The sequence below is a fragment of the Spermophilus citellus genome, assembly GCF_964194105.1.
Source record: "Spermophilus citellus genome assembly, chromosome: 2".
Taxonomy (NCBI): domain Eukaryota; kingdom Metazoa; phylum Chordata; class Mammalia; order Rodentia; family Sciuridae; genus Spermophilus; species Spermophilus citellus.
The window spans coordinates 141,626,432-141,770,610 of record NC_138183.1 but is presented as its reverse complement, the minus strand read 5'-3'; the positions used below and the strand labels follow the sequence as shown (position 1 = coordinate 141,770,610).

The 144,179-nt window shown below is 35.0% G+C and overlaps 4 protein-coding genes and 1 pseudogene across 5 annotated transcripts; 1 reads left to right on the top strand and 4 right to left on the bottom strand.

Annotated features, from left to right (window-relative positions):
- Nucleotides 1–7,281: 7,281 nt before the first annotated feature.
- Nucleotides 7,282–22,993, top strand: LOC308641617 (olfactory receptor 8G18-like; annotated as a pseudogene). Its single transcript has 2 exons — nucleotides 7,282–8,204; nucleotides 22,042–22,993. The product of its transcript is annotated as an olfactory receptor 8G18-like (transcript).
- A 23,912-nt stretch (nucleotides 22,994–46,905) lies between these two features.
- Nucleotides 46,906–90,847, bottom strand: LOC308641616 (uncharacterized protein; the record flags this gene model as incomplete). The annotated part of the gene is made up of 8 exons (XM_081280272.1): nucleotides 46,906–47,846; nucleotides 58,857–59,149; nucleotides 59,240–59,634; nucleotides 59,700–59,945; nucleotides 60,058–60,185; nucleotides 62,606–62,826; nucleotides 70,398–70,655; nucleotides 89,928–90,847. The coding sequence occupies 8 exons, from the start codon at nucleotides 90,845–90,847 to the stop codon at nucleotides 46,906–46,908; spliced, it is 3,402 nt and encodes a 1,133-aa protein (XP_081136398.1).
- Nucleotides 90,848–104,962: 14,115 nt separating this feature from the next.
- Nucleotides 104,963–105,950, bottom strand: LOC308641615 (olfactory receptor 8G50-like; the record flags this gene model as incomplete). The annotated part of the gene is made up of 1 exon (XM_081280271.1): nucleotides 104,963–105,950. The coding sequence occupies exon 1, from the start codon at nucleotides 105,920–105,922 to the stop codon at nucleotides 104,963–104,965; it is 960 nt and encodes a 319-aa protein (XP_081136397.1). The 5' UTR covers nucleotides 105,923–105,950.
- A 10,351-nt stretch (nucleotides 105,951–116,301) lies between these two features.
- On the bottom strand, nucleotides 116,302–117,243 carry LOC308635940 (olfactory receptor 8G50-like; the record flags this gene model as incomplete). Its single annotated transcript, XM_081270837.1, has 1 exon — nucleotides 116,302–117,243. The coding sequence occupies exon 1, from the start codon at nucleotides 117,235–117,237 to the stop codon at nucleotides 116,302–116,304; it is 936 nt and encodes a 311-aa protein (XP_081126963.1). The 5' UTR covers nucleotides 117,238–117,243.
- A 14,063-nt stretch (nucleotides 117,244–131,306) lies between these two features.
- On the bottom strand, nucleotides 131,307–132,239 carry LOC308635880 (olfactory receptor 8G50-like; the record flags this gene model as incomplete). Its single annotated transcript, XM_081270714.1, has 1 exon — nucleotides 131,307–132,239. One exon carries the CDS (start codon nucleotides 132,237–132,239, stop codon nucleotides 131,307–131,309), a length of 933 nt encoding a protein of 310 aa, XP_081126840.1.
- Between the last annotated feature and the right edge of the window lie 11,940 nt (nucleotides 132,240–144,179).

Below are 144,179 nucleotides of genomic sequence, written 5' to 3'. Positions count from 1 at the left end.
TTCCACATATGAGAGAAAACATTTAGCCCTTGAGTTTGTCTGGTTTATTTTAGGTAGCATTATGTTCTCCAATTCCAAAATGAATTTCTTAATGGTATTCTCTAAAGAACTATTTTGAAAATGTTTTCATGATGTCCAATTTATCATTTTTTTTCTATTGTAGCCCTGGGTTTTGACATTTTATCTAAAAAAATCATCAAATCTTAGGCCACAATGATTTAGTCTTTTTTTCTTTTTTTTATTGGTTGTTCAAAACATTACAAAGCTCTTGACATATCATATTTCATACATTAGATTCAAGTGGGTTATGAACTTCCATTTTTATCCCAAAGACAGATTGCAGAATCACATCAGTTACACATCCACATTTTTACATAATGCCACACTAGTAACTCTTGTATTCTGCTACCTTTCCTATCCTCTACTATCCCCCCTTCCCTCCCCTCCCATCTTCTCTCTCTACCCAATCTACTGTAATTCATTTCTCTCCTTATTTATTTTCCCATTCCCCTCACAACCTCTTATATGTAATTTTGTATAACAATGGGGGTCTCCCTCCATTTCCATGCAATTTCCCTTTTCTCTCCGTTTCCCTCCCACCTCATGTCTCTGTTTAATGTTAATCTTTTCTTCCTGCTCTTCCTCCCTGCTCTGTTCTTAGTTGCTCTCATTATATCAAAGAAGACATTTGGTATTTGTTTTCTAGGGATTGGCTAGCTTCACTAAGCATAATCTGCTCTAGTGCCATCCATTTCCTTGCATATTCCATGATTTTGTCATTTTTTAGTGCTGCATAATACTCCATGGTGTATAGATGCCACATTTTTTTATCCATTCATCTATTGAAGGGCATCTGGGTTGGTTCCACAGTTTAGCTATTGTGAATTGTGCTGCTATGAACATCGATGTGGGAGTATCCCTGTAGTACGCTCCTTTAAGGTCTTCAGGGAATAGTCTGAGAAGGGCAATAGCTGGGTCAAATGGTGGTTCCATTCCCATCTTTCCCAGGAATCTCCATACTGCTTTCCAAATTGGCTGAACCAATTTGCAGTCCCACCAGCAATGTACAAGTGTACCCTTTTCCCCACATCCTCACCAGCACTTCTTGTTGTTTGACTTCATAATGGCTGCCAATCTTACTGGAGTGAGATGGCATCTTAGAATGGTTTTGATTTGGATTTCTCTGACTGCTAGAGATGGTGAGCATTTTTTCATGTACTTGCTGATTGATTGTATGTCCTCCTCTGAGAAGTGTCTGTTCAGGTCCTTGGCCCATTTGTTGATTGGGTTATTTGTTATCTTATTGTCTAATTTTTTGAATTCTTTGTATACTCTGGATATTAGGGCTCTATCTGAAGTGTGAGGAGTAAAAATTTGTTCCCATGATGTAGGCTCCCTATTTACTTCTCTTATTGTTTCTCTTGCTGAGGTGTCCTTTTTTTTCTTTTAAATCACTACAGTGTCTTACATTTAGGTCTATTATCCATTTTGAGTTAATTTTTGTTGGTGATTTAAAAGAGGTACAAATTAATTCCTTTACACACAGTTATCTAATTATACAAACAACATTGTAATTAAAGAGGCTATTCTCCACTGTTGAAAACTAGAAGAAACTTACTTCATGATTTCTATGTACTAATCATATCTTATTTTCATATACCAATTTAATTTTCTTCCAAATACCTGAATTTATGTATATCTATGCTTATATGTACATGCCAATGTAGAAAAATATGTATATATAGATTTTCCATTAATATAGCTTGGGGGCATTTTACAAAGTTTGTAAATATATGTAGTTGTGAGTTAGTTAATATTCTAGGCATAAAAATAGCATTCTGCAAATGTTTTCATGTTAAGGGTTATAGATATAAATGACTATGGAATTTTGGTTACCTTTCCAATCATTTGTTTATGCATTCAAAGTGTTCAAAGTTATTACAGAATAGAAATACCTCTACTCTCATAATTCTGAAAATTTGTAGACAATGTATTATTGAAGTATTTGCTAACTATCAGATCCTGTAATGGAGAGGAAGCTCTATTCAAATGAAGAATAATAAAATACCTTGAAAAATTAGATCTATTACAAAGGAGGAAAAATATATAGAACTTATTAAATATGATTTCAGGAGAAAACATATAATGAAAAGTTTAAATAACTGAAGAGAATGTAGACCATATAATATAATCTATCCTTAGGTTCTGTGATGAACTTGGATAATGTTTTCATACACATTTTATTTTCATTTCTCTGAATAAAAAAAAAAATTTCAATAGAAAATAGCTCCCTACTTACCCTTAGCATTTTTAGGGTCCATTAGGATATCACAACAGTGGACTTTAGGCAGAATTATTTTTTTAACCTTCTCTACTACTTATGATAGATATGAATATTCACCATCACTTTCTCTCTCTCACTTGCACACATTCTGCATTGCCTTAAACCAGAAGATGAGCTAGGTTCTGTGGTTCCTAATAGTACCTTTTTACTCTATTGCTCTACTGTTCTACATACAGCTTCCATCTGTTGTCTCTCTTATTGTCTGCATATTCCTCCTTCATCTCCACAACTTGACCATTAGAAACATACGAAAGGAGAAGGGAATGTCCTCTGAATTGAAGGACACTGATTAGAAGTATTGAACCTCACTCCACCTATGTCCCTTTCATAAGGACTTAGTCACACGGAAAAATCCCCCAGTACAAAGGGCTGAGTAATGCTTTGTGTTTCTAGATGGCTGTGTGTCAAGTTAAAAATCAGGATGTTATTACTGAGGGACAGGGAGAATGAATGTTAGGAATGACTAGAGTTTTCTTTCACACTTTTTATAAGTATATTACACTGTAGATGGCTTAATTTTGTTCCCTCTAGAGTTTGACATTTGGTTTTAACATTACCTCTAAGAGTAATAATAATAGTAAATGTGATTCAAGTAAAATGTGTAATATACACACACATATATAATAATTTGATAGTCATGTATCTATTAGAAGGCACATGTCGTGCTGATGGAGTAATCCTTACAATGTCTGAACAACTCTGCGTTCATTCCTATGGCTTTGTCTTCATTCTTAACAGCCTCTGTATCCCTGACTCCATCCCGACTTTTCAGATTTAATTTTTCATCACAAACATGAGTGTCTGATTCTCATGTGTTTGTCACTACTCCAGGTTATAATCTGGCAGTGCTCTTGTTCGTCACGCATACTCTAATAATGATGCTGTGTGTGGTATATATTTTTTGGTCATCAATGGATGCTTGTGGATACCATACTTTTAAAAATTTCAAATTCTAGGGAACAAAATTGTTGTCTTGCACTACACAGTATTTCTAGTTCTAAAGTATTATTGTTATTGATGAGCAATGTTTATTATGGGGTTTATCAATTATTCTATGTTGTTAGCCTTGAAAATTTAATGTGTTGACTGTAGCAACTTGCAAAATTACATTTCAAAAACAAAGTAAAACTCCCCATCTAACAATTTTAAAAGCATTTTAAAGTAAATGTAATAAAAATTTATTGTAATTATTTCAAAAACTTTGTCATTTAATGGATACTGGTTAATACACTAATTGTAATTTTACTTTGAAACAAAAGAAATTTGTAAGAGCATAACTCCTTTAATACATATGTTTTTATTGTTCTTCCACTTTTTCTTTTGAGAAGGAAAAATCTTCCTCTCTCCTTGTCAGGAACTTCTCATGAATCTTTAGCAATATCTGAAATATTTAAAAATTATATTTTCAGATTAACATCCTTCAGTCCTCACATTAAAATAATCCAAGAATTGTTGATTATGCATTCATCATAATATCTAACTGCAGTTAGTAGTATCAAGGAAAATAAAAACTTTCAATTCTTATAAACATTTGTGGCTTTTCTGATTTTTTTTCCTGTAAGAATTCCCATTAGACAATTTCTTCAATGTATTTCTCAAAATTTTCTGAAATTTTCAATTTTTACATGTTACTTCATGAAACTCATTAGAGTGCTAACAATATCTTTCATATCCTTGGATATAACAAATCATACCTACATAACAATATTAAACATTTGAGAAGCAAAGTGGGAAAAAGAAATTCTAATGGTTGATTTTCCCCAAAGTAGACACTTGTGGGATGAGATTCCAGTGGGAGGTCATTCTCATTGTTTTTTTTCCTAATCATAGTCTTATTATCTTCTATACCCAGCAGATAAAATAATCACATTGGCCAAATTTTGCAGAGCCAAGTGGCTTTGGGCTCTTTGTAGCAAAGATCAGGATTAGTGACCCAGATATACCACTGGCCTGTCATCTTCTCACACCAACAATGTTAACTCCCCTCCAGAGCAACTGAGAAGAAAAAAATAGGCAACAATGAACTCTCTGGAAAGAAGGAGGGGTATGTCTGAATCCCAGACCTTGACTTTTAAAGTTTTAGACACTTCTGCTGCAGTCTCTGTCTCTCAGTGTTAATAGAGATGCACATGACTAATTATCTATCTCTCCTTGTTCTCATTGTAAGAGTCACTCATACCCCTTGGAGAACACAGATTCCCTTATCATCTTCCTGCAGTCTAAAATTCTGGCAAACACTTCTTTGTTTACTCATTTCTATTCAGGCAGCGGCGTGAAGACTTTTTTCATATATTTCGAATTCGTGCTAACCTATCTCAAAGCTTCTTGCAAGGATCTTACTGATCACACTTTTACTGAGATTTGTTGCATGAAAGGCATTGTGCCAGCACTATCTTGGATTTATCATTTTGGGCAGAAATAAAGCTGGTAAATGGCTCACAATAACTTATCAGAATTAAGTAAATGCTACATGTAAATATAAGAAACATTCATGAGCACATAGAAAATGGCATGATTAATAGTGTTTCACTATTATAGATCTTAACTAAACTACTTCAAGTATTAAAGATTTAATACATTCACAATGATTGGTAAGGGGGAAAAAACAAAGTAGAATTATGAAAAATAAATGGGAGCCTACCAAACATCCTTTTATAGAATAGTCACATTCCAACATTTGTTGTGACATAAAAGAAGAAAACTTTTCTTTTTCTTCCAGATATACCAGTCTTTGAATGACATACATATAACTTTTCATTTTAATTGAGACAATAGAAAATATTAATAATATAAGAACTTGACACTCATTAGAAATTTTAAATCTCTGTGTTACCATGTGTATTTATACAGGAGGGAACAACAACTATTCTGTGGAACAAATAAAAAACAAAAATCCTCCAGTGAAGTGAAAATGAGGGGCTGGGGATGTGGCTCAAGCAGTAGTGCGCTCGCCTGGCATGCGTGCGGCCCGGGTTCGATCCTCAGCACCACATACAAACAAAAGATGTTGTGTTCAACGATAACTAAAAAATAAATATTAAAAAATTCTCTCTCTCTCTCTCTCTCTCTCTCTCTCTCTCTCTCTCTCTCTCTCTCTCCTCTCTCACTCTATCTTAAAAAAAATGAAAACGAAAATGTGGGCTAATAAAAGATATTTGAGAGAGAGAGAGAGAGAGACTGAGACTGATTTACATACTAAATAACACTGCCTTTTGTTATTTTTGTATTGGGATTCAAGAACTGTGCATTGTTTAATACAATTTTCACATGAGACAGATCTGACATTCCTGATTTTCAGAGGCTTGGATATTGGGTGTAAGTAATTTTTCTAATGTCACACACAAAATCTGGAGTTGAGATAAAATTTTAAACTAGGCTGCCTATGTCTAACCTAATATCAGGACCTATATAATTACATAATCATGAAGTATTGAAATAGATCTTAAAGATGATTTAATATTCTAATATTTGTCATGCGCATGTCCCTTTAACAACATCTTCAAAATTGTTATACATCCTTCTCTGACATTTCTGGCTGTAAGAAAATCAGGGTATATTTGACTGTTGGAATATTCTTGGTTGTGAAACCACACGTTGAACCCCACAGTCTCAAGAAATTAGCTTTACCTCACTCTTCTGAAGATATATACAATGGGTCCAACATTTCTTCAATACAAAAAAAATGTTGAATATTTGGATGAAAATATAAATTGCACATGTATTTTTACTATGCTAGCTAATTATCCCAATAATTTTAGCCATTCATCCAGTGACAAGATTTCTTCATCATTTTTCTGAAATTATCTGGTTTTTCTATATGTCAAACATATTAAGTGTTAAGACAAGTTTTGTTTTCTAGAATGTATTAATTTCTTTGCATGTGAAAACTAAAGATATTATGTCTTCTGAGAATTCACATCTCACTATTGATTAGTATTGAATTTGGTCTAAAATTTCTAACTATATTTCATGTTTGCTCTGACAATCCATGTACCTTATATCTTTAAATTCTATAGAGAGCTCATGCAAAGTACATGATTATAAAAAGTGACTGGTGGTCATCTCATAACTATGGTCATCTATTGTTTTTCTTCCAAAACCTTTCTCTTAGTGGGAGAATGTGAGGAGTTTTTTGATCTCCATCAGTTCAACCAAGAAGTTCAATTTTTATAGAGCAGTCATAACTCACTTCTTCTCTGCCAGAATGGTGTAATCCATGATAGAAATGTATATGATCATGTTTTTACACTGGCAATATTCAGATTAGCACAAGAGGACATACATCCTCACTCTTGGAACAGGAGATAAGATAGAAGGATGCTGTCTGCCAAACAGTTTCCTGTCTTCTTAGGTGGTTGGACTGGGTGAAGACAATTAAGACACAGAGAACCAGTTTCAGATGAAAAGATATTGTATTTGTAGCTGCCCAGTTCTTCAAAATTTTGAGTAGGAATTCTAGTAAGGAAAATAAACCAACAAAACTGTTACTTTTATAGACTTAATCCTACCTTAAAAATGATAGAAAGTATTTAGTGTTCTCAAATGAAAATTTAATCATTATACCATTTGATATGACTTACATTAATATAATTTATAGAATATGAGATGGAAAGAACAGAGTTCTCAAAAACAACCTTCCTTCAAAGAGACAAAAATCCAAAAATTTTTTGCTTTTTTTCTTGAAAGCTTATCAATACTATAATTTTAAACTCCATCATGTCTGTAATTCCTTCTCTTATTAAGCAGAATCATTGGTTGACCCAGAGAAACAGAAGCATTAGATATTCTTGCACTACGTATTTGTATCTTCTCTAATAAGGGCTTAAATAATAACTTCCATAGTGTCTCCCCCGCCCACTCACATACATGCACACATGTCCATACACACAAATGGACATGAAAATCCACTTGTTTTCTTTAAGAACTTTAACAGGATAATGGAGCCTGGAAATCATTCCACAGTGACTGAGTTCATCCTGGCTGGACTCTCAGAACAGTCAGAGCTCCAGCTGCCCCTCTTCCTCCTCTTCCTGGGAATCTATCTGCTCACAGATATCTGGTGGGGAATGTAGGAATGATCATACTGATTGAGCTTAGCTCTCACCTGCACACCCCCAATTACTTTTTCCTCAGCAATCTGTCCTTTATTGACCTCTGTCATTCCACTGTCATTACCCTCAAAATGCTGGTGAACTTTGTGATGGAGAAGAACACCATCTCCTACCCTGAATGCATGACTCAGCTGTATTTCTTTCTCATTTTGCCATCTCAGAGTGTCACATGTTGGCTGCAATGGCATATGACCGTTACGTTGCCATCTGTAGTCCCTTGCTCTACAGTGTCATCATGTCACATCACCTCTGCTTCTGGCTCACAGCCAGAGTTTACATTTTGGGTATCATTGGGTCTACAATTCACACAGTCTTCATGTTGAGACTTCTCTTATGCAAGACTAACATGATTAATCATTATTTCTGTGATCTCTTTCCACTGTTGGAGCTATCCTGCTCCAGCATCTACATCAATGAGTTATTGGTTCTTTTCTTAAGTGCCTTTAACATTTTGACTCCTACCTTAACCATCCTTGGCTCCTACATCTTCATCATAGCCATCATTCTACGCATTCGCTCCACTGAGGGCAGAGGCAAAGCCTTCAGCACGTGCAGCTCCCACGTCTCAACTGTTGCTCTCTTCTTTGGTTCTCTAGCATTCATGTACCTGCAGCCATCAACAGTCAACTCCATGGACCAAGGAAAAGTGTCCTCTGTGTTTTATACAACTGTTGTGCCCATGCTGAACCCCCTGATCTATAGCCTGAGAATAAGGATGTCAAAACTGCCCTGAAGAAAATGCTGGATAGGCGAGCGCGTTCATGAATAAAACCAGTGTTGTATTTTCATACGGAAACACACCTTTGGTTTGCTTAGACATGTAATTTGATAGTTTTTTTTTTCAAGTTTTTGGAATATGGGTTGCGCTATAAGAAATATTCAGATATCCAAAATTGTCTTTTAGTTCACTTTCTTTGAACTTATATTACAATAACTATCCCAAGAAATATGACAAAAAGATTCCTAAGACTTAAAGAAGATCTGTTTATTTTTTAATAACAATATGATAGTGATGATGGTGTGATAGTTCTTACATATATTATTGAGATTCTTTGAAAAATCAATAATTGTGTTAAAACTTTAACTGAATATTTGCACTTAATATTTTCAGTAATCCCTCATAGAGATCCTGAATATTACTCCCATTTCAAATATGAAAAAAAAAATTGGAGCTCATTCATTTGAGTGAATGCCCAGGGTCTTGAACATGAGAAATGATTGAACTTAGAATGTTTCACTCCAGGACCTGTGATGTTAGTTGAGTCCAGGTAACTGTGTCTACATTTAAGGCCTTTTGAGAATTACCTCCTACAGAGCAAGCATCCACTATTTCTGCCTAACTGTGTTGCTTATTTTTGTGAAACTTCAGTGATATTTCACTTAATATAATAAAGACAATAAACATATTCCAATTATAAACTGATGAAAGAAAAATAGAGCCAAACTGTGTACTATGTTGCCATCTCTAGACCCTTGTTTATAATTTCATCATACCCCATTAAACCTGCTTCTCTGATTTTAGGGGTATATAGTATAGGCATTTGTTAGCTTAAACAGCCTGCAAGATTAGGGTTAATTTCTGCAAATCTGATGTCATCAACTATTATTTCTGTGATATTCCCCTACCTCTAAAGCTTTTCCAATCTAATACCTATGTCAACAAATAGCTGGTTCTATGTTTTGGTTCACTTAACGCTCCCTACTTGTGTATATTCCTCATTGCCAGCATCCTCCTTATTCAGTCTACTAAGGGCAGGTCCAAAGCCTGTACCACTTGAAGCTCTCACATGCTGGTGCCCCTGGTCTTTTGGAGTCTGCAGCATTCATGTACCCACATCTATAATTGTTTAGCTCTATGGATCAAGGAAATGAATATTCTGTGGTTTATGCCATTATTGTTCTCATGCTGAATCCTTTTATTCCACAGGTTGAATAATAAAGATGTGAATATTTCATGGAGATAAAATACATTGTGATAATAAATGAGGGGAAAAAGATTTATTAAACCTCAATTATGTTTTTATTGTCTGAATGGATCTATTTTATCTTTCAATATCTGTCAATGTTTTGGTGGGATTTACTGACATTATTTTATGTTATATCATTTTCCATGTGAGCTTTTATTTGACAAGTGTCACTGAGACATAGATCAGAAGAAATACTAAGAATGATATGGACAAATAAATCAATTAAAACCAACCCCATCACTTTACCTGTGTTATTCTGTACAATTGATGTCAGTTAAGTCCATCTTTTTAGCCATAATAAAAATAACATCTTCCAACAGTGATTAATAATACTCTTTAATGTATTCATTAAAAATATAAAAAAATCATAGCTATTTGGCAGTTGTAATCTCTAGTTTTTCCACAATTTTGGCCTGCCCTGTACCTTCATACATATCATTTGCTATCCAACTGACATTTTCTTAATGAGGCCATCGAATCAGAACTTTAAAGTTTGAGTTTAGATATATGAATATGTTGTGATCCTGTTATCCAACATACTCTCTGCTTTGTCCTTTGGACTTCCAGTGTGTACTTGCCTTCTTATTGTCCAACTGTGCTGGGCTTTATTCTCAGGAAGGCTCTTTTTGTACATATAGTTTACTACCATACCTCAAGACCCGGGAACCACCTGAAATCCAGTAGGTCTTTAATAATTTTCTTGTTTCTTCTTATGAAATATTTATAGGAAAACCATATGAACCATAGATACTATATCCATTGGTGCCTCATTAATATCTATTAATGTCTAATTAATATAAAATAGCCATATATATCTCACCTCTACTACATTTAACTTGGAAGTGTTCTTCAAGGATTTATAAGGTGATGTTGGTATTTTGATATGTTACACAGAAATATTTTGAAGTAGTAGTCCTGCATTCTTTCTGTGGTCAACCAATCCCAGAACAGTTGTGACTACTTTTGAATATTCATTTCTTAATAACCCAAGATGCCCTGGAACAAAACTTACATTTGCTTCATTTTTTACATGTCATGAGCATGCTAAAAATTATATGTGTATTTGACACTTGATTAATCAACAGAGCAAACCTTGTTGTAGAGTGATAAACTCAGCTCAGTCTGAAACCACCATAATTCTCTATACTCAGAATGGAACATAACATTACCTATGATGGCTTTAAAATATTATTTACTATGTAGATATTGTATGATGTGGGAAAAAACAGAGTAAAGTTGCTTTTAAAAAGGAGATAAAATATTGTTTTTTTTTTTAGGAAAATATCTGCATTGCTATAGCAGATGAGATATTTTATTAGTATATGTTTAGGATGGGCTTAAATTTCTTGGATCACATTCCAAGTAACTTTGTCTGCATTCACAGATGTGTTCATCCACACTGTAGTTTGTTCATGCTTTTGTTTGAAGGTAATGCAGGCAAATAAACCATATTTGTATAGGGATATCCCCAGGAGATCTAAAATTATGTCACATATGAAATTGAGCACACTAAAGAAGGTGAGCCTTCTTGCTTGTAGAAATTCTCAATTGCTGGTGGGGTTTATAAATCTGAGCCTAGGAGGACCCTACTGTCAATCTATTTCTTTCACTTGAGGTTGAGGCAAATTATTTCTCTAAGCTATTGGAATATTTACTGTGACAATCGTATCCCCAGATAATGAGTGAAAATTTGTACCAGGATCTGTCCTAGAAAAGTGTATCTCTCAAGGGGGGACTTAAAGTTACTTCCTCAGGAAACTCATCTTTGAAAATCAACCTAAATTATTTTTCCATACTTTCTCTCTATGTGGTCTCAGAGAAATATCTTTATATTTCCCTGTTTTAGATGGCTATAAGCTCCAATAGACTAAGGAATAAACACTCAAATATTTATTGACAATTATACCAGACTCCTCTGCTTTCCCATGTCATGTTCTCTCAGACTGCCTCTCATCTGAGCAGACATGAGGTATGGTTTTATTACTGTGATATCTGAGACCCAGCTTGCATTGAGGTTGTTTCACTTCAAATCTACAACATGAGCTTTTCACTTTCACTCTGGAAATTTCTCCACACTCCTGGTGCCCTCTTGGACTTTGTACAAGTCAGCCCATGGAATTCTTGCCCCTGTGGTTCGCCCTACCCTGCAGACTGGAGACTGTGTAAGAACAGTGCATCTTCCTGTCCCTCTGGAAAATATCACCTCTGCTCCCAGGAGGAGGGGGCTTAATTGAATCCCTGTGGCCCATAGCAGCACCTCATGATACATTGCAATGTTAGCTTTTCCTTCCTCTAAAAATCAGTAGAAACTACTTAAAATTCAACAGATTAAAGTAGCACATTACACAATAAATTCAAGTATTTCAAGTATATTAAATTAAAAAAGATATTGCAATTATCTCAATTTATGTTTATGAATATTTTGAATAAGAATGTTAAGTATAAATTTATTTCCAAACTAATAACTTAATTTTCAGAAGGACACTAAGTAATTTCTATAATATACACATTTCTATTTTTCCTCAATATTTCTCTTTATTTCCAGAAGAAACGGAAGTTATTGTCTTTCAATGATTAGCTCCTTAAGAACTCCTGAAATATTAATGGACATGTGGACCATATGCCTTTATTTAGTTCTCTACTTAAAATCTCCAAATTTCTACAATTTTCTTTTCTTTTTTGTGTTTCTAGGGATTAAATCCAGGGCTTTGTGCATATGGGGCAAATGCTATATCTGAGCTACATACCAGGCCTAGCATTCCTATCTTATAAGTAAATCATGCTATTTAGTATGGTAAGTGAAGATCAATGAAATTAAAAATATACAAATCTTGTATAGTGTATTGGTTGCTAAGACTGTTGTAACAAACTGTTATAGAGTGAGTGAATTAAAACAACTGAATCTTTTTTTCAACACTACAAATCTAGAATTAAATATCAGATAGGGCCATAAAGGAAAAATTGTTCTGTGTTTCCCTTTTAGCTTCTGGAGATTATCCTTAATTGAGTCTAGTTTTATTTTTTTAATAATAATAATACAATAGTAATAATTATGTAACAATTATAATAATCATTGAGATTTTCTGAACGGTCAAGCACTTTGTCCCTAATAGTTGAATGCATTATTCTACCTGTATGCCATATTTACATTAAACTAGTAATATTATACTGAAATAAAAGATTATAGAGTTGATAAAACCTGCACAGGGTCCCAAACATAATAAGCAATTAAGCTTCGCAACCAAGCCAGGAAGTTTGGCTCTAGTAGTTGTGATTTTGCTTATAGTGTTCTGACCCAGGGAACTGTGGGGGCACATCTTAGGACTCCCCAGGCACTCCCTTCTGTGCATTGAATATTCTTATTTCCCTGTAGGACAGTGATACTGTAATCTGAATATCTTCTATACTATTTTCACTTTTATTTTTTGATCAAATTAATCTAAATATTTCACATATACTGTGATCAAAGCAAAGTGGAGAACTATAGTCTTTTCCTAATACAGACTCAATTCTAATAGATGATTGCTATCTTTTGCATGAATGCATTCATCTATTTATCTATGTATACCCAGACAGGTGAATATACATAAATTATGAAGTATTATTCATCTTTAAAAGAGTAGATTCTGAAGCCAGGTATGGTGGTTCATGCCTGTAATCTCAGTGGCTTGGGAGGCTGAGGTAGGAGGATTAAGAGTTCAAAGCCAGCCTCAGCAATGGCGAAGCACTAAGCAACTAAGTGAGACCTGTCCCTAAATAAAATACAGAATGGGGCTGGGATATGGCTCAGTGACAGAGTGCCCCTGAGTTAAATCCCTGGTACCAAAAAACAAAAACAACAACAAAAAAAGAATAGATTCTGAAATTCAAAAATATGGATGAACCAAGAGAATAAATGCTAAGAGGTCAGCTTCAGGAAGCCACCCACGAATGATTTGAGGATCTTCTCTGGGTATGGCAGCCAGGTTTAACTTTGGGAACTATCTGCAGCTTTTCTAAGCAATAGATTGCTCAAGGCACATGACATTTGTCTCTGCTCTAGTAGGAAGATCCCTCATAGTGGCATCTGAGATGGACATTGGGAAGTGGTCAGCCCACCTTTTATCTTTTTTGCTGAGGAATATGAAGGTCTTTGATGTCCCCCTATATAAATAAAGCAAATGCGGGCTCCATTTTGCCTTTTTAGTATAGAACCTTGATGCGTATTATCAGCTAGCCCCTCTGTCCTCACTTTTTGAAAATATTTTCTGTGTCCTGTGTTTTTTTTTTTGTCATTCTATTTTTCTTAGATTTTATTTTATTTTGCAGCCAGCCCATTCCATTGAGAGGAACTCATTTCTATTGCCTGTGTCCCACAGAAGAACCAGACACAAAAAGAAAAAAAAGTACATAACCTCACTTGTGTGTGGAAACTATCTTTAAATTGTATTCTAAATACCTGTTTACTCTTCATTCCCATTTCAAACTGTCCTACATATTATTATTGTCAGATCAATATGCATGATCTGACAATAATAATTTATATTTAATTTATAAATGTATATATAATTTATAAATTTATATTTACTTTATACCAGAAATATAAAACAATACACTGTTTTATATTTCTGGTATAAAATTTGTGTTCTCTTCCATTTTTAATATTTAGTAATTTCCCATTGCTTCTGTTAAAATACAATAAAATTAGTGAATGAAAACAACACACTTTTATTATCAACTAGCTGGGCAAGTCAGAAGTCCAAAATCAGCTTCAGCAGGTCAGAGTCAAGGTCTTCACAGAGGTGGTTCTTTCTGGAGAATTGATGGAAGAGATCTTTGTCTTGCCCTTTTTTGAGTTTCCAGAGTCTGTTGGGTTGTGACTCCACCTCCACAACAATCCAATCTCTTGCATCCATTGTTCTCTCTGTGGCTTACTCCTTCATCCTGATTCCCTCTTTATTGGGACTTTTGTGGTTACATGGGGCCCACACAGATAAGCCAGAAAACACTGTCTCAAGATCCTTAATTTAGTCACACTCCAAATCCCCACTGACCCTTTTCTAATATGTTCATGTGTTCTGGAATCGAGACACAAACATCTTTAGGTAACATAGTCTACTGCTATCTATGCTCTGGCTCCCAAAGATTCATTTACTTTCAACATGCAAAATACACATTCACCTTTTTACATGGTCCCTAAAGGATTCTATCCACTATAGCATAAACTCAATCCTAAAAATCTCACTACATTTCATTGGATCAAAATATCCAAATATCATTACATAAATCATTTGAATATGATAGATGAATTCTGAATATCATTTTCCAGTTCCCCTAGTTAATAGATAGAGCAAAACTGTCTCTATCTATTAACTAGGGGAACTGGAAAAGACACTGTCCACTTCCATAATACAATTTGAGGATGCTGGTTAAAGACATTCACATTCAACCCAACTCTAGATTTCCTGGTCTTCTTATCCAACACTCTTGTACAAGTCAGCCATCATCTGCAAGCTTGGATAGTGAGAATGACAATAAATGTTCTCTGAAAGAAATTCCAGAACCTTGAAGCAATTCATCACCAAAGCAGCAGCAGCAACAACAACAACAACAGCAGCAACAACAAAAAGACTTTCTGAAGCCCAGGTGTATGATTTTTAAAAATACCTTTATTGATTTTAAATATGCACCATAGTAGAAACACTAATCCAAACAAAACTTGAATCTCTTTAAAAGTAGTTAAGCCTTACTTATTTTTAATATTTTCCTCAGAGCTCCTAATATGTGACTATCCATATATATTTTCCTAAATTCACTTACTTCTATGATGGACATTCAATTCAAGTACTTTTTTCTTTTTCTAGAAAAAAGTAAAAATATAAGAAATAAGAACAAATGCAGAACATATTAGCTGCCTAATAAATAATTACTTCCTTCAATTATAAAAACAAGGAAGTGATATTCAGGTTAAGAAGGAGCATCAAAAGATAAGTATTACATCAGTTTCCTCAATCCTAACATCAATTCTTCCAACACAATAAAAATAGATAAGACTTTTAATTAGGTATATAAATTATACAAAATATAAAATTAAACATTTTTATGCAGGAAAATAGATTATTTAATCATTTGACTTCTCTACTGATATCAGCTAAATATAACTTGCCAGGAAGGTCCCTGGTCCTCTAAAATCCACTACTTGTATTGTGGTCTATAAACCAGTAATGCTGAGCACAAGATTGTAAGAAATGCAGAATTTCAAACCCCATCAGAAGACTGGATCATAATATCCATTTTTAACATAGGCGTCCTTCACTAATTGACAAGTATAGACTGGATAGAGAAAATTAAACGACAGGGGAAATATCAATGTTAATTGCTTTAGTTTTCACGAGTTGGATCCCTGGGAAATGGAAATCCTTGGAGACAGTTTGCGTACTATTATTTGGTACCTGGCATATCTAAATCAAGAAATAACCTTTAGAGACACCAACCAGAACTTCTCTGGTAATTGTGAAGTTGAGGATGTTTGCTACACAGAAGCTGAAGAAGGATGAACTGAAAAATAAATATTGGAGATGCTGACTGGTGATGCAGACAAACATTGAAAATAACTCTGAGACTGAACACCAGAACCTGCCCTCTCAGCTGTGAAGAGTGCAGAATGATGGGAACCTATGACTCCCAACCCCATTATTGCTGCTGTTTGCAAATGACAAGTAAACTTTGATATTGAGGTTTTGGCAAAAGGAAGGTAAGCGTGCTTGTCCCATACCTGTGATTTGAGACTATTAGTTTAGGAAATAATCACTGAAAATATAGGCAAATATTATATAATGCCTTCATTTATTTAGTTATTCAAAGTATAATTTTTATACTTGTCATTTTATTACAAAATATTTTTTAAACCTCTTACAGTGTGCTAGCCCCTTGTTATTTTCTAAGGTTAGAGAAAGTAGGTCTGGTCCATCACCTGGTTCATAGCATGGATCAGAGTTTAAAAGTGAGCTGTTTAGAAATTAGTTTGAGTCTAGAGTAGAAAGTTCCAACCAGTTCAATGAGTTGGAGGATGTTTTCAATTTAAACAAGATTTGAAAAGAAGGAAATATTTACTGGACCACAGAGATAAAGGTGACACAGTAAGACTATCTCATTTAGAAGGAACAGGGAATGAAAGGTAGATAGCTGTTAAAATATGAAAAGAGGGTGGAGGTAAAGGCCCTGGATTAACTGAAGTATCTGCACACGTAACACGGAAAGTTGGTGAATATTTATGAGTTGATAATTTCAGAAACAGCAATAATGAGCAAAGTTTTTAGAGGTACATAGGTAACTTTCAGCAGAATTAAAAATCAAATGTTTATTGGAGCTACTGCACAGAGATTTACATTTTCTCTAAGGGACAGTACTAAGAATATAGGTGAATCAGAAACTTTTGTAGTTCAGTGCAAACATGTTCACATTTTTACATTCAGTATGTTTTGTTAAAGCTGTAAACTCTCTAGGTTACTCTGATGATAACCAATACCGGAAAACCCTGGATTAATAAACACCTTCTGTGTTAAATTGTACTCTACATCTGACTGTAGAGCAACAGTCCACATTACTGTGTCTCAGCCCCAGTCAGACTAGAAGATACCATGCCACTGCTACTATGAAATGAGGATGGATTTTTTCTGTCCCAGATCCTATTGAAGTATTGGATTTGAGATAAAATTCCTTGATTTGAAACAGGATGGATTCTAAAGTTAAATAATTTGTTGAATCTATATATGAAACTTAAGTGGAGACAAATTCCAGGAGAAAGGTGTGCAGAACAGGAAGGCATCATTTCATTCATCTTGAGATTGTAGAGTCTGATATTTGTAAGTGCTTAATATTCAATATCTTAATTCTACTCAAATATTAGGCTAAGCCAACATTTTCCATAAATTCTGAGAGATCCTCAGAAGTAGCCAATGAATGCCTTAGATACTTATTTGGTGTCTTAAATTACTGCTTATCTATTTAGGAGTAACATATAGTCTATCTATAAGTCTGAGGGTCTTAATATGTATACAATATTGAGTGGTCAAGTCATAGGCCTGGTCCATCCAACCCCTTATTAAGGGTTTCTTTAATTTCTTTCAGGATTGTTTAAAAGTTTCAGAGTGTAAGTTTGTATTTGTATGTTAGATTTATTTCTAGGTGTTTGTTGTCACCCTGGTGCTATTTTCTGGGATGCCATAATTGAATTTTTATTTTGTTGCCAGGTTTTTTCTCAATTACATATTAATATAATGTTAAAACACAATGCAAAGAAAAGACCACTGACTCCAATTGAAGTTAAATTAAAGCAAGCTTGTAATTCTGACCATCCAGGGCAGTCTTTCCTGAAACCCATGGGAACAGAAGACAGCACCCCAGCTCTCTAGAAGCACAGCTTTATAGCACAGAAAGTTGCAAAAAGAGGAGGTGTCTTGAGAACTTACAGATAACAGGATTTTGACAGGCATAACACAAAGGCATGTAGTAGGTTTAATGCTTCAGCACTTAGGGAGTAAATTTAGATACCCAAATCAGAATTTATGAGGCACCATTAGATCTTCAGAGAGGGTTGCTATCTGGTCAGGGAGAGCCAGGCATGAGTGAGTTCAAGGCACGGGCAGGCATTCCAAACAAGTTTAGAAATCACAGTAATTTATTAATTTTTCTTGCTTTTGTGGCAAGATGGCTCCCAATCTTAAGAAGGAATTAGGCTGGGTTTATCAATAAGGACATATAATTATGAAAGGGAGGCAGATGGAGAATGATATGATTTGCAAACAGTAACCAAAAATAAAATATGATACACACATATCTGGAAAAAGAGGCTTTAAGCTAAGTGCATTACAATATATCAAGTTGGCCAATCCATTATAAAACAAAAAGGGTTTGATCCAGGTTTGAAAAAGTAAAGGAAGAAAAAGAAAAATAAGAAAATTTGTGAAGATGTTGCCATATCTTCTTCAATAGCTATGGAACAGTGGCTCAAAAAATTAACATGCATATGGAAGAACTAAACAACATAATTACAGAATTAGAAATAATTGAAATATATATATGAATATATGTGAATGAATATATGTGTATATAAGATGAAGAAGATATTCTTATTGGGAATATTTGGGAAATATTGGGAAAATTGTTCATATACTCTATTATAAAGAAAACCTCAGCAAACTATAATTACTTAGAAATTTCAAAGTTTATTGACTATGGTGAAATTATGACCATTATTTTAAGAAGGGAAGAGCCAAAACACAACACACAATATCTGTAAATTTAACAAGAAACTTATACATAATCTGTGATATTATGAAAAAATGAAACAGAAATTGTAAAATATTTCAAAATAAATATTATTTTAAATTTGATATATTAAGTTTGTGAGATGCAGTTAAATTAGGACTTAGAAGGAAATTTCTAACTTATGTTAACTAAAACAAAAATCAAAGTGTTGATTTAAGTTTCTACTTCAAGTACTTATGAAAATCATACCAAAGAAATGTGTAAAAATTAAATACACTTATTTGAAAAATTTAAATAGAAAATATATAACTCATAAAATCAGCAGAGTCAAAAGTTGATGTGCTTAAACTGGTGAATAAAAATGGACTATTTCTAGAATGAGCAATAGAGATCAGAATATCCCCAATTTAGCCACATTGAAAATGCAAGAACATAAATTACTGCAGAGTCTATAATTTAAGAAATCATTACTAAGAACAATTGCAATGTATCTTATCATTTGCAAAGGGGTCAAATATTTTGAAATTCCAACTTAAGAAAGCTGATAAAAAAGAAAATATTATAGTGGTATTCTCCACAGAAATGTTGTCCATTTCTAAAAATTCTTAAACAAAGAATATTTCCAAATATTTGAGGGAAACTTTTTCCAAAAATAAGAGTGTTTTAATATTTGTGTCATTGCATGTATATGTGATCTGTTTCTTTTTAAATACCAAGTAGCATCCCATTGTATATGTAAACCTCAACTCTATTTCTTTTTGTTTTTGTTTTTTGGAGGCACCGACAGAGGTTTATTTAAGAAGGTAGATACATATTCAAGGGAGAATGCAGGATGCCTTGAGAATGAAAAAGCAGGCTGACTTAGGCTGAGGGTCCAATATTTATAGAAGAGCTGTATCGGGGGCTGAACTGCAGGTGGATCCAGAATGGAACTGCACAATTTCATGCCAGTTTTCCGGCTTATGTATTTCCTTCATTTTACAAGGGCTTTTGCCAAGGGCCTTGGCCAATATTTGAAATTATTTTCTGCATCTCAATAACTTGATTCTTCATTTCAATGGCTTGAGGGCATTTCCCTTAAGATTGGGTATTTCTCTCTCTTTATCCTAAATACCTATCTCATCCCCATGTCCCAGACTAGGTTCCTTAATCTTAAAGGTTGGTGAGGGGTGAAGATCCCTCTTCTATGGCTGCTTTAGGTTGGCAAGGGGCAATAACCCTGCCCAGCCAGGGATCCAAAGTCTCATCCTGACTATTCTAAGAGAGATAGACACTGGTCTCAGTTGCAGGGATGGGTTGATATTCTTGTGAACCTCAACTCTTTCATCTTTTTCTCTGTTGATGAACATTTGAGTGTTTTTAATCTGGTTGTTATGTAGAAAGCTATTGTGCAAATTATTTTTTAATTCTAATTTGTTATATATAACAGCAGAATGGATTACAATTCATATTTGTTGTGCACATTTTAATACTAATCTCTCCATAGACAAAAGTTTACATTTCTCTTGAATGAAAACTGAGATACAGATAGATATATTGGGTTATGTAATACATGTTTGTTCAAATGTATAATAAACTGACAAACAGTTTTCCAAATGGTTACCAATTTTGTATCACCACCAACATTTGGCATTTTAAAAAATTTGTTTAACCCATGTATAGATGTATAGAGATATTTCCTTTTTCCTTCACTGATCAATACTAACAACATATTTTAATATACTTATTGACTAGTAACATGTATTTTTGTAAGTTATCTGCTCATATGTTTTGTTTATTTTAAAATTTTAGTTGTTTTCATTTTATTACTTGTACATATATTTCATATATTTTGGTTGAGGCCCTTTGCTAGATTTATGTATTTTTTCATTTCATAGGTTTATTTTTCTTTCTTTTTTTCACTTTTTCAGTTGAGTACATTTTGACATGTTATATATACATTGAGTATAACTTACTCTAATTAGGATCCCATTCTTGTGGGTGTACATAATGTGGAGTTTCATTAACTAATCTTATAATTGTGGTTTTTGTTTGTTTTGATTTTTGTGTCTTTGTGTGTGTTTGTGTCCTTTCTAAAAATCTTAAATTATTCCAAGATCTCAAAGACTTTAGTCTTTTCTTCTAGATATTTTGTTTTAGTCTTTCTTTTAATTTTTCTTAAGTTCAGTATATTGAATGTATTATGACAAAATTTATTTTAGTCTTTCTGCTTATATCTATGAATTTTCTTGATGGTTATGAGATCTAACATTTCTACATTTCCGACACTTCACATTTTTAATAATGCAACTCTAGTTCATTTGGGATTTTGCTTTGGTGTATACAAAGATCAAATTGTCTATTGATGGTTTAAGACAATGGGAGACATTGCTTAGAATTATATGTTTTCCTGATGTATGTTTCTGCATTGTATTTTATCCTATTTCACAAAAGATAAAGGAGTTGAAAGGAAAATGGAGATATGAAAATGTCTGCTTTGTGAATTAAATGGATAAAAGTAGTTTGTTTCCAAACTGATACAATGTTTATAGGTAATAACATGATCATGATATTGCTCATAATCTGATGAGGTCTCTGCCAATTTAATTATCAAGTAAGTGTCACATTTATTCTCTATACAGATATAAAATTAAGACAAAAAATATATATTTCACTCTTAAGGGTTTCAGTGAGTAAGTGAGTGGGCCTATGAACGCATGCTATTTGACTTTAAGGCCTGGGCATTAACCACAACTGATTGGATTTCCCTCATGTGTTGGTCTTGAGAACACAAACTGGCTAAATGTGAGCTAACCCACTAGCAGATTGCAAAGTAGTTGTTACAGATGTTGTTTAATTTCAATAACATTTGACAAATCTAATGATTTCATGGAAATGCAGACTTTCTAAGAATTATTTTTAAAAATTAAAGTAACGGGTGATAGTAAGAACTTTGCTCACAACTGGCAGAAACTAAAAAGCCTTAGGCAGGTTCTGCCCTTTCCAAATTGTCAGCCTGTTCTACCCTTGACATTGACTTCTCTAAATATTTAGCTTTGCCAGTCTCAAGTAAGTAGTCCTGGCTTGAAATCATTGAAATGTTCAAAATAGGAGACACTTTTAAGAGCTCAATGTTTTTAAAAATGACTAAAATTTACTCCATTATATGAAGTACATTTATAAGAAGTACATTCCATACTTACAATTACAATTAAAAATAATTCTGAATAAATATTAAACTGTGACAAAGATTCTTTATGTAAACTGAGCCAGTTTATCTAGAGGTCAAAGAGATACATAAACCAGAAATCATATATATGATGAACTCTCATGTATATGGAAAAGAGTAACGAAGTCCCTCCAACAATCATGGTTTCTGTCTCCCTTTCAGAAACAGAATAAAGGACATGGCAGCAGGAAATCATTCCAGAGTGACTGAGTTCATCCTGGCTGGACTCTCAGAGAAGCCAGAGCTTCAGCGGCCCCTCTTCCTCCTCTTCCTAGGAATCTACATGTTCACATTACTGGGTAACCTTGGTATGGTCACACTGATTGGGCTCAGCTCTCACCTGCATACTCCTATGTACTTTCTCCTCAGCAGTCTGTCCTTGATTGACCTGTGTCATTCCACTGTGATCACTCCCAAAATGCTGGTGAACTTTGTGACAGAGAAGAACATCATCTCCTATCCTGAATGCATGACTCAGCTCTACTTCTTCCTGCTCTTTGCTGTTGCAGAGTGTTACATGTTAGCTGCAATGGCCTATGACCGCTATGTGGCCATCTGTAGCCCACTGCTTTACCATGTCATCATGTCCTCCCAGACCTGCCTTTCCCTGATATTAGGGGTGTATATTATAGGTGTGGTTTGTGCATCAGCTCATACAGGCTGCATGATTAGGATCCAATTCTGCAAATTTGATGTGATCAACCATTATTTCTGTGATCTTCTTCCCCTCCTGAAGCTTTCTTGCTCCAGTACCTATGTCAATGAAGTGCTGATTTTATTTTTTGGTACATTTAACATCTTTGTCCCAATCTTGATGATCTTTGGATCTTACATCTTCATCATAACCAGCATCCTGCGCATTCGCTCCAATGAGGGCAGAGCCAAAGCCTTTGGCACATGCAGCTCCCACATTGTGGCTATTGCTGTCTTCTTTGGTTCTCTAGCATTCATGTACCTTCAGCCATCATCAGTCAGCTCCATGGACCAAGGGAAAGTGTCCTCTGTGTTTTATACAACTGTTGTGCCCATGCTGAATCCCCTGATCTACAGTCTGAGGAATAAGGATGTCAATGTTGCCCTGAAGAAAATGCTACACAGAAAATCATTTCTGTGAAGAGAAATAATGTATGGATGATTTATTAGATCTAAGTCATTGACTTCATGTTATGAATCAATGTCATGTAGTTTAGTCCATTTGTATATATTTTTCCTCATTTGCTAGGATTTTTTATATTATTTCTTATGACTATGGTCTTTTTGATTTTTTTCTCAGCATGATTCTATCTCATGTGTATCACAGAAAAAAAAATTAGAAGAAATGCTAATAATGGCAAATATCCTTATAACCATTAGTGCTAACCCCCTCACTTTACAATTCTACTATACAATTGACAAAAACTCATTTCTCAACTACAATGAAAATGACATCTTCCAAAGTTGATTACCACCCTTCTTTCTTCCATCTATATAAGCTACATAAAGCTTATAAATATTGTGTTATAATTTCTAGCTTTGGGGCTCCTCTTTCTTCATATGTCCTATTTGTCTAATTTCCAATAACCCAATGTGGATGAAAACCTTTCTGCATACCCAGAGCAGAATATAATTTATTCGGGGCTCCCATTTCTTCCATATACCCTATTTGTCTTTCTAATTTGTTTCTCTCTTACTTCAGTCTTGAACAATACTTTAAAACATATGTTCAGGTCATGCCCAACCCAATATACCTGTGGGAATTTCCCTTTACTCTTCTAACTTGCTCTTCCCTGCCTATTTTATTTTTTCTCTTTTTAATTGATTTTTTTAAAAAATGACAATAGAATGCATTAAAATTCTTGTTACACATTTAGAGCACAATTTTTCATATCTATGTTTGTATATAAAGTATGTTCACACCAATTCATGTCTTCATGCATGTACTTTGGATAATGATGTCCACCACATTCCACAATCCTTGCTAAACCCCTGCCCCTTCCCTTCCCTCCCACCTCTGTGCCCTTTCTAGAGTGTGTTTATTTCTGTGTTTATGCTCCCCTTCCCTAACCCCCTATGAGTCAGTTACCTCATATCAGAGAAAACATTCCCTGCCTGTTTTCCAAACTGCACAGGATTCTGCTCCTGCCACAGGTCCTTTCTGTATATCTTGCTTACTGCCGCATCTAGGACCTAGAACAGCTGCTGCCACCTCTTAACTCCTTGACAATTTCATCATTTTCTTTTTTTATGAAATATTTCAAGGAAAACTGCAACCTACCCAATCCTATCAGCATCAATTAATGTCTGGTCATCTCTCCATGGATTTGCCTATGGTTTTAAAATTATTTTTTGCTGTTCAGAACCCTTATATTTAATTTTGGAGAATTCCTCAAGGGTTTGTAAGATAATGATGATGTTTTGACTTATAGTACACAAGCTTTAGAAGCTTTCATCCTGACATACTTTTGTGGCCAATCCCAGGGTAGGTGTGGTAATTTTTGAATGCCTGATCTCCTAATTCATTGAAACCTATGAATAGTCAAGAAGTCCCTACAGCAGTACTTATTTTTCCTTGATTTTCAAGCATGTGACATGGGCAGGTCAAAGAATTATAAGTGTATCTGACACATCGTAGACCAATTTAGCAAGTCTGAAGGCAGATAATTGAAATTCAATAACCCAGTCTGAATTACAGCAATTCTGCATATCCAGAGCCAATTATAATATATTCTATGTTGCCATTGAGAAATCTATATCCTAAGTAGATATTCAGCAAGATATGTAAATATATTATAATATGCTTGAAGCAGGGGAGGAGAATATTTTATGATTAAATGTAATGACCTATATTGTCATATCCAGGAGAAATATTTAATTTCTTTTTTTCTTGATGAGGATAATTGTTTTGATCATGTCACAGGCCATGCAGCCTATTTTGTTATTCATGTTTTCACAGACTTTTGCATCGTGAAAACTGAAGTTTGTCCCAGACTTTAGTGGAACTGCAGGCAGAGATTGTAGATCTATAGTCCACTGGGAACACTAATAGTGTGTCATATGTTACATTTATCATACCAAGTAGATTTCCTAATTGCCTGAGCAAATGCTAAATTGATTGTGGACTCTGAATCTGAGCTAGATTCAAACTTTTTTTTTTCCACTTGAAGCTGAGGGAAATGATGTCTCTCAAATTTTGGCTTATTTTCTATAACTATGTTACCCCTGGATAATGTGTGAATCATCTATCAGAATTTGTTTTAGAAAAAAATGTACCTCTCAAAGCTATAGAGATGTAAATGTTATTTCCTCAGAAAATTCTCCCTGAAAAATCACCTGAATAAATTTTCCATATTATCTCTCTCTTTTCTCTCAGAGAAAACAATAGTTTCTTTTTAGTCTTTACTGCTTTTGAAAATCATATGATGATTTGAATGTTTGTTCATTATATTTCCCTTGTTTCAGTGGACTATAAACTCCAAAGGAGAAAGAATATACACTCAAACATTCATTAATGATCATACTAGACTCTCATGGTTTCCCATGTCACATTCTCTCTTTGCCTCTCATTTCAGCAGACATGAGGAACACTTTTTAGTCCTTTGTAATCCAAGAACCATGCTTCACTATGGTATTCTGCTTCAAATCAGCAACTTGAGTTTTTAAATTTTACTCTGGAAACTTCTTTACAACTTGCCTTTTCTACAAGTGAGCCCACTAGTTCTTATGTATATATTAGGCTTACCCAGTGGGGCAGGATATTGTGTAAGGACACTGTCCATCTTCCTGTTCCTCAGAAAGATCATCTAGGAAAACACCATATGCACCTGTGTGCATCTATCAGGATGTACTGGAAAATTAAGCCACCCTTGCCTGTAGCAGCATTTAAATAACTTGCTCCAACAGTAGCTCTTTCAAATTTTAACTCAACTTTGTAAATATTTCTCAACAATTAACAGACTAATTCCAAATTTAAAAAAATAAAGTTTAAAAAACATTTTATTTATTTTAATTGATATTTTATGTTTATTATGCTTATCATATTATGTATGCATATCTCTATATGTATACACACAAATATATACAAACACACATTGTTGAGGTAATTATCATATGAACTGCTCTATATTTTGACTTTTTGTAGTGAAAATGCTTAAAATATACTCTGTAATATTTAGGAATGCAACACACGGTATTAAATATAATCAAACTTTGTACTATAGATATCTTGAATTTATTTCTTCCATTGATTGGAAATAGTATGTCCTTGGACCAACATATGTCCTCTACCCCCAGTCACTAGTAACAGCTTTGTACTTTCAACTGTATTGAGAACAATTTTTCTAGATTATGCACATAAGTGAGCTCATGAAGTTTTGTTTTTCTGTGCCTGGGATATTTCACTAAACTTAAGGTTCTCTGCCTCTATCAATGTGGTCACAAATGAAAGAATTTCATTTTGGGTTGTAAAGGAAACAAAAGGAGACAGAGGCAAGGTGCAAGGGCAGAATGACAGAATGGCAGAATGCTCCCTGTCCAAGCTGCCAGCTTTATTTATATTAATAGATTACATTAGGTCACTGACATCAGTAGTACAATATTTCTCATTGTGTCATTAGGCAGGTTATAGTTAGCAACATTACACAGCTTATTCCTCAGTTACATACTATAGTTGCAATGTGCAATGTTAGGAGCTTTGTGTAGCTCTCAAGAAAGTCCCTTATTTAAAGTTACTATTACATGGGGAGCTTGGTGAAACATTGTGGTTGTCTAACAATAGAGTTTATTTTTTCCAAGGAGCTGTTTGCCTGAGATCAAGGTTAAGGCTGGTAAGACTCTAATATAGAGCCTCCTCATGCAGAGCATTGCTATAGCAGCCAGGCATTTCCTATCAGCTAGGCATTCTGTGCCTTTGCACAGAGACTTCCTTAGCCACTAAGCATGCCACAGTCCTTAATTCATTTTGAGTGGTAAGAGAGAGAGAGAAGTCCAGTTTCTCTTTTCTGTGTGTGATTTCCATTTTCCCTGCACTATTTATTGAACACTAACTGTGTGTATTTTTAACACCTTTGTCAAAAATCAATTGTGGGTTTACTTCTCAGTGCTCTTTTCTGTTCCACTGGTCTGTGTGCCTGAATTCATGCCAATACCATAAATATAGTTAAGATTATAGTAGCTTCATAGTATATTTTGAAGTCAGATAGTGTGATGCCTCCTGCTTTCTTCCTTGGCTTAAGAGAGCTCTGACTACTTGGAGTTTTTTTGTTCTTACATTTTAAGTTTTTTATACATTTTAAGTTTTACATAATTAATTTAAGAATATCACATCAGAAATGATGATATGGATTCTGTTCAATTCATAGATCACTTTGGGTAGAATGGGATTTTTAATAATATTGAATATGTCAAATCCATGAATAAGAGAGTTTTTCCATGTTTTGTGTTCTTTTCAATTTCTTTCATGAGTACTTTATATTGTAGAAATCTTTCCACCTTTTTAATTAAATTTGTTCTTAAGTTTCTTTATAGTTATTATAAATAGATTTCTTCCTTGATTTGTATTTTAGATAATTTGCTATTGAATATTAATCACATTACTGAAATTTTTTTTGGTTGTAGGTGAACACCATACATTTTATTTATTTTTATGTGTTGTTGAGGATCAAACCCAGTGCCTCACACATGCTAGGCAAATGCTTTACACTGAGCAACAAACCCAGCCCATACACTTCTGTTTGATTTAATAGATTTTTTATTTTGAGTTTGGTGTATTGTATAGGTAATATCACTTCATGTGCAAACAGTGGCATTTGATGTATTTTCCATTTTTTTTGAGAGAGAGAGAGAGAGAGAATTTTATTATTTATTTTTTAGTTTTTGGCGGACACAACATCTTTATTTGTATGTGGTGCTGAGGATCGAACCCAGGCTGCATGCATGCCAGGCGAGCACGCTACCGCTTGAGCCACATCTCCAGTCCTCCATCTTTTAATGATTATTATTTCTTCCTTGATCGCTTTATGGAATCCACTACCATTAAAAGTGCTAGAAAAATTTCCTTGACTTGTTTCAGATATTAAAGATAAATTTCCTCCTTCTAGTTCAGTACATTATTGGCTGTTAGCTTATGGTATATGTGGTTTTAATTATATTGAGGTATATTACCTCAATTTTTAATTTATTCAGCACTTTTATTTTGAAAATATAATGTTAAATTTTATCAAATACTATTCTGCATCTATTGAGGTTAACATACAGGTTTTCGCCTTTTTTTGATGTGGTATATAACATTTATTGATTTGTATATATTAAACTCTCTTTGCACCCCAAGAATGAATCCCAATTAATCATGGTAAAAATTTCTTTAATAAGCTCTTGAACTTGGTATGCTATTACTATGAGGATCTGCATCTATCTTGAAGTTCTGAAGTTTTCAGTTGACTGAGTATGAATTACTCTGAAGTGCCAGCACTATCTTTTGCATCCTCCTTTCTATCCCATTGTCTGCAAGACAAACCCATTGCAGCTATATGAAATATTAAATGTGGGGAAACCACTAGAGGTAAAAGAAATTTATAATTGCTTCTTTTTGCAAGATTTGATAGTTTTGTGATGTGATTCTGGTAGGAAGTCATTATCATGATTGTTCCTAATCATACCCTTACTATCATAGATTGCATTTATGTTATATCAGACAACATATGTAGAGGGCTAGTGACATTCATATCAAGAGGCCTGCAAGGGTAGTGCTCAGAACTGCCCACCAGAAACATTTTATACTACAGAATAAGGGAATTCTGCTGAATTATGGAATGAAAAGATTTTGCCTGAATTCCATACCTTGACTTTCAAAACCTTAGAATGCTCTGCTGCACTGTTCCACCCTATGCATAGTGATTCACATGGCCATAAGCATATCTGTAGCAGTCCCCATTGTAATATTCACACTCACAAAGGAGTGGAAGTTACCTCACATTTTAGTATGTACTGAAAAGTTGAATTTTATAAGCACTGTTTTGCTTACTCCTTTAAACTCAGATATTGAAATGTGTTTTTTCCCCCCTTAATACCTTTTCTCAAACTTCCTACCAAAAATTCCATTAACAAATTTCTGGAGACTTTGTATGCTTTACACTGTTGGTAGGTACTATGTCAAGTTTATATTCTAATATTTTTTAAAACCCATAAATAATGCATAATAATACAGAATTAATTAGTGCTAAGCACAACTTCAGAGATATACTGATAGGCACTTAGAAAAAATCCTATTAAAAGGGTAATAAATCTGCCTTCACTATTAAAAATGGTTTCTGTATTATAGAGGGGTAAGAAAGAGAGAAAAGCTAAAGGAAGATGATGAGATGAAACTGAGAGTCTCCCAAAAGCCTGTATTACCTGAGACTTGTTGAGATATCAGAGACAAAAATCCATAAAAAGTGTTGGTTGTCATTGACTGTAGCAAATACACTACTCTGGCACAGGATTTTTGTAGCTGGGGAGGCTGTACACATGTAGGGTCAAGGGACAGATGGGAACTTTTTGTACTCTCCACCCAATTTTACTGTGAAACTGAAATTGCTTTAAAACATAAAGTCTACTTAAAAAAAAACAGCATGTATGGAGACTCTAGAGGAAAAAAAAATAGAAAAATGGATCCACTAAACTCTGAAACACATCAGCTCCTGAAAAGTCCTGATCTGTTCCTCTTCTAAGACAGCAATTGTGAGTGGGATAGGAAAGTTCTGCTTCTACAAACATCACAGGGAAGGTCTCCAATTAGCCTATCTTGGGTTAAAACTTACTTTTTAATGGGCTGCAAGGTAGGAGGTGCCTGGTTCATCCATCAGAAGCTGGATTCATCTTCAGCCAGTGGACACTAGAAGGGCCATATCTAACGCTGAGATCCTGACACATCACTATATATTATTATAGTCACTACGAGAATCCCCCAGGTACTTCCCTGTGTCCACCTACCTTGGCGTGTCACCAAGTACCCTAGACTTCCCCTCTCCTCCAGCTGCTAAAGGGGTAGGACTTGGCCCAGCAGCCCTGCTTTGCTTCCATGGCTGGTATGTAATTTAATCATCTGAGTCACATCATAACCTTTATTAAATATTTTGATCAAGGTCAGCTCTATGAGCGTGCAAACTGTTCAGTCACACAGGTTTCACACTTAGTTTATTGCTTGGCTGTCACTGTTTTAAAATTTTTAAGGCTGGGGGATCCAACATGGCCGCCTGCGAGGAAGCACCGATTCCAATGTCTCCACATTAACGGGATCAGAAAGACCCTTTGGAACAGCGGCAGTCTACCTACTGAGGAACTTCTAGCAAAATTCCGTGAAGAGGGAACCTGCCAGGAATTGGTAGGTTTATTAGAAGTGTCAGTTTGTCCCAGACAAGTGGATCTTGGCCGGCCACGCGGGCGCGGAGGTCCAGCCCCGCAGCCACCAGCCGCTTCAGAAAGCGGCCGGAGGCCCCAAGCGGCACGGCCCGCCCAAACCCGCAGATAGCGCCCGCCACCTCACCGTCCCGAGAGGCCCCGCTCTTGCTCAGCAAAAGGCCACTCCACCTGCCCGGATCTTAGCCACGCAGCCGCAGCTGCCCGGCTCTACCGGCAGCCCGGCGCAGCGAGAAGTGTCCACGCCTGGCACAGCAGATAGCCCCGCCCACCCGGCGAACGGCTCCCCCCCCAGATGGCGTGAAGGGAATATAACCAACCCTTTACAAAATAGCGAACTGGGAACTAAAACCAGAGATTGTGTCAGACCAGAGACAAGCCAGTTCCACCCCTCCCTTCAGACACTCAATTCAGTGACTTCATATTTATTTTAAAGTTGCTAACCTACCATGAGTGACATATAACTCATCAGAATATGTTGTGGTTCACTAAAACCTGTTAATCACACTGTGCTGTTGAACCACCCATATCATCTAGAAGCTTTTAAGAAACAAAAATGTCAAACCCCATTTAGAGGAGCTTGATCAGAATATGCAGTTTGACAAATCCTTGGCTGATCTTTATGTTCCAAGCTTTATTACTAATTAGTAAGTTTAGAGTTGACAGGAATCTATTTGAACGGAAATTAGACAATTGGGGGAAATTATCAGTGGTAATTGCTTCTTTTCTCAGGAACCCATGATGCTTGTTACTGGCAAATCTAAACTCTAGACAATGTTTCCTGGCACATCAATCAGAAGTCCTCAGTAGTTTGTAAGGGGTGAGGTATGTTGGCCAGTCTGAAACTGGGAAGTACAAACTGAAAAGTTAAAATTGGAGATGCTGACAGGTTTGTGGACAAGCTTCAAAATACCTGAGATGGAGAACCAGGCTCAGCCTTTTCAGCACTGAAGACTGCTGCATGCTGGGTGCCTGGGACTGCAAACACCAGTCTAGTGCTCTTCTCTCCAAGTCAAAGAGGATATTGGAAATCAAAGTTGGCATTGAGGTTTCAGGCAGAAGAGAGGTGAGTGTGTTCATTCACTTGTACTTGGAGACTCCTTGGTCTGGGAGTAAGTGCTGTGAACATTTAGGAATATATTCTTAATAATAAAACCCATTTATTTAATTATTCATATTTTCAAAAAATGCATTTTTATCTTCCTATGATATGCTATATGTGTGTTAGTTACTGTGGATATAATGGAAAATAACTCTAGATGATCTTCTGGCCTATAGTATAGTTCACAGTTGGAAAAACAGATTGTTTAACACCAAGAGTTGTGTCATATTTATAGTCCTAGCTCCTGGGAGTTTGAGGTAGGAGGATCACTTGAGTGAGTATAGGAATTGGAGCAAATTCCAAAAGCCAAACTCTGACTCTTTAAAAAGAAAGAAATAAACAAGCTCAAAACAAAACAAACAAAAAATGGTCCTTAGAAGTTACAACTTTCTGAGCATTTTGTAGGAAGATCACATCAATGATAAGAAATTGCTGATGGTCTATGATGAGTACAGTTTTACTTAATATATAAAAGAAAATAAATATTTACCACACAAAAGAGAGAAAGGGATTGGTAAAAACTTTTTCAATTAGAAGGAACAATATACAAAATGTTGATATCTCAGCATACTACAGTGACACAGCCACATCAATGTTTACAGCAGCTCAATTCACAATAGCTAAACTATGGAACCGTCTTAGTTGCCCTTCAACAGGTGAATGAATAAAGAAACTATGGTATATGTACACACAATGGAATGTTACTCAGCCATAAAGAGAGATAAGGATTAGAAAAAAAGAATTAGGATTACTGTGTTATTATAAACTGGTTACACTACCTGTTAAGTGGTGTTGTTTTATTGGAAACTAGACATAAATTGAATGTAAGTGTATGTTGTGAAGTACGGACAATCACTAAAAAATTTCAAGACAAAAAGTCTAATAATATCTAAGTACCACTTGGTCATAATAAGGAAATGTTATTTAAAACAAAAAAGTCTAACACTGAGGGAACACAGACATCACTAAATCAGGATGATGAGTATTTTCAGGTAAGATTATTCTTATTCTGTCTTAAAAAATACATTTAGGAAAGATGGCGGCGAAGGGAGTGCATCACCCCCGTGTACCGCGTCACTGTGTGGGAGAATGACAAGTTAGAACCGCTAAAAGCTATCTTGTTAGGAATTTCCAGCAAAATCAGGGTGCTCCAAAACCTAGAGGAAGGATTTTCATCGCACGAGGATCAGCTACGGGGGCTCAAACGCGAGCGATTTGTCAGCACGGAGGGTCACGCTGCTTATTCAGCAAATCGCCCCGCAGCTAGAGTCTGTGGCGCGCTGGGAAACGACGAGATAGCAACGCAAAGATACAGCGCTGCGGATTCTGTGGGCTCCTGCCAGCTGTGCAATCACTGTATTCAGCGCTGAATTCTGGGTTTGAGACGGGGGAAGGAAGTGGTCCAATTCGGTTCTCCACACCGGTCAGACCACAGAGGAAGCCAGCGGCCACCATATTGGACAGCTGACATCACCATCCCTGTTTTCGACTGATTGCAGCTCATTCAGCTATAGAACAGGTAATTTCAGGCTGCCATTCGCCTGTGTCTCACAGACAAATTACACAGGCTCAGTGCTAAAGAACCTGTGTAAACTGCTTCTTGGAGCCTGCTCCTATCAGAACATACACTGAGCCCAGAGCGGCCAAATTTCGGCTCCCGGAACTGCTCAGGCCCAGGGCTAAAGAACCCGTGGAAACTGCTTCTCGGTCCGGGTCCTGCTGAATACTGTGGAGGCCAGAGGGGCAGAGCAGAGCTGCTGCTCATGCCCAGAACAGGCCCAGCGACCTGCCGGCGTGGAAGTCACGTCACCCCAATTGGAGTAGGGGCAGAGCAGAGCCGCCGCCCACGCCCGGAACAGGCCCAGCCACGTGCCAGCGTGGAAGTCACGTCACCCCAATTGGAGTAGGGGCAGAGCAGAGCCGCTGCCTGCACATGCAAGGTAGGCAGACCTGCGACCGACCAGCAGAACAAGCCCAGGGGTCTGCGGGCGTGGTAGACACGTCACACCAATTGGAGGAGGGGCAGAGCAGAGCCGCTGCCCGCGCCTGCAATGTAGGCAGACCTGCGACCGACCAGCAGAACAGACCCAGCGGCCTGTCAGCGTGGTAGACAGATAACCCCAATTGGAGGAGGAGCACAGCCGCTGCCCGCCCCTGCAAGGGAGACTTTTCAACTATACAAGAGCAACATAAATATATAGGGGGAAAATTTCAAAAACACAACAGTTTCACCAAGCAGAAAGAAACGCGAACAGTATGAAGAGACAAGGAAAGAAAGGACCACAAGCAATGCAGGTCAACTCAACGTTACAAGAGGTAATTTCTGCAGCAGATGGAATGTCAGATAAAGAATTCAGGATATACATGCTTCAGATGATCTGGAGTCTCAAGGAAGACATTAGACAGCAAAATCAGACAATGAAAGATCACTTCGACAATGACTTACATAAACAAATCCAAGAAGCAAAAGATAACTATACAGGGAGATAGAGGTTATGAAAAACAAACAAACAGAAATCCTAGAAAGGCAGGAAGCAATAAACCAACTTAAAAACTCAATTGAGAATACTACCAGCAGAGTAGAACACTTAGAAGATAGAACATCAGACAATGAAGACGAAGTATTTCAACTTGAAAAGAACATAGACAGCTCAGCAAGACTGTCAAGAAACCATGAGCAGAACATCCAAGAAATATGGGATAACATAAAGAGACCAAACTTAAGAGTCACTGGATACAGGGATACAGGAAGGTATAGAGGTCCAAACCAAAGGAATGAGCAATCCATTCAATGAAATAATACGAGAAAACTTCCCAGACTTGAAGAATGAGACAGAAGCCCAAATCCTAGAAGCCTACAGGACAACAAACGTGCAAAATCATAAGAGATCCACACCTAGACACAATATAATGAAGATGCCCAACATACAGAATAAGGAGAGAATTTTAAAAGCTACAAGAGAAAGGAAGCAGATTACATTGAGGGGTAAACCAATCAGGATAACAGCTGATCTTTTAACACAGACTCTGAAAGCTAGAAGATCCGGGAATAACATATTTCAAACACTGAAAGAAAATGGGTTCCAATCAAGAATCGTGTATCCAGCGAAATTAAGCTTCAGGATGGAAGATGAAATTAAAACCTTCCACGATAAACAAAAGTTAAAAGAATTTGCAGCTAGAAAACCATCTCTTCAAAACATCCTTGGCAAAACATTACAGGAAGAGGAAATGGAAAATAACAATGAAAACCAACAGTGGGAGGTAGGACAGTAAAGGGGGGAAAATAATCAAAGAGGAAAACAAACCATGTTTAGTAACATAAATAAACAAATATGGCTGGAAGGATAACCCATATCTCAATAATAACCCTAAATGTTAATGGCTTAAACTCACCAATTAAGAGACACAGGCTAGTAGAATGGATCACAAAACATGACCCAAAAATATGCTGCCTACAGGAGACGCATTTGATAGGAAAAGACATACATAGACTGAAGGTGAAAGGTTGGGAAAAATCATATCATTCATATGGACTTCGGAAACAAGCAGGAGTGTCCATACTCATAAAAAATAAAATAGATTTCAAGCCAAAGTTAATCAAAAGGTATAAAGAGGGACACTACATACTGCTTAAGGGAACCATACACCAACAAGACATAACAATCATAAATATATATGCCCCAAACAATGGTGCAGCTATGTTCCTCAAACAAACTCTTCTCAAGTTCAAGAGTCTAATAGACGACCATACAATAATCATGGGAGACTTCAACACACCTCTCTCACCACTGGACAGATCTTCCAAACAAAAGTTGAATAAGGAAACTATAGAACTCAATAACACAATTAAAACCTAGACTTAATGGACATATATAGAATATACCACCCAACATCAAGCAGTTACACTTTTTTCTCAGCAGCACATGGATCCTTCTCAAAAATAGATCATATATTATGTCACAGGGCAACTCTTAGACAATGTAAAGGAGTAGAGATAATACCATGCATCTTATCTGACCATAATGGAATGAAATTGAAAATCAACGATAAAAGAAGGAAGGAAAAATCATGCATCACTTGGAGAATGAACAATAGGTTACTAAATGATCAATGGGTTATAGAAGACATCAAGGAGGAAATTAAAAAATTCTTAGAGATAAATGAAAACACAGACACAACATATCAGAATCTATGGGACACATTGAAAGCAGTTCTAAGAGGAAAATTCATTTCTTGGAGTTCATTCCTTAAAAAAAGAAAAAACCAACAAATAAATGATCTCATACTTCATCTCAAAATCCTAGAAAAAGAAGAGCAAAACAACAACAAAAGAAGTAGAAGGCAAGAAATAATTAAAATCAGAGCTGAAATTAATGAAATCGAAACAAAAGAAACAATTGAAAAAATTGACAAAACTAAAAGTTGGTTCTTTGAAAAAATAAATAAAATCGACAGACCCTTAGCCATGCTAATGAAGAGAAGAAGAGAGAGAACTCAAATTACTAGCATACGGGATGAAAAAGGCAATATCACAACAGACACTTCAGAAATACAGAAGATAATCAGAAATTATTTTGAATCCTTATACTCCAATAAAATAGAAGATAGTGAAGGCATCGATAAATTTCTTAAGTCATATGATCTGCCCAGATTGAGTCAGGAGGATATAGACAACCTAAACAGACCAATATCAATTGAGGAAATAGAAGAAACCATCAAAAGACTACCAACTAAGAAAAGCCCAGGACCGGATGGGTATACAGCAGAGTTTTACAAAACCTTTAAAGAGGAACTAATACCAATACTTTTCAAGCTATTCCAGGAAATAGAAAAAGAGGGAGAACTTCCAAATTCATTCTACGAGGCCAACATCACACTGATTCGTAAACCAGACAAAGACACTTCAAAGAAAGAAAACTACAGACCAATATCTCTAATGAACATAGATGCAAAAATCCTCAATAAAATTCTGGTGAATCGGATTCAAAAACATATCAAAAAAATTGTGCACCATGATCAAGTAGGATTCATCCCTGGGATGCAAGGCTGGTTCAATATACGGAAATCAATAAATGTTATTCACCACATCAATAGACTTAAAAATAAGAACCATATGATCATCTCGATAGATGCAGAAAAGGCATTCGACAAAGTACAGCATCCCTTTATGTTCAAAACTCTAGAAAAACTAGGGATAACAGGAACATACCTAAACATTGTGAAAGCAATCTATGCTAAGCCTCAGGCTAGCAACATTCGGAATGGAGAAAAATTGAAGGCATTCCCTCTAAAATCTGGAACAAGACAAGGATGCCCTCTTTCACCATTTCTGTTAAACATAGTTCTTGAAACACTGGCCAGAGCAATTAGACAGACGAAAGAAATTAAAGGCATAAAAATAGGAAAAGAAGAACTTAAATTATCACTATTTGCAGATGACATGATTCTATACCTAGCAGACCCAAAAGGGTCTACAAAGAAACTATTAGAGCTAATAAATGAATTCAGCCAAGTGGCAGGATATAAAATCAACATGCATAAATCAAAGGCATTCCTGTATATCAGCCACAAATCCTCTGAAATGGAAATGAGGACAACCACTCCATTCACAATATCCTCAAAAAAAAAAAATACTTGGGAATCAACCTAACAAAAGAGGTGAAAGACTTATACAATGAAAACTACAGATCCCTAAAGAGAGAAGTAGAAGAAGATCTTAGAAGATGGAAAAATATACCCTGTTCATGGATAGGCAGAACTAACATCATCAAAATGGCAATATTACCCAAAGTTCTCTATAGGTTTAATGCAATGCCAATCAAAATCCCAGTGGCATTTCTTGTAGAAATAGAGAAAGCAATCATGAAATTCATATGGAAAAATAAAAGACCCAGAATAGCAAAAACAATGCTAAGCAGGAAGTGTGAATCAGGTAGTATAGTGATACCAGACTTCAAACTATACTACAGAGCAATAGTAACAAAAACAGCATGGTACTGGTACCAAAACAGGTGGGTGGACCAATGGTACAGAATAGAGGACACAGAAACCAATCCACAAAACTACAACTATCTTATATTTGATAAAGGGGCTAAAAGCATGCAATGGAGGAAGGATAGCATCTTCAACAAATGGTGCTGGGAAAATTGGAAATCCATTTGCATAAAAATGAAACTGAATCCCTTTCTCTTGGCATGCACAAAAGTTAACTCAAAATGGATCAAGGAGATTGATATTAAATCAGAGACACGGCGTCTGATAGACAAAAAAGTTGGCTATGATCTACATACTGTGGGGTCCGGCTCCAAATTCCTCAATAGGACACCCATAGCACAAGAGTTAATAACTAGAATCAACAAATGGGACTTACTCAAACTAAAAAGTTTTTTCTCAGCCAGAGAAACAATAAGAGAGGTAAATAGGGAGCCTACATCCTGGGAACAAATTTTTACTCCTCACACTTCAGATAGAGCCCTAATATCCAGAGTATACAAAGAACTCAAAAAATTAGACAATAAGATAACAAATAACCCAATCAACAAATGGGCCAAGGACCTGAACAGACACTTCTCAGAGGAGGACATACAATCAATCAACAAGCACATGAAAAAATGCTCAGCATCGCTAGCAGTCAGAGAAATGCAAATCAAAACCATCCTAAGATACCATCTCACTCCAGTAAGATTGGCAGCCATTAGGAAGTCAAACAACAAGAAGTGCTGGTGAGGATGTGGGAAAAAGGGTACACTTGTTCATTGTTGGTGGGACTGCAAATTGGTGCAGCCAATTTGGAAAGCAGTATGGAGATTTCTTGGAAAGCTGGGCATGGAACCACCATTTGACCCAGCTATTGCCCTTCTGGGTCTATTCCCTAAAGACCTAAAAAGAGCATGCTACAGGGACACTGCCACATCGATGTTCATAGCAGCACAATTCACAATAGCAAGACTGTGGAACCAACCTAGATGCCCTTCAATAGACGAATGGATAAAAAAAAAAAATGTGGCATTTATACACAATGGAGTATTACTCTGCATTAAAAAATGACAAAATCATAGAGTTTGGAGGGAAATGGATGGCATTAGAGCAGATTATGCTAAGTGAAGCTAGCCAATCCCTAAAAAACAAATGCCAAATGTCTTCTTTGCTATAAGGAGAGTAACTAAGAACAGAGTTGGGACGAAGAGCATGAGAAGAAGATTAACATTAAACAGGGATGAGAGATGGGAGGGAAATGGAGAGAGTAGGGAAATTGCATGGAAATGGAAGGAGACCCTCAGGGTTATACAAAATTGTATACAAGATGAAGTGAGGGGTAAGGGAAAAATAATACAAGGGGGAGAAATGAATTACAGTAGATGGGGTAGAGAGAGAAGAGGGTAGGGGAGGGGAGAGGAGGGGGGATAGTAGAAGATAGGAAAGGCAGCAGAATACAACAGACACTACTATGGCAATATGTAAATCAATGGAAGTGTAACTGATGTGATTCTGCAATCTGTATATGGGGTAAAAATGGGAGTTCATAACCCACTTGAATCAAAGTGTGAAAAATGATATATCAAGAACTATGTAATGTTTTGAACAACCAACAATAAAAATAAAAAAGAATATACAGAAGTGGAAGTAAACCAATGATATATTCTTAAAGGCAAAAAATAGTGACTCAAAACAGCATATTTATTATTACCCATTTATACAGGTACAAGAAAAAAGCATATTGTAAAACTAAGAACTAGAATGATCTTCACCAGACTCTCACTCTGGCAAGAGAAATGAAGTTGGCAGTAGGCGAGGAGATGAGCTCTTGCAAGGAAAAACTTTTATTTTTAATAATCTGTATTTCTGTTGCCTTTGATTTTTTTTAAAAAAAGCTCATATTTTCAAAAAGTAAAGAGTTGAGGAACAATGAGTATAGAATGATTTCACTTAAGTTTTTAAAGAGACAAATCCTTAAATACATACAGAGCAATCTTTCCTTTGCATTTTGTACTGAGGTCTATAAAAAAAGGACCAGGCAGTCTGAAACCATGCAAAGCAATCTTAATGATAAGTGGGAAAGATACACCCTAAATTTCCTCTGTGGAGAGAAAAGAATGTGGTCTTGAAGATATATTTGATTATTTGATACTTGACAATGAGCCTTGGAATTATTTTTTTAAAACTATGCAGAAAAATAGAAGCTTATCTGACAAAACTAACATTTTTCAAGACATTTTATACACATAGAAACAAAAAATATTCCATTGGATCATCATTTAATTATCCATATTAGATTTTTTTTAAATCATGAAGTAATACTTGTCTTTAACAAATGAAATGAAACAAGCCAAAATGATGAGGAGAATGTGAATATTTCTGGACTTTATTGTTTCACTGACTTATGTGATTATTTTGTGCCAACATCATACTGATTGGCTAAAGCAATTTTAAAGTAAGTTGTAATATCTGGTGGAGCAAACCACTCCCAAAATGGCCCAGGCTATTCTCAGACTTTATTCTTCTATATTACCTTTAAAGCTATTTATTTTTCCAAGATATGTCAGTGGGATTCCATTTAGAATTGCTTTTCATCTTTGGTTTTTATACAATTTTGTCCTTATATGTCTCTGCAACTTTATTTAAATTTGTTTGAAAAAATTCATACAATATTTTTTATGGCAATCCTTTTCACTAACATGAGTTGAATCATTTAATTTTCATTTTTAACTCAATGTTGTTAATATGGAGAAAGGGTACTGTTTGCATATTTACTTTGTATCTAACAAACTCACTAAATTTTCTTATCAATGCTAATTTGTAATTAATTGGTCACTGAGGCCTTTAAGAAATGCAATCAATCATGACATTTTCATATAAAGATACTTTTTTCTTTAATTCCAAAAAAAAGTACATTTAGGAAATCAATATAGGGGAGGTGAGCACACAATCTAGTTTGCAATATTTTCTAAGTATTCACTTTTGCCCTGTTTATTAGTTGTGTGCATACTTTATCCCAATTTTATTTTTTACTCTTCTTTAAACAAGTTTAGAAAATATAATATCCTTGACAGAACAACTAAAGATTAATATGTGGGCAGTTTAAAGGACAGGATGAGTGAGTATCTGAACTTTGGAGCACAGAAGTGAAGGGCAACTCGCCTAAGCTTGTGTATATATATTTGGTTCTTAGGGTCACAAGAAAGAGCATTGTACTAAGATTACCATGAGGCAAAAAATAAGTGGTTGCTTAGATATTAAGTCACTAGCTAGAGAAATTTGGTGATGGGCAGAAGTGAAGTGATGATGGTCATTTGGGTGTGAACAGAGGACACTGAGATTCTCAGGGTTTTACTTATACATCCAGTGGTCATGTGTTTTATGTGCATGAATATCAGTTGCATCCTGCTGCCCATAATGTTTTCCATTCAATAGGATAAAATAGTTCTTAATCTGTAGTTTCACTTCAGGTTGTTTTGGGTCTATTTTCCACTTGGACTAAGAATCCTTTTCTGAAGGAGTCTCCGCTCCTGAAGCTGATCTCTTTCCCTCTGCCACTTCCCATCTTCTGTAGATTAGCATGTTTATAGACTTGTGCACGTGTAGTTTAAGCTTAGAAAATAAAAGAACTTTGAAACTCATCAGCCAACATGGTAACATATAACAAAACAAAACACAATGCCTCCTGAGGGGGGAAAATGTTGATACGGTTGAATAAATGAGAATAGAGAAATTAGACATCTTGTGATTTTGTTCCAGCTTCTTCTCATGTTTGTTAAATAAACTAAGTAAACCAGATATACAGATCTAATATATGAGGTGAGTTTCAGGTTTGGGGAATCCTCTGAGGATGACTGACCTAGACCAATATACAAAGCTCTATATCGATAAAGTGTGCAGACAGAGCTGGCTCAGTATTTCCAACAAATGCAAATGTCATGTATAGTCTGATGAGTACTCTCAGTGCAGACTAATCTCACTTGAAATTCCTCTGCTTTAACACCTTGAATGGATTCATATTGTCTACAGTTACTACCACAGTTAAATCTCCTTAGCTTTACATAGTGTCACCTACTTGTGAAATTTCAGAACTTTTGTTTAAGGTTGCTTCACTAGTACCTCCTCTCTTCTGGTTGTTAATGACCATAAGGAGTTATTTTCTCTCACCTCTTTGCCTACATTAACATCTTTCATTTCTTCTGTTCCATGATATATTTTGTTCACTATTAAAGGTGTGACTTGCATATGACCGTTCTGCAAAGCCTTTCTAGAGGTTGCTTTGGGGAGAATTTGATGACTTAATAGATTAATGTGTTTCAATTAATGCCTGACACATAAACAGATGTATAAAAGTGCCTACCATTGTTATTACACTTTTTGTTATGAATGAATCCATGTTATGTTCAGCTCTTCCCTTGATGTGTGAATTCCATGGTCAAAGACCATGGCTAAGTTGTCTTTGTAGAATTAATAAAATTGTCCCAATTATGCTTGAGACAAAGGAAGCAGTCTGTGAATCCACTGATTTCAGCAAGGTCAGCTGTTATATAAGTGTTCTTGTCCAAACTTTAATTCAGAGCAGAATTTGTCTTCAGTCTTTTCCTCTGCCTTTCTGGATAACTCTTTTTCCTACAATATGAGCAGAAACCTATTTTTCGTAGGTAGTCTTCTCCTTCCCTTCATTTCTAAGATAATTACATATAAAATAAAAACTTAGAAGCTGTAAACACATCAATTTAGAGACAGGTTTCAGATCTGTGTTTATGAAGAAGGTTCTGATCTATTCATTTTTCTCTCTCCCATGGTTTATTGAGGACAAAGTTGAGCATCAATGATAGAATCACCATAAATGTAAATTCCTAAAATGTTTAGACCTGACTTCATGTTTTGCATTCCTGCTGTCAGAATTTAATCTTGTGTTCCTCTCAGCAAGCATCAATTGATATGGATACAAAATAAAGTACTAAATTATTCTTGACAAGAGACATTTAATGTAATTAATATTGAAAAGCCTTCTATACCCAGTAATTTAAGTACTACATGGGAATGTACATTAAAAAGATATTTAAATAATAACGTATAGATAATATATTATGAGAAAAAGCAATTAATCAATAGCTTTTAACCTGTTTATTTACTTTAAAATGGTTATCAAATTTTTATTTGAGATTAATGAGTTTTATTGGGATATAGTTGACATAATTATGTGCAATTATGTAGTTAGCATACAATTATTGTCCATATTTTCCATTGTATTATTATTATTGTTATCATCATTATTAGTTTTATCTTGTGCTGGGTGTCACTTTTACCACCTCACACAAACCCTTTACCAATGATCTATATCCCCAGATAAAAACTTTATTATTGTTTTTGAAGAAAATCTTAAAATTATAAATTATAAAATTTTAAAATTCTTTTTGAGAATTTTCAGAGTACAAATAAAAGATTGGTAAGTCAGAGATACTATTGTCTCTGGCATGTATAGAATAGTGTGTAGGAGACCTATTGGTGTCTTGGTAAGTTGTGTATTTGCATAAACATAAATTTATATATAAATGAATATATGTGGTGTGTATATACACATACCAAAAACCATCATCACCTGTGTAAGTGTGTATACATAAGCACATATAACATGAAATCATCAGTACAATAAAAGTAATGAACATAGTCACCATTTATAGATGGTAATCTGCCACTTGACAATCTACCATTCCTGTTCAAAGGTACACAATTATCTGCTTTCGGTCAATATAAATTTGTTTGTATTTTCTATTTTTGGGAGGTGCTGGGGATTGAACTCAGAGACACTCGAACACTGAGCCACATCCCCAGCCTTATTTTGTATATTTTATTTAGACAGGGTCTCACCGAGTTGCTTAGTGCCTCCTTTTTGCAGAGGCTGGCTTTAAACTCGCCATCCTCCTGCCTCAGCCTCCTGAGCTGCTGGGATTACAAGGCATGCGCCACCAAGCCTGGCGATTTATTTGCATTTTCTATGGTTTTATATTAACAGATTGTATAGAGGTACTTTTCTGAAATTCCCTTGTGTTGCTGCACATGTATCAGTTGTTAATTGCTTTGATTAACGAGTAGCATTACATTGGATGGGCAATGTAATGGGCACTTGTGGCTACAAGTGTTTTATAGTGATAGACATTTGTGTCATTTCCAGTTAGAGATACTCTTTGGCTTACCATGGGGTTACATCTGATATACTCATAACAAATTGAAAATATTGTAAAAAACACAGTATTTGGTATACCTAAGCTACTGACCATCCTAGCTTAGCAGCACAGCACACCAAGAAGTATTGCTTGTATCCCTTTATGATTATATAGCTAACTGGGAGCTGCAGTTTCCTGACATTGCCTAGCACCATGAATGTCGTACTACATGTCAGCGGGTCTGGAAAAGATGATAATCCAAAATTCAAAGCATGGTTTCTACTGAATGCAAATTTCTTCCACACCGTCACAACATCAAAAAAACATAAGTGTAAATATCACACATCAGGGAACATATGTATTACACTACTACAAATAAACTGTGAATATTCTTGTACAAGTATTTTTATAAACATATGCTTTCATTTCCCATAGGTAAATATATAGGTATGGAATTATGGGGATCATTTTAAGAAGCGAGAAACTCTTGCAAGCAAGTCAATCACAGAAGTTAAAACAATATTAGTGGGACATACGCAGGGCTGGAATTTTCCAGTTAGCAAGCAAGCAATTTACAGAAGAAAAAAATTTAAAAAAAAAATCAGCTTGCACCTCAGTTAACTGCGTCTTGAGTCTGAGCAGTTGTTACACAACCATATCCTGAGTTGGGAGACCTGTTTTGCAGCAAAATGACTACAGTTAATACCAAAATGTTGTATACACGGAGCAGGCATAGGAAAAGAAAGACAGTGGTGTGGAATGAATTTGACATAATTTTCCTGTGTACACATATGAAAATAACCCAGTGAATCCCACCATTATGGACATCTATAAGAATTGGGTCCTAATTATCATAAAATATATTCCATGTTTGTATAATTATATCAAAATGCATTGTATTGTTATGTATAACTAAAAAGAACCAATAAAAATAGAAAGAATATTTTTAGATGTTCTCATCATGAAAATTATAAGCATGTGAGACAGTGACTATGTTTATTAGCTTCATTTAGCCATTCTGTAATGTGCATACATATCAAAGCATCAAGTTATATACAGTAAATATATACTTTTTTGTCAATTGAAACAAATAAGAAAAACTAAGGAATAAATATAGACCCTCATTAATAATACTACATCAATAATGGTTCATTAGTTGTTACTAAGGTAGCATAATAATGTAAGATGTAAGTAATAGGGGAAAGGGTACACCAGTAAATGGGAGCTCTGTAAAAATCATCAAAATACTTCAATAAATTTAAAATTGTTCTAAAATACAGTTAATTTAAAAATATGACAAAAACATAATGCATATCAGAGAAAACATTTTGCTAACTCACTATGGAGGCTAGGGAAAAATAGAGTTACTTTAGGTGGAAGAGAATGCAGGGAGGAGAGGAAGTATGCGTGCAGGAAAGATAGTACAATGAATCAGATATTATTACCCTATGTACATATATAACTATACAACTTGTGTGATTCTACATCATGTATAACCAGAACAATAAGAAATTATATTCCATTATATACAATGTATCAAACTGTATTCTACTGTCATGTATAACTAATTAAAAGAAAAGGAGGCAGTAATCTAAAAGCAAGAAGAGAGGGACGGTGTATAAAGTAATTTAGTTCAAGTATCAAAAATGTATTCTCTTAAGAAATGATGTTTAAGTTCTTTTAGCTTTTAAAGTATACTTTTCTCTATCATTTTGACACATTTTGCATTAGTTATCTGGACTTACATTTGTAATAACAAGTAAACCAATAGTTTGGTTTTGTTTAGAGAAATCATTTAACTCAATCGTAAATAGGATTAAGGGATTCACACCAGGAGTTTTGATGACTCAGAGATAAAGTCCATGGATAATGGAGCTCCTGATGTAGTTTACTCTATATTATTAGTGCACTGTGTTAGTTTTAGAATGGCCAGGAACCTGCCTTTTATATGTCAGACTTATTCTCCTATCTTCCCTCCAGCTGAAGGTTTCAACATAATACAAATTGAATACGTAAAGGTCTGTGAACAAAGATATAGATAAAAACAGGCTGCATTTTAGGTAAGCTGGAAGACAAGCAGAGAAACTTAATCACTTCTATCACCCCTCAAAAGACAAAAAGAAAATGGGAAAGAAGATAAATATAATAATCCTTGGATACAGCAAACAAAGGTTTTATTTTTACTTAGTTAGTACCCTCCCTCTTAAGTCTAAAGAGAACAGGAATTTCTTCTTGCCTGTGTGGGTGGTGTTGTTTCCTGCAGTGGGTATAGTAGTATTCACTGTGTTGTTTGGGTCTCAGACATCACTCTGCCACATGATTTATCATGTTGGCTCATTGGATTTCAAGTCTATTGAAAATTTTGTGTCTCATGTGCATGTCTGAATTCAAGAATAAATTAGACTTGCTTGAGAGAATTCTTGGTTATCAATGGGATCTAAGGACTTAGTATCCTAGAATTCACACTGGTGCTAAGATTTATTGCATAAGTAACTCAAGACAAATATTTCTAAATTGATGTTTAGAAATAACTAAGGATGATACCAATTATCTTGAATATTCTTGAAAACTTAGGCATAATTTATTTGACTTAATAACAAAAAAGTGGTGTGTAGTACTTGAATGGGTTCATGAGTAACAACTATACAGGATATATATTGACTTTCATATAAATATTTTATAGGAGAAAATTATCCAGGGGTTACTAGGGATCTAGCTACTGAAGCTGAAGCCTGAGTAATATGTGCAGAACACTGCCTTTTTGGAGGTTATAGTCCAGTAAAGAACTGGACAATAGCAGGCAGTTATTCTAAAACTAGAATAATAAACAATAAAGCAAGGTATATTGGATTGGGCATAATCACAATATGGACATGGATCTATCATTCATATTTTGATTTTTGATTAAGTTTTATTTTTTAAGGAAAATAGTAGAAGAGAAATTCTCAAAGAAAATGCATGAATAGAATATGGTAGAAAAAAAAACTTTTTTAGGTGGAATATATGCAAATGCTAAAGATAACAGACATACTATTGATATGATTTGTGTGATTTTTTGAGTGCATAGAGGAAAATAGATTGGTAAACACATCTGGAAGATGGTGTTTTAATTATGCTGAGGATTATGTTTTTCATCAAAAACATGGGAAAAATGGAGAGGGTAATGGAGATGGATGGGTGGTTTCATGTATACATGGCATTATATTTTACTAATTTGTGTCTCAGTGATACTTATGAGAAAAAAAAACCTAAAGATAAATGACATTAATAAGGTCACAGAAAAAATAAATTAAGCCCATAGAAGGAGAATAATGATAGATAGAATAAGATGAAATATATCAATTTGTATAATGTAATAGCCAAAGATTTAGATATAATAAATATTCTTCATGTTATTTCTCCTCACAGAAATGTTCTTTTCTCCAGCATTTTCTTCAGGGCAACATTGACATCTTTGTTCCTCAGGCTATAGATCAGAGGGTTCAGCATGGGCACAATAATGGTGTAAAACACAGAGGACACTTTTCCTTGGTCCATGGAGCTGACTGCTGATGGCTGCAGGTACATGAATGCAGCAGATCCAAAGAAGAGAGCAACAGCTGAGATGTGGGAGCTGCATGTGCTGAAGGCTTTGGCTCTGCCCTCAGTGGAGCAAATGTGCAGGATGCTGGTTATGATGAAGATGTAGGAACTAAGTATGGTCATACTGGGGGCAAGGATATTAATCCCACTAAAGACTAGAATCAGTAATTCATTGATGTAAGTGCTAGAACAGGAGAGTTTTAGAATAGATATAAGATCACAGAAATAATGGTTGATCACATCCATTTTGCAGAAATGAATCCTAATCATGCAACCTGTATGAGCTGATGCACAAACTGCACCTATAATATACACCCCTAAAATCAAGGAAAGGCAGGTCTGGGAGGACATGATGACATGGTAAAGCAGTGGGCTACAGATGGCCACATAGCGGTCATAGGCCATTACAGCCAACATGTAACACTCTGAGATGGCAAAGATGAGAAAGAAATAGAGCTGAGTCATGCATTCAGGGTAGGAGATGATGTTCTTCTCTGTCACAAAGTTCACCAGCATTTTGGGGATGATCACAGTAGAATGGCACAAATCAATCAAGGACAGACTGCTGACAAAATAGTACATGGGGGTGTGCAGGTGAGAACTGAACCGAATAAGTGTGATCATGCCCAGGTTCCCCACCACTGTGAGCACATAGATTCCTAGGAAGAGAAGGAAGAGGGGCAGCTGGAGTTCTGGTTTGTCAGTTAACCCAGCAAGGAGAAACTCAGCTACTGTGGAGTGATTTCCTGTTGCCATGTCCTCTGTTTAATTTCTGAAGGAGACAGAAAAACATGGTTGATGGATTTACTTGATTGCTATTCTCTTTGTGCAGGAGGGTGCTCCTTGATTTCTATGTGATTATTTCACTCTGGATGAATTTGTTTAAATAAAATTTGTTGCAATTCAATATTTTAAACTTTCTTTCAAACACAATAAATATTTTATATAAAATATTTAACTTATGTTCATAATAATTGAAAACCTTCCAAGTGTATAATTTCAATATTCTCAAGCTAATATTTCTAGGTTAAGACCTGAAAATGTAGTTAGAGAAGCAACTGTGAATAAGTGAAGCTGGGAAAGTAACAATTTGAAAAGAATAAGCCCTGCTTGACTGCTATGGCGTTTAATAACCTAAAATTAATTTCAGGTAGGGGTGGACATACATCAGAGTTTTCAATTATTTTTAACATAGTATCAACAAATAAGGTTTCTACACAAAATATTGAGGTTTTCAAATATATTAAGATGAAGCATGATCTATAAAGTCTATCATGTATATCACCAAGTGGAGTGTCTCACAGTTAGCTATTTAATGATTCAGGGACCAAATACCTTTGCTTTCCTTTGAGGGAAGCAGATGACTAGAGGTTAAATGGCCAGGCCTTAGGGTCAAAGTCCTGTGTTCACACACTTACCACCTGACATCGTTTGAGCAAGTAAGATGATGTCTTCATGCTTCGGATTTCAAATCCGTAAGAGAGAACAATACTACCTACCTTGTAATAAAACTGGTGGAGACTTTTAAGTCTACCAATTGGAAAATAAGTGATAATTGCTGATTACAAATTGTAGAATCAGCTACCTCAGAATCTCATTTTTTCCTTTCTAGTCATTCAACTTCTGTGAATTAGAAGCAAGTACAAAGCAGGTGCACAAAATTCAGAATTATAGAATTTAAAAATTTATCCCTTTTCTCCTTGAATAATAAATAGGTGACTTAAACTGTTAGAAATACTGGGGTGCGGGCTGGGGATGTGGCTCAAGCGGTAGCGCGCTCGCCTGGCATGCGTGCAGCCCAGGTTCGATCCTCAGCACCACATACCAACAAAGATGTTCTGTCTGCCGAGAACTAAAAAAATAAATAAATATTAAAAATTCTCTCTCTCTCTCTCTCTCTCTCTCTCTCTCTCTCTCTCTCTCTTTCTCTCTCTCTCTCTCTCTCCCCTCTCACTCTCTCTTTAAAAAAAAAAAAAAAGAAATACTGGGGTGCCACAAGAAATGAAACGTGTGCAGAAAAGTGGGTGGGCAAGGAAGACATTTACCCCCGCCCGAAGGGTGTGCTACCAGAACCTAGCAAGCAAGCTGCCTCGGGGGGCAGTCTGTCTTTTCACATCCCTAACTTAGCGCTGCCCTTCATTGTAGCTCATGGTTATGATCTATGCAATTGGCTAATTTTAAAATTGGGATGATCAAAAAGAAGGGCTAGAATTAAAATGGCTACAATTAGAAACAATTAAGACTATATTCAGAAAAAGGACCAATAGACTTTCTATTTCTCACATTTACTATTTTACATACACCAAAAGTAAAATTCCAAATGGATTAGAATTGAATTACAAAAAATTAGAAATATGGAAAATCTAAAAATTTCAACTCAATCTGAAATGAAGCAGATTGAAGACAAAAGCTGAACTATGAAGCATCCAGTTTAAAAAAAAAAAAAAAAAACACAGAAGAAAATTCTTGAGATCTTGAAATAGCTCACAATTTCTTAAAAAGAACATATGTGCACATAAATTACAGAAACAAATAAACAAAGAACTCCAAAAAACCTCATAAGAAATAGTTCAATTGCATTTCATCAACATTTAAAACAAAATTAAAGATACTGCCAATAAAATGAAAAGGCAAGCTCAAGGTAATACATACGTCTGGAAAAAGAATGTTTCCTAAAATATGTAAATAATATATAATTTTTATTATAAAGATGTTTTAGTCAGCTTTTGCATTGCTACAATAAAAAAAAAAAAAACTAACTAAAACAATTAGAGGAGAAAAAGTTTATCTGGGAGCTCACAGTTTCACAGGTCTCTACCCAAAGACAGCCAACTCCATTGCTCTGTGCTAGAAGTGAGGCAGAACATCAAGGTGAAAGGGTGCAGAAGAGGAAAGCAGCTAGGACAACATAAGCAGAGAGATCTCTGCTCAGTGAGAATAAAATCAATACTCTAAAAGCAAGCCCCCAGGGACCACCTCCTCCTGTGACACCCTATCTGCCTACAGTCAACACCTAGTTAATCCCTATCTGGGGATTAATGCACTGATTAGGTTCAGGCTCTTATATAAACCTCTAAACCTTTTTTATTTTTTTTTTGGCATGGTCTCACACATGAGCTTTTGGGGGACATCTCACATCTAAACCATAACAAAAGATAACCAAATGTAAAAAAAAGTGAAATATGAACAGATATAGGAAAATATATATAACTAGATAAAGAGAGTATGAAATATATCCATTGTACTTTATCATCAATGGAATAAATCCACACCATAATAAAGAAACACTAAAAATCCAGGTAAATGGAAAACATCAAAAACAAAACAAAATGAATTCAGCTGGAGATACCAAGTTTTTCTGAGGAAGAACAGTGCTTTTCATACAAAGTCAGTTTTGGAAAACAGCTTGGCATGTTCTTGTAAATTTAAAAAGAAAATAATTATATAATTTAACAACTCTGCTTCTCAATGTTTACTTAAGAAATATATAAAACAATTGCCTATGCAAACTCTTGAACAAAGAGTTCTTGGCAATTTAATTCACACCAATCAAAAATTAGCAGTGACCTAAATGTTAATTCAGGATGTATTGAAAGATGAATTGTGGTATATGTATAGAATGGAATACTATTAGTCACTAAAAAGCATTACTACCAAGCATTAAAAAGGTGCAAACCATAAACATAGGAAATAAAATGAACTGCATTAACATTTTCACCTTTGGGAATGTATTTCAAAACTAGAGACCAAATTTATAGACATATTCACTGGTGTAGCAATCTAGACCTGTGGTTTTCTGTGTGCAAATTTTTAATAAAGGATTGAATTTATTTATTTATTTATTTATTTAATTTTTTTCATTGGTTGTTCAAAACATTATAAAGCTCTTGACATATCATATTTCATTAAGTATCATTTCTTCAGATTTTATCCTTCTTCTCAACTTTCCTAAGTTGAAATAAAAAAAATATTTACCTTACAAATTATACAATGCATTGCATTATGTTTTTCATAATGATTTTTTTAACATTAAAAAAAGAATTTGTAGACTACACAGTGATTCCTATTTCTTCATTCTGGAAACAAGTAAGTTAAGATTCTTCTATTTTTGTCATGATCAAAGCTTATCAGTCTTACTACTCAATTAAAATAAACTTTTGCAGTATTGATTTTATGAGTTATATTTTTATTTAAATTATTTATATTTTCTAAATTATAATTATTTTTATTAATAATCTTTATGATTTTATTTTCTATATATTTAACTTATGAGTTTACCTCAAAGCCTCACTTTAGCAGTTTCTCACAAATTTTAACACATCAAACTTATGACTTATCAGTTTAAAATATTCTATAAGTTCTGTTTCATTTTTTCATGTAAATAGAACAGACACAAATTTTTATAGATGTTTACAGGTTTTTTTTTCTATTTCTTTTTAAAAATGTCTTTCTTGATTTCATTTTGGTCACTGAATATACTCTGAGTTATATAAGTAATTGTAAGTTGCTGAGGTTTTCTTCATAATACAGAATATGATCAGTTTGTATAACATTTCCAATGGAATTTAAATATAATCAGTTTTCTGGTCATGAGATTTCACAGTATACATGTTTCAATTAACTCTGATTCACTAATTGTGTTGTTGGGATATTTCAAGTTCATGCCTTATATCCTTTCTCCCTGAATCTGTCCCCATGGAACATCCACATATAGGATTAGTAAATACCCAGCTTTGTAGCATCCAACTCGTCTCGCTTCAGGGACTCTTATGTTAAAGCCAATATTACAGTTACTCAATATTGACTTGACATGAACAGAGTTTTTTATTCCATAAAGGCTGGTGGCACAGGGTCTCATAATATGATTGTGGATAAGGCTTGATTATAGGACTGATTGCTTTACACACACATACAACATCTTTGAGAACAAAGACTATTAATTGAGGGGCTTCTCAGTATGATTCATCCTCAGAGTCAGAGATTGTTGGAAGATTGTGGTATTAACTAAAAATTATGAATATAAAAATATACAGCTGGGGCTATAGCTAAGTGGCAGAGCACTTGCCTAGCATGTGTGAGGCACTGGGTTCAATCCTTATCACCACATAAAAATGAAACAAATAAAATAAAGGCATGCTGTCCATATACAATTATAATTTTTTAAAAAAATATGTAAATGTGTGTACAAATAGAAATAGAAGTTCCTGAATCACTTCCCTGTGTTCTTAGCCCTGTTCTCCAGAGACAACTTATTCTCTGTAGAAAAGCTCAAGTAAACATTTTTTTTTCCAGTTCTCCTGAAGATTATGTCTGTAACTCTAAAAATTTGCTCATATTGGTGTCTCTAGAACTAACAACTTTGAATATCATATCAACATTCCACATCACATGTGAAGGTACCTGAATTAAACTGGTACCACCCCTTCCTTTCTCATTCTAATAATTGACATTCGAATTCTATTCTAAATGTGTCCTTAATAGCTTCTGGAACTTTAAAAAATATTCTCAAAACTCTATTTGTCAACTTTCAAAATTTTCTTAACACAGATAGAGAGGTTCTGGATGTTTTACTTCTTGAATCCTTATACCTTGCTCTCCTTATACTAGATATAGGAAATCAGCATCTTTGAGGATGATGTTTAGACATTTTAACTCTTCAAAAATAAAATAAAATAAAATAAATTGAGCTATCAAATCAGTTATGATAACTTAAAATTGTAGTCATGATAGAAACATTCTTCAATTTCTTGTAATTGAGCAGGCTTTCCTATTAATGCTCAGAATGTTATAATTTCTAAACAGCATTTATTTACTTACTTATTTATTTTGAATTAGACAAGATCTCACTGTTACACAAAATGCTCCAACTCATGGACTCAAGTGATTCTCAGCCTCCCAAGAGCCAGGACTACAGGCGCCACACCTGGAGATAAACAGCACATTTTTTAAAAAAACTGTGAACTACATTATATTCTAGATAATGATTAGAGTTATTCTCCCTCATTTCCTGACTAACTAACACACATCTGGCATATCATAGGAAGATAAAAAAGCATTTTGTGAAAATATAAATAATTAAATAAATGAGTTTTATTATTGGGGAATATATTCCTAAATGTTCACAGCACTTACTCCCAGACCAAGGAGTCTCCAAATACAGGTGAATGAACACACTCACCTCTCTTCTGCCTGAAACCTCAAGGCCAACTTTGATTTCCAGTGTCCTCTTTGACTTGGAGGAAAAGAGCTCTAGCCTGATGTTCGCAGTCCCAGGTACCCAGCATGCTGCAGTCTTCAGTGCTGAAAGGGCTGAGCCTGGATCTCCATCTCAGGTACTTCGAAGCTTGTCCACAAACCTGTCAGCACTTCCAAGTTTAACTTTTCAGTTTGTGCTTCCCAGCTTCAGACTGGCTTCAAACTCACCTTTTACAAACTCCAGATTGATGTGCCATGAAGCATTGTACAGAGTTTAGATTTGCCATGTAACAAGCATTAAGGGGACAAATATTCTCCAAGGATTTTCATTTCTCTGAGAATAAACTCTTGAGAAAAGAGCTGATAATTATTACCACTGATAATTTCCCCAATTGTCTAATTTCCATTCAAGTAGATTCCTGTCAACTCTAAACTTACTAATTAGTAATAAAGCTTGGACCATCATGATAAGCCAAGGACTTGTCAAAATGCACATTCTGATCAAGCTCTCTGAAAGGAGTTTGACATCTTTGTTTCTTACAAGCTTCTAGATGATATGGGTGGTTCAACAGCACAGTGCGATTAACAGGTTTTAGTGAACCACAACATATTCTGATGAGTTATATGTCACTCATGGTAGGTTAGCAACTTTAAAATAAATATGAAGTCACTGAATTGCAGACCTTAGGGGTATTATTAACAACTGTTTCAAGATCAGGTGATTGTCTTCCTTTGATTTAATGTGAAGAATCTTGGCAAAGTAATAGAATAGCTTAAATTAAACTCATCAGTTCCAACACTAGGGCCAGGGTAGCAGAGGACTATGATTGATCTACATTAGGTGGATTTCATGATTAAGTGTAGTGGTCAGAGTTACTCAAATTCCCAAACTATGAAAAGGTTTGCAAGAAAAACCCTAGAGTCTTCTCTGCTGATCACTCTGTTGTGTTTTCAATAATTTGTGTTTCATGCATTCCTCTGTAAAAGCTGGAGATGATAGTCTGACTAGTTGAACTCATACATCATACAATCAGAAATTTAAGTTTAATGCAATAATTACTTCTATCTTTAAGCACTTAAATTGTGATGTGACATTTTATTTCTAGATTCAAATCCCAGGTCAACTTCATTATTGCTAGGTGACTAGGAAAAATTATTTTAGTTCTCCACATCTCTAGAATACGGAGATGTAAATACCATTGCCTTATGAACAATAAATAGCATTACACCTGCAAGGTCCCTAGCACAGTTCCTGTCTTTTCATAAGAACATTGTATACTTTTTGTTGTTTTTTCCCTGTACTCTGTTTCATAACAGTGGTGATAATTGATTTTTCTCAGCATGTCTTTCTCAGAGCTCCTTTCTACATTAATGCACATTGAAACAGAGAAACCAGAATGCTTTTGCTAAGTATAAAACTTTTAAAATAATCTAAATTTTCAAGATATCCAAGTAAAGTTAAAAGTAATTTTTGTGTCTTTGTAAGATTTTTCTAACTGTTATATATTTTTTAGTAAAATGTCTGTCCAGTTTGCTCCATTTCTAAAGTTTTTTCTTTTTTAATGTAGTCTTAATATCTTTATATATTCTGAATATGTTACTTGTCAGTTAAGTGATGTGAAATATTTTCTCACTGTCGATGGCTTGTTTTCATTCCCCTTTGAATGCCTTTTGAGTGATAAAAATTCAAGATTTTAATGAAGCCCAGTTTATCATTATGTTTTTTAAGGGTTGTGCCTTGAGTGTTATATCCAACACATACTTGCCCAAACCAGGGTCACAGAAATTTTTATGAAAGCTTTCTTCGAGAAACCTCAGTTTCAGGTTATACATTTAGGTATTCTATCCATCATGTGTGTGTCAAGTATGGATCAAAGTTTAATTTTTGCATCACTTAATTGGTTCTAATAATACTTGTTGAAAAGACTACCTTTTGATCACTAAGATGCCTTTGTGCTATTGTAAAACATTGGTTATCTATATCTGTGTGGATCAATTTCTAGACTGTCTGTTCTTTTCTGTTGTCTACTTGTGAATCTTGATGCCAAACTCCTGTCTTTATGACAGCAACTTTATAATAGGTTTTCACATTGGGTAGGTTTAGTGATCATAGTGAATGTTAAGATCAATTTGAAGAGCATTATAATAAGAATACACGAACATGGCACACCACACCTTTTTTGACATCTATTCTCAGCAATATTTTGTCTTCTCAGTATAGAGAGTTTTTAATACATGTTTTGTCAGCTATATACCTAAATATTTCCCATGTGTTGATGCTACCATAAATAGATTTATTTTTATATTAAGATTTAGTGGTTTCTTGTTAGTATGTAGAAACACAATTTATTTTTGTATATTAATACCCTGAAGTTTTGCTAAATGTACCCATTATTTCCAACAGTGGTTTGGAGGATTTCAGTAGATTTTTCTATAGTTATACTTCTTCATTTCCAACATTGGTATCTTTTATTTTTTATTTTACTTACTGAAATGCTTGGAATCTCCAGCAAACTTGTTGATTGGAGTGAAGAATGCTTATATTTTTGCTTTTAGTCTCAGGGAGAAATCATTCAGTCATTCATAATTAAATATGACATTCACTCTGTTTTTTTTCTTTTTCAGAATAAAGAATTTCTCTAGTTCATTAAGAGCTTTTCCAATTAAATCAGAAAATAATGCTGAGTTTTATCTTTTTGTTATTGAATTTTTTTAGTTTTTAAAAACATTATCAATTACATTGATATTCAAAAAAATAAAAAAAGTTAAACCAATATTAATTCCTTGGAATAAACTACACTTTAACATAACATATTTCTCCTTAACATATTAGATCTGTTTTTTTTAGAATTTCACATCTATTCAAGGCAGAAGTTTGCTTACAGTTTTCCCTTATGTGATGTCTTTATAAGGTTTAGATATCAGGGGTATTCTAGCTTCATAGAACTTGGTAGGAAGTCTTTTTCCAAGTTTTTGAAACTGCATTTGTAGAGTTGGTAGTTCTGCTTCCTTTACTGGTTAATAGAATTTACTATAAAAACAATCTGATTCATTTTCTTTGTATGAAGATTTTGTAATTCAATTAAAAAGATAGAGGGAAATCCTAGTTATCCACTTCCATTTCAGTGAATTTTGGTTGTTTGTATCCATCACAGTATTATCTATGTTCATCTGCATTCCAGAAATTTCTCAATCATGCTCAGTCATGTTTCATAATTACTCATATTATTCATTCTTAAATGTGTACAATTTGCAGATGTTACATCATTCATTCTTTATATTGGCAATTTATCTTTTTATTCTTCTGCTGATCAGTCTATTTAGAAGGACATTGATTTTTATTGATCTCAGAAACAAAGAAGTTTGTTTGTTTTCTGTTTGGTTTTTATTAATTTTATTATAATTAATTTATTAATTATATTTTAAAAATTTATTTAATTTATTTTTCTTGTTCATTTCTTCATTTGTTTTGATTAGTTATGCTCTTGTTTTGATTATTTTCTTTCTTCTTCTTTGGCTCTCATTTGCTTTTGTTTTACTACTATTGGAGACCTGTGTTAACCCAGAACATTGGAAGAAAAAACAAAAACTAAAAAACAAACAAACAAACAAAAAGCAACAAAACACCTATTAGGAAAGCTATGTATTGGTTGACAAGGTTTTCTTTTTTTGTGTGTGTCTGTTTAGTTTTGTTTTTGTTTTTCTTTGACTTGAAGAAACAATGTTAAAACAACATGATTAAGTTACAACCCAAAGCTATTTCCCCCACCACTGTGCTTATATTATCAATTTAAAATTCAGTTGGGATGATTTGTTTCTGTTTATATTCCTTCACAGATCTATTACTCGTTCTGTGGTTTTTCTTTTATTTTATTCACTGTCTAAGTGAAATGAATACTCAAAAAATCAAAATTTTTTTTGTGTGTGTGGATGTACTATCTAGTTCATTTGGTAGATTTTTCTGATTCATATTTCACAGTTCAAAACTATTGTGCCTCTGTAAAGCTGGAAAAATAATAATGTTTTATATATGATCATTTATATTACTTCTGATGTCCAGAAACAATGATGTTGACATGAACCATTATAAATATGACCAGCAATGCCCACCAGTCTCAGTAATGACAATCAGAAATCCAGTGATCGCCCGACCCATTTAAAAAAAAGAAATCTGGTCAAAAACAACAATAAAATAACTCCCTGAGGATATTATACGTGTGTGTGTGTGTGTGTGTGTGTGTGTGTGTAGCACTTGGGATCAAACCCAGAGCCTTGTGCATCCACACTGAGCTACATCCCCAGACCCTCAGGACTCTTAAAAGAAGAGCCCCTGAGGACTCTTAAAAGCTTGTATAAATATTTACTCAAAATGGGTTGTAGACCCAATTGTGAAACCTAAACTATAAAAATTTTAGAGAAAAAAAACCTCTGAGAAGGTATTTTGTAACTCTGAAGTATATAAATGCTTTCCAGAGGATTACACAAATACATAATTTAAAAATGATAAATTAAACATCAAAATTAAATAACTTTCTATTTAAACAACACACTATTTAAAATAGGAAAAGCAAGTCAGAGATTAGGATAAAATATTTGCAGGACACACATGTGATAGAGGTCTTGCATCCAGAAAGAGAGTAAACCCAGAATAAATAGTTAAGTACAATTCAATAATAAGAACTCAAAAACTCAGTAACAAAATGTGCAGAAGAATTTAGCTGGACACTTCCCAAATAAGTAAATGAACAAGAAGCACATGAAAACATTAATATCATTAGTTTGGTATCATTTGTTAGGAGGACAAGTAAAAAAAAATGAGACATTAATTTCTACAGATTTCAATTCCTAAAATTAAAATAAAAAATATAAAACCAAATGTTGGGTGATGATATAGACCAATTGTAACTCTCTTGCATAAATACTGAAAATGTAAAATTTTCCACATCAGAATATAGTTTGGCAGTTTTAAAAATAGGTATGTACCTATCATACAATCCATGTTTTTTACTTGTAGTATTTGCTCAAAAGAAATACCAATATATGTTGTCCACATAAAACCCGACATGAAAGTTCATAGCACTTTATTTGTAATAGCTAAAATGACCCAAATGATCATTAACAAATAAATGGAGAGGGTGAGGGAGGGGGGTGGGGAGGGAGGGGGGTGGGGTGGGGACGGGGAAACTGGGGAAGATGGGGTGCCGGAGGAGAGTCGTGGGGGCCAAGGAGCACCTTGGCTGTCTGGAGTCTGGCGGGAGTGGGGAAGGATTGAGGGGCTAGCTCGGGCAGCAGGGGCGGTGGGGCCTGGGAGCCCAGGAGGAGAAGGGTGGGCTCCCAGGGAAGCAGGGCAACATAGGCAGGGGCCTTGGGCCTGAGCTAGGGCTGGAGAGGAGGGGAGCCAGACATTCATCCCGGGAACTTTTGGTTTCAGGACGTGGCGGCTGGTCGGACAAGGGGAAGCTGCTGGGCAGGGCTCGACCCCAAACCTGGGCAGTGGAGGTGTAGCTGGCAGCAGTGGGCAGGTGAGGACCGCCATCTGCCGGGCAGGTGAGTCCACCTCCCTCCCTGGGCCTCACTGCGCTGGCCTTCTAGAAGAAGGCTGGAGAGCGAGGACCTGCAAGGAGGAGTGGCTGTCCTCCCGGCAGAGCGGCAGGAGGAAGGCAGGACGGTCAGCACAGGTGACATCTTCTCGGGGGGAGCCGAGGCGGAGAGAGACTGGGGGGCCCAGGGTCCACTCCAGGTGGAAAGAGCAGTTTGAGTGGGCAGGATAGAGAAGGAAGGGCTGCCAGCGAGGACCGAGGCTGCTGCCTCCAGGGAGGTGACAGGTGACCTGGGGGTGGTGGTGGAGTCTGTGGGAATCCATCTAGCACTGTGGGAGTGTCCCAGGTCCAGGTCGGGCAGAGCGAGGTGGGGTCACAGGATACAGAGGGGTCCCCAGCCGCCACCACATCCCACCCACCGTAATTCATCTAGGAGAAGGTACAGAAGCGGCTCTGGTGGGTCTCCCGAGGCCTGTGCCAGAGCCTCAAAGGCCGGAGAGCGGGAAAGAAGGGCAGTGCGCGGACAGCACAGAAGGACGTCACCTGGGGGGAGCGGTGGTCGTGGGTGGCGGGCTCCGGAGAGATATCGCAGCAAGGAGGCTGCAGCGGGCCCAGCCTGCGGATGCACCGTTCCCACGCGGCACTGCGGCCCAGAGGCTGGCGCGGAGAGGGCCCACAGTGGACTTGGTGACACTGTATGCCCTAACCGCTCAGCCGCTGGGTCTGGCATGGCAGACAGGACAGCACCAGGGGAGCCAAGGGCATGGGCAAGGCCAGACAAGGCGAGACGGGCGGGGTAGAGCGAGTGAGCTCTCTAAGGGGGGAGTCGGGGCAGGCAGGTGAGGGGCCACCAGGCGGCGAGCCAACGAGGCGCCTCACTGGCCTCCAGAGCCCGTGGCCAAGGCGGGCATCACGGGCAGCGACGGAGCAGTGATCGGTGCCTTCAAGCTCAAGACTGGAGACAAGGACAGGTCTCCAGCAGGGGTGCACAAGCCAGCCCCAGAAGGCCAGGACGCCAGGCGCAGGGATGTACTGGAAAGAAATGACATGGTCCGGTGTGATGGCGAGGACAGAGGGACTGCCGGCCGGCCTTCGTGAACACTCTGGCTGGGACCACGGGGGAGGCTGCCACAGAAGGGTCTGGTCCTTTGCTTTTCCGAAAGAGTTAACACACCACTGCTGCTCTCTGGACCCCTAGAACCCTCAAGATATAAAGAAATGGTGCTACCCAGCTTACGTCTGGGCCTTCAACTCTGGGGACTTCTTCAAGTCCGTCTAGCTCTGGATCAAGAATATGCTGCGTTTGGGAACCACTGCATACCTGACTCAGGAATCGGCTCTGTAGGTGAAGCCGAAGGACCAGGCCTGTGAACACCGAGGCAGAACAGACCCGCAGCACCCGCCGCCAAACCCCACTGCGCCCAGCGGACCATCAGCCCGCCTCCCTCTGCTTTTCTTCTTCCTCCTTCCCTCCAACCTTGTGTTTCTGTCTTTCTTCCTTCCGTCGTTTGAGAGATTCAAAGCATCCGTGACTCTGTTTCCCCACCCGTCCCTTCTGATTTCAATTTGCACTAAGTCGTTTGCACTGGTTTGGAGCTCGGGAGAGCCTTGAGTCTCTCTGTGCACGTGTGCGTGAGTGTGCGGGCCTCCTTGGCCACGCCGCCCCAGCGCCTGCCTGCTGTCCACCTCTGCCTGGGGGCGCCTGGGCGCCGGCCGCGTGCTTGAGGCCTCGCCCTCCCCTCACCTTGTCTGGAAGCTCCACAACAGCGAGCCACCTCAAAGCATTCCTTACACTACCTTGCCCAGTGCCCCTCCCCACCAGGGCTCACCAGAGTCCTGGCCTCATCAATAAACACAGTTACAGCAACTTGAAAAAAAAAAAAAAAAAACAAATAAATGGATATATTGTGGCAACAGATAAATGATAAGCTATAAAAATGAATTCATGGATGTATATTTAAATCACTATTATGAGTGAAGAATAGCCAAGGACACATTAATACATACTGTATGATTACATTTGCATGAAATAGGAAATGCCAATAATATGCTGAGACAAAATATAAATCAGTTATTGTTTGGGGATAGATGTAAAAAAAACACTCTTGAGGTTGAACTAATTGTTATTATCCTGAGTGTGGTGACAAATAAATTTCAAAGGTATATTTAAGTGTTAAAATTAATGAAATTTTACATTTTACACACACACACACACACACACACACACACACACATATATATATATATATATATATATATATATATATCAAATGTACTTCAATAAGCTAATGTATAAAGATATTTCAGTAAATTTGAGAAACTTGTCTAGAACCATAAAAATATTTTTTGATATTTATATGGAAGCTGTGTTAAATGTATAAGTTAATTAGGGAAAAGTACTATATTTATGTAGGGTACCAGGAACTGACCACTGAGTCACATCCTCAGCCCTATTTTGTATTTTATTTAGAGTTAAGTTCTCACTGAGTTATTTAGTGCATCACTTTTACTGAGGCTAGCTTTGAACTCTCAATCCTCATGCTCAGTCTCCCTAGCTGCTGGAATTACAGGCATGCACCACTATGCTCAGGGATAAACTAGAATATTTAAATGTTTAATCATTCTAAGAAAAGCAAGTATCTTTTCATTTGTTCAACCCTACCTCTCTACCTTTCAGGAGTACTTGAATGTTTCTCTTAAATTGATTTTACATTTTTTAAAAAAATATAGTAACATGTATTTTATCTTCTTGTTGCTATTTTAATCAATTTCTGAGGGTTAATTTGCCTCTTCTTATTTTGTGTTAGTTTGAACATTGAGTCTCTAGGGATTTCAAGATAGAAAATTATATCATCTGGGACTAAAGATATGTTCTTTCTTTTTTTCCTAATTCTTATGCTTCTACATGGTTTCTCATGTCTAACTACATTGACTAACAATATAAATATGATAACAAATTAAGATAAAATGTGGCACAAGCTTCCCTTGTTCTGTATTTCAGTAGAGAGGGCTCAAAACAACCAAAGAAATGGAAATAAAGGCTTTTTGCATATGTTAAATGGAAAACAAATAATGAAAGCAAATTTAATAAGACCTTTTGACTAAAATTACAGTTCTTCTGTAACTCTTTCTCCTGTGTTTGCTTGTTTGATTTCTCTCTTTCTCTAATTCTTTTTCTCTCTCTTTCTTTTCTTCTTTTTCTAGTCAATTTCTGTTGTTCTATTAATAACTCAGTACCCTTCACATAGCAGTCTTCAATAAGCAAGCATGGAATATTGGGAAGAGAAGAACATTTCCTTTATATCACAGTAAGAAAACAAAACTATCTAAACACAAATTTTTCTGTCAAAACACAGGAATGCTAATACAAAATGTTTTCTATTTTATTTAAACACTGAGTTGACTCTAGATTGAAAAGTACTTTTTAAATATAGATCTTGGAACTGAGGATGTAGTTTGATGGTAGAGTACTTAATTACACGAAGTGCAGAAAGCCCTGGGTACAATTCTCAGGAAAAAAAAAGAAAAGAAAAGAAAAAGAAAAAAAAATATAAATCCTTGAAATTATGCATATTGCATCAGAACAACAAATAAAAATGAACAAAAACATATTATTCATTTTCCCATCTATAAACTCTCGAAAAAATAATCTCATTGCCCCAATAAGGCCTTCCTCAGTGCTTTCTTCACATCCTTGTTCCTCAGACTGTATGTTAAAGGGTTCAGCATTGGGATCACTGTGGTATAGAACACAGAGGACACCTTATCCTGGTCTAGAGAGTTACTTGAAGGGGGCTTGAAATACATGAAGGTGATAGACCCAAAGAAGATCCCCATAGCTATGAGATGAGAGCTGCAAGTTCCAAAAGCTTTGAACCGACCATCTGAGGAGCGGATGCAAAGGATGCTGTAGAAGATGAAGGCATAGGAGATGGCAACAGCCAGGGTAGGCACCAAGGAGTTGAACCCCGCAACAACAAAGAGTAGGAGCTCGTTGAGGTGTGTGCTGGAGCAGGAGAGATTGAGGAGGGGAAGAACATCACAGAAGTAATGATTGATGATGTGGGAGGAAGAGGGGCAGCTGGAGCTCTGGCTGCTGTGTTAAACCCAGTAAGGCAAACAAGGTGGATGTAGAATGATTTGCTATGGCCATTCTTCTTTGAGATTTCTGTAGAAATGAAAGTTGAGAATTATATTAAATACCATCATTCCCCTTTCAAATGAAGCAAAATATGCACAAGAAAGTTAACAAGGACAGAAAGACTAAGTCACAATTTTCATCATCTGAGATTCCCATGTCTGTGCCCAATCTCCCAAATCACCCTGGACTTTCTCCAAGTTGATCCAGAGTTCAGATCACAAAATGTGTTACTGGACTGACTCAGAAACCTTTGTCCTAAATTGGCAGCAAATTAAAATCATGCTGTATGGGGAGAATTACTGATAGTTATGTACTGACAGTAGAAAAAATAATGGATGATTCTAATCATTGTCTCATTGTTCCCAATTTTCTCACATTCTGAGGCCAAAACATCTCCCATAATATCTGCAAACAAGGAAAGAATGAAACCTTAGACACAGCATTGAAAATATTCTCTAACTTGCAGTTGGAGTGAAGATGACCATGAAGTTGTATATAACACATCTAATTATCACTCCCTGGGTGAAAATCCCTGTCCGAGACACCCAAGGTGAAGAAGTGAAAGTGCTCCTGAAGCACCTGTTTGCTCTCCACTGAACTGGCAAAGAATGGCAGGCAGAGGGCTTCACCACTGCACTCAGCACTGAAGGACACGTGCTTAGCTCATGAGTCTTCTCACACCTCAAGATTCCCAGAACAGTCAGTTGGCTGCAACCTTAGCAGTGAACAACTATCCCCTTATTTACAAGATACCTATGCCCTACTGAGAAGCTTTTACATGGCAGAAAAAGATGATGCTTGGGTTCCTGAAACAATGTTGCTATTGGTATAAACCTTGAATTTTCCTATGCTCAGTAGCAAAGGGTGTTAAGGCCATGGACCTGAAGAAATAAGAGTCTGTGTTCTTCCCAGAAGAAGCAGTGAGTTGGTTCACATTCTTCCAACATTAATTGGGTCCCTGAAGGAAACAGTTTGATTGAGTGTATGTGTTTTTAGGGTACCAGTTATTCTGTTTTTTTTTTAAGTATTAGAAAAGGCAACTAGAGAGAATAATGATTATCATCTTCCTCTTCCTGTCCTTCCTTTCTCCTTCTTTTCCTTCCTCACTGATTGCATATTACTTTCACATGCTTTCTATATTTTATATAATGTTCAAAATCCCCTGAAATACTGTTTACAATTTACGCCCTTATTTTCATGGTTAAAAGTTATAGGCACAAAGTATTGTAGAGTCAGAGCTACAGTCCAAGAAGTAAGACTGCCAGAGTCCCTCATTGACCCAGTTTACTTCACATATGGATTAATGTCTTCATATCTTCTGTTTTTTAACTTGTCACAAAACTTCGAGGATGAGAGCCTACAAGGAAATGTGAACATTTTTAGATACTATACAATAGACCAGATTTCAAAGCACTTTCTGGGAAAGGGAGATTCTAGATGATGGGGAACAAAAGGAGTTAGGGCTCATGCATGGTAAGCAGTCTGAGAACACTTCTCATCCTGAAGGGGGCTCAGAGCAGGAATAGCAGAGATCAAGCACAAATTTCTGCATCTCATATTTATACATACAACTGATTAAGGTGATAAGAAAGTACAGAAAGAGGAAAAGAGATGTTTCTGGCTTTGGAAGAAACTATGCAAGAGAATAGTAAACATAAAAAATGGCTGAAAGAACATTTTCCCACAGTATCCTAAAGGATACACACTAAGACACTTTGTCCATAGTTGTGAGCTATATTTTCCAGACAATGTCGATGATGCTCTGTAAAGATTAGTAACAAACAGTACAAAAAAGGAGTGCTTGCATTTTCAAATAAGTGTTTCCATGTACCTGCATGGAAGTTCACAGTGAACATGTGAACATTAAATACCGTAAATAGTGCAACTGGAAAGTAATCTGCCTAATTCTGAGCTCAGTGCTTCCCATACCTACTTAATAACAAAAAGTTGTAAAAGAGCTTAACAAGGTGAACTGGTATTCTTCCCAGCAAATCAACATGAAGGTTTTGTTGTCAAGACAGCCTTAAGTTCAAGGGCTGACTGTTCTGCTGACCATCCTGCAACATTGGGAAAGCTATTTGCTGTAAATCTCTCATCTAAATTGTGAAGTGAGAATTAGAATACCTTTTATTTTTTTCAGATTGTTATGATCAACTAAAATAATAAATGTAAAGATTTGTTATCTAAGAGCACTAATCAAATTAAAAAAATATGATTGAATATAGAAAGGCACATAATATGGGGAGATGGAAATGCCATCTTGGTAGGAAGATGGACTCGTGTCTCCTGTTCATGCCAGGTCCTTCATCTTGCTTTGAATGATGAAAATATGCTAAACATTTGTGGTTGGTCAGGGTTTTAAACATTTGTGTTTCTATATCAAAAATTTTGTGGCAGATTAAAAATGTTGGGCTCTTTTGGAGAAGACGGGACATCAAGGATATTCCTTTCAAAGATTGATTTTCTAGCAATACAATACAATACAAAGGCATGAAAGACTAGTAGCAATGAACAAAGGCTACTTGGGATGAGTGGATAATTTTTGTTTCCTATTGTCTAAACAATATTCATTCAAGATAAATAAGAAGTTAGAAATATGTTTAATATTCTGTGAAAAAATGAACACTCTACTTGAGATCATGTCTTCCTTTGTTATCTATATCTCTTGGAGACTTCTATGTGAAGACTGGTGCTCAACAAGACAAGAAATACCAATGAATGCAAAAACCAGAGGATTTCAGGGAAGCAAACAGTTCAGAGTCATGGAAACCCGGGGAGACGCCTGCATCAATGTTGCTTACATTTATACTTGGAATCATTCCCACAGATTCTGTGACCCAAGTCATAAAGATGTGACAAGGCAGCATTGCTAGAAAAGTTATTAGAAGGACATGACCAACTGGAGAGGACGATAGAAAGAATGTTCCCAAGTAAAGCTAAATGTTGTATGGGGGTGGTACTGTTACTGTCTCCAAATGTCCTCCTATTAGACATGACACAGTTGCCATAAAAAAGCTAGACACTTACCTGGATCCTGCACAGAGACTGATGTTCATAGAAACTGCTCACTTTGTGCAATATTTTTATTTTTTAGTTATATGTAGACACAGTGTCTTTATTTTACTTTATGTGGTGCTGAGGATCGAACCCAGTCCCTCACTCATGCTAGGTGCGTGCTCTGCCTCTGAGCCACGACCCCAGCCTGCAGATCTCTCTTATGGCTGACAAAAAGCAATCCTTTCCTACTGCCTGATGCACACGTTTATATGTTAAAGACATAATTATTGGTTGGCTAAAAATAAAACATTAAATTATTTATCCAATAGTAGAAACCCTCAAGCAAATAATGCTTAGCTTTTCCAGTCTGAAAAGCATAAGGGTGGTATGAAAAGCACTTTTAATGGGAGTTTTAGTGAGCTTAGGGAGCTCATTAGAAAGATCAAACACACTCATACACATATAAGTCCCCCAAGACCTACAGAGCCCAAGATTAACAGAGTGATCAGTATTTAATAACCCTCTGCAAAAATCATCTTATTATGCTCTGTAGCCTCTGTTGATACCTGTCTCAAGAGTGGTGAAAAAATTTCCAGATTTCATATTCTCAAGTTGTTGATGAGGATTCTGTAATGTGGAGAATTCAGGACAATGATTCCCAAAGTAAATCAGAAGTCAGTTCCTAGGTTTTTACTAAAGAGTTCATCAATTGGTTAAAAAAATGGGAAAAAGGATAAGAGTAATATGAAATTTTTCCTAAAGCAGGGTTTATTCAATTTAAAGACTTTTCTTCTTTGAGGTTGTCTTGCTTACCTTTTAAAATGTTTTTAAGATCCCAAATATTCTCTCATTTTATATGTTGCCATTGTAGATAATCATATATTTTGTTGTTTGCTTATATTTGTGTATTGTGGCTAGATGATTTAGTTAGAAAACCATATATTAGGAAAACTTAGTTCCTTATTGAAATTTTGTTCTCTTGGAAAATCCAAATTCTGAAAATTAGAGTGGTTAATATAGGACAGAATGATGAACATAGGAACAAATATTCTATTTCCCTTCCCATCCAAGGGCTTGGGTCAGAAAATTTCTAGGACCCTTAGAAAAATTGTCCATGGACTTCTTCGCTCTGAATCAAACTTTAATTATTAGTCCCAATCACTATTCTGCCTCTCCTCCTATAACATCTCCTGTGACTGAAATTTCTTTCATTCAATGATTCTAGTGGCTTCCATCGACTTTTCCTCATTCCACCTGCCTAAGGTTCTTCCCATTTGTGACAAGTGAGAAATATATCCTTCTGACCTAGAGTCACTTCAGATATTTTGTGCCTACCAATCACAAATACCAGGCTTTCACCAACGAACTACTTTGTTTAAGGTAATTGATTAAAAAGCATCCAAGAATCTCTAATGAATTTTACACATAAATGTACATAAACATAATTGACTCAGAACTTGACTTACTTAGTAAAGTTTCAAATCTCCCCAAATAAAAATAGCAGTGTTAACTATAATAATTGTTCTTTATATTATTACTTTTGGCAATATTATCTAGAGATGCTTATTATGTGGTAGATATTGGTGTAAGCACCTCACAAATATAATACTAATTTTATCAAAGTAATTATTTCTTAGGAAATCATTGAGACTCTTAAACTTAGATTATTCATGTATAAAATTACAGAAATCAATATATCATTTAAAAAATTTCTTAGTGCTATACCTTTATGATAAGAAAATTCACACAAAAAGCAGAAAGGCAATCTTTATGGTCCAATTGTTGTTTAATTCAGAATTTCATGCCAATAATTATTCTTGATGAAAAGAGAGAAAGGACCCTGGATGGACACATAGGAGACTCATGTATACTCTTTGTTTTATACTTATGATTGGTGGTCAAGTTAAATCTATTGAATTTTAATTTTCATATCTGCAGCTTTCACTGGGAAGTTATACAAACATGTAATATATAATACCACATACAATATAGAAGTTAAGGTACTGTAATAAACTCCAACATTTACCCCAAAGAAAACCCAGGAAGTAGTACTCTGCCATTAGTACCCTTTTCTCCTCTCATTTATGTGGATAGTTTTCTGGACAAAATCGTTCTGTGTATAGATGATGATGAAGGTAGATTTGTTGCCTGAAATTAGCATACAGGAAGCCTATAGGACCTATTCTGCCTTTCTCCAGGTAAGAATGTATTTGACTAAAGTAAAGAAGTTCACAAAACTTAGAAAGGTCTCCACTTCTAGTTAATATCAGGGGAAAAAACAGTTTCAAAAACATAAAGAAGTGAAATCATTGTAGTGGTCATGTTACTAGTGTTTGTTATAAATGACAGGTATTGATGGGCTATGAATGTATTTAACCACTAGTCTCTAAGATGTAGAATATAAATCAAAGAAAGATACCATTTTTATATAATGACAGACACTGATAATAACTTGGACTGAACATATGCTCCCTTTTAACATTTGAACATATATCTTAAAAAGGTTCAAGTAATGTTTTGTGGTTTTAGGACCAACAGAATTTTATAATTGTTTTCCTGTGATATTGCCCAGTCAATACTCTAAAAATCCCAGAGAGAATATGTAACTTTTAAATTGATCTCAGAGGTCTTTGTGTCCCTGAAGACCCATTGGTAGACTAAAAAAAAAATACTCCCTAAAGATATCCATACCAGTGTCCCAACATCTGTGAATGTTACTTGAATGTTTGAATGTTACTTTATATGGAAAACAAGGGAAAGAAAGACTTTTTGCACATGTGACATGTAAGGATCCTGATATGGGGAGATCATCAGTTGTTATTCAGATGGGCCTTACATGCAATCAAATATATCCTGATAAGAGATAGTAGAGACCACAGAGCAGAAATTGGAGTGGAACAGCCACAAGCTAAGGCAGCCAGCAGCCCCAGGAAGCTAGACAAAGAAAAGAATGGATTCTCCCCTGGATACTCCATGATGTTTACAGCTTTTTCATTACTGTGACCAAAACACCATACAGGGACAATGTAGAGGAGGACAAGTTTATTTTGGCTCACAGTTTCAGAGGTCTGAGTCCACAGATGGCTACTCCATAGCTCTGGGCCCAAGATGAGGCAGAACGTCATGGCAGAAGGAAAGCAGCATGGCAATCAGGAAGCAGAGATTGACAGCTCTGCTCACCAGGGACAAAGTATAAATCCCAAGGTATGCCCCCAGTGACCTATCTCTTCAGTCACAACTTACCTGCCTATAGTTACTGCCTAGTTAATTCTCATCAGTGGAGTAATCCACTGATTAGGTTTAAGTTCTCATAACCCAACCATTTATCTTCTGCTAACTTGAATTGTCTAACACATGAGCTTTGTGGGGAATACCTCATATCTAAAACATAACACATAGAAGAAATGAGGCCTAATTGAAACCTTGATTAGGGCCATTAAGACTATTTTTAAATTAGACCTCTAGAATTGTAGGAGAATAAATATCTTGTTTGGAGACACTACATTGGTGGAAATGTTTATGCCAGATTATTTTGGAATCTAATGAGTCCAAAACTATGATTCATTATTAGCTACCTACATGGAAGAGCTTTCCACTCTTCCACATACATAGGTTTAAGCCATGTGCAGGTCAAGAGACTGACAAGCTGAGACTGGAGGCAGAACAGGGTCTCATCTAACATACACATGGTTATAGTATGGAATTGTGAGAGGTAAGAAAAGGATAGAGTGGTAAAAATGAAAAGGTCTCCTGTAGTCACACTTGTCTGGAAACTGAAACTAACCACTAAAGTAAATTTTTCACTTACTTAAAAGGAAGAATACATTTTCCGTTGATCATCTGGACTGTTGTCTTACAGTCTCTATAATGTTTAACTTAATTCCTATAGTCTGCAGCTTGACAATTTTGTCAAAATGAGTCTAAACTGAAAAAAAAATTATATAGTATAATAAATTTAATCTCTTTTTAAAGAAATGTCATGATAAAGGCTAACTATTCCCTCAGATGACTAAGCCAGATACTTCTGTGCAATGCCTCTTCATGCTAGATAAAACACCACATAGAAAGTAGTACTTTGAATTCAAAGGAAACTGGATTACCAACTAAATTAGCACATAAACTCACTGATACATAATTTTATCTCAGACTGTCCTTCCCATGGAACTATATCCATCAATATTTGCAACAAAAAATATTGTTTTTATAATCATAAAAATCTTAATGTTTATTTGTCTTCCCTCTGCTGCTAACTCCTATTTCTTTGAAACATATCAGAAAACTGAATTGCTCAATAATATTAAAAATCTCAGTCATTTTCAAGCATAGACTGTATTTTTTAAATAAGAAGGCTTTCTCTTTGGAAGACAGAAAGAAATGTCAAAAATCATCTGACACCATTTCATCTGGTTCATTTCTTCTTGATCCCTGCAAGTACCCACTTCATCAGGATGACTGCCTCCCCCCAACCAATCTTCTCAGTGCATTCTTCACATCCTTGTTTTTGAGGCTGTAGATCAGGGGGAATCACCATGGTGTAGAACACAGAGGACACCTTCTCCTGGTCCATAGTATTGCTGGAAGGAGGCTTGAAATACATGAATGTTATAGACCCAAAAAAGATGCCCACAGACATGAGATGGGAGCTATAGGTGCCGAAGGCTTTGACTCGACCCTCAGTGGAGCGAATATGGAGGATACTAGAGAGAATAAAAGCATAAGATATGAGAATGGCCAGAGTAGGACCTAATGTATTAATTACTCCAATAATAAAGAGCAATATCTTATTGATGTGGATGCTGGAGCAAGATAGAGTCAGCAAGGGCAGAATATCACAAAAATAATGACTGACAATATGAGACCCACAGAAGGACAGCATTGACATGCGGGAGGTGTGGACCATTGCCCCAAACAAACCCAGGGAGTACACCAGAGCCATCATGATGGAGCAGACCCTGTGGGACATGACAATGTTGTAAAGCAGTGGGCTACAGATAGCAACATAATGGTCATATGCCATGGCTGTTAGAAGGTAATCTTCTGCAATAACAAAAAAAAAAAAAAAAAGAAAGAAGTAAAGCTGAGTCATGCACTCCAGAAAGGAGATGATGTTCCTCTCTGACACAAAGTTCACCAGCATCTTAGGGGTAATGACAGAAGAGTAACAGAGATCAATGAAGGACAAATGACTGAGAAAGTAATACATTGGAAAGTGAAGTTGAGAACTGATGGCAATTAAGAGGATCATGCCCAGGTTACCCACCACTGTGACCACATATATTCCAAGAAACAGGAGGAAGAGTGGCAACTGGAGCTCTGGGCATTTTGTTAACACCTCAAGGATAAAATCAGTCCCTGAAGAGAGGTTTGAAGTAGCCATTTTCTTACAAAATAGTATCTGTTAAAAGAGATAAAAGAGGGGCATTAAGCTTATTTTCTGATTTCCAAAGCAGAATTTCATGCTCTTTTGGTGGATTGCATTTCTGACACCCTCATGGATAACATGACTTCATCCTTACCAAGAACCTCTTAAAACCTCAAGGACAAAGACTCTAAATGAAACCCAGAGCCACGGTTCCATCCAAACCCAACCATGCTGAAGTCAACGTCACTTCATTTGGTTCCCAGGCTTAAGCCTCTTATGATTACACATTGAGAAAAACCACAAACTTTCCATAAAGTAGTTTTTTGTTTATATTATTAAAATAAGACATCTTACCCTCTTTGTCTGAGCATATGCCAATAGAACCTTCTGACATCATGAGCTCATGGCTTCAGATCTAGCTGTGACCATGTGAGAGTTGTCTATTTTGGTTCTCTATGACCTCCATGAATCAGCCAGCATACTTGGCATTCTCTAAACTGGGGACTGTGGAACATGAAGATTTCTCTGTAGAGATCATGAACATAGAAAAGAACTTATAGAAATGGCTCTAATCCCTTCTGATAGTCTTTCCGATTTCTGAAAGGAAAATCTGAGTAGGCCAGGACATTTCCCCTTTCGTGGGAAAGTGGATTGATAAAATTGCAGGGCCATAGGCCATCTTTGACTATAATTTAGATCTTTCTTTTACAGAAACAGCAGTGTTAACATTCAGTTAATGGTCATATGCCATTCAGGTGAAACACTTTAGCCATCAAGAAATCATTACATCTGCCCTGCACCTGCACTCCCATTCATCTTTCAAAGTCAAAGGCTCACTGACATTTCTTTCAAAAATTTAGATCAGAGTTGCAGGTCTTATTGTTCACCAAATTTGTTTTTCCTAAACTTCAAGCAGAGTTAAAACATTGTATATTGCATACAGAGTCAATCAATATTGATAATTTTCTTTGGGACATTTGAATAACATAAAGTATTATTTGAATTCATGACACTGAAGAGAGAAACATTAAGAATCAGGACCAAGATGTGGCTTTAAATTTTATTTTTCCAAAATAAAAAAAATATTAATGAAGAAAAAAATCCATACACAAAAGAATACATTACTTTGCTATTATTTTTCACAACAAAATATTTTCATGATCACAACATAAAAATTGTGAAATTCATTGCAATATATTTTTACTATATAACTTTAGAGCATGTTAATTGTATTCAATATGTATGTTGATTTAAAGGATGAATTAGGTGGGATGTTGTCTCCAAGAAAACAAGAAGAGATCCAAATCTCTAAATTCAGGAAATTAGCTAATACAATAAGAGAAAGAGACTCAGAGTTGCCAGAATGAAACACCATGCAGCCCCATTGATAATGTCCAAGAAATTGGACCATCATCACATGAAGGGTGTGAAGTTTTTCAATGAATTGTTCACATGGACACAATATTTGTGATACTCACAGAGAAATCAACACACTGTGAAAGTTAGTAGAGACAGAGATGAAGCATTTGGGTTCAGACCCATTTATTGGGTACCATGGTTTTTGCTAAGCTCGAATAGCACCAAATTTCATTTTGTAATCTCAGATAATATAAAAATCCTTTCCATTAGGAAGGCTAATCCACAAATCAGAACCTCAGTAATCCTATCTCTCTGACTAATGAAACATTCCTGCTGATTTGAAGACAAAAATTGCTGATCTGTCAGAGTAAATAAAACACATTAGTTTATGCTTTGACAGTGCCCAGCAGATTGAGGAATCCACAGATGGGCAGGAATACATAATCAACTGAATGTAAGTAAAACACCTTTAAGAAATCAATTATAAGCATCACATTATCCATTTATTAATGTTCATTAATTTACCAGCCTAAATTGGATATTTCTTAAAACTATATCACCATTTTTGTTAGGAAATCATTTAGCATACCTGAAAGAGAGCAGAATAAATACACGAAATTAGAAAGGAGTAGGCAGACAAAGATTTTAAACAAAATTGAGGGTGGCAGAAAAGTCAATAATTTAAAAAAAATCCTCAAATAGCTCTCTAAATCTCCAGAAAGTTGGGACAGGGAAAAATGCACCTAAATACATAAAATAGCCAATTTGCATAACTGTCATTGCCCTGAATCATCATCAAAAGAACATTTATTTATATCCAATATCTTGAACTTAGAAAGTTAGGGGAACATGAATGGCAATATTTAAATTTCCTATCAAAGTAATTTAGTAGTTGAGTCACTTTGAAAATGACTAAAAATAAGGTATTTCCGTATGTGAGATTTCACTGAAAATAAAATGTTATTTCATTAAAAGAAAGTGAAAATAATTGGTTACTATTTGCATGGGTCTATGCTTTCCTTCAGCACAGGTGACCATATGTGATGTGGTCTCCTATAAGAAGGTACTGCTTTGATTTTCCAACAGATTTTACCCATGTTTGGTGACCTACAATTCTACTGCCTTTAAAGCTTTGTAAAACAACAATACTGTAAGTAAAGTGCTTGCTATTCACCTTGAGAAACATAAATGCATTTCCAAGAAAAGTATCTGGTTGTTTGTACATCAGCAATTCATGAATGTGAGAGTACATGCAGTTTATTCGGATCTTACAAGTTACCCACAGAATTGTCAGTATGTAAATGAAATTATATATATATATATATATATATATATATATATATATATATATGTAATTATATGTGAGCCTCATTAGAATAAAAATTAAATTTAGAGTTTCACTTTTTTAATTTAACAGAGATGAACAAATTTGTAGATGAACATAGATGATTATGACTTAACATGTATGAACAATCCTTCTTATAAATTCCTACTTTTAGAATATACAATTATGTAAAGTAGGTATTGGAAACATTGTATTTAGTAAAAATTTGCCTATACCAACCTCCTGAGTGCTATAAAATATAGAGTACAGTTGTCAAAGAAATCCCAGGGTTCCCCTTTTGTGGAAGTATTTTCTTTTTAAGGGATACAAATAAATTATATTCACTAGATATCAGAATCTCAAATGCCATTGAAGTTTTCCCTTTGGACTCTGATAAAGCTGGCATTTTAGCCAAGAGAATAGAGTTCATAAATTTAATCTTCTGTGTAGTGAATGAGGATCACCTTTTCAAGGGATTCAAATACAATGGAAAGGAGATCTTCCAATATTTATTAAATTATCCCCCCAAAATATTACAAAACATCTGTATGAATTTCATCTGAATGAAATATTTGTTCATTTCACATCCTATCCCCTATGACTGAATGATGACATAGGCTTCTTGTTTGGAAATCGGATGAAAGCAGGACTGTACTCCCTGGTGTAGGGTCTGTGTAACAGGTCATTTACCCCTGAGTCTATTTCCTCATCAATAAGAAGAGCATTTTGAGGACAAAGTCTGTATCAACATCTGCAAGTTTTAAACCACTATGTGACTCTGAGTAATTATTTTATTTGTTTTTTATTAATTTAGAAAATAGTTTCTGAATTTGCTCTTTGATTGACTTGAGTTCTTCCAAAAGGAGCAAGTAGCCTCAACCAGAGATATAAATGGGAAAGCAGGTGAGAGCATGTTCTGCTCAAGATCAGGAGGAGAAGTAAGTTGGTTCCTGGCTGTCATGGAACAGACTGCATTCAAAAGGAAATGTAAAAACCAAGAGGCAAAGAGATCAAGAGATCCCTGAGATCCCTACAGTGACAATGGAAAATTTATAATGATTTTTTGAGCATTTTGCAGACCATGAAAAGCATGACATTCTGATTTAGATTTAAAAAGGAGCTGTTTCTCCCATCAGGGACATCTATGGCAGTAAGCTGCTCTGAAAAGCACTGAGAGCAACAGGAGAATGTGTCAATTGAATGCTGTCAGCTTGTCCAGGCTTGTGGATCTTCCACATCTAAAATAATCCCAACAGTGTCTTGAACATTATAGTGATGGTTAGGAGCCCATTCACAACTCAAGTTGATCATTGAGCATGACAGTTGTAACTGTGCCTTTGATAGGACATGATTTAAATAGGAAAAGCCATTTACAAAGAAAGAACTTGCAGATAGCCTAATGTTGGGGTTTGAGTCTGCAGAGTTTAGCTCCCTCAGGCCTGACTTTTTGCAAGAGCTGTGGCTGTGATTTAGGTCAGCTGAGGCAAACCTCAGTTAGGAGGAGGAAAAGTTCTCTTCCCCTTATCGCAAGTCACAAGTTCTGCAAGGTTTGGCCAAGAGGAAGAAGTTTCCTGCATACTGGACCTGGGAACAGTACATTCGGGGATTAGATAATGTCTACAAAGAACTTTGGGAGGGTACTTATCAAATGAACAGGAACAATCTGAATTTAGCTCTGTGTACCCACTGAGGCATGATTTTTGGGCAATGTGGGTAAAGTGTTACTGAAGAATCGCTTGCTTTGTTAGAAGAAGAATATAAAAGGAACTTGCAAATAAACCTCAGCATGCAGTTGCGATTGCTGCCTTGGCTCTGCATCCCCTGTGTCCCGGTTATTTCGCGACCCTTACCCAGGGACCCGAATGCTCTAGATGTTCACAGCCTAATGTAACCAATTTTTAAGGCAGCAAGACATTAGAACCCCAGTCTCTATAAGATTTGCTTCACTCTTTTGTGGTTCTGAAAGAAATACTGACACTGAAGTTCAGATAATGGGAAAGTAAATTATCCAGAGTACATATGGACAGAAAATAAACACACAAGCATATGTTAAATTTTATAATAGGTGGTCTTTTTTGTAATGTATGTTTTGGAGTCATATAAAATAAATGAATACAATCCCAAAATAAATAAATCAATACAATAGCATAGTGTTATGAGTTTCAAAGCCATTCTGTAGTCAAAATAGCAAGAATTGAATCATGACTTTATTACTTACCAGTTATGTGACTTTAGGAAAACTATATTGTATATGACTCAATATCCTCAACTACAAAGCTTGTCAGATAACATTTACTTTTGAGAATAAAATGATTCACTAAAAGTTGAATAAAATTAAATGATCAGTGAATATGAAGTAAATGCATTATCTTGAAGAACCAATTATTAATTATAGCATTTAAATACACAACTTAAACACCATATAGGAGTTGTACGACGTGCTGAGAAATTGATGTTCACTTACCTTAAGATTTTTGCTATCAGAAACTGGAATCCTGTATTATTTGCAAGTGTTGCAATGGGGATTAGAAATATACAATTAATTCTCAATGGATTTCAAAATCTCCCAAGATTTGGCTCCACATGCAATAACAACATTAATTAAAAAATAAATTAGAGATTCACATGATCTCAAAAACATTTTCTCCCACGAGGGATTGATTTCTGTTAGTAGAAATCAATGATAAAATAGATTTTGTTCTTCTGTAACTAGGAATTTACAAAATGTTTTGCCAAGCATTATCCTTCCTAACAATTTCTCTTTTTTTGTCTGAATCTCTATTCTAGTTGATCTCAGACAGCTCCAAGAGATTTGTATTCTGACGAAAATTCCCAATTTTTTCCTATTTGAGACACTACCTTAGAAAGACATGTAGGGCATATGGAAGAAAGAGGAGCCCCCAATAAATTATATTCTGGTCTGGGTATGCAGAATTATTGTCATCCACATTGGGTTTTTGGAAATTAGACAGACAAATGTGGAATATGGCAGAAAAGAGGAACCTCAAAGCTAGAAATTATGTCTGCAATATTTATAACTTTGTGTAGTTTATATAGATGGAAGAAAAGAGGGTAGTAATCATCTTTGGAAGATGGTATTTTCATTTAGAGTTGAGAACAGAGTTATCAATTGTATAGAAGTGTTGTAAAGTGATGGAGTGAGCACAATTGGTTAAAAGGATATTTACCATCATTAGCATTTGTTTCTAACTTTGCCTCTGTGATACACATAAGATAAAATCATGCTCAGAAAATGCCACTAAAAGACCATAATAACAAGAATAAAATCCTATCACAAGAGGAAAAATATTTACAAATGGACTAAATTTCATAACATCAATTCACAACATGTGATAGTCAATGACCTAGATATAATAAATCATGCATTCATTACTTCTGTTCACAGAAACTTTTTTCTGTGTAACATTTTCTTCAGGGCAACACTGACATCTTTATTCCTCAAGCTGTAGATCACAGGGTTCAGCATGGGTTCAAGAATGGTATAAAACAAAGAGGACATTTTGCTTTGGTCCATGGAGCTTGCTGATGATGGCTGTAGGTACATAGATAGGAAAGAACCAAAGAAGACAGCAACAGCTGAGATGTGGGAGTTGCACGTGCTGAAGGCTTTGGCTCTGCCCTCAGTCGAGTGAATGTGTAGTATGCTGGAAATGATGAAGATGTAGATTGGGACAAAGATGTTAAATGTACCAAAAAATAGAATCAGCACTTCATTGGCATAGTTACTTGAGCAAGAAAGCTTCAGGGGGGGGAAAGAAACACTGAAATAATGGTTGATCAGATCAAATTTGCAGAATTGGACTGTAATCATGCAGCCTGTATGGACTGATGCACAAACCACACATATATTACATACCCCTAAAATCAGGGAAAGGCAGGCCTGAGAGGACATGATGACATGGTAAAGCAGTGGGCTACAGATGGCCACGTCGTGGTCATATTCAAAAGGAGGAAGAAGTAGAGTTGAGTCCTTCATTTAGGATAAGAGATGATGTTTCTCTCTGTTACAAAGTTTACCAGCATTTTGGGGGTGAACGGTGAAATGGCAGGTCAATCAAAGACAGACTGCTGAGGAGAAAGTGCATGGGAGTATGCAGGTGAGAGCTGAGCCCAATCAGTGTGACCATACTAAGGTTCCCCAACAATGTGAACACATAGATTCCTAGGAAGAGGAGGAAGAGGGGCAGCTGGAGCTCTGGCTGCACTGAGAGTTCAGCCACAATGAACTCAGTAAATATGGAAATGATTTCCTGCTGCCATGTCCTTTGTTCTGCTTCTGAATTATTTTTAGAATCATACTTATACTTCCTTTAATATTTTACACCATTTTATAAAGATTGATCTGTTTTGAAGTTTTTATTATTTTGAACATTTCAATGATTAAGCCCATATTCCTACATTGAGATTTGCAAACCTACGTTCTTATAGAAGCCAATGTCAATGAGGATATCTCTCTGAGTGAAAACTTGGAGAGGGAAGGACCTGCCCAAGGCTTTTAATAGCCTAAAACTTGTTTCCGCCAGTGGTGAGCAAAGTTCTTACTATCACCAGCTATTTTAATTTTTAAGATAATTCTTAGGAAATCTGCATTTCCATCAAATTTTTAGGTTTGTCAATATTATTAAAAATTAAAAAAAAAACATCTGTAACACATACTGTGTTATCTGCTAAGTGTGTCGCCTCACATTTAGCCAGTTTGTGTTCTCAGGACCAACATGTGAGGGAAATAGAATCAATAGTGGTTAATGCCCAGGTCTTAAAGTCAAAGTGCTTGGGTCATAGACCCAATCCTTCACTCATTGATACCTTTGAGAAGGTAATATATGTATTTTGGTCTTAATTTTACAACTGTATAGAGAAAAAAATGTGATACCTACTTCATAATTAGTCAGAGACTGTTATCAGATAATGAGCAAAATCATGATTGTCTTATTACCATAAACATTTTTGGAAACAAATTATAGTTGCTCATTTAAAGCAGTCACTCATTAAAAACAGACATCTTCATAGCTCCATTTTCCATTCGACTTCTTTATCTTTTATGAATTAGAATATACTTCAAAGCAGAGACTGGGAACACACGCAGTTTTAAGTGGCATCCCCATGGTCTTAAACTTTGAACATAAAATTTGATTTTTCTCTATACCAAAGTAAAATCCTAAATAGAAAAGAAACCTGACAATGCCAAGTATTGTTGATGATGTAAAATTGCTCAACCACTTGGAAGCTGCTTAGCAATTTATTATAAATTTGAGCAAACATTTACTACATAATCTAATATATATGCACTTCAGTTTTCATCCAAGAGAAATGTAAACATTGGTCTATACAAAGATTTGTATCAAAATGTACATATTAGCTTTCTACATAGCAACCCAAATTAAAAACAACTCAAATGTTCATCAACAAGGAAATAGATGAAAGAGTGTACTTAATACATATGGAATACGATACTACTCAGTATTTAAAAAGGAACAAATCACATACACATAAAATAATACATATCTTAAAAACACTCTTAGTTTTGCAATAGATTGAAAAACTTTCTCTCAAATATTTGGAAATATTCACCAGTGGAGCAGTGTAGACATAGGATTTTCTTTGTGTGATAATTTTTAGCAATGAATTACATTTATGTGATGAATACCGCTATAATTGTCAATTTTCTTAAATTGATATTTCAACATATTTTACCTCTTTGCAAATGATCAGATACATTGCATTAATTCTTAATAATCATTTCCTTAATTAAATTGTAGACTTTACAGTGATTCTGTCCTTGCATTCTCAGTGTAGCTAAGTTGTGGATATTCTGGTCTTGACTGCGCATTCTGGAAATTGTCCAATTTTATAAATCAGTTTAAGCACAGTAAGTTTGAACTTTGCTTATTTTATGAGTTATATATTTGCTTGTTATTTGAATACTTTCAAGTAAGTTTATTTTATTCTTTTTAAAATATATTTTTATTGATTGATTTTTATGTGGTGCTGAGGATTGAACCCAGTACCTCACACATTGTGAGGCAAGCACTCTACCACTGACCTACATGACTTGATGACTGAATATTGGAAAAATATTAGACTCTCACACATATGGATAAACTGAAAATATCCAATTACTGTGTGTTACTACTAAACAGATAAGCAGCCATTTAAGACATCAAATAAGTACCTTAGGTACTTATAATATCAATCGGCTATTTCTGAATATCTCTCAGGATTTACAGAAAATGTTGGCCTAGGCTGACATTGGGATAGAGTTAAGGTATTGAATCATAAGCAGTTACAAATACTGGAATCTACAAAGTCAGGATGGATGTAATGATGTCCTTCCTGCTCTGCACCCCTTTCACTTTGAATCTGTTTCCACTTAAGGTCCTTATGTAGGTTCAGTAAATTATGTAATTTTAGCATCTGACTTGTTCCAAATCAGAGCATTTTATATAAAATCTAATACTTCAGTAGGATCTGGAACAGATGCAATCCATCCTCATTTCATAGCAGTGACGGCATGGCATCTTCTAGTTTGATTGTGGATGAGACAGGGTAATGTGGGCTGTTGCTCTACAGTCAGATTCACAGATTCACTTGAATACAAAGTATTTTTTTTTATTAATCCAGGAATTTCCTGTATAGTTCAACATCAGAGTCACCTAAAGAATTTATAGCTTTAACAAAAATAAGATGAATTAAATAGGTGATCTTATTAATCTATAAAAGTTTCTGATTCACCTATATTCTTATCCTGTCCTTTAGAGAAAACTTAATCTCTGTTGAATAACTCCAATAAACAGTTTGTTTTTAATTCTGCTGAAAGTTATCTATGTACTTCTAAACACTTTGCTCATATTGTTGTTCCTGAAATTATCAACTTTGAACTTTTCACCAACTTTCCATATTACATGTGCAATCACTTCAATTAAACCAGTGCCTCTACGTTCTACCTCATTTTATATTTGACATCTGTTATATTTCAAATATATATTTATATTTGACACCTTTTGTTCACTGTTCCTGGGACAGTGAGATAGTCTTACCACCATTTTTCTCTCTGTTGTGTAGTACATGTTTATACTTCTTTTCAAATCTCATTAAAATTGAAATCATCATGGAAACATTCTCCAACTCCCTGTAACTGGTTGGAACTTCCTACTCTAGACTCAGAAACTAATTTCTAAACAGCTCAATTTTAGACTCTGTAGCATGCTATAAAGAACAGACCAATTTTCTCTACCTTCAGGAAGCCTCAGGGCTAGTACATTGTAGAAAGTTCAAAAAATATTTTGTAATAAAATGACAAGTATAAAAATTATGCTCTGGATAACTGAATAAATGGAGGCATTGAGGAATATTTACCTAAAATTTTAGTGATTACTCCCAGAACTAATAGTTTCAAATCCCAGTTGTGGGACAAGCACACTCACCCTTCTTCTTGTTGAAGCCTCATTATTAAATTTTACTTGCTATTTGCAAACAGTACTAATGCTATTGGGAGTCACAGTTTCTCAGCATTCTGTAATCTTCAGAGCTGAGAGGGCAGGTTCTGGTTCTCAGTTATAGTTATTTTCAGTGTTGGTCTACATCACCCCTCAGCATCTCCAATATTTGCTGTTCATTTTTTGCTTATCCAGTTTCACATTAGCAAACCTCCTCCATTTCACAGTTACCACAGCAGTTCTGGTTGCCAGCTCTTAAGGTTATTTCTTGGTTTAGATATGCCAGGGACCAAATTACATGAGGCAAACACTCTCTGAGGATTTACATTTTTGAGGCATCAAACTCTTGAAAACTAAAGTAATTGACACTGATATTTCCCCTGTTATTTAATTTTCTCTATCAAGTCTGAACTTGCAATACTACACAGTTTCAATTCTAGAAATTGTGAATATATTAGAAAATGGTCAGAGGGGCTTTGGGGTGTGAATATTTTAAGGACATCGAGAGAGAGGGTTTTCTCTCTCAATTAGTGGTAAAGATTTGTGCATAGAGACATATATGTTAAAATGTATATTGTGGTCCAGCAGATCTCAGTGGGGTGTGAGATTATACATTTCTTACAAGCTCCTACTCAATGTTATTGGTTCATAGGCCACAGTGTAATTGGTGATATTAGAGGACCAGTAACCATCCTAACAAGTTATATCTTACTGATATCAGGGTAGAAAATTTAAAATAATAAACCATTTGTTTCTTTGCACACAGATATTAATTTTATATCATGTATAAGAGGGTAATTTATGTATTTGTTTCAAAAGTCTTAACTGAACATACACTTCATAGAAGAAAAAATACAGTTGATCAACAAATATATGAAAAAATGTTCAACGTCTCTAGCAATTAGAGAAATGCAAATTAAAACTATACCACAATTCCATCTCACTCCAGTCAGAATGGCAACTATCTGTAATTATCTAAGCTACAACAAATGTTGGTGAGGATGGGGGTGGGGGAAGGTACACTAATACCTTGCTGGTGAAACTACAAATTGGTGCAACCTTTCTTAAAAGCAGTATGGAGTCCCATCAGAAAACTTGGAATAGAGCCACCATTTGCCCCAGTTATTCCACTTCTTGATTTATATCCAAAGGACGTAAAATCAGCATACTACAGTGATGTGGCCACATCAATGTTTATAGCAGCTCAATTCACAATAGCTAAACTATGGAACCAACATAGGTGTCCTTCAACAAATGAATGGATAAAGGAATTGTGATATATATATATATATATATATATATATATATATATATATATATATCACAATTTTTTCTTAAAAAGAGTGTATATATATATATATATATATATATATATATAGAGAGAGAGAGAGAGAGAGAGAGAGAGAGAGAGAGAGAGAATATAGTGGAATATTAGTCAGCCTTAAATAAGAATGAAATTATGGCATTTTCTGGTAAATGGATGGAGCTGGAGAATATTAGGCTAAGCAAAATAAGCCAATCCCAAAGAACCAAAGGCCAAATGTTGTCTCTGATATGTGGATGCTAATTCATAATAAGGTGGGTGTGGCTAGTAAAGAATAGATGTACTTTGGATTAGACAGAAGGGAGTGAAGGGAGGGGAAGGGGTGTGGGGTTAGAAATGATAGTAGAATTAATCAGACATTATTACTTTATGTGCATGTATGATTATGCAATCATTGTAAATCTATATCATGTACGACCAGAAGATTGAGAAATTATACTCCATTTATGTATGATGTGTTAAAATGCATTCTACTGCCATGAATAACTAATTAGAACAAATAAAAAATATTTTAAAAGTCTTATCTGTTTTTAATTGTTCTATAAGAATTGTGATATTTGGATTGAGAAAATTGAGATAATATTTAAGTTTTGGGCTCTTGTTGATCTAAAGAATGTTTCCTAGTTTTTATAATTGAAGGAAGTGGTTAGTAATCAGCTATTAGCTTCTGCATTTCCTCTTACTTCTTATAATCTTATGTTGTTTAAAAAAAGGTGTTTGAATTAAATGTCAATCAAGGAAGTGAATGAATCTAAAAAATTATATAGACAGTCATATATTGGGAGCTCTGAGGAAAACAATATAAATAAGTAAGCCTTGACTACTATGCTGCATAATAAAATCAGCAATTGAATTTTTAATAATCCCATACCCGGACTTCAGAAAACTAATTTAGCTTTGCAGTGTAATAGCTGCAAGATTCTTGGGTTCATTAGCAGAACATTAATTATCACTCACACTGTTTCAAGGGTGCAGACTAATGGTTGCCTTGTAAAGAGAGTAAAAGGCAAAAAAGTGAGACAGAGCACTGGTGCTGGGTTGAGTGTGAATTTTTTTAACCAGCATCACCATACTGTGTTATGAGAGTGAACAATTTTTTTAAAGTTCCCCAGATCAATAAATGGAGAGAAAGTTTTATTGAAAATGAATGACATTCAGATTTTCATATATAATATTCAAATGATTTAGTTAATGATATTTAGGACTTTTGATATGATATGAAAATTAATGGCATTTTAGATTGATTTCATGCTGCAATGGGTTTCTGAATTTTAGGGAATCATGTAAAAGGGTGAGTATATTTTACATGTTTAACAGAAATGAATCTTTGGGACAAAGCATGGACATTAGTAGACTGAATGTTATCACAGAAATGTCCAGGTGTCAATTCTAGAAACTGTGAATATATTAGAAAATGGTCAAAAGGGCTTTGGTGTGTGTGTAACTATTTTAAGAGTATTGAGAGAGAGGATTTTCTGGGTTATTTGGGAAGGCCACATGTAACTTAAGTGTCCAATAGAAGGGAGGCAAGATGAATAGAGTAGGTAGGAGACAGAACAATAGAAGCAAGAGGTTGGAGTCTTGTGGAGGTGAGATGCAAACCAAGCAACCTCAGCAGCCTCTTGAAGTTGACAAAGTCAAGGATTCCAGAAAGGATCAGCTCTGTCAGTACTTTGATTCTGACTGACTGAGGCTTATTTTGGACTTCTGACCTACCCAGCTGTTTGATAATAAATGCATGTTGTTTCTAGCCACTAATCTTATTATAGTTTTTTTATACATAAGCAATAAAAATTAATATATATATATATATATTATAAATGGAAGACAACACAAGTTTTATGCTAGAAAAATAAAACAGTTTATCTAATGTGTACTTATTTGACAATAATATGTTTGAATTGAGAAGAAATAGTAGACAGGTATTTAGGATGCCATTTAAAGTCATAAAAGTGAGGTTATGCACTATTGATTTCTCTGTGTCAGACTGAACTCTATTACCATTTTGTTCTCCAGGTTCATCCATGTCATTGAAATTTCAGAATCTCCTCCTTTAGAGGTGAATGTTACTTCATGATGCATATTTATGCATGTGTCTGTGTATACATAGGTAAATAGATGAAAACATATAACTAAAGCTAATAATACTGGAAAATCTGCTAAAAGAGTATATTTCAGGTTCTCTTACCTGCTCCAAATAAAAAAATAATGTATCTGAGAGGATGGCTATGCTAATTTGCCTGATTATAATTATCTCACTATGTCATTTTATGTCAAAATAACATGTTGTATATCCTTAAACACAATTTAAAAATTATATACTTAGAGGATACTAAATGCCTAGAGACAAAAAAAAATGAAATAAGAGAAAAATATGTTGAAGTTAAAATTAATATGAAAATCAACTGTTTGTAATTTGCATTTAAGTATGAATATATACATACACACACACATATGACCAGAGAAAATTGTTGATATTTCCTCATGAAAATTATGGGACAAATGAACATGAACCACATGGACATGCTGTAACTTAGAAGCATCAGTGGGACTTAAGAGCAGTTGACTCATAAACTGCTTGTCATTACTCATATACTGATCAGACAATTTTGTGTGTGATATCTTCATGCAGAAGGTTGCAATCATCTATTACAATTTATGTTTGTGTTTATGTTATAAAAAGATATTTTTGTCTATTTTGCTTTGATCAGAACAGATATGAAAGATTTAGATTGCTTCAATTTGACCTAAAAATAAAAGAAAAATAGCATAAAGATATTCAAAGGACAGCAATACCATCCTACAGGGAAATAAGAAGGCTCAATGCATAGAAGGGAGTGCCTGGGGAATCCTAAGATGAGCCCACAATTCCCTGGGTCAGAACACACTGTAAGTAAAATCACAGCTAATAGAGTCAAACTAACAGGCTTGGTTATGAAGCTTGATTGCTTATTATGTTCGGAATCCTGCACACAAAACTCTCTAAGTTTTGATTTTACAAAACGAATGATTGCAGTATAATATTACTAAGTTAGTGTAAATATTACATAGAGGTAGAATAATGCATTCAATTATCATGGACACAATTTTTGACGTTTCAAAACATCTCAGTAACAATTACTGTAATTGTGACATCATCATCACTATCATTACATATAATTATTATTATTATATATCAAAAAGAAAACTAGGGTGGATTAAGAATAATCTTCAGAAGCTAAGAAAGAGACATAGAACAAAGTTTCCTTCAGGGCCCTATCTGATACTTAATTCCAGAATTGTAGTCTTGAGTACTAAAAAGAAAAAAAAAAGTTTCAGTTGTTTTAAGTTACTCAGTGTATAACAGTTTGTTAACAGCCCTAGCAACCAAATAAACTAAGCAAGGTTTGCATGTTTTTATTTTCACTGATTTTAATTAACCATATTAAATACCATAATTTACTCATAAGATAGGAATGATAGGGCTGGAGTGTAGCTCAGTGATAGAACATTTGTCTGTCTCATATGCACAAAGCCCTGAGTTTGATACCCAATAATACAAAAATAAAAGAAAATTGCAGAAATTTGCAAGATTTTAAATAAAGAACTAAATAAAAGCATCTGATCAACATTGCTATAAACATGTCAGGAGTTCTTAAGGAGCTAATTGATGAATGATGATGACTTCTGTTTCTTCTGGAAATAAAAGAGAAATATTGAGGAAAAATAAAAATGTATGCATTATACAAATTACTTTGTGTCCAACTGAAGATTAAGTTATTTGTTTGAAAATAAATTTATACTTAACATTCTTATACAAAATATTCATAAACATAATTTTGAGACAATAATTGCAATATTTTAAAAATGGAATTTACTTGAAATTATTGTGTAATGTGGTACCTTAATCTGTTGACTTTTTAAATAGTTTCTACAGATTTTTAGAGGAAGGAAAAGTTAACATTGTAATATGGCATGAGGTGCTGGTATGGGCCAGGGGGATTCAATTAAGCCCCCTCCTCCTGAGAGCCCAGGTGCCATTTTCCAAGATGGCTTCCCAGAGGGACAGGAAGATGCACTGTTCTTACACAGTCTCCAGTCTGTAGGGTAGGGAAAACCACAAGGGCAAGAATTCCATGGGCTGACTTGTACAAAGACCAAGTGGACACGAGGAGTGTGGAGAAATTTCCAGAGTGAAAGTGAAAATCTCATGTTGTGGATTTGAAGTGAAACAACCTCAATGCAAGCTGGGTCTCAGATATCACAGTAATAAAACCATGCCTCATGGCTGTTCAAAGGAGAGGCAGTCTGAAACAACATGACATGGGAAAGCAGAGGAATCCTTGTCTCATTGGTGCTTAAAATCCATTGAAACAAAGGGAAATATAAAGAACAAACATTCAGATGATCATGTGATTGTCATAATCAGTACAATCTAAAACACCACAGCCATTTTTTTTGAGACAACATAGAGGGACAACATGGCAAAAGTTGACTTTCAAAGATGAATTTCCTGAGGAAGTAACTTGAAAACCCTATGGCCTTGAAAGTTACGTTTTTCTAAGACAGATTCTGGTACAAATTTTAACTCATTATCCTGGGGTATTTATAGTAAATATTCCAATAGATCTAAATGCCACCATCACCTTTTGTATCCTTGAACAATTCTTCCAAATTTAATATAGTAGAGGTGAAACATATACGGCTACTTTGTTAGTGTGACATTTATGGATATTAATCAATGGATATGGTAAATATATATGGTTTATATGGTTTTCCTATAAATATTTCATAAGAAGAAACAAGAAATTTTTTTTGAATCTACTGGATTGTTTCAGGTTCTGAGAGTGTGATCATGTACTATATGTACAGGAAACTTCCTGAGAATAAAATCAAGCACAATTGGACAATAAGAAGGCACACACACAGTGGAAGAATAAAGGCAATACAGGGGTATGACGTATAACACAAGCACAGCATGTTTTTTTTTTTTTTTTTTTTTTAGAGAGAGAGAGAGAGAGAGAGAGAGAGAGAATTTTTTTTTAATATTTATTGTTTAGTTCTCGGCAGACACAACATCTTTGTTGGTATGTGGTGCTGAGGATCGAACCCGGGCCGCACGCATGCCAGGCGAGCGCGCTACCGCTTGAGCCACATCCCCAGCCCCAAGCACAGCATGTTTATATCTGAAACTCAAACTTTAAAGTTCTGATTAGGTTGTCTCAGTAGGAAAAAAGTATGATGAATAACAAATTATATATATGGAGGCATAGGGCAGGCCAAAATTGTGAACAAACTAGTAATTACAACTGCCATATAGCTATATTTTTCATATGGAGAGATTGAAAACATTTGTAATCACTGTTGGAAGATGATATTTTTATTATTATGTCTTAGAATTGAACTGAATTTAAAACAACTGCACAGAAGAACAGAAGTAAAGTGACTGGGTTGCTTTTAATTGGTTTATTTGTCCATATCATTTTTAGTATTTCTTCTAATCTGTGCCTTAGTAATACTTGTAAGATAAAAGCTCACATGGAAAATGGCATAAAAAGGTCATGAGAGTAGAAAAAAATGGCAGTAAAATCCCACCAAAATGTTGATAGGTACACTAAGATGAAATAGATTCACTCAAAAAATATAGTGACAGGGTAAATAAATCACCTTTCTGTTACTTCTGTTCATAATAAAGATTTTTTGTTCTTTTCATGCAATTTTAACATCTTCATTCCTCAAGCTGTAGAATGAAGGGGGTTCATCATGGGAAAAATAATAGCATAAAGCACATAATATCCATTTCCTTGATTCATAGAAATAAACAACGATAGATGCAGATTCACAAAGACTACAGGCACCAGCATGTGAGAGCTGCAGGACGTACAGGCTTTGGACCTGCCCTAGTGGACCAATAAAGGAGGATGCTGGCAATGATGAAGATATTCAGCCAAGGATGGTTAGGATTTGGACAATGATGTTAAGTGAACCAAAACATAGAATCAGCCATTTGTTGACACAGGTATTAAATTGGGAGAGAATTAAGGAGAAATAATGAAGTACAGAAATAATGGTTGATGACATCAAACTTGAAAAAATTAACCCTAATCATACAGACTTTAAGCTAATAAACCACACATATACTAAATACCCCTAAAATCAGGGAAAAGGAGTTCTAATGAGATATGATGAAATTGTAAACAAGGGTCTAGAGATGGCAACAGAGCACTCATAATTTTGTTCTATTTTTCTTTCATCAGTATGGGCTCAAAGTATTTTTTATTATTTTCATTATATTAGGTGAAAATATCATGGAAATTATCTGGAAGACAGAAACAGTGATATAGAGAAATGGGGGATGTTTGATATGTAGAAAGGAATTCTTAAAAGGCTCTAGACCCACAGTTAGTTAAGTAGACCAAGTATCATTTTGAGTAACATCATAAGTCTGGGAACAAGCTCTCTAAGCGCAATTATTTTCTATTTGAGACCCAGGGTATTCAGTCAAATAATGAGCTTCAATTTATTTCTTGTTGAAAAGGGGAATTGTTGCTAGGTGCAGTGGTGCACATCTGTAATCCTAGCAGCTATGGAAGCTGAGTCAGGAGGATCACAAGTAAAAAGATAGCCTTAGCAACTTAGTAAGGCTCTAAGCAATGTAGCAAGATCCTGTCTCTAAATTAACTATAAAAAGGGCTGGGGATATGGCTCAGTGGTTAAATGCACCTGGATTCAATCATTAGTACCAAAAAATAAATTAATAAATAAGCATTTCTCTGAAGGATTACAGTAAATATTCAATGAAGTGATCCATTTAAAATTATAGGCACAGTTTTTGATATTTAACAAAATTTCAATAGCATATGTTATCACTATCTCCACCACCACCATCATCACTACTCTACTATTATTAAAATATAAAGCCACATCCCTTTGAAGCCTCAAGTATCTTTTGATCTTATCCTTTGTATTTCTTCACATAGACTTAATACAATATATGTCTAAAGACAGAGGAATAGAGGGTAATTTGGGAGATATGTTACATAGGAAAGCATGACTAATATTTCAAAGCTTTAAAAATAAACCTACTGAATTACAGGCTAGGCAAACTGAAGACCTATTTCTATAAGATAATAACACCGTGATTTTATTCATGAACATGCTCACCTATCCAGCATTTTCTTCAGGGCTGATTTGACATCCTTATTCCTCAAGCTATAGATCAGGGGGTTCAGCATGGGCACAACAGTTGTATAAAACACAGAGGACACTTTTCCTTGTTCCATTGAGCTGACTGCTGATGGCTGAAGGTACATGAATGCAGCAGATCCAAAGAAGAGAGCAACAGCAGACATGTGGGAGCTGCAGGTGCTGAAGGCTATGGCTCTGCCCTCAGTGGAGCGAATGCACAGGATGCTGGCTATGATGAAGATGTAGGAGCCAAGGATGGTTAAGGTAGGAGTCAAAATGTTAAAGGCACTTAAGAAAAGAACCAATAGTTCATTGATGTAGATGCTGGAGCAGGATAGCTCCAACAGTGGAAAGAGATCACAGAAATAATGATTAATCACGTTAGTCTTGCATAAGAGAAGTCTCAACATGAAGACTGTGTGAATTGTAGACCCAATGATACCCAAAATGTAAACTCTGGCTGTGAGCCAGAAGCAGAGGTGATGAGACATGATGACACTGTAGAGCAAGGGACTACAGATGGCAACATAATGGTCATATGCCATTGCAGCCAACATGTGACACTCTGAGATGGCAAAAACAGAGAAGAAGTAGAGCTGAGTCATGCATTCAGGGTAGGAGATGGTGTTCTTTTTCATCACAAAGTTCGCCAGCATTTTGGGAGTTATGACAGTGGAATGACACATATCAATGAAGGACAGATTACTGAGAAAATAATACATGGGTGTGTGCAGGTGAGAGCTGAGTGCAATTAGAGTGATCATGCCCAGGTTCCCCATGACTGTGAGCACATAGATTCCCAGGAAGAGGAGGAAGAGGGGCAGCTGGAGCTCTGGGTTGTCTGTTAATCCAGCCAGGATGAACTCTGTCACTGTGGAATGATTTCCATTCTCCATTATCCTATTAAATTTTCAAAAAGAGAAAACTAGTGAACTTTCCTGTTGATCTATGTGTGTGTGCATGTGTGTGAGTGTTGGGGGTATTCTATGGTGTTATTATTTTAGCCATTACTAGAGGTAATGTAATGCAAGAATATCTTTTGCTTCTGTTTCTTTGAGTTATACAGTGCTTCTGCTTGATCAAAAGAGGAATTACTGATGTGAAAGACTTTAAAATTAAGGTAGTTTGTAAGTTTTCAAAAGAGCACCATTTTTTAAAAATTTTACCTGTTTGAAGGAAGGTGGTTTTTGAGAACTCTGTTTTTCTGTTTCATATTCTATATACTATATTAATGTCAGATGTATCAAGTGGCACAAAGATCAGATTTCCATTTGACTTATAATAAGGAAAAATAGCAAATGCTTTCTATGATTTTTTAATATATATATATATATATATATATATATACTTAGTAGTTTTATTGGCTATTTTTCTTACTAGAATTCCAACTCAAAATAACTTAAAACTGGATAACTATCCATACTGTGTGTTTATATCTAAAAACCACTTCTCTGTGCTTCAATTTTCTTTACCCATTTCTGCTACACCACATAATTTCTTGGCAGCTAGCATCCTTTGTCTCAGTAGCAGTTCCAAGAGTGAGGATGCATCCCCACCTGTTATGATTTGCATGTTTTCTGGGGACAATCATGATGATAACTATTTATCTCATGGATTGCTCCACTCTGGTCAGAGAAGCCATAGGCTATAACTGGTCTATCTCAATTGCTCTTCATGGTTGAACTGGTGGAGGTTAGAAAACTACTCACTATTTCCAAAATGTAAGAAGGGATTAGGAAGACAAATACCAGCTGTATTCTAATTGATCACTTTTTATAATCATGTATTTTGTATGTTTTGTCTGTAGAATATAAAGGTGGAGGCTATGTAATCAGTGAGCATAAATTGATAACAATTGAAATTTTAGTCCAACTTCAATAATGGCCAATGATGTTATATGGTTTTTCAAAAAGCAAATATATCTTTAGTTTTCATTTGAGAAGAAGTCAAGTAGATATGGGAAAAAGATTCTTAACATTTCAGCAACAATTGAATTAATGATTTCAGTTTAGAGAACAACATTTTATATGGGATAAAGGAAAATGAGATAGTTTCTGAAAATAAAAGAGAAATCTTGTCATTTCAAGATGACTAAAATAATTTGATTAATTAGCTAGTATAGTAAAAATACATGTGCAATGTGATATATACATCCAAATATTCAACACATTGCTATATAAACGAGGTGATGGACTAATTGTGTATGTTTTGAAAGGAGTGTGTTAAAGTTAATTGCTGGAAACTGTAGAATCAAATATATGGTTTCACAACCAAGACTATTGTAACAGTCAAACATACCTTGATTTACTTGTAGTCAGAAATGTTAGAACATATTGTATAGTCATTTTGGAGATGTTGCTGAAGGACATGGCAAGTGATGAATGGGAATATTAAATAATCTTTAAGTATATTCCAATATTTCATGATTTTATAATTCTAATGTGTCCTGATATTAGGTAGACAATCTGACTTCAAATTTCATCTCAAACCTGTATTTTCTGTGAGAACTTAGGAAAATCACTCCCACTAACTATGCCTCTGAAAAAATATAAATACTTGCATCTACCTCACATGAAAATTGAAGTAAACAATGCCTAGTTCCCAAATCCCAATAAGAACTTAATTAAAGACAATGTTATTTGCACTGTAAACCACTCAGTTTGTCTCTGAAATGGCTTTCATCAGTCAACATTTTCATTTCCATAATAAGAGCTGGAGAATTTTTGTTTTTTATTTTTCTTTAGAAAAGTTTTTGCTCTTTCCTCCATAAAAACACACAATAATACAAGGATTTACAAATTTTTTGCTGAATATTAAACTTACATTGTCAATATTTCCTATTGTTTCAATTAACATTCAAACTAATATTAAAGTCATTCAGAGATTGGTACATCTGGTAGCAAAAGTTTTCTTCTTTTATGTCCCAACAAACATTATAATGTGGCTATTCTAAAAAAGAATGTTTGTTAGTCTTATAATTTTATTTTATAATATTCCTTTAGTTTTTCTCTTTACATATCAACTTTAATGTATTCCATCTTTTTTAATACTTAAGGTAGTTATTTAACATCTATAATGGTAAAATCCCATTTATCAGACCAATTTCTATGTGCTCCTGAATGTCCCTTATTTTTACATGTAGAATGTGCTTAATTCTGATGAATTATTATAAGTCATTTACCAGCTTTCCATTTGCACTAAATTGTAAATTGAATATAATGCTAGCACAGTGCCTTGTATGTAAAAAAAATCTCAATAAAAGTTTGATCAATAAGGTTGTGGAAAGAAACATAGTGGTAAGTGAGCACAGGTTCAAAGTATATGAACCAAGCCTTCCAACTTCCTAAGTAGAAATGAATAAACAAAGAACTGCTTTCCATGATTTTAGACTGCAGGGAGTTAATCAGGGAACCTGTGTTCACCACAGGGTATGGCTCTTATATTAAGGACAGGGAGAGACAGGTAACAGCCATGTGCATCTCTATTAACACTATGGAGGGACTGCATCAGAAGAGTCTATGATTTTAAAAAGTCAAGGTCTGGGATTCAGACATACCCCTCCTTCTTCTCAGAGGGTCCAATGTTGTTTATTTTTTCTTTTCCACTTCTCTGGAGAAAAAGTGACTTTGATGATGTGAGAGGTATCCTTTGAGTCACTAATTCTGATCTTTTCTGAATCTGATACCCAAAGCCACTTGGCGCTTTGCAAAATATAGCTAACATGATCATTTTATATGGGGGGGGGTATAGACAATAAGAATCTAATTAGGAACGAACAATTATAATAACCTCCCACTGGAATCTCATCCCACAAGCGTCTACCCTCGGGAAATCAACCAAAATTCTAAATTTTCTTTTTTTCACATTAGTTCTCAAATGTTTAGTATTGTCACATGGGTGTGAATCCTAAACACAAGTTTATGAGAGATACTGTTAGAGCTCTAGTGAGTTTCATGCCATAACATTTAAAACTTAAAAATTTCAGAAAATATTTGACACACATTAAAGGAATTGTATGAAGTGATTTTTTTTTTTTACTAGAGTAAAATAGAAAATCAAAGAAAACCACAAATACTTGGAAGATTTGAATATTTGTTCCTGGACTGCCACTAACTGCAGTAGAGCATTATGATAAATTCATTACCAGTAATTCTTGAGTTCTTTTCATGTGTGGACTGAATGCTCTTAATCTGAAAAAATATAATTTTAAATATTTCAAATACTGCCAAGATTCATGAGGAGTTCTTAACAAGGAGATGATTTTTATTCATTTTCAAAATGAAAAAAATAACAATGAAAATACGTGTGTTATGGTTTAGATGTGAAGAGTCCCCAAAAGCTCATGTGTAAGACAATGCATGAAAACCTAGAGGTGAAAAGATTGGGTTATGAGAGTCTTACCTAATCGATGTCTTAATCCACTGGTAGGGATTAACTGGGTGCTAACTACAGGGAGGTAGCATGTGACTAGAGGAGGTGGGTCACTGGGGGCATGCCTTTGGAGCATATATTTTGTCCTTACAGTGCAGAAATCCCTCTCTTCCCAGCTGCTTTCCTCCGCCAGGAGCTCCCAGAAATGGAGTCGGTCTATGAACTAATATCTTTGAATCTCTGAGCCCCCAAATAAACTTTTCCTTCTCTAATTGTTCTTGTGAGGTCTTTTGGTCATAGCAGTGAAAAATCTGACTAAAATAAAATAATCGGGCTGGGGCTATAGCTCAGGGGTAGAGTGCCTGCCTCTGATGGGTTTGTTCCTTAGCACCACATAAAAATAAATATATTGTGTCCATCTACAACTAAAAAAAATTAGAAAAAGTATATTACAGAAATTATGTTCATACTAACCTATTTGATTCAAAGTAAAGTCACATTTAACATTTTACTCACTATTCAATAAATAATATGTAGTTTTTGAAATAAAAATCAAAAGAAATTTTATTAAATTTACTGTAGAATACTCTAAATTATTGTTAGATAAGGAGTTTTGACCTGGTTTTGAAAAGTATTTTTGCAAATTGCTAAAATGTATTCATTAAATTTCCAAAGTTAACAACTTAGAAAAATTGATAAACCCTATAGTAAACATTGCTCATTGATAATGATAAAACTTTAGAACTAGAAATAGTATGTGGAGCAAGACAAAATCTTGGCAATTTGACAATTTTTAAAAGTATGTTATCCACAAGCATCCATTAATAGTGAAGAGTACCACACACAGCACCATTATAATAAGTGTGATGAACCAGAGCTTTGCCTGATTATAACCTAGACTGGTGAGAAATGCATGAGTATTAAACACTCGTGTTAGTCATGGAATGACACGTAAATTTGGAAAGACAAGATGGAGTCAGGAAGCAACTTCAGGATAGGCAAGTTGTGAGAGTAAGTAAGGTCATCAGAATGAACTCAAAGTTATTGAGATATTATTAGTACTACTCTACTCAGCACAACATACACCTTTCTAATAGTTACAAAATTATTATATGTTTTTTTTTAAAGAGAGAGTGAGAGAGGAGAGAGAGAAGAGAGAGAGAGAGAGAGAGAGAGAGAGAGAGAGAGAGAGAGAGAGAATTTTTAATATTTACTTTTTAGTTCTCGGCGGACACAACATCTTTGTTGGTATGTGGTGCTGAGGATCGAACCCCGGCCGCACGCATGCCAGGCGAGCGCGCTACCGCTTGAGCCACATCCCCAGCCCCCAAATTATTATATGTTATGTATGTATTACACATTTTATTTTAATCACATTTACTCTCATAACTCTTTATAGATATACTGCTAAAACTCAAATGTTAAATTCTAGAGAGAACAAAATTAAGTTATTTACACTGTAATATACTTATCAAAAGTGCTGGAAAAGCCTTTAGTCATTCCTAACATTCATTTTCCATGTTCCTCAATAATAAATGTCCTGAGTCTTAGCTCAACCGACAGCCATCTAGATAGGCAAAATATTACTCATCCCCTCTTTCAGTTGGATTTGTCTGTGTGAGTAAGTCCTTATGAAAGGGATATAGTTGGAGGTGAGGTCTATCATTTCCAATCAGTGTCCTTCAATTTGGGGACATTTCCTTCACCTTCCATATATTTCTGTCTGATGGTCAGGTGGTAGAGATGAAGGAGGGATCAATAGACATTATGAGAGACAACAGATGGGATGGATGCTGTATATAGAATAGTATAACAACAAAGTAAAATGATTCTATCTGTGAGGAACCACAGAACCATGCCTGACTCAACTGATAGTTAAGTCAGAGTGAAGAGAGAGAGAGAGAGAGAGAGAGAGAGAGAGAGAGAGAGAGAGAGAAATTCATACCTAATTATAAGTAGTAGAAAAGGCCAAAAAATATAATTCTGCCTAAAGTGTACTCCTTTGATATCCTAATGAACCTTAAACATGTTAAGGGTAAAATGCAGAACTATTTTCTTTTAAATGAATAATGTTTATATTAAAGAAATGAAAAAAAAACTATGTCTGAGAACATTATCCAAGTTTATCCAGTACCTAGGAATAGAATATGCATCATACATTCTTTCCAGGTATTAAAACTTTGGATTACATACTTTCTCCTGAAATTGTATTTAATAAGTTCTATATGTTTGTGTCTTTCCTTCTTTTTAATAGGTCTCACTCTTTTATTGATTTTTTACTGATGTAAAACATTAGGATAAATTTTGACATAATCATAAAAGCATGGGATATAATTTGCTCTAATTCAGTCCCCAACAGTTCCCTCCTCCACCCTTCTCCCTGCTCCCCTCCCTCTACTCTACTTGATTACTTGGTGTTGGAATTTGGTATGCTATATTCATGTATGCATATTCAAAAGTTTGGTCAAATTCATTCTCCTGTTCTTTTTTTCTAGTCCCTCTATCCTTTCTGTGAATCCACTTCTTCTACTCTACCCCTATTTCAATAAAATTCCCTATCCCTTTTTCCTCCCTTCCTCCCTCCCTCCATATCTCCCTTTCTCTTTCTTCCCTGCTCCTTATTTTGAATCAGCTTACAGATTCCAGAGAAAAAATTTGACCTCTGATTTTGGGGAGTAACTTATTTCACTTAGCACGATAGTGTTCAGTTCAATCCATTTACTGGCAAATGACATAATTCATTCTTCTTTATGGCTGAGTACTAATATACCATATTTTCTATATCCATTCATCTGTTGAAGGGCACCTACATTGTTTCTATAGCTTGAATATTATGAGTTATGATATTATAAACATTGATGTGGCAGCATCACTGCAGTATGCTGATTTGAAGTATTTTGAAAATACACTGAGAATTAGGAGAGTTGGATCATATGGTGGTTACTTTCCCAGTTTTTGGAGAAATTTCCATAATGATTTCCAGAGTGGTTTCATCAATTTGCAATCCCATCAACAATGTATGAGTGAAACTTTTGTCCCACATCCTGGTCAATATTTATTATTATTTGTATCCTTAATAATTGTCATTCCAACTATAGTGTGTGGGAAGCCATTCTGGCACGTGATGGGGCACCTCCCTGACTGGGTGTGAGGCGATCCGGCTAAACTGTGTCAGAACTAATCCCCACCCTTTCTAGGTGCGAGAGCCCATCCGTGTGGGGGTGTGACTAACCATTGACCCTGAGACCAATCACTGACCCTAACCTCGGAATGCTGTCCCCCTCGACCTTCATTGGATGGAATTTCCCCCTGAATTTCTTGTTCCCCAATAAAAGGCCATTCTCTGGCGTGCTCTCTCTCTCTCTCTCCTGCTAGTCTTGTGTAAACCTCGCTGCCCCACCGGGAGGCTTGAGGCAGGAGCCAGAGAGGGAGCCGTCTCAGACCTGGTCAAAGAAAAAGGTAAATTGAGTTTATGTGTGTTTATTTTGATCTCACTAGTTAACTTCTATGCTTAGAACCTCTAGTATGAAGCTGGCATGCTGGTCGTACAGCTGAGTAGTGAGATGAAATCATGAATTTATTTACCATTTCTAGAAGTCTTCTGGGTTGAGATTTTTGGGTCTTGTAAATATAGGATCATGTCATTAGCAAACTGATAATTTGAGCTCTTCTTTTTCCAATTTTAATCCCTTTATTTTCCTTTCCTTTCCTTGCCTATTTACTATGGCTACAATTTCAAGAACTATGTGGAATAGGAGTGTGGAAAGTAGGTATTCTTGTCTTGTTCCTGTTTTTAGAGGAACTACTTTCAGTTTTTCTCTGTTCAGTATAATGTGGGCCTTGGGTTTGTCATATATAACCTTTACAATGTTGATGTAAGTTCCTTTTAACTTTAAATTTTCCAGTGGTTGAAACAGGAATGTGTGCTACACTTTGTCAAATGCTTTTTCTTTGTCTGTTGAGATGATTATATGATTCTTGCCCTTAACTCTTCTTATGTGATGAATTACATTTATTGATTTTAATATGTAGAACCAATCTTGCATTCCTGGGATAAAACCCACTTGATCATGATGCACTTTTTTTAATGTGTTTTGGTATGTGTTTTACCAATAAATTATTAAGAATTTTTGCATTTATGTTCATCAAGGATATTGGTCCAAAGCATTCTTTCCTTGATAAGCCTTTGTCTGGTTTTGGTATCAGGGTTATAGTGGTTTCATAGAATGAGTTTGGCAGTGCTCCCTTCTTTTCTGTTTCATGAATTATTTGAGGAGAACTGGTATTATTTCTTCTGAAGGGCTGGTAGAACTCAGTTGAGAAATGGTCCAGTTCTGGACTTTCGTTTGTTGGAAGGCTTTTGATAGCTGCTTCAGTTTCATTACTTGATATTGATTCACTCAAGATTTTTATGTACTCATACTATATAAAAATTCCTACAGATAGGCCAGGTCCTATCTGTCCATGAATTTGTCAATACCTTCAAAAATTTCTAGCTTATTGGATTATAAATTTTCAAAATACTTTATGATGGTATTCTGGATTTCAGTAGTGTCTGTAGTGATATTTTATTTTTAATCTCTAGTTTTGTTAATTTGAGTATTTCATCTCTTTATTTTGGTTAGTTTGACTAAAAGTTTATCAATTTTGTTTATCCTTTCAAAAAACAACTCTTGGTTTCATTTATCTTATTTATTTATTCTATTCTCAATTTCACTGATTTTTTGGAGCTCATTTGCATTATTTCTTATCTTCTAATTATTGATGTTTGTTTGTTATTGTTTTTATAGGTCTTGAGTTGTAGTGGTAGATTATTTATTTGCTATCTTTCTATTCTTTTAATGTATGAACTCAATGCATAAACTTTCCTCTTAAAAATGCCTTCATACTGTCCCAAAGATTTTGATATATTGTATGAATTTTCTCATTTACTTCTAAGAATTTTTTTGAATTCTTAGGAAAAAAAATCTCTCCTGATTTCTTCTGCTCGGCATTCATCATTCAAAAGCATATTATTTATTCTCCAGGTGTTAGAGTGGTTACTTTTTCATCTTAAAATCTATTTCCAATTTCATTTAGTTATGATCTAATAAAATTTAAGTGTTTTTTTTTATTTCCTAGAATTCACTTTGAGACTTAAAATACTGTCTACTTTATATAATTTTCTATGTATTGCTGAGAAGAAAGTAAATTCAGTCATTGATGGATGAAATAAATATTCTATAGATATCTGTTAGCTTCATATTATTAATTGTATCTTTTAGTTCTGTAGAATATTTAGTTAATGTATGGATTATCTATCTAGTGGTAAGACAAGTGTGGTAAATCTCTCAGTATTAGTGTATTGTGGTCTATTTGATACTTAATGTTGAGAGGATTTGTTTTATGTATATAGACACACCATTGTTTGGAACATCAATGTTTAGAATCATTATATCTTATTGTTGTGTGATTCCCTTAAACAGTAGGAAGTGACTTTCTTTGTCTCTTCTGATCAATTTTGGGTCAAAATCCTTTTTTTTTTCTGCTGTGAGAATAGCTATCCCTGTGTGTTTACGAGTATCATTTGCATGGTATATCTTTTTCCATCATTTCATCTTCAGTCTGTGGATGTCTTTGCCTATCAGGTGAGTCTCTTGCAAATAGAAAATTGTTGGGTACTTTTCTTTTCCAGTCCACCTACCAACCTACATTTTTTGATTGAAGAGTTAAAATCATTTACATTCAATGTTATTATGGAGAGAGACTCTTTATTTCATGTTTTTTTGAAGCACTTCTAATGTTTAAATCAGACTTGATTCTTCTTTGATTGACTATTATTTTAGTGTAATTCTTCCCTAAGCTGCTTTTCACTTTTTTCCTTTTATTCTTCATGAAATATTTCATTGAGTATGTCTTATAATGCAGATTATATACTTTGTCTTTAAGGCCTGAAAATTTATCTTTAAAGTGGGATAATCTATTAGTAATGCTTTCCATTGAATTCTTAATTAGTTTATTGAGTTATAAATAAATATAGTTAGTTGAAACCAAATATTTATAAAATCATTATACATTTCTAGAATTTCCATTTGGTTCTTTTTCAGAATCTCTTTTTATTGAAGGGATCTTTCACTTCCTGTATTTTCCCCTCTAATTCCACTGTTTACATTTTCTTTATATATACACTCCTTCTCTGACTTTTCATTCACTATGGTGTTTATGGAGTCAGTTGTTGATGCATTATGGGATGTTGGTGGTTGGTCCCCTGGCTTTTTCATATTGTTTGTAAGACTACTCATCCATTGTGATAGTTATCACTTCTTTTAAGCAAGATACTACTTTATGAGCTCCTCTTTCTTAAGAACCCTGTGTTGGGTGAATACCCAGATAATGATATTTTAACTCAGTGTATGATCTCTGCCTCTATCATCACCACCTTGAGATAAGGTACTGAGCCCTATTTACTACAATCACTTCAAAGCCATGCCTTGTATTATTCAGCCTTATGAGAAACAAAAACCTTCTTGATGTTGTTCTCCACAGTTTCTCAAATCCAGGTATAAAATTTGAGTTCTGGAATAGGTAAAAATATTAGTTATTAAATTAAATAAAATTGCTATAATATTAAATTAGGGATACAAGAGGGGAAGAATAAATATTGGGCAAAAAATATTGGGAAAAAGAAAGGGAAGAAAAATACATAATGAGATAGAAAGGAGAGATGGATGGTGGGTATTTGAGGAAATGGTGAATGTGTAAGAAGACAAATAGGGGGTAAGAGGAGTAATTATAAACTAGAGCAATGGAAACAAATATAGAAAGATTGATTGCAGTTAATGCTTTAAACCCTTAGGAGAAGCAAATTAAAATGGGTTGAAGGTACAATGTAAGCTATTACGGTAACAACTTTCAATCAAGTTAAAGAGTGATTTATATGATCAAAGTTGACATTAGAGTTATTTATAGTAAACCATGCAAAACAAAGGAAGTTCTTGTTGAATCTTCTTTGGATTCCATTGAGTTTTAGACATTTAGCAGTTATCCATCCTTTTTTTGTCTGTGGATGCCTCCAGAGTTTCTGGGGTACAGGAGCCCCTTCCCTAGTTGCTTTGGACCTCCCATCAGTTGGTTCTTCTTTGTTAGCTCATCCGCGGCTGACTGCTTAGAGGGTGCAGTATTGTGTCTTGGTTGTTTCTATTGTGTGCAGGAGTTCAGGAAGCAGGCTCTGGAGTGTATCTTTTATTGCTGTGCATCACTGTATACCTATTTCTCTCTGTATGACTCTTTCCAAGGTGGCACAGTATTTGGTAGCAATCTAAAAACACAGGTCCTCTGGTTGTGGATTTTCTGCAGATGTTCCATGGTGGAGAAGCATTACCCTGGCAGATGCAGTTCTCTGGGGGTACTGTAGTAAAGGGACTCAGGTGGTTAACCTGGATTCTAATTTCTACTGCCCCAGGTTATGAATGGAAGTCAGATTCCTTCTATTGATGGTGACTGATGTGAAGTCCAGCCAGTGTCCAGACAATGACCTTTTACTTGCCACTTGTAGACAGGTTTCAGACTTGGAGACAGGTGGCAATTTTCTACCATAACTGGCCTCTCTCTGAATAAGGTTGCAAGTGCCTTCTACTTATGTTTTCTGGGGTACCATGCAATATCTTCTAGCGGCCTTCTGCCAATGGCTGCCACCATGTGGAAATAGGATCTCTATGTCACTGGATATTCAGGCAGCTTCCTTCTGGTACAGGACCCATGATCAAATGGACAGTCCCTAGACTTCCCCTGGTGCCTCCCTGTATTGTGAGAGATCAGGGCTGGTGGTCCTGTTGGATACACTTTCTTCTCTGGGGTCAAGACTGTCTTCCTGCTTGTTTCTGCCTGGGTCCTGTGGCAGCTCTGCAGAGATCTTTGTCACAAGGAGGCTGAGCAGAGTTCTGGGTTAGGCATACTTCCTCACACAGCTCTGCTCCACCTAATCCCCTTTTTCATGGTGAGGGGGTGGGGGGAGTTTTAGTAATTTTCAGTTAGGAGTGCTTCCTCCAGTAGTTCTTTCTAGCCAGATTCTTAATATGTCCCACTGCAGAGGACTTCCTTCTGGCTTAATATGAATCTGGATGTGGGAAGATACTGTGTTGATTTAACAGGGTAACTCATGAATTAAGGGTCTCCACAAAATGGCTGTGAGCTTCCAGCACAACTTTCTTTTCACAATTTGGTTTTAAGCTGTTTAAATTGCTTCAGGAACATTTCTGTCTGGTAACACTTAAAATTTTGCCTGTCTTTTTGAATGTTTTTAAATGAGTGAGCTTAAATTTTTCTGCTTACCCCACCCTAGTTCCGGTTCTGGGTTAGGAAAACCTACACTTATTTTCTACTTCAGTAACTAATCTCCAAGTCTCTTCAGGTTTCAGAATTATTTGTAGTATTGGATTTTTTTTTTTTTTTTTTTGGTGCTGGGTATTAAACCCAGGGCCTTGTTCATTCAAGGCAAGCACTCTACGAACTGAGCTATACCCCCAGAAGTATTGAATCTTATAGCATTCATTTTGTCACCTAACTCTCAATTCTACTTTTTCTTGATTGTGTCCTTTCTAAAATGTGAGGAAATCAAGAATTACTGACTAGCTCCCTTCTGCCATCTTCTAGCTACAGAATCAAGATCTTCAGTCTCATTCTTAAAATTACTTAATCACTCTTTTTTTAAAAAAGAAGAGCTGAAGTAGAGCTCCCTTTCCATTTTGGAATATCTCTGACAGCATATATTTTATAAGATCTCAAAATTACTAGAGACAGTATGGACCTTTCTATTTTGCTAAATAACTTTGAACATATTTAATATATAAATAAATGATTGGAAAAATAACTTAACATTTTATAGATAGTTATTTATATCTATCACTTATTAATATGAAAACATTTTCTGAATGTTATTCATTTAATGCTTAGACTAGTAATTTACTACTACATACATAAAACCTTATATAATATACCCAAACAATACTAATGGAAAACCTACATATACATATTTGTTAAACATTAGCATGTATACATGCAAGTATCTCACACATATACCCACATATGGATAGATATACATAAATAAATATATTTTTGTGGCATCATAAATTGGGGCATGAAAATAAGAAAGGGTTAGTACGTAGAAAATCAAGAAGTTTCTTCTGATTTTCAACATGGAGAATGGTCTCCTTTCTCATTATAGAGTGATAAACATGGTACTGCATTGGAGTGTTCATGTCATGTATTGGAAGACCAGCTGCCAACAAAACAAGCAGTGTTCTTTCCGTCTGGAATGAGGCAGATGATTCTGAAAATTTACCTTAAATAAGTTCAATGCTTATGTTGAGTTAAAGAAGACTCAGTAGTCCCAGGTGTTCTGACTGGGCACAGCATCTCAGAGAGAAACAGAGAAGAATGTGATGTTACTTGGATATGTCTGTGCTTTTCTCCTTAATGCAAATTTTTGAAGACTTTGAAGCTTAGGAGCATAAGACAGAACAAAACCATGCTGTGACATATTGAAGTGACCCTCAATTAAAATAGATATATCTGGTCTCTATGATTCTGAGAAAATATTCTAGGGAGAGAGGAGAAAATCATCCGATATTAATATCAGCAGGAATAGAAAGTTGGGGAACTGAGCAAATCTTGAATGTCACAGAGAGCTCATGAGACTTACCAATAATGAGGATTATCACCCAGGAGGACTAATTCAAAATTTTCTCCTTGATGTTACCAAGAGTTCCAATAGAAACTTAATTGGACAAGGGAAAGAAAGAACATTTTTGGGAGAAAGACTTCCTCCTTTCTTCCAAGAACTATTTTTCTCCCATAATGAAGAGTGAGCTTTGAATAGGAAGTGGGTCTTATTATTTAAAAAGACAATTTTGCAATTTTTAACTTTTCTGCATGAATAAATGCCCCATATGGGTGCAATAGGAAAAGAATGACACAACTAAACCATAAATTATATTGTATGAGGAGGTGAGGCATGACCTCTATGGGATGAGGGAAAATGAGTATGGAAGTGTTGGGAGGTGGGAGCCTAGTCCCAAAAATATGAAGCTTGGATTATTGCAAAGATACATGTTAAAATGTCTTGTGTATTATTCCCAATCTCTTCCTCTACAGTGATATTTTCTTCTGGATAGGAAGTATCATCCATCATAAGCCTTCATATTTCCTAGTGTGGTTTCACATATATAGTAACAAGATAAGATCATATTCTATATATTAAAAATGGTTAAATTTGTGTATTTTGAGAAAACAGTTTTAGAAACACAAATAGTAGGTTAAAACATCAGGAAAAAAATCAATAATATCAAAGGAGACAATCTAAATGTATTTATTCTCTGAATTAAGATAAATAAATCCTGTATAGAAAGAATCATGTATCATGGATATAAGGCATAATCAAATATGATGAGTTTTTGCAGTATTTTTAAAACTACCTAGAAGTGATAAAATTTACTCAGGAAATGTGAATTGTGACACATCCCAGAGATGTGCAGTGAGTGATCCTGTGAATTTAGTCCAGTCTGGGCACCTGTCTTCCAAACAATCAGGTATCAGTAATAATCTCATAATTCACTGATAGATATTGCTCAATGGTTTCCTTATCAAACATATGTGATTCATAGTCATTTATCTAAGCAAAATACTCTTTTCCACAGGAAACTATATCTGTCACACAGCTTATTTAAAGCAACTTTGACATCTTTATTTCTCAGGCTATAGATTAGAGGGTTCAACATGGGCACAATAATGGTGTAAAATACAGATGATACTTTCCCTTGGTCCAGGGAGCTGACAGATGATGGCTTCAGGTATATAAATGCTAGAGAACCAAAGAAAAGAGCAACAGCCAAAATGTGGGAGCTGCATGTGCTGAAGGCTTTGGCTCTGCCCTCAGTCGAGGGTATATGCAGGATGCTTGCAATGATAAAGATATAGGAACTAAAGATAGACAGGGCTGGGGCAAAGATATTAAATGCACTTAAGCACAGAACAACTACCTCATTTATAAATGTACTAGAGCAGGAGAGCTCCAATAGTGGGAAAAGATCACAGAGGTAATGGTTTATTATGGTCTTACAGAAGAGCACTCTTAGCATGCAGGCTGTGTGGGCTGTGGAACCAATCAAGCTCATGCTATACACCCCAAATAACAACCAGAAACACACTTGATTAGACATGGTAACATTGTACAGCAAGGGATTACAGATGGCAACATAGCGGTCATATGCCATTGCAGCCAACATGTGACACTCTGCAATTGCAAAAACAATGAAGAAGTAGAGCTGAGTCATGCATTCAGCATAGGAGATGGTGTTTTTCTCTGTCACAAAGTTCACCAGCATTTTGGGGGTGATCACAGTGGATTGGCAGAGGTCAATGAAGGAGAGACTGCTGAGGAGATAGTACATGGGGGTGTGCAGGTGAGAGCTGAGCCCAATCAGTGTGATCATGCCCAGGTTCCCCACCACTGTGAACACATAGACTCCTAGGAAGAGGAGGAAGAGGGGCAGCTGGAGCTCTGGTTTGTCTGTTAATCCAGCCAGGATGAACTCTGTCACAAGGGAATGATTTCCTTCTGCCATTTTCTTCTGAGAATTCTAAGCAGGAAGAGAAGAAAATTTTAAGAATAGGTTTTTATCAACCACACAATGAAATTTGAGGTAGAATACAAGTCTGTTCAGTTCAGTTCTGTACTTGTTCTTTGTCTGTGTTATCATTCAAAGGCCTTGGGATCCCAGTAATATGTAACTTGTAAACAAATATCAGATAGAACTTTATTTGTGTTTTGTGCTGTTAAGAGTGGCTTTTAGAATTATGAATCTCTAACCATCCAAATAATTTTTCTGGTAACTTTTAATGTTCCAAAACTTTCTATGACTTATTAATAATCCTCTCAAGTCTTCTGATAAGAAAATGTTTTTCTTTTTCATGAGAAAATAACAGTAATATAAAAAAAATATCAAAATTACACTTGATGATGAAAGAATGAAAGACTTTCCCCTAAGATGCTTAACAAAACAAGATGTTCACTCCATGTACTTTTATTCAACACAATCTTAGTGAATCTAGCTAGGAAAATCAGATGAGACAACAATATTTAAAGATATCCAGGTTGGAAAGAAAATGTGGCACCATCTCTGTTTGTAAATGACATAGGTTTGCATATAGAAAAGCATAAGGAACCTAAGAAGTAATTAAATTCTTAAATTTAATGGTAGAATACAAGACCAACATAGCAATTCAATTTTATTACACATTTAAAATGAACAGTATAAAGTCCATTTACAATAGCATGAAGAAAGATGAATTACTTAAGAATAAAGTAAATGAAAATAATTCAAGATATTGCACTTAAAATTACAAAGTATTGTTGAAGGGAATTAAAGACATACATAAATGGAAGGACCTCACATTTATGAGTTAAAAGCTTTAAAGTTTTGGAACAACAACATCTCCCAACTTGATATGCAAATTCAGGGCAGTCCCATGAAAATTCCATCTGTGTTTTTGTAGATGTTGACAGGTTATCATAAAACTTTTTTGAATAAACAAGGAACCCAGAGTAATAAAAAAAATGAGAGTGAAGAGTAAAGTCGGAGGGATCACATTTCTCCATCTGGAAACTAGAAATTTACAGCAATCAAGACCATGTGAGATTGTCTTAAATATAGACATATAGACCATTGGGTAGAATTAACAACATAGAAATAAACTCTTGTCTATGATCACTGGAGTTAGTTTAAGTGTTCTGTGGCAATTCCTTAGGGAAATAATGGTTTTTCAACAAAATTGTGTAGGGACAAATAGAGAGCTATGAACAAAACAATTAATTTGGACCTCTTTCTCACACCAACCACAAAAATTAACACAAAATGGATCATAGAAATTAGCGTGAGACACTAAAAACAAACAGAAGAATAAATCATTATGGTCCTCAATTGTATAATGGTTTCTTAGACAAGACACATAATAGCAAATTAGGCATCATGAAAAAGTTTTTTTTGAACGGTCTCTTAAAGGATACTAGTAAGACAATGATTTGGGGACAACACACAGAATTGGTAAAATATTTCTAATATATATTGGATTTGCTGAACACTAATAATGCCAAAAAAGAGTTAGTAATTAGTATACATAAAGATATTCTACAGGGCTGAGGTTGTGGCTCAGTGGTAGAGCACTTGCCTGGCATGTGTGAGGCATTGGGTTCAATTCTCAGCACCACATATAAATTAATAAATAAATAAAGACCCATCAACAACTAAAAAATATTTTTTAAAAAAATATATTCTACAATTTAACAATGAAAAGGAAAATTACATAATTTATAAATAGCTGAAAGATTTCAATAAATATTTTTCTGTGAGATACACAAATGACAAATAAGCACCTGAAAATGTTTTTCTCAATTAAGATAATTAAAACCAAAACAGTGAGAAAACATTTCACACTCATTATGGAGGTTATGAACAAGAATTGAGATTAATACAAGTGTTGGGAAGAGTGGCAAATAATGTGAAAACAGTTCATTACTTCATCTCATGAATCATAAAGCTCCCATGTCACCCAGCAATTTTTCTGCTGGATACATACCCACAAAAATGAAAACACACATTCACATTGTTTTTGTATGTGAATGTTTAGTGCAGTTTTGGTCATAAGACCAGAGAGTGAAAGCCATGCAAAGTCCGTTCAGTAATGAATAGATAAGGAAATTGCAGCACTTCAATATAAATAAAAGGGAAATAAGGACTGAGAGATGGCACATCATGGATGGGCCTGAAACACTCTGAGTGAAAGAAAGCAGACAGAAAAGATCATGCATGGTTTGACACCATTTATACAAAGTGTTCAAAATAGGCAGATTCATCATGACAGAAAGTAGCTTAGTGTCTTCCACAGGCTGTGGGCTGGGAGGTGCTGGATGGGACTGCTAATAGGCTGGGCTATGTTCATGGTGGTGGTGGTGGTGAAGATATTCTTCAATTAAAACATAGTGATGGACATACAACTTCACAGATACATTAAAACCATTGAATTCTAAACATGAGGAAGGTCAATATTGTAATATGTGAGTTACACGTCATTAAAAAAACTACAAAATAGCGATGACACCATGCTGGTGCTAGAGAACATTCCATCATCACCTACAAAACACCATCCAGTAAGCTTTCCTCTTCTAGGTTATCTTCATATCTGTATTCATGCCAAATGTGCCTATGAAGTTTTTCTTCAAACAATATGGTATATTTCTTACCCGCCAAAAAAAAAATTGCTATATAGTCTCCAAACAGGGAAAACACAGAACTTTCTTTCTACTGATTATTAAGAAATTGCAGACACAGAAAGACATGTACTCAATTTTAAAATGTTGCTTTCAAGTGTTTTCTGACTCATCAGTGGGCCATCTCCAGCCTAGGCAACCAACCCTGATTGTGGGTCAATTCTATCCTGGAATAGTTGGTGAACTTCTGCAATAGGAAATTGGTAATTCATGATTACCAGAATGGGTAAGTGAATGCTTCTGTAGACAAACAAAAACATTTTTCTTCTTCTATGTCCTAACAGGCATCAAATAAATATAACTATTATTTGAAAGGAACTTTGGTAGGTCTTCAGTTTTAACTCAGTGTTAACCAAAGTGTACAAGACTTTGAAAACCCATTATTCTATTCTCTGTTTCTATGAGATGACCATTATAAATACCTGATATAAGTATGATCATTCAGCATCTGTCCTTTTCTGACTGGCTTATTTCACATAGCATAGCTTCTTCCAATTTCATCCATTTTGTATCAAAGGGCAAAATTCCTTTGGGGGAAAGAAAATAATTTTGAGTTCTTAGAAAAGAAAACAGTAATGACTCAAAACTGTTCATAAGTGTCAGATTTTGTGATTCATTAGATTTTTACTATTTGATAAGGTACAAAAGGGGATTTACTCCTGAGTTACCCTGATTTTAGTAAACTATTTGATGCATCTCTTCTGATTATTCTAAGGACATGACAAAGTTACGGGTGTAGGTAAAATAGAGACTAATATTTCATAGGTGAATTGAGGAGACGTTTACAGACTACACATGAAGTGAGAAATCTTGAGTTATTATACCAAAGGACACTGCGTTTAGACTTGTCTTGAAAAAAATGCAATTAATCAATAATTTCATATATGTAGTTATACACACACACACACACACACACACACACACATGCACACACACATATGTAGAGAGATAGATAATTGTATCTTTATAGTTACTTAGTTTTATCTATCTATAACTTAGATATGCCATGCAAGGAATAACTCTACAATGTATATGAACTAATAATTAAAAACTTTATGTTAGTGATTCAAGAATATACTATTAAGCTGTGCACAAAGTTTAATATTAAAACAAACTAAATAAAATAGACATTATTATTGCTGTGGGTATATACATGACTGCATGACCAATGTAATTTTGCAACCTGTACACTCATAAAAATGAGAAATTATATCCCATCTGATTCAAATGTAGGATATGTCAAGATTATTGTACTGTCATATGTAACTAATTAAAACAAATTTAAAAAACCAAACTAAAGATATATATATATATATATCTTTATATACCACAGAAAACATATATATATGAAATGTTTTCTGTGGGTATTAAAGATAGCAAGATGAATAATATGAAATCCTTTCTCTTCAGAGTGTTAGAACCAAGAACAGGACAGGGAGGCCAAGTAGACACTGTGGTAAACACCTTGATTGGGAAGGTTCTACAGGACAAAAGTATTGTGGTTCTAGACCAAAATGGGTCAGTGAATGCTTCTGTAGACAAACAAAAACATTTTTCTTCTTCTATGTCCTAACAGGCATCATATAAATATAACTATTATTTGTAAGGAACTTTGGTAGGTCATAAGTTTTAACTCATAATTCCTTTTCTCTCCCTATTCTTTCATCACTTTATCCTGTGAAATTCTAGTTAACAGTTAAGACCCTTTTGTTAAGATCTTTAACAATGACATCCCACTTAATAAGACCAAATCCTGTATGTCAATGAGCATGTTACTTTGCCTCCATGTAGCTTGTGCTAACTATGAATTACTATGTGTTATTTACCAGCTTTTGTTCTACACTTAATTATAAATGCATTACAGGGCCAGCACAGTGCCTTGCATATAGCAAGTCTTGATAAATTATGATCGATAAAAATATTGCAAAAAGCACAGAGATGAGTTGACACAAACTCAAAATGAATGAACAAAAAGCTCTCACACTGCCTGAGTTGAAATGTATAAACAAAGAAGCATTTGCCATGGCTTCATACAGCAGAGAACACGGAAGTCATAAGGTATCAAGGGTGTGTGGCTCTTAGAAAGAGAGACAGGGAAAGACAGATAAACAGCGACATGCATCTCCTAAGAGAGTCTGCAGCAAAAGATTCTAAGACTTAAATAGTAAAGGTATGGAATTCAGACATACCCTTTCTTCTTCTCAGAGAATTCAGTATTGTTTGTTTTTCCTTTTTTTCCTCTGGAGGGAAATGACTTTGATGATGTGAAGAGGTGACAGACAAAGGTTTACATTGAGTCATGAATTCTGATTTCTGGTAAAACTCTCTCTTCAAAGGTTGGCTGATATGATGATTTTATATGCTGGGTATAGATAATAAGAGTCCAATTAGGAACAATTGTAATGACCTCCCACTGGAATCTCATCCCACAAGTATCTACTCTGGGGAAAATCAACCATTAGAATTTTATTTTTTTCCATATTGATTCTCGAGTTTTTAATATTTTCATTTGGGTAACATTCATTGTTTTTGTTGACTGTGGATTATAAAGAAGGTTGTGAGAGATAACTCTTACAACCTTGTGAAGTTCCTGTCAAGACATTTAAAAATCAAAATTTTTGGAAATTTTGAACACACTGAAGAAGTTGTCTAAAGTGTGCCATGCAATGGAAAAAAAATATTAAAGCAGGATTTGTAAACAGTTAGATTTAAACATTTTTATTCCCACTGACCTTTATTACTTGTATTTAATTAATATAGTAAGAGTGCTTCTTGTATTATTTTAACTCAGGCAAATACCATGCTAAACTTTTATTTAACTTCCAGGCTAAAATGTTTTATATGTTGACAAACATATTTGAGGAGTATCTCAAATGGATGAAAAGATAAAATGAGAATCTTTTTCTTAATAAAAAAGAGAAATTTTGAAGGATAATAAAAGCATGTTTATTATAGGAATAATTTTTCACTGTAAACTATTTGGTAAAAATTATATTTAGTGTTCTTATCCAATATTTTATCAAATGTTGTATGATTTTGTGCAATCTATAGTGATAAGTTTTCACAATTAATCCTATTTTAGAATTATTCAAAAATTTAGATATGAACCTATTATATGGTGTTTAAAGGAATTTTGGTAGTTTCTAAAATCTATCATTAAATATTTAAAGGGAAAAACTTAGAAATATATTTTGAAATCCTAAAAAATGTTGCTTATCAACAATTATCAATCTTTAGCCCAGCATGGTGGCACATGCCTGTAATCCCAGGGGCTCAGAAGGCTGAGAAAGGAGGATTGTGAGTTCAAAACCAGACTCAGCAATTTAGTGAGGCATTAAGCAACACAGTGAGACCCTATTTCTAAATAAAATACAAAATAGGGCTGGAATGCGGATCAGTGGTTGAGTGCCCCTGAGTTCAATTGCCTGTAAACCCCTCCCCCAGCCCCTCAAAAAATTTAGAAGTAGAAGTAATATGCAATTCAAGACACAAGATCCAATTTTTATTCTCCAGAATTTGACAATATTTTAGTAAGTACAGGATTAACAAGCACAGATTAATAGAAAAAAAATTTCTGGACACAAGATCATTATCATATCATGTGTGATGAACCGCAGCTGTAACTGATTATAATCTGGAGAGGTGAAAAATGCATGAGAATTATGAACTTACACTTTTCATTGAATGGTATTTAAACTTTCCAAAGACAGGATGGAATTAGGAAGTCATTTCAGGATGGGGAAGTTGAGGTAATGAAGACAAGGCCTTAGGAATGAGGAAAGGTTTGCTGAGATATTATAAGGACTACTCCACTCCATTTGATCTACCTTTTCTGTATATTATTTTAAAATTGTTTTAATTAGTTATACATGACATTATATAAAATGGAGTATAATTTCTCATTCTTCTGGTTATACATGATGTAGAATCCTACCTAGTAATATATGTACATAGGGTAATAATGTCTGATTTATTCTACTATTCTTTTTACTCTTGTACCTGCTCCCCTCCTTTTACTCCTCTCTACCTAAAATAACTCTGTTCTTCCCTAACACCCCCCATTGTGAATTAGAATCTGAATACCACAGAAAACATTCAGCTTTTGGTTTTCTGGGATTGGCTTATTTCACTTAGCATGATATTATCCAGCTCCATTTATTTACTGGAAAATAATTTCATTCTTATTTAAGGCTGAGTAATATGTGTGTGTGTGTGTGTGTGTGTGTGTGTGTGTGTGTGTGTATAATGTATTAATCCATTTATTGTGGAAGGGCACTTAGTTGTTTCCATAATTTAGTACTGATAATTAAGCTGCTAAAAACATTTAGGTGGCTGCATCATTATAATATGCTGATTTAAGTCCTTTGAGTATCAACTGAGAAGTGAATAGCTGGGTCAAATAGTGGTTCCATTCCAAGTTTTCTGAGGAATCTCCATACCACTTTCCATAATGTTTGCAACAATTTGCATTCCCACCAGCAATGTATGAGTGTACCTTTTTCCCCACATCCTCGCCAACGTTTATTGTTGTTTATATTTATTGCTGTTTGTATTCTTAATAATTGCCATTTTGAATGGGGTGAGATGAAATCTTAGATTACTATTTTTCTATGTTCCTTTCAATTATTAAAACTTTTGATTATACGCATTTCTCTGTAATTATATTTAATAAGGTCTACTATTTGTTACTTTTTCCTTTTTTTGTAATAGGTCTCATTCTTCAAACAATCACTTGTTTCTTTTGTTTCTTTTCTTCTTTTTTTTTTTTTGGTACTGGGGATTGAACTCAGGGGCACTCCACCACTAAGCCATATCTCCAGCCCTATTTTGTATTTTATTTAGAGACAGGGTCTCACTGAGTTGCTTAGCACCTCACTAAGTTGCTGAGGCTGGCTTTGAACTCACAATCCTCTTGCCTCAGCCTCCTGAGCCCCTGGGATTACTGGCGTGCACCACAGCACCAGGCACACTTATTTCTTTAGTACAGCTCCCTCTCCATTTTGGAAATTTTCAACCCCAGGATTGCAAGCAACCCAAGTTTTTTGTTTATTTATTTCAAATAAACAACTTAGAGGACTCAACAGAGAGTTTCTAGATATTTTACTACTCACACACTCCTTGGTGGCAACAGGTCAGGATACAGTGAAAGGCTACCGACACCTACAGGCAGAGAGGGAATATGTAGCATAGGTTGCATGCCCACTGCTCAGAAGTTTATGTATACATTCAACCAAGGGCACGCTGTTTAGATCCTCACCTAAAGCTTGGATGTAAGGAAAGTGGTCAGCTTTTCCTCTCAATCTCCTATGTCATTGCATTACGTTAATGTTTTTATCTCACTGCAAGCTTTCTTAGGCACTGATTAGTGTTTAACATAATGGGAATCTGATAGTTGTGCAAATATTTCAATAATGTATATTTCACAAGTTCTCAGAATTACTAGGGGCAGAACAGATATTTCTGTTTTCTTAAAAAAAACAATTTCAATTCATAAACTAAGGCTTGGAAATGCAAACAACATTTCAAAGTTATTTAATACTGATCACCCATTAATATGAAATGAAATACTGGAGGTGATTTGTTTAATTCCTAGAGTATTATCTCACAATTCTATAAACAGAAACTTTGTAAACATATCCAAGCAAAATTAACATAAAACCTATATGTATGTGCTTGCTACATATTGGCATGGTTTCATATAAGCATCTTATACATACCTACATATATATTGAGATATATAAACACATTGTTGTAGTATCATAAATTGGAGTACATAATCAAGTGAACAGGACACAGAAAATCAGGAAGAAAATTTCTTCTAGTTTGCAAAGTGGGGAATAGCCTCCCCTTTCTCATGACAATTATGATTTTATGGCATGAGAAAAACATGACACTGCATTAAAATGTTTGTTATGCATTTGAAGGAAAACTAATGGCAAAGCAAGTGCTGTTTTATGCCTATTAAATGAGACAGATGATTTTTTAAATACAACCTATAAATTTACATGCTCATTTTGGGCAAAGAGAAATAACGTCTGATGCTCTGCTTCTGGGAACAGTAGTGCAGAGGAACAGTGGCAATCACGTGTTACTTGGAGACATCCATGTTTCTCTACTTAAAGCTTTGAAGCTTAGAACACATAAAACATAGCCATGACTTGTCACATAAAAGCAATTTATCTGACTTCCAAAACTCTGAGATACCTTTCTTTTTTTAAAAATTTTAATTGCTTTTATTTTTTTTAAAAAAAGACATGACAGTGGAATGCATCACAATTCTTATTCCACTCACATATATAGAACACAATTTTTCATATCTCTGTTTGTATATAAAGTATGTTCACATTAATTAACGTTCTGAGAAACCTTTCTACTGAGGGGAAAAAATCACCTGGATAGAGCCATCAACAGAATAGAAGGAAGGGGAGTTGTGCAACCAGTGGATGCCACAAAGAGCTTCTGGGTCTTACTGATGGGGACAGTGAGTTACCTCTCAGGAGGACTTACTCAAGTTTTCTCATTGCTATTTTAAGGGCGCCTTTGGAAACTTACTAGGGTAGGGGGAAAAGAGGAATTATTTTGGTAGCAATTTACTTTCCTTGCACCATTAAAGAAATCATTTTTCCTTCAAAATGGATAGTGAGTTTTGGGGTGAGAGGTATTCATCTTTATTGTGAAAACAATTTGGGAATTTTAACATTCCTAACTATATAAGTACCCCCACATGACTGCATGTTTCAGTCCCTTTTTCTGCCACTGTAACCAAAAGAATGTACAATAACAATTAGAGGATGAAAGTGTATTTTGGAGCTTACAGATTCAGAGGTCCTAGTCCATAGACCCGTTATTTGGGGACCAAGGTGAGGCAGAAGAGTGTGGCAGAGGAAAGCAGCTCAAGACAGGCACCAGGAAGAGGATGGGGGAGAGGGGGAGAGGAGCGGGAGGGAGGGAAAGAGCTCTTAACAAAGACAAAATATAGAGCTCCAGGATTCACCTCTGCCACCTACCTGCCTACCTTGCATCCAGTTAATCCCTATCAGGGTATTATTGCACAGATTTGGTTGAAACTCTTATAACCTAAATCATTTCACCTCTAAACTTTCCGGGGTGGGGGGTTGTACCTCATGTTTAAACATTACAACGCAAGGGTAAAAGAATGACACTACTAAATCAGAAATAATACATGTGTGAAGAAAAAGACATGGTTTCTTTCAGCATATCTGTATATTCTTTCAGAATATCTGTATGGGAATATCTGTCTGAAATTATCAGGAAATAGCAAAATTCCAAAGTTATATAGCAAGGAATGTTTTATACACAAATATCAAGAATATAAAAGGATATCATCAAATGTATTTATTCTACAAATTAAGACAAATAAGTCATGCTCAGAGTCATGTTTTATGTGTATTATGCATAATCAAACATGTTGAGGGTTTTGAATTATTTTTAAAAACATTCCATTGTAATACAGGTTAATTCAGCTAGATGAATTCTGAAGCACCCCAGTGCCTTTTCTGTGTGTGATCCTGCGATTTCAGTCCACCCTTGGTACATTTCTTCCAAACAATAAAGTAATAGCAGTAATCTCATGACTAATTATAAACATTGTTCTCTCAATTGTTTATTTATCAAAATTCTATGGTTTATAAACTTTTTCTAAGGAAAGTACACTTTTCATGAAAAGTTACTTTTTTTGAGAAGCTTATTTAGGGCAACTTTGACATCTTTGTTCCTCAAGCTGTAGATCAAAGGGTTCAGCATGGGCACAATAATGGTGTAAAACACAGAGGACACTTTTCCTTGGTCCATGGAGCTGACTGCTGATGGCTGCAGGTACATGAATGCAGCAGAACCAAAGAAGAGAGCAACAGCTGAGATGTGGGAGCTGCAGGTGCTGAAGGCTTTGGCTCTGCCCTCAGTGTTGCGAATACGCAAGATGCTGGCTATGATGAAGATGTAAGAGCTGAGGATGAACAAGGCTGGGGCAAAAATATTGAACACACTGAAACACAGAACTACTACCTCATTAACAAAAGTACTAGAGCAAGAGAGCTCTAATAGTGGAAGAACATCACAAAAGTAATGGTTTATTATATTATCCTTACAGAAAAGCACCTTTAGCATGCAGGCTGTGTGGGCTGTGGAACCAATCAAGCTCGTGCTATATACCTCAGTTAGCAACCAGGAACAGACTTGATTAGACATGGTAACATTGTAAAGCAAGGGGTTACAGATGGCAACATAGCGGTCATATGCCATTACAGCCAACATGTGACACTCTGCAATTGCAAAAACAATGAAGAAGTAGAGCTGAGTCATGCATTCAGCATAGGAGATGGTGTTTTTCTCTGTCACAAAGTTCACCAACATTTTTGGTGTGATCACAGTGGATTGACAGAGGTCAATGAAGGAGAGACTGCTGAGGAGATAGTACATGGGGGTGTGCAGGTGAGAGCTGAGCCCAATCAGTGTGATCATGCCCAGATTCCCCACCACTGTGAACACATAGATTCCCAGGAAGAGGAGGAAGAGGGGCAGCTGGAGCTCTGGTTTATCTGTTAATCCAGCCAGGATGAACTCAGTCACTATGGAAAGATTTCCTTCTGCCATTTTCTTCTGAGAGTTCTAAGCAGAAAGAGAAGAAATAGTTTGTAATCGATATTATTGGTCCATTGCACAATGCAGGATGAAATATAGTTAACATCTATTCAGCCGTGTATCTCCAGGTTTCTACAAGCTCTTTCCCTGTCATTACTCATAGACCTTGTGATACCAATAATTCCTATAAATATCAAGTAGAACTGTCTCTATTTGTGTTCCATGCTATGAGAGTGGAATTTATTTAAACTTCTCCCTGACCACCCAAGAAAATGCCATGATAACTTTTATTGAGTGCTCCAAAACTTCCCATGGCTTTTTAGTAGTCTTCTCAAGAGCTGGGCAAAGACATATATTTTTCTCACTGTTAAAATAACAATAGCATGAAAAGTACTTACACCAATATTATACTTAATGATGATGACTGAAAGACTTTCCCCTAAGATGTTGAAAAAGACAAAATGTCCGTTCCTTGCACATTTATTCAACTTTATACTAGTGGATCTAGCTAGGTAAATCAGGCAAGAAAATAAAACTACAAAGTGTCCTAATTGGAAAGCAAACTGTGACATTATCTCTATTTGTAAATATCAAAAACTTGTATACAGAAAACTGTAGGGAACCTATAAATAAAAGGAAATCTATTTAAATATTTTAATTCTTAATCCTGTTGTAGAATACAAAGTCAGTATAGAAATTCAATTGTTTTTACACATTTACAATAAAAAGTAAATAAATCTACGTATAAAACATGGAAAAGAATAAAATGTTTAGGAATAAACTAAATAAAAGCCACAAAATGCACTGTATATTAATGGCAAAATATCCAATTGTTATAAGTGTTTCATCGCAATGCAATAGGTAAAGAATATTTTTTTCAACAATTTGGGACAAGATAGCTACTTGCACAGAATTAATCTGAATATCTTTCTCATGCCACCCAGAAAAATTAACTCAAAATGGGTCATAAAACTAAATGTGAGACATGACAGTAATATTAGAAGAAAAATCTAAATAATTGAGGCTTTGTATTTGACAATAATTTCTTAGATAAGATGCCCAAACCAGAGAGTATCATAGGAAAAAAAATAAATTTGATATCATAAATTTTTTTAAAAAGTCCTTTAAAGGATACCATTAAGAAAGAGATTTTGTAACAATACACAATTTTTTGAACATACTTTCAATACAAATTAAATTTTGTGGATACTAGCAATATCATGGAGGAGCTTGTGGTCAGGGTCCATCATAAATAATTTTAAAATGAAAAGGTCAATAACTCAGTTTAAAAATTTGGAGGAATTTAATAGACATTATTCTAAGTAAGATACATAAATGACTGATAAACATCTATAAATATGTTCAGCATCATTAATCGTTAAGGAAATTCAAAGGAAATCATTGTGATAACACATTTCACATTATTTTAATCAGCTTTTATGCCACTGTGACCAAAGATCTGACAAGAAATATTTTAGAGGAGGAAAAATTTATTTGGGGCTCTCAGTTCCAAAGGCCTCCATCTACAGATGGCAGCTTCATTGCTATGGGCCTGACGTGAGGCAGAACAACAGGGCAGATGGGTGTGTTGGAGGAAAGTGTCTCAGGACATGATAATCCTTAAGCAAAGAGAACAGATAGTACCACTCACTGGGGACAAAATATATACTTCAAAGTCATGCTTCCAATGACCTACCTCCTCCAGCCACAACTTACCTGTCTAGTTACCACCCAGATAATCTTTATCAGGGGATTAATGCATTGATTAGTTTAGGCCTTAATAACCCAATTGTTTAACCTCTAAAAAGTCTTGCATTGTTTCACACATGAACTTTTGTAGGATACCTAATATCTAAATTAGTACACATTCATCTGGAAGGTTATGATCCAAACAAGTCTTGGCATGAATGGGAAGGATTGTGAATCTTCATCCATTTTATCAATTTCTGGTAGGACTGCAAAATGAAATAAATTGTGATAAAAACAGTTGTGGAAGTTTTTCAAAATATGAAGTGTAGAGTTATTTCCTGGCCCCAAAATTTCACTGCTATGTAAGTACTCAAAAGAAAAGAAAACATACATGTATAACAAAAAGTTATATGTGAATGTCCAAAGCACCTCTGCTTATGAGAACCAAAGAGTGAAAGTCACCTAAATGCCCATTCAGGAATGAATATACAAACAAAAGGTAGCATATTCTTATAATGGAACATATAAGAACAATAAAAGACACTGAGATATGGCACATCATGAATGCACCTGAAACACTTTAAATGAAAGAAAGCAGACAGAAAAGAGGACACATTGTATAATTCCATTGCTGTAAAGTGACAGATCAGTGTCTGTCCAGGGCTATGAGCAGGAATGTGCTGGATGTGATTGCTAAAGAGCCTGGGTCTTATTTGGATTTTCAGGAAGGTGTTCTATAATTAAAACATGGTGACAGGTGTGTAACTGCATGAACATACAAAAATCACTGAATTAAAGAGTTGAAAAGGTAGATTTTATGTCAGCTATATTTCAGCAAATATTTTATAAAAATTTAAATGATTTCAAAATAATAATGACATCATTCTAAACACAAACAATATTCTATTATGACTTACTTTTTTTTTACTCTCCTATAAACCTGATTTTCACCTCTGTATTTTTGTCAAGTTCTCTTCAAACAACGTACAGATTTCTCAGGTAACACCAAATTGTGCTACATAACACAAAACAGGAAAAACATAGCACTATCTTGCTATTGACTATTAAGAAATTGTAGCTGCAAAACAGAAACATGCCCAATTAAGGTATTATTTCTATGTCTTTATCAGAAAAAAATCAACAAGTTAAAAAATAGATATTATTAAGCAAGATTTAATTGCAATACAATTGTAAAATTGTCAGAAATACATAGCAGCTTTAAGTGAAGTACCAGGAATTTGCTTCTTGATATCTGCTCTGACTTTCCATTTGGTCACCTCCTGTAGAGCACAAACTTCCCTAATTCTGGGCCAACTCAATTTTTACTAAAAAAGCTGTCCAAAAAGAAGAAAAGCTGAAGTATGTCTACATTAAGAAATCGTTTTTTCACGATTGAGCCAAAATGTTGCTGATTTTGTAAACCCAACGCCCACACTTTTATATTTATCTCTTCAGTCTTTTAATTTTAATACATTTTCTGATATTTCCTGTAATAATAAATCTGAGTTCCCATACTACTATGGTTTGAATGTTCTCAAAATTCCATGTATTATTAATGGGGCTGGGCTGTAGCTCAGTGTCTTCTATGTCCAAACAGGTATCACATGCTATAACTATTATCTGAAAGGACCTTTGGTAGTTTCTCAAAATTAACTCATAATTCTTTTTATTTTTTCTCTATCATTTAATCCTGTGAGATCCCATATAATCCTGACTAATAAAGAGTGATAAAATAGTTTTTCCATCTATAAATTTAAAAAATTTTGCTGAACAATGACAATATATGTGATATACCATCTTTAATAGTGACATCACAGATAACAAGAACAAATTTTGTGTGCCCATGGGTATGTCAGTTTTGCCTCTATGTAGCATGTACTGATTCCAGTTGATCTTTTATACACTTAATTGTAAATGTATTACAGTGCTTGTAAGTGCCCTGCATTTAGCAAGTCTCAATGAAGATGTGATCAATAACATAACTGCAAAAAGTGTATAGATAAGCTTATACAGAATCCAAATGAATGAGCAATGCTCTCACACTACCTGGGTTGTAATGCATAAACAAAGAAGCATTTTCCATGATTCAATACTGCAAGACACTGAGAGATGATAAGGGAATGTTTGCTCACCAGGGTATTTGACTCTTCCCTGAGAACAGGGAGAAACAGATAAAACAACCATGTGCATGTCTATTAAGTCTGAAAGAGAGAGTTCAGCAGAAGATTTTAAGATTTTAAAAGTCAAGATCTGGAATTCAGACTCACCCCTTGTTCTTCTCAAAGAAATCAGTATTGTTTGTTTTTTCTTCTTAGTTGCTCTGGAGGAAAAATGACTTTGATGGTAAGAGGTGGTGACAGACCAAAGGTATTCTTTGAGTCACTAATCTTGAGTTCTCATGAAGCTGATGCCCAAAGCCACTTGGCCCTCTGCAAATGTTGGCTGATGTGATGATCATGATTATTTTTTGTATACTCTGTATAGTTAATCAGAGTGTGATTAAGAGTAATCAATGATAATGGCCTCTCATGGGAACCTCATACTACAAGTGTGTACTCTGGGGAAAATTCACAAGTTTCCTTTTTCAAATTTGGTTCTCAACAGTTGAACATGGTCATATCTGTGCAATTCATTGTTCTTGTTTGATTATGGATTAAAAAGAATGTGGTAAGATATATTGTTAGAACTCAGTGACTTTCATGACAACACATATAAAAATTAAAATTTTCAAAAAAAAAATTGAAATATGCACTAAAAGAATTTTCTTAAATCATTGTCCTACTAGGAAAAAATAGAAAAGCAGAAAATACCACCAAAGTGTATAAATTTGAAAGTTTTTATTTTTTTTTGATCCTAGTAGATACATTTAGATTATATATATTAATAAACAAGGAATTCTAAGGATTGGTAACTTTGGGGCTGAATAGAATGGTTTCATTCAGACATAATCTTAAAATTTAGATATTGGTGAGGAGTTCCTGACTAATAAAGAATGATAAAAAATGTTTTTCCATCTATAAATGAAAGAAAAATGTTGCAGGACAATGACAATATTTGTAATGTAAAAAATATCTTCACAATAAATTATTCATTTGGAAGTAAATTTACATTTAATATTGTTACCATTCATTATATAATAATGTATGAGTTTTGAGATAAAAAATTGCAATAAATTCTTTGGATCCATTTCTAGGCTCAGGTGCACAGATCTCTCTGCTACACAGGTGCTTGATGATCCAAAAGGAGAATGCTGGGCACCATAGAAGCCAGGAAATGGAACTATTGAATTTCAGGGAATGGTCACTGACTTCCCTCAAGAGGAATGGGAATGCCTGGACCCTGCTCAGTGAAATTTGTATAGAGATGTTATAGTATTGCAGAAACCTGGTCTTCCTGGATCTTGCTGGCTCTCCACATTTCTGGAGCAAAGGAAAGAGCCCTGGAATTTGAAGAGGCAAGAGAATGTACCTAAATTCTCAGTTCTTCCACTGAAGATGGCAGAGTGGATCTGAGCAACAACCCTTGACATATACCCCCATAAACAGCCCAGAAAGGAAGTAGTAAAAGAATAGCTGACCGACAGCCTCCACGGGAGCTCAGGCAAAGATGGGCAAACTGACATCCTATACCCAACATGGTGATGGATAAACCCTGGTGAACTTTACAACCCTGATCACAGGGTTTTGAACCATAGTTGGCCCACAGTCAGCCTACACCCATAGATGCTGCAGTTCTAGGCAGTCATCACATGCTAAGATAGCAACGCTCAAAACAAAACCAAGAAAAGACTCAGTGGAGGGGCTTGGGCATCAGGAATTCACAACCATGTGCAATAGAAAGTCAGATACAGGTTGTTCAATGGACTATATATCCCAGTCATAGTGACAGTACCCTGGAAATCTACCTCAGTCAGGGAGGGGAGGATTCTGAACCACAGACTAACCACAGAGAGCCTGAAATCAGAGGTTTTATGCTTCCAGATAGCCACTAGGTTTTATGCCACATTAAAGAAGGTCCTGTGAAGGGGACCTAGTGCACAGCATCCTTCAGCAGCCAGTGCAACAGCCCTAAGTCTGCACCCAATTGAAACAACCACCAAATACAGTAGAACAAATACCCTGTGAGCATGTAGCTGTAGGCCCCTGCACTGACAAACAAGAAAGAGGGAGTGAGAAAGCCACAGCAACCAGGGAACAGTGATGGTGGGTATCTTCTAAAGGTCCCAAAGCCTAATGGAATTTGAGCTAGGAAGACTCAGTGAGAATTTTCTCTACCTTGGCATAAATTATTATAAAAATCCCTCATATCCATTTTGATCACTTATAATATACACATACACACACGTATGTATTCATGTTACCCTTCATTTTGCATCAACTGTTGATTCCTTTGTATTTGATACTGTACCCTCAAACCTTTTTTAATATTTTAAATCTTTAACTGAAATCATTTTATCTTTGATTTCCTAGCTCAGGTTTACACCTACTCCTCTTATCTAGTCTTTTCTCTCTTGCATTAACCATTACTGCCTCAAATCTCCATTGGCCATCTTTTCTTCCTTATACCTTGGTTTGTATTATTCTTTTCTATGCTTTCTATTTTTTCTCTTTTTCCTTTTGAAGATTTTATATTCTTCCCCATATAATGTGAGCACCCATATAATGTAAGCAGAAATTTACTATCTTTAGTAACTAATTTCTCAGCCCTGTCTAGAATATTATTAAAGACACAGAATATAAAATTGCCACAATTTTATTCCTGGATTAGAGGAACTATGGGCAACATTTTCCACAAAGTTTGCTTTTCTTAAGATTGATTAGTACATGCCTTCATTCTGAATTGATTATACTAAGTAGGCTTTAATGTTTCCTTTCAAAGTGGTGCTGATACTGGGTACAGCAGAGGAGACACATTCAGGGGGAGTTTTGATACCTGGATATTTGCCAGCTCTAGGCTCTTAAAGAAAGAAACTCACTGTGGTGTCAGCAGAATCAGTCATTGAAGTGTTCTCTACTGTGTGGGGTAGTTTGTTCCTTTGGTTTTTTGTACCTCCTGTATGTCTAAGTAGAAACATAAAAGTAAAAGTGATAATCATCCCAGCAGATGAGTAAACATATAAGTGGTGTGAAAAAGCAAAGGAAAAAATCCCCTCAAAAGACTCAGAACATTTCAGTTGATTCTGTTGACACTACAGTGGAGAAAATGTTAGAAAAATAATTTAGAAAGTTTATAGTTAAAATGTTCAATAATTTAAAAGATAATGTAAATAATGAGCAGAATATTTATGAGAGAAAATAGATAAAGTTAAAGATCATTTCCATAAAGAGATAAATATTCTGAAAAAGAACCAAACAGAATTCCTGTAAATGAAAAAACTCAATACATCAAATTAAAAATTCTGTGAAAAAAATCAGCAATAGATTAGACGGCACATAAGAAAGATTCTCAGGCATTAAAGACACAGATATAATCTTGTAAATAAAGTTGATGATGGAGAAAATGTGTTAAGAGACCATGAAATTTGGGATAATATTAAGAGAAAAAAATAAAAATTATTTGAGTATACGAAAACAACAAAACACAAATAAAGGAATGCATAATCATTTCAATGAAATAGTATCCGAAAAATCACCAAAATCAGGAATGAGGTAGGCATCCAAATAAAAGATGCATTTAGAACCCCAATAGGAAGATCAGAGTAGTTCCTCTGTAAGACATATTATAAATAAAATGCCTAATTTACAGGATAAAGATAGAATTTTAAAAGCTGCAAGAAAAAATGGCAAATCAAATTTAGAGATAGGTCAATATGGATTTAAACTCATTTCTCAACCCATATCCTAAATGCCAGTACTTGAAATTTTATATTACAATCCTGAAGAAAAGGGTATCAAACAAAATTACTACATGCAGCAAAACTGTCCTTTAGAATGGAAAATAAAATAAAAATCTTCCATGATAAGCAGAAATTAAAAGAATTACTATGCCTATGGGACAAAAACTACTTAATGAAATATTTTATGCAGAATAAATGAAAAATAAAAACCAGAAAAAGGATTAACTTTACTATAATATAGCCAATTAAAGGTGAATCAAGACTGAAATAATCATTAAATAAATGAAAATGACAGGAAATAAAAAATTGTCTTTTCTATAAAACATTGAATGTAGAAGTTATAAAATATACAATAAAAGATATAAATTGGCAGATTGGATTATAAAATGAAACCCCACCATATGTTCTTTATAGGGGACTCATGTATAGGCTAATATATCTACAAACTAAAAGTGGAATTAGGGGCTGGGGATGTGGCTCAAGCGGTAGCGCGCTCGCCTGGCATGTGTGCGGCCTGGGTTCGATTCTCAGCACCACATACAAACAAAGATGTTGTGTCCACCAATAACTAAAAAATAAATATTAAAATTCTCTCTCTCTCTTTCTCTCTCTCCCTATCTCACTCTCTCTTTAAAAAAAAAAAGTGGAATGATGGAAAATGATATACCAAGCAAATGGAAATGGAAAAATAAGCAGGGGTAATTATTCTTAAATCAGACAAAGTAGCCTTTAAGCCAAAATTAATCAGAAGAGACAAAGAAAGTCATTTCATTCTGATTAATGGACTCATCTAACAACAAGATATAGTGATTGCAGACATTTTGCCCCAAACATCTGTGGACCTTCATACATAAGCCTTCTCAATATAAAAAAAATCAAATAGGTAACAATATAATCATACTGATTTCAGCACATTTATCTCACCATTAGATAGTTCATCCAGACAAAAATTAAGTAAAGACTCTTCAGATCTAAAACAACAACAAAAAATACTATTAATCAAAAGAACTTAACAGATATCTATAGAACATTTCATCCATCAAGAAACTGAATTTACTTTCTTCTCAGAGGCATATGGAAATTTCTCTAAAACAGATCAAATTTAGGACACAAAGCAAGTCTTAGCAAATGCAAAAATATACAGATAATTCCTTCCATCTTATCAGATCACAGTGGAATAAAATAGAACCCAATAACAAGATGAAAAAACAGAACATATTTACACAGAGAGATTAAATAATATATTTTTGAATATGGAGTGGACCATAGAAGAAATCAGGGGAGAAAAAATTCTTAGAAACAAATGAGAATAGGGATATAACTTTTCAAAAATCTCTGGGACAGTATGAAGGCCATTCTTTTTTGTGTTTGTTTGTTTTTCTTTTGAAGTGAGAATATATATGTTTTGATATGAAAACTGGGCCTTTACTATATTTACTATAAATTCTTCATCACTAGGAATCCAATATCATGCTTAACTCAAAAATTTAAACAGAGACATCAATAGTTTGAGCCCAGTTATATTTTCTAAAAAAACATATTTAATTATTGTAATTGTATTCTTAAAAATTGAAATGGATACTTATTTTTGTATATAATCCATGTTTTATAAAGCTAAACAAAATATCTTGGTTTCTACAACTTTCCTAAGGCCAGCCATCCTTTCCTCCACCACATCACCCATAAAACTTCTGACTGCTTCTCACTGAGCAGCCTGGGGCTGGCAAGCAATGCTGCACCCCCCACACTCCTCTTCCTGTGTCCACACTTTCTCTCTTTGTCAGCTGCATCCTCTGTCCTCTGCTCAGTTCCTACAATATTTGGATGGGGGAACAAGGCCTCGATTCCCCTTCTGGTTAGGAAACCCAAACCTTGTCAGGCTCCTTAAGGAAGGCTGAATCTGATTCGGACAATGACCTGACAATCCCTGAGAATATGACTGACACAGGCATTATGCTTTATCAGGCTGCTCTCTGAGATCATGTGGGCTACATGTTAACTTAGGAGAAATGTCAGCACTTGTAAAGTATGAGAAAACTGAGCCCCGGTAACTGGCTTGAGATGTTTCTTCCTCAGATGCTCATCTGAATCACCATTGTCCAAGGACAGATTGGTTGCAGTGTGTACAAAGGTTAATATTTTCCAACTCCATCCTGTTCAGCAGGTTTGGAGAAACCCAGACATTCCAAGATGGAAGAAGCCCTGATACAGAAGTAGAAATACCTTTATTCACTAGTAGTAACTAATTGGGGAAGGGTTAGGTAGGATGAAGAATTGAGTTGCTGTCAACCATGTAGTTAAAATCCTCTGTGATCTACTTTCTCAGATTTTTATAGTATCCACATGGGGGTATTAACTATGAAAGTCTGAATTTAGCTTTTATGTAAATCTTTGGCTGCACATTTTTTTTTTCATACATTGCTGGCAGAACTACAAATTGGCAACCACTGTGGGAAGCAGTATAGATAGTCCTCAGAAAACGTGGAACGGAACCATCATTTGACCCAGTGATCCTGCTCCTTGGTCTATACCCAAAGAACTTAAAATCAGCATACTATGGCAATGCAGCCACATCAATGTTATTTACAATTGCTAAGGTATGGAACAAACCTATGTGCCTTTCAATAGATGAATGGATAAAGGAAATGTGGTACATATACACAATGGAATATTACATCAGCCATAAATAAGAATGAAATTATGGCATTTGCTAGTACGTGAAGTGAACTGGAGAATATCTAAGTAAAATAAGCCAATCCAAAAAAAAAACAACAAAAAAAACAAAGGCCAATGTTCTCTCTTATATGAGGATGCTGACATAGGCTGAGGGGAAGGGAGTGGTGGGAAGAGAAGGGATGGGAATGGGAAAGGCAATAAAATGAATCAGATATAACTTTCCTATGTTTATATAAGAATATACTACCAGTGTAACTCCACAGCATATGTAACCACAAAAATGGAAAGTTATACAAGATGTATATATATGGTATGTCAAAGTACATTCTATTGTCATGTATAACTAAAAAGAACAAATTCAAAAAAAAAAGAAGTATGAAAGTCATTCTAGGAGTAAAGATTACAGCACTGAGTTCCCACATTAAAAATACAGAAAGATCCCCCAAATAATCTAACATTAGACCTCAAAGTCCAAGAAAAATAAGAACATACTGATTCCAAAATCAATAGAAGACAGGAAATAATTAAGATCAGAGCCAAAATTAATGAAACTGAGAATAAAAAAAATACAAAGTATTAATGCCACCAAGACTTGGTTCTTTGAAAAGATAAACAAGATTTATAAGCATGTAGCAAGAAGAAGAAGAAGAAGAAGAAGAAGAAGAAGAGGAGGAGGAGGAGGAGGAGGAGGAGGAGGAGGAGGAGGAGGAGGAGGAGGAGGAGGAAATAATAATAATGAAGAGAATAAAATTGAGACAGAAAGCCATTTCTGGATGGGGATGCTGTGAGAATAAATACAAACCCATAGAAATAAACACAGAAATTCTGAGATATTATATAGACTACTCCACCCAGCATGGCATATACAAAATTTAGTGAGTCTTAATAGAGATTAAAATATTGTATTTGTATATATACATTTCATATTGCATTTTAATCACATTTAATACTCTTATTCCTCTTTGATGCAATGCTACATACAAATTTTAAACTCTTGAGAGACAAAATTGAGTCATCTATGGCTTAATACAAGTACCAAATAATGCAGAAGGAACCTGTTAATCATTCTTGATATTTGCTCTCTTGCTTCCTCAAAAATAAATGTCTTCAGTCTTGATTTGATGCACTGTCATCTAAAGCCCACATCATTTCTCAACTCCTCTTGCAGCTGTGTTTTTGTGTGACTACATCCTTACAGGTGGAAGTGAGATCTATTACTTCTATGCAGTGTCCTTCAAGTCAGGGGATGTTCTCTTTTCCTTCCATATATATCTGTCTAATGATCAGGTGGTGGAAGTGAAGGAAGTATCTTGAGATGTTATCTGATACCAAAGATGGAAGATACATTAGCACAGTAGAGCAAGTATTTAAACATACAGATATATATCTGATGAGTCACGGAACCACTCTGAACCATTTTCCAGTTAAAGACAATATGGTGTGTGCATATATGTGTGCATGCATATGTGATTGTGTGATATACATCGAAACCTAATCATAAGCAATACAGAAGGTAAGAAATGATTCTGCATAATGTTCACTCCTGTGATATTCTCATGATCCCCCAAAATGCGACTAGTAATTGTGGAAATATATTCTTTTGTAATTAATCCATGCTTCTATTAGAGAAATAAAAGATGACACTGAGAATGTTACCATAGTATCTAGTATTAAAATGTATTTACTCTCAAATTATTTGAACTTTTGATTATTTATATTCTTCTATAGTGGTGTTTAATATGTTCTTTATATTTTCACTTTTTTCTCCTTTGCAATAACTCTTCTTCTTCAATATCCCTTATCAGTCTATTTTTAATTAGTACTCCACTTCTATTTTGGATACTGTTAGTTGTGCCAATATTTAAATAATATATCTTCCAGCAGTTCTCTGATTATTAGAAAGTTCAGGTATTTTTTTTCTAAACAGTTTTTATACCCTTAATGCATTAACAAATTATTGGAAAGATAATAAAAATTTCTTAAGTTGTCATTCTATATTAAGCCCACTAGTATAAAAAATCTCTGGATATCACTTGCTTAATTCTTAGAATATTGTGTTAAAATTACATGCATACATAAACCTTTTAAAACAGAAGCAATAGAAACTCAATGCATACACATACATATGTGTGTTGCACATTAGCTTATATATACATGAATATTACTTACATACATACCCAAATATGGATATCTTTATTGAAATATAAAATGTGGTAAGAAGATAAGAACCATTTAGTACATATTTAGTACATATAAAATCAGAAAGAAGATGTGTTCAAGGTTTCAAACTGTGGAATATATTCTTCTTTCTCATTACAAGTTTTGATTTTATAGGGGACGTTACATTGAGTGTTCATGTCACATGTTGGACAGAAAGCTGATGACAAAGCAAGCATTGTTTTATGTCTGTTGGATGAGACAGATGTTTAAAAAATATGATCTTACCAGGTTAAATGTTTGTGCAGGGTTAAAGAATAAGCTGTTACTTAGAAATATCCATATTTGTTTTTTCAATACAACGTTGTTTTTTTTTTTTTTTTTGTAAATTCTGTAAAGCTTACAGGCATAAGGAAACACAAACATGACTTGCTACCTAGAAGTGGCTCTCACATAAAATAAACTCTTGGTCTCTAAAGACTCAGAAACTCTGCTGAAGATGAGAAAAATCATCTAGGTAGTGCTATCACCATCTAGAAATGGCTGTCACATAAGATAGAAATATTTGGACTCTAAAATCTGAGAAATTGATGGAGAAAAATGAGAAATATCATCTGGGAACTGTACCATGGCAGAAGGCAGGGGAGCTGAGCAACTTGTAGATGCCACCATTCTTAGACTATTGTCATATGAGCCACTGAGACATATTGATGGCAATAAGCACCTCTCAGGAGGAGTATCTCATTTTTTTTTTGGTGGTTGTTTTCCAAAGCACCAATGGGAGCTTAATACAGCAAAGTGAGAAAAGAAAATTTATTGGCTGAAAGTCTCCTACATGAACCATAAAATAAGTAATTTTTATTAATTAATAGTGAATTTAGATAGCACTTATCTGACTTTTAACTTTTCCTTCAGGTTAAGTAAAATATAAATGCATTAGCTAAAAATGCTATTTCTCAGTCTGAGACTCTACACAAGGGATTGGAAAATTAAGCACTAACTTCTTGTATTATAGAGTAATGTGCAGAGAATCGTCAGAAAAATAGAAGTGGTAACATACTCCAAAAATACTCAAGTATGGAATGTTGCATGGATAGATGTCTAAATGCACATAGCATTCAATCTTGCTTTTTATTGTCAGTTTTTTCCATTCCATTGTTATCTCCTGCATAGAAATGTTCTCATCACATTTTATGTGCATCAATATTCCTTATGTTGTTTACACTTTGTAAGAATTAGAAGTTATATTTTGTACATTCTATAGCTAAAATTATTTATATCATAATTTCAGAACTGCTTTTCAATATATTTAGTTTAAAAAGTCAGGTCCAGAAAATATTGAGACTATCAAAGAATAATGACCATATGTATTTATTCTGTGATTTAAGGTAATGAGTTTTGCCTAAAAAGAACCATGTCCCAAATGTATAAAACATTAATGACCATGTGGAGGATTTGAAGAACTGTTTAAAATATTTAGAGGAGTTACAGATTATCCAGGGCAGATGGAATCTGGGATTTCCCAGTGGGGTGCTATCTTCAATGTGTCTGATCTTGTTTATCCAGTCTTACCCTTGGCACTGTTTTTTTCTTTTTTCTTCCCAAATAATCAAGTACTGGCAATAATCTCATGACTTGGGGACATTCCTTTTTTCCCCCCAGAATTGCTTCCTTACTGAATATGTACAAATTACAATTTTTTCCTAAAGCAAAATAGCCTCTTTCACAAACTTCTCTTTTCAAGAAGTTTATTTAGGGCCACTTTGACATCTTTATTCCTCAGGCTGTAGATCACAGGGTTCAGCATGGGCACAACAGTTGTATAAAACACAGATGATACTTTCCCTTGATTCGTGAAGCTGACTGAGGATGGATGCAGGTACATGAATGCCAGGGAACCAAAGAAAAGAACAACAGCTGATATGTGGGAGCTGCAGGTGTTGAAGGCTTTGGCTCTGCCCTCGGTGGAGCGAATGCGAAGGATGCTGGCTATGATGAAGATGTAAGAGCCAAGGATAGTCAGGGGTGGAACAAGGATATTAAATGCACTTAAGCATAAAACTAGTAACTCATTGATAAAAGTGCTGGAGCAGGAGAGCTCCAGTAGTGGAAAAAGATCACAGAAATATTGGTTTATTGTATGAGCATTACAGAAAAGCACTCTAAGCATGCAGGCCGTGTGAACTGTTGCGCCAATCAAGCCCATGCTGTATACCTCAACCACCATCCAGGAGCATACTTGATTAGACATGGTTACATTGTAAAGCAAGGGGTTACAAATGGCAACATAGCGGTCATATGCCATTACAGCCAACATGTGACACTCTGCAATAACGAAAACAAGGAAGAAGTAGAGCTGAGTCATGCATTCAGCATAGGAGATGGTGTTTTTCTCTGTCACAAAGTTTACTAACATTTTAGGGGTTATCACAGTAGAGTGGCAGAGGTCAATGAAGGAGAGACTGCTGAGGAGATAGTACATGGGTGTGTGCAGGTGAGAGCTGAGCCCAATCAGTGTGATCATGCCCAGGTTCCCCACCACTGTGAACACATAGATTCCTAGGAAGAGGAGGAAGAGGGGCAGCTGGAGCTCTGGTTTGTCTGTTAATCCAGCCAGGATGAACTCTGTCACTGTGGAGAGATTCCCTTGTGCCATGTTCTTCTGAGAATTCTAAATAGGAAGAGAAAAGAATTTTTGAAGTAAGTATTTATTGTGAAGTCACACAATGGAATATGAAATAGAATCCAAATCTTTTCACACAGAGAATCTTCATTTCACGTCTTCTCCTTCATTGTTAGCTATCAGTGATGTTGCAATAACAGCAATATGTGACACAGACATAAGTATAAGAAGAAACTTTTCCTATTTGTGATCTCTGATTTACTATTTGATATTCAGTCCCTGAAGTCCCACAGAACTGTCCTGAAAACTTTGATTGAGTTATCCAAGTAGTTCTCATGCATTATATATAATATTTTCAAGTGGAAGAAAGTACCTTTTTATGGTAAAATAACAACAGCATGCTAAAAAAATCAATATTACACATAATGATGAAAGCACTGAAAATCTTTCTTTCTAAGATAATGAACAAGGAGAAACATTCATTCCCTGTGTTTTTATTATATTTAGTGATGACATTAGAGGTCTGGCAATGACAATCAGGAAAGAAAATTATATGAAAATTTAGATTAGAAAAACTATCTCTACTTATAAATGTCATAATCTCATACACAGAAAATCCTAAAAATATCTTTAAAAAGAACTGTTAGAATGGATTGAAAAGTGAAACAAAGTAGTAGAGTAAAAAATCAACCAAATAACCCAGTTGTTTTTCTACATAAAACTCCACTTGCTATAGCATGGAAAAATGAATATGAACAAAACAAACCAAAGAAAGAAATTCAAGTTATTCCTCTAAAATTAAAGAAATAACTATACTAACTATTACTGGGGAGAGACTGCCATTAATGGAAAGACATCCATGTTCATAAATCAAAAGGCTCAAACTTTTTATTCAGTGTCATCCTTTCCAAACTCCCAATTCTTTTTGTTTGTTTGTTTTTGTAAGCATTGGCAGACTGATGATATCATCTTTCTGAAAATTCAAGGGTTTCAGAGTAATCAAAACAAATTTGAAAGAGAAGAATAAAGCTGGGGGTTTCACATTTCCCCATTTTAAGCCATATTACAAAGTTCCACTTCCCTATTTGGAATCTTATTACAAATTTACAGTGATCAAGATGATGTGGTTTTGTCACAAGGATATGCACACAGATCAATGTAAGAGTATCAATCCAAAAGTAAAAAGACCTCTGTGAACAACTGAGTTGTTATATGGATTGCATGTCAATTCAATATGAGAAAAAACTTTTTTTTCAGCCAATGTTGCTGAGTCAATAAAAAAATATAATTTGGGCTTAGAAATGTAGTGCAGTGGTAACACACTTGCCTAGAAGGATGAAGCCCTAGGTTCAATGTTCACTATTGCCAAAATAGTAATAATAACAGTAAAAAATAGTAACAATAACAACAATAACAGTAATAATAATTTAGATCTCTTTCTCACATTCAGCACAATAAATAAACTACAAAATGTTCCAAGAACTAAAAGAAAAACTCACTTTATGATAGTAATAATAATAATAAATGACTAACTCATTGAAGTCTAGGATTTGATGATGTTTTCTCAGACAAGATGCTAAAACCAGAGACCACCATAGAAAAAAAATAGTTAGAAATCATAAAAAAGTTAAAAAAAGAAAGAGAAAAATGTGTACATTAAAGAACAATATGTACAGTAATTCTGTAAAACACATATATGGAAATTACTTTTTAGTAATAATAGGTTTTTGAAATACTAGAATAGCAGGGAAGTACTCATGGTCAGTTTACATAAAGAACTCTTAAATTTAACAATGAAAAGGACAAACAGCACAGTGGAAATAGGTCAGAGGATTTAAATAAACATTCTTCCACTTGAGTCACACAAATGACCAAAAGCCCCTGAAAATATCCTCCTCATCATTTATTATTAAGGAAAATTAAATTGTAACCACAGTGAAAAGACATTTCACATTTATCAGAAAGACTATAACCCAAAGGACAGGTATATATAAAGGTTGATGAGAATGTGAAGACATTGAAACCCTTATCCATTGCTGGAGGGACTGTATAATGTATAAACTGTTAGGCAAACAGTCAGTTCTTCAAATTATGAAGCATAGTGTTAACTCGTGGCAGCAATCTCATTGCTGGGTGCATACGAGAACTGAAAACACATCCACAAAAATCAAAAAGTGTATGACCAGAGCAATTGTAATTACAAGAGCCAAAGTTTAGAAGCTACCCAAATATCCATCCAGTGAGGAATGGGCAAACAAAATGTAGCATGCCCACATGATAGAACATCATTCTGCAATAAAAAGGAATGAAGGACCAAGATATGTTAAATCATGGAAGACCCGGAAACATGCTAAGTGAAAGAAACCAGAAACTGTACATTGTGTTGTTCCACTTATAGGATGTGTCTGCAACAGAGAAATACATAAAGAAAGCAAGCTTAGTATCTGTCTTGGACTGTGGGGAAGGAGGTATTGGGATGGGACTGCTAATGGTATGGGACTTTATTTTGAGTGGTGATTCAAATATTCTATGTTAGAACCAAAGTGATGGTTATAGACTTCATGAATATGCTAAAAAACACTGAACTTTATATATGAAAACATTAATTATATAATGTCAATTATATTTCAATAAATGTGCTATAAACATTAAAACAATAAGAAAATAATAGTAATAACTTGCTCACCATTCAAAACATCCCATCACATCACATCATACTGATGTGTGGCCATCCTGTAAGCTTTCCTCATCTAGTTTATGCCTGGTGGATGTATGCTTCTGTATTTAGGTCAAATATGCCCATTAGGTTTTTCTCCAAAAATGGTGGCATATTTCTCTCCCACATACACTCAAAAACTATAACAACCTTTTGCTATCGTGGGAACTTCTCCCCTGATACATTAACAAGGAAAACATAGGCATTTCTAACTGCTATTAAAAAGTAACAGACGTAATGCAGATACATGGTCAATTTAAAATGTTCCTCTATGTCTTCATCAGAGAAAAATATCAACAAGTGAGCAAGGGGTAATAATAATAATAATAACAATTATTATTATTATTTTCATTGTTATTATTTCCATTATTATTATTATTATTATTATTATTATTATTATTGAAAACTGAATCACAGTACCTGGAAAGATTGTCAGAAAATATCCAACAGTTTTAAGTAGGGACCCAGCAATGTGCTTCCTGATACCTATTTCTTCTGACTCTTCATTGGGCCAATTCCTACAGAGGACAATCTCCAATACTGTGCCTACTCTACACTAGAAAAGCTGAAGTGTGTCTCACGTAGAAATTGTTAACTAATGACCAAGCCCAAGTGTTGCTGATATTGTAAACCCAGACCTGGGAGTTTCCTACTTAGTTCTTTGAAAAGACCCAGGTGTTCATTTTGATATGCCTCCTAGCTGTACCTCTATTAATTAGGCTGAACTTCCATACTTCTGTGGTTTCAGTGTGTACTCCAGAGTTCATACATTGCAAACTTGATTCCATGTGCCAAAGTATTGAGAGTTGGGTCCTTTACAAAGAAATGAGGTCATAAGGTGAACTGATTAGTGATGTTCTGAGAATGGGATAATTATCACAGGTGTGGATTCCTAATAAAAGAATTAGTTTGCCCCCTTTTTGCTATCTTATGTGTTTACTCTTGTCCCAACTGATCATTGTACATGGGATGCAGCAGATGCGACCCTTTGACCTTGAACTTCCCAGATTCCAGTATATTAAGCCAAATAAATTTCTGTTCATCATACATTACCCAGTTGGTGGCATTCTGCTACAGAAACACAAAATGGACAAAGACACATATCCTTCCATATTCTCTACTCTTTACAGTTTTCTAGCTGAAAACTTTTTCAGTGTACTTGGCCTCCCACAAGGCTGTCCCACTGAGTGCTAACCCCATCACAGAAGCTCACTTATCTCTTGCTTAGTCATTGCAACTCTCTGACAGTAGGTGTGGGACTCTGACCCATTCCATGTGACCAGTCCCCACTAAAGTCTGACTCTGACACATATTGTTTATGCCTATTGCTTCTGGTCCTGCTTTTCTAACACTACCTGTGTGCTTCAACATCTTGGACCTTTGTAGAGAATTTCCACTAACCTGCTCTGCATAAATATTCTTAGCTTCCATTTGTCTAATTCATCTTTAGGATCAATAAGTTATAATCAAAATACAAAATCAATTTAAGAGAAAAAAGTTATGTTTGTTTCTTAACAGTTTTATTGAGGCAGAGTTGATATGCAAAATTTCTACATTTTTACTGAATACAATTTATTTACTTTATACCTAGCCAAACACTAGTAATATTACCACCACACTCAAGAAAATTGACATACATATCACCTCCCATAACTTGTTTATCTTTGCTTTTTTCTTTGTTTTCCTTCTGTTGCTTGTGGTAAGAATACTTTATATGAGATTTCCTCTCAACTTGGAAGTTGTTGTTAGCCTTAGGAACCATACTGAACACTTTCAGGACTAGTTTATCTAATATGACTGATGATTAATGAAGAACTATTCCCTATTTCTCTCAACACCCTGTCCCTGGTTGCCATTACTGTATCCTCTGCTTCTATGAGCTTGACTCTTTTAAAGAACTTAAAGGAGACTCATGGAGCATTTGTCTGTTTGGACTGGTTTATTTTACTTAGGATAGCATCCTTCATGTTCATTGATGTTGTATAAAATGGCAAGATTTCCAGTGGGGAGAAAATAGTTTTGAGTGTTTATAAAAGAAAGTAGCATGACTCAGAATCATCATAAGGTTGATAAAATATATCCAAAGTTTGTGTTTCATTAGATTTTTGCTGTATTAGTAGGGTGAAAGAATAGGATGCTCCTTGGTTATCCCGATTTTAGTAAAATATTGGCTAAATCTCTTGTAGTGACCTGATGGACATTAATCAGTTATGTGGTTAAGTGAAAATAGAGAACAATACCTCATAGCTATGTGGACTCAGCTCATATCTGAAGATAATCATAAGTGAGAAATGTTGAGGGTTTCTCACCATAGGAATTTATATTCAATCTTGTCTTGAAAAAAAGCATTCTGTCATAAACTTGGATTATGCCACACCAGAAATTATTTTGAAATTCATAAAAAATAGTAATGAAGAGTTTTATTGGTAGTAATGCTTCATGAAGATACTTCTAGGCTGTAAATGTGGATTCATATTAAAAGGAGTTTAATACTGATAAGCAAAAAGTTTGCTGTCAGAGTTTAGAATAGAGAGATAAATAAAGAATAATTACTCTTTGGAGTGTTTGAACCTAGAAGGAGACAAGGAGGTCTATTACACATTGGTAAATAGCATGATTGGGAAGAGGCTAAAGAACACCATTATTATGGTTCTAGACCAGAGTGGGTGCCCCTGAAGGTTTTTCTGGACTAACTTGTATTCTTAATAGTGATATGACTAATACATGAAAGGATTTTGGTTGGCTCACAGTTTTAATTTGTAACGTTCTTTTTGTTTTTTGTTTTCATCTATCACCTTATCCTGTATAATCTTATTTACTAGTTAGGACTCTTTCTTTAAGATCTTTAATTGTTCCCAGGGGCTCGGGAGTTTGAGGCAGGAGGATTGTGAGTTCAAAGACAGTCTCAGTAACTTAGTGAAGTTCTAGGCAACTCAGATAGACCCTGTCTCTAAATAAAATATTAAAAAAGGGATGGAGGATGCATCTCAGTGATTGAGTGTCCCTGAGTTCAATCCCCAGTAACAACAACAATAACAAAAATCAGCAACAAAAGATCTTCAATAGTCTCATTTAATAAGACCCAATTCTGCAAGCCCTTGACTATGTCATATTTTCCTCCATGTAGCATGTCCTAATTCTGACATAACTGAGTTATTTACCAACTTTTCTTCTATACTTAATTGTAAATCCAATATAGTACTGGCAAAGTGCCTTTCATATATTAAGTCTAATATAAAGTGATTAATAAAATTACAAGAAACTTAGAGATAAGTTTATGCAGAATCAAAATGAACGAACAAAACCATTGCAGGCCTGAGTGGAAATGAATAAACAAGGAGGCATTTGCAATGATTTCATTCTGCAGGGGACAGGGAAATAATAAAGAAATCTGTGTTCTCCAGATGGTGTGGCTCTAACTATAAAGACTGAGAAAGACAGATAAACAGCCACATGTAACTCTATAAACAGAAGATTTCAAAATATAAAAATAAAAGTTTGGGATGCAAACATACCCCTTTTTCTTCCCAAATAATTCAATGTTGTCTCTTTATTCTTCTCAGTTGCTCTGGAGGGAAAATTACATGCGTGAAAGCAGATAGACCAAAGGTATTCTTTGAGTCACTAATCCTGATCTCTGCTAAAACTCACTCCCAAGGACAATTGGTTCTCTGCAAAATTTCGCTGATGCAATGATTTCTTAAGCTGGGTATAGATAATAAGAGTCTGATTAAGAGCAAACATTGATAATGACCTCCCACTGGAACCTCATCTCTCAAGTGTCAACTCTGGGGAAAATCCACAATGGTTCTCATGTGTTTAATATTGTTAATGTTTTTATTTGATCATGGTTGGAAAAGAAGGATGTGAGAGATATTGTTAGAGTTCTACTGAATTTCATGCCATGATATTCAAAATAAATATTTCTGAAAACTTTGAGACATACACTGAAGGAATTGTTGAAAGAATCATTTTTTTTTTTGCAAAAGAAAATATTATATAATCAGGAAAGAAACTAATTTTGTAAGACTTGAAATTGACCTCTATTCTCTGTATATAATATGATACACTCATAAGATAGTAGTTCTTAGACTTTTTGACTTGGCTTGAATATGAATAAAAGCTAAATTTTTCATTGAGCTTTTATGCTCAAATACATTTGACATTGACAAAGACCAGTGAGGAATACCTAACAAGACTGAAAAAGAGAGATGAGTACTTCTTTCCTTATAAAGATAAACTGAAATATTGAGAAACAATGAACATTATACTATAACATTATTCTCATTATAAAATGATTGAAAGTCATCTTGTATTTAATGTTTTTACCAATATCCTCTAAGTATTATATAATTTTGAGACAATAATTGCAGTAGGTTTTCACAATTAAATTTACCTGAAATGTTTTGAATTTTTATTTGTTATAGACGTTCATGCTGGTGTTATAAGGTATTTTGGGAATTGCTAAAGTTTCCATTAAGTTTTTCTTTTCAATTATTTTTTTTAGTATAGATGGACACAATACATTTATTTTATTTATTTACTTTTTTATATGGTGCTGAGGATTGAGCCCAGTGCCTCAAACATGCTAGGCAACTGCTTTACCATTGAGCCACAACCCTGGCCCTACCATTAAGGTCTAAAGGGAAAAAAACTTAGTAACATAATTTATGGCTCCATAAAAAATGTTCTTCATCAATAAAGATTTAACCTCAGAAATAAAAATAGGATGAAAATAATACACAAGTTTTGTCCTCAAGAATTTGATTATTTTTTATTATTTAATTGATTTTATTTTTTTAAATACATGACAGTGGAATGCATTACAATTCTTATTACACATACAAAGCATAATTTTTTATATCTTTGTATATAAAGTATGTTCATACCAATTCATGTCTTTATGCATGTGCTTTTTTGCATTACAATTCTTATTACACATATATACTATAATTTTTCATATCTCTGTATATAAAGTAGGTTGACACCCAATTCTTGTCTTTATAAGTGTAATCTATAGCAGTTGTTAATAGTAAACAATACCAGTGAACACATCATTACAGTAAGGATCATGAACCAGAGGTGAACCCAATTGAGATCTGGACTGGTGGCAAATGCATGAGGAATAACCTATTGGTTTCAGGAGGCCATTCGAGATGGAGAAGCTGTGAGACTGAAGACAAGACCACAGGAATGGACACAGAATTGTAGAGATAGTATATAGACTACTCCACCCAGCATGGCATGCACCTTTCTTGTGGATTTTAATAGATGTTAAAAATATTTTATGTTTTATGTATGCTTTACACATTTCATATTTTTCATATTTTACCTGGTACATTATAGTTATGCATAACATTGTTACTTAGCCAAACATGCATGCAATACAACAATATAATTTTTCAGTATGATTTATCAGAACTTCTTCTTTCCTTAAACTCCTCCCTCACTCTGGTACTGTTCTTCTATTTTACTAGTCTCCCTTCTGTTTGCATGTGATCCATCACCATCATTTTTCCCCCTCTCTAGTTATCACATATAAAAGAAAACATATGTCCTCAATTTTCTGAGCTTGACTTACATTTCTTAATAGAATGCTCTCATTTTCATCCATTTTTATATAAATGACATAGGTTCACTCTTGCTCATGGCAGAGTAAAACTCCATTGTGCTTATGTACCACATCCTCTTTATCCATGCATCCGTTGATAAACACCTAGGCTGAATCCATAATTTGACCACTGTAAATTGTGCTGTTATAAATATGGGTATGAGTGTGTCATTATAGTATGCTGCCTTAAAGTCTTCATAATAAATACTGAGAAGTGGTATAGCTGGTTCATATGGTGGTTTAATTTCTAGTCTTTTGAACAACCAACATACTGATTTCTATAGCAGTTACACTAATTTATAATCCCACCAATAATGGGAAAATGTTCCTTTTCCCCTATGTCCTCTTCAATATTTATTATTGTCTCTATCCTTAATGGCTTTCATTCTAACTGGAGTGAAATAAAGTCTCCAGTTTTTATTTGCATTTCCATGGTTGCTAAGAATGTTGAACATTTGTTTTCCATTAGTATATTTTCTTTTGAGAAATTTCTGTTTAGTTCATTTGTTTATTTATTGATTGGGTTACTGGGGGAGGTTGGAGTTTTTATGAAAGTTTTTGTGTATTCTGTATATTAATCTTCTTTAGGAATAGCTAACAAATTTTTCTTCTCCTGAAATCTGTTCCTGTAATATCCTGATGGTCCATGAAAATGCTAATAGTAAGTGAGGAAATATTTTTTTAAATTAATGTTTATATCAGATAAATGAAGACAAACTACATAAGAACACTATACAAGTTAGAGTACCCAGTGATAAACTGTGTTATACATTCTATGTTCCTTTCAATTATTAAGCGTTTTTATTGCCTATGTTCCTCTATAATTATATTTAATATGGTCTATTTGTTCATTTTTCCTCTTCTGTAATAGGTTTCATTCTTCAAGTTTCTCAATCATTTTTTAAATAGAGCTCCCTTTCCATTTTGGAAATTTTCAACCTCAGGAAAATGTCAATCCCAGGAAAATAAATACCCAATGTTTACTATTCACTGATCCCAAAGAAAGAACATAGAGAACTCAAAAGAAAGTTTTTAGATGTTTTACTACTAACACATTCCTCCATGGCAGCAAGTTGGGATACAGTGAAGGTCTGTACTACACCTATAGGCAGAAGGAAAGTACAGGATGTTTACATTCCCACTGCACAGGTTGAGATCCACAGATGTATTATAAGTATATTCCTTTTCTTTACATCCAGGGTAACTCTGTTTAGACCCTCATGTAAAGATTGGAGATAAGAGAAGTGGCTTTCCTCCCTACAACTCCTTTGTCATCACATTTTTAAAGAACTTATCTTACTACAAGCTTTTCTAGGCTCTAATTAATATTTAACCGAACAGGAATCTAGCTGATATCTACACAAATATTTCAATAGCATATATTCCACAAGTTCTCAGAATTACTAGAAGCTGAACAGTTATTTCTGTTTTTCTAAAAATGAATTCAATATATAAATAAAGGTTTGGAAATGTAACCATCATTTTATAAATAGTCATTTAATACCTATAAACCATTAACATAAAGAAAATGCTGAAGGTGATTTGTTTGATACCTAGAGTATTATCTTACAATTATATACACATAAAACTTGTAAAACATACTCAAGCAGTATGAATGGAAAACCCACATATATACATGCTTGTTACATATTGGCACATACTCATATACATATCATATACATATATACTCATGTATGGAGAGACATACACACATATATTTTTGTAGTATCATTAACTGGTGTATAAAAATAAGTGACTAGGACACATAAAATTAGAAAGTTTCTTTTAGTTTTCAAAATGGGGGATTAGCCTCTGCTGTCTCATAACAATTTTGCTTTTATGGCATGAGAAGTACAAGATGCTGCATTGGAATGTTTGCTATGTATTTTAAGGCAAACTAGTAGTAAATCAAGATCTGTTTATGCCTTTTTAATGAGACAGATAGGGCTGGGTATATAGCTCAGTTGTTAGAGTGCTTGCCTTGCATGCACAAGGCCCTGGATTCAATCCCCAGCACCAGAGAGAGAGAGAGAGAGAGAGATGATTTCTTAAATGCAACTTATAAATTTACATGCTTATGTTAGGCTCTGAGAAATCCTTCTAGTGAGGGTAAAACTCATCCGGATAGAGCTATCAAGAAAATGGAAAGGGAAGTTAAGCAACCAGTGGATGCCACAAAGAGCTTTTGGTTCTTACTGATGGAGACAGTTAGTTACCTCACATGGGGTCTTACACAAGTTTTCTGGTTGCCATTTTTAAAGACACCTTTGGGAACTTAATAGGTCAAAAGGAAAAAGAGAAATTCTTTTGATAATAAGTTACTATTTTAACCATAAAATAAATCATTTTCCCTTCAAAATGGATTGTGAGTTTTGGGGTAGGAAAGGTACTCATAATTCTTCTGAAAACAATTTTGCAATTTTAACTTTTCTAAGTACATAAAAACTCCCATATGAATTTTAGTCAGTTTTTCTGTTACTGTAAACACAAGATCAAAGAAACACAGTTATATAATAAAAAGTTATTTTAGAACTCACAGATTCAGAGGTCTTAGTCCATGTACTCCATTCTTTGGGGCCTCAGATAAGGCAGCACATCATGTTAGAAGAGTGTTAGAATACAGCACATGGGGGTGTGCAGGTGAGAGCTGAGCACAATCATTGTGATCAAGCCCAGGTTCCCCACCACTGTGAACACATAGATCCCTAGGAAGAGGAGGAAGAGGGGCAGCTGGAGCTCTGGTTTGTCTGTTAATTCAGCGAGAATGAACTCAGTCACTAGGGAATGATTTCCTTCTGCCATTTTCTTCTGAGAATTCTAAGTAGGAAGAGACAAATATTTTGTAATTATATTATTCATCCATCTCACATTGTGGTATGAAACAGAGGTCAACTCTTGTCAGCCATCTACCTCCAGGTTTCCATAAGTCTTCCCTTGTCATCAAAGACTTTACAATCCCAATAATATATGTCTTGTAAACAAATATAAAACAGAACTCTCTCTACTTTTGTTCTATGCTGTGATGATAATTTTTAGTAATACCCAGTCACTCACTACCCAAAGAATTATTCTGATAACTTTGAGTGCTCCAAAACTTCCATGGCTTTTTAAAAATCCTGTCAAGTCCTGATCAAGGAAAGCTATTTTTCTTACTGTTACAATAGCCACAGCATAAAAAGCATTCACACCAATATTACATTTGATGATAAAAGGTTGAAAGATTTTCAAGATGTTGAACAAGATGTCTACTCCTTGTACTTTTATTCCAATTTACTAATAGATCTAGTGAGGGAAATCAGGCAAAACAATAAGATTACAAAACATCCTGATTGGAAAACAAAATTTGACACTATCTCTAATTGTAAATGTCAAAAACTTGTGTTCAGAAAAGCACGAGGAACCTGTAAATAAGAAAAAATATTATATTGGAAATATTTCAATTAATGTCTAGTTGTGGAATACAAACAGCACATCAATTTAATTGATTTTACACATATGCAATTAACAATGAGTGAATCTACTTATAATGTCATGAAAAGAATAAAATGCATAGCAATAAACTAAATAAAAATGATGAAAGACCTTGTACTTAAAAGTTTAAAACTTTCAATTGAGTTGCTATAATGGTTTCATGGAGATGCAACAG